A 144,179-nucleotide genomic window follows, 5' to 3' on the forward strand; every position below is an offset into this window, starting at 1 on the left:
CCTGTTGCAGTGATGAGGTTCTGATTAAAACTTCAACAGATGTTTATGGGGACAGAAAAGCAATTAAGTCGTTGATGCCTAGGTGTAATGTGGACCAAGAGGTTATATTTTGATCTAACATTGTAAATTTTTTGGCTATACAATGTGAAAGTGAATTAAAATTTGATCTAACATTGTTTTCATTTGGCTATACAGATAATCAATCTGGTTGTTGCACGAAGCAATTGGCTAATAGATTCGTTAGGAAAACATAAATCTGTTTGGTATTTGCCTACGTATTTTGCGGTAATTACATGACCAACACTGAATTATGTTACATTTACATTTACATTAGTTGAGTAATAACTACTGACTTAAACTACATTACTTTTTAAGCAATATGCTCTGGATAACAAATACAAGGCTGATTATATCAGGAGCAAATTTCAAGACAAGTACATGCCACCAAACTCTATAGTTTCAAAGGTGAGTTTCCTATAAAATCTGGTTAGTGTGTAGCAACACATGTTTGGTTGATTCAGACTTGAAAAATCTGTTCTAATGGGTAATATGATTTCTATAACTACAGATTTTTATTCCTATGAATGATGAGGGAGCACATTGGTTTTTGGTGGTTGTTGATTTTTCTGAAAGAAAAGTTTATTGGTTGGACTCTTTACCTTCAGATGAAAGATATCATCCTAGGCGTCATTCAATTATTAGATTGGTATGCATGTGATCTATACTTTGTTTTACATTCAAATTTATTTTTTGCTTTTTTAATTCAAATTTTATATTTACTATTGTGGCAGATTGTCAAGCTTGAGGAAATCCTGCTTCTTCCTTGTTTTGTTAATGTTGCTAATCTAATTGGTCATGATAACCTAATCACAAACTTCACCAAGATTGAACCTACGTGCCTCCCGCATCAGCGACCTGGATCGTAAGTATTCTTAACCCCTATCTCTATTAATGATTTTACTTAAACTACATATTAGTGTGATACTAATGCAGTTTTATCAATAATCATAGGAATGATTGTGGAGTGTGGGTTGCTAAATGGATGATTGAATGTCCATTCAATAGTAACTACGGAGGCATAACTGTAAGTTGAATTAATGTCATAATTATTTGTAAAACATATCCCATCTAAGTAAATTTATAATTCCTTGTTCAAAAAAAAGTAAATTTTTAATTCATCCACTGTTTGTTTCATTATATGTAGGTTGCCACTGCCACAAGGATGAAGCTTGCTCTATATCTTTGTCATTCCTCTAATAATGTGTTGTTACAATCACTGTTGTCAAAGTCTGCTCAATATTGGGATGATATGCACAAGAAAAGGAAGGCTTTGGTTGATGTCTGAAGTTTGAAGTTTGGTTCTTACACTATGGGATGGAAGCTTTGGTTGATGTCTGAAGTTTGAAATTTTATTTTGGATATTTTGGTTTATTTTCTGTTTTTATTTTTGGTACTGTTACCTTAACCAGTGGGTTTGTATTTTGCACAATATGGTGGTCTTATATTTTGGATATTCTGCTTTATTCGGTTTGAAGTTTTATTTTGGATATTCTGGTGAATTTAGTTGACAGTGTTCTATTCTGGTGGATATTGTGGTTTATTCGGTTTTAGGATTTATTATATGTTTGTCTTAAGCTGTAGGTATCTCATGCTATTATCCAATTTCATGCTATATGTTTTACTTAAATACATGACATAACTATTTTGATTTATTTGTTTGTTTCATACAATTTTCAAAACATTATATATATATATATATATATATATATATATATATATATATATATATATATATATATATATATATATGTTGGGAACATACCTCTTAGTTCTATGTCTATGTAAAATTGATATGAATCACATTCTCCTTCTTAACATTTTTGACTTCAAGTCTAATCACCATGTTGAATGCATATTCATGTAACCTGTTTCAAATTGCAATAAAACTTAAGTTTCTGTAATTATCACCTAACAAACATACATTTAGCATTGTAACAAAATTTGGTATTGGAAATAGACATTTTCATGTATTTAATCAAAACTATTTAAAAATTGGATAATCAATATCAAAAATGTTATTGTCCAAAATTACACAACATTGTTCAATAAAAGTTGGATAATCTTCGTTAAAGTTACCAAAACTTATTAAAGTTACGCCTTTCTCATATGATAACTTACAAAACTTATACATCTTTCACATCATGTACATTCAACAACCTTTAATTGGACTTGTGTGATCAGTTAATGTACATTGAGCAGATTACAAAAGTTGCATGTTTCTCATTACATGACATGAATAATACATTATGAATAGTTAACTTAAGCTTGGAGCAACCTTTAAAAGTTAATTGGAATTGTTTAAAAAATTTCATCTTTCACATTACATTGCATAAATCATAGCTTATCAAAAATTAAGGTACATTGAACAGCCTCCAAAAGTTAATGTACCATGTTTTACTCAAGTAAAAAAGATTACAATATTCAATTTGAAAATTGTTACTGTACTACAGCTTAATGTAACACTGAGCATTAGCTAAAATATAGCACTGACTTCATATCATTAACTAGTGCTTATTCAACTCAAATACATATCACTAACTATAAACTTAACATTATAAAGCTTGATTTGTTTACCCTTCAAGCTCTTCTACATTGCCTGTTTTCCAGTTCAAACCTCTTAAACACAGGATTCCTTAACTGGGATCAGAGTGGATATATTACCATCCATTATTTAACTGCAGGAGATATGAACACTAATATCAGAATAGCACACTAATATCACATTCAAATTAACATAAGCACACTAATTAAGTGTGAATAACATCCCAGTCTAATTTTAACCCTAATCCCCAACTCAAATGACATCAAATTCATAATTATAAGATTTTGATAACACAGTATTCCTCAATTGGGATCAGAGTGAATATATTGTCATCCATTACTTAACTGCAGTATATATGAACAATAATTGATGCAATAATTCAGGAATATCACACTAATATCACAGTCAAATTCACAATAGCATACTTATTATTCCTATGAATCATACCAGTCTAATTTCACAATTAAAATGACTTACAAATCGTAATTCCCAATTCAAATGAAACCATAATTCCCAACCCATAAGTAACAGTATCAACATATACATTCAAAAATCAAATGAATTCAAATAAAATTGACAAGCAGAATTTAACAATTTGATAAATACAAAACCAAATCCCCAATTCCAAATGGATGGTTTATGCAGTAAGAATTCAAAGCAACTTCAATTAAAAATGCAACCCTAATCCCCAATTCGATCGTTTCAGGGTAACAATTTGAATCAACTTCAATTAACGTTGTAAACCCTAAATCGATAATTTCATAGGCTAAAATATATATACGAACAATTACCTGTGAAGTACACTACGATGCTTTGAACAATAGAACAATCTTGCACTGAAAATAGTTTTTGGGTGAACACAGATACGAATTATGCTTTAGTTTTTGGCCAGGAACACAGATACGACATTGGGTGAAAAGTCGATAATGCTTTAGTTGGATATCAATGAAATGAAACGAATGAAAACAAAGTCTGAGAGAGGCATAAGACGATGGATGACGAAGATTAAGACGAAGAAGAAGAAGGGATGAACAATCGAAGAAGGAGAAGAAGGGATGAACAATCGAAGAAGGAGAAGAAGGGATGAACAATCGAAGAAGGATAAGGTCGAAGAAGGATGAACAATCGAAGAAGGAGAAGGACGAAGAAGGATGAACAAAATGGAGAACAAGTGGGAATTTGGGATTTAGGGTTTTCACTCTCAATTTTAATTTGTTCAAATAATAATGTTAAAAATAATAATTTGTTCAATTTTATTGTAAATGATTTATGATTTTAAATTGAAATTAAAAATGTTTTTGATTTGTATTTTTAATTTGATGGAGGACTCATATGCAATAAATAAAAGTTTATTAAGAAAAAAGAGACTCACCATGGACCTTAGTTGATGTGGCAATTAAATTGAATTCTATTGGTTAAAAGTTTGGAATGCACCCATACATTCCAAAGCTGGAATGCACCATAGAAGCTCCCAAAATCTAATCCCAATCTTTCCAACTTTTGTATTTTAGTGTTTTCTTTTATTGTTATTGGGTTAGCACCAAGAAATAGGTCTTCTTCATTAGTGTTTGATATGGCCAGATGTCAAACTCCAAAGTTAGTTTAAATTGTCATTAATTACCACTAATCATTCTTTTATAAAGGTGAACAAATGAGTTGTCCCAACATCATTCATCACTCCTTCGACATTTTTTTAGAAGGCTAACTAGTGTTTTAATTAGGCATGTTTTAAAAAATAAGTGTTTGCTGACAATAGAAGTTGTACTCATTTATTAACTATGAATTGATTTTAGTGTTAGAGATTTTGGTTTTCTTAATGATACGGTTATTTCTGACTGTTGTATATGGAGAAATTTCAGTTGAAAAATGATAATTCACTTTATGTGTTCCACATGATCCTCAATGAAGATTAGTCATCGCGGCGGTAGAAACTTCATACTAATATCATGATAATCGAATAAAAAAAGAAGGCTAAATTGCACTTTTAGCCCCCTAAGTTTCACAAACTTGCAATTTTGGCCTCTAATTTTTTAAATAGAACTTTTGACCCCCTATGTTTACACCCTTTTGCAAAAGGTCAATTTTAACCAAGTCAATGCTGATGTGACAGTCACTTAAGTGACTCGGCTGTCATGTCAGCTTCTTTTTTAATCTAATAATTAAAAAAAAATAAAATAAAAAAGGAATGGAAGGAAAATAATACTAACTAGAGTTTATCTTAAATCTCTTGAGTTAAAATTGTGGATTTCCTGCACCACTATCAGTAAGCACTACCACCGCCTGTTATGAGTGTCGCCCTATACAATACTTCATCTATGCACATTGTATCACTGATAAGTGACAAATATTGATAAAATTACTTGTGAAAAATAAGCACTTATTAACTTATTTTGAAAAGAAATCCATGAAAACTCATCCCCTTGATTTTTAAATATTGGTTTTGCTAGAATATGTCAAGTACAATCAAATCCCAATCATTTTGATAGGTTTTGCTGAACAAAGATAAGAAAATTAAGGTTTTGAAGCCTTCGTTCAGCGAGCAGCAGCGAGCTGCAGCGAACCAAGTCAGTGCACAAAGATTCCATAGCGAGCAGTAGCGAGCAAAATCAAGCAATGGTCGCTCAGCGAGCTTCAGCGAGAGGTAGCGAGCAAAGTCAGTGAGTTCTAGTGTGATGGCGAGCTTCAGCGAGCCTCAGCGAGAAAGTGTTGAGTAAGGCAATTAAAAGGCACGTGTCAGCAAACCCCTCCCGTGAAGTAACTTGGTCGCTCAACGAACATGTGATTGCATAAAGTCTATAAATAGCCATCAGATTGTGTTTTTTTAGAAATCAACCAGTTTTTAAAAAAACTTACACGAGATTTACATTAGTTCTAAGGTTTCATAGAGGTTTTGAAGGTGGATCCATCACAACTTGAGAAATCAAGTGCTATGTTCTTTCCTCTTTCATTTCTTCACTCTTGTAAGTTGATCATGGCTATGTGTAGCTAAATCTTTCTTTGTTGGGATTAGATGTAGTTAATTTATGATCATGTACTTCTTTTAACTTTGCTATATATGTTTTATTTATCAATCAATACGAGTGGTATCCTTGTTTACTTATTTATTTCAAAGATTTGAATGATATAGACATATGTTGTTTGAATCAAAGATCTAGGATAATCACTTATTGAACTTCAAAGTTTAGACATAGATTTTGGGTTTAATATTCACTTAAAATATCAAAGCTGTTGGACATAAATTTGGTATTTATCAATTAAATATAATTGGTGGGTCCAACATTTATTTTTGGAGGTTATATTGTCAAAATAAAACTTTCAAAGGTGGTGTCGAGATATAACCATGTCGAAGCAAAAGAGTGTTTCGAAGGCTGCGAAGGACACATCTAGTTTTGGCTTTGTCAGGAGGCTGTCGAAAGCGCGAAATCGAATCGAAAGATAGTTGGGCTGTAACACCCAAACCCATTATTTATATATTTCTACCTTAGTAAAAATCTTTTTCAAAATACGCAACGGAAATCACATTTAATTTATTGAATATCGGTTCGAGTATTACACTCCTCTACCAAAATAATACTAATGTAATTAATTAGTAAAAATAGTGTTTATACAAATCTTTGAATCAAATAATGTATTTATTGATTATACAAAACAACCTAGACAATAGACTTTATATACAATATAAAACCCTTTCCCGTGTCACAATCAGAGCAGAGCTTCACCGACGACTCGACATCGAATACCACAAAACCTGTAAATCTGGACCCCCAACGATCCAGCACATAACACATAAAAGAGAGTTAGACAACATACTCAAAATATACAAGTGTAAGTAAAGGGTACTTAAACACTTCTTCATAAAACATGCATAATCATGCATTATACATATACATCACTATCATTCATGCATATTCATATATCATGCATATACTTCATTTATCGCATAATCAATCATTCACAAAATACACCAAACATATAGTTTCACGTCGTCTCGGACAATACCAAAACATCAACAAATACATTGTTCAGATTATGGTCATGACGGACCCTGCGTTGTTCATTTTATAGTCATGACGGATTCTGTGTTGTTCATTTTATAGTCATGACGGACTCTGCGTTGTTCATTTTATAGTCATGACGGACTCTGCTCCTCACATACGGATTAACAATCAACATTTACCAAGTATGTGTCAAACATCATTTATTATAAAATGCACACATAATCCCTAATGCAATCTAATGCTTCACATTCATGTTATGTCCTCTAGACACCTCTAATGCATGTGGTACCATCGTCTTTATCAGAGTATTTCACCTCCGATATCCGTCTTTATCAAACAATTATAGTTCGATATCCTTCTTTATTGGACAAGCCAATATCCCTAAATATTCATGATGCATGCACTCAAAACTCATGAATATATTCATCAACAATTATGGCATATAGCCCATCAACAATAACGTGGAACACTATCCAACGTTCGTCTTTATTAAGATAATCAATACCTTAATATCCGTCTTTATCGAATAACATAATTCGATATACTTCTTTATTAGGATAACATACTCTAATATCCTTCTTTATTAAGTTGATTAACACCTTAATATACTTCTTTGATATTTAAACAAACATCATCATAATCATCAACACATACAATGCATTTACTCACATTTTTAACACAATACTAATAATATAAGTAAAGTGTATTAAGCATGCATTTTATCATAAAACAAACTCCGGAATCGGAATCTACGCGAAAAACTGGGTAAAATACATAATATAACATGTTAGAACCCTCAAAGTCATTCAAATTCCAAAACAGCAAAGTGCTGTGCTGTCACGGTGGCTAAGCGAGCCTTAGCGAGCTGTAGCGAGCTGTTCGCTGAGCGAAGGCTCAGCGAGCTTCAGCGAACCACACCAGTGACTCACCTGCTCGTGGCGAGCTGCAGCGAGCTGTAGCGAACAGCTCCTGCCAGAACTGCTCAAAACATGCGATTTCCACCCAAATTCACCCAAAAATCCCATTTTTCATGTTATAAACCCCAAATGAGTTTGTATTCAAGTGCAACAAACATATCTAAACACAAAAGGACGGTTCATTTCACCGATCTACCATTTTTACTACGAAAAAGTAGAGATTTAACACTTTTACTCAAAACTCTCAAGAACACAAAGTTCTTGAGTTTAATCATCTATAAACTTCGTTTTTAACCATTAAATTCGTTCATACATCATGTTAAAAGCATATTAAGCATGTTATGAACCTTAGAATCGATTTCCATTAAGAAAATCCATCCAAAACTAAAACGAAAATGGGGTGGAGGAAGTTCGGGTGAGGAGAAATCGACATTCTCCCCTTCCTCGAGTCACCCACGAATATGAAATCTACTCTCTTACCTGGATTCGAAGAAAACACGACGAAGATCTCGAATCCCTAGCTCTCCCCTTGCCCTAGCTCCCAAGCTCTCCTCTTCTCTTATCTCAAGAACATAAGAACATGAGAAAAAATGAATTTCTCTTCTCCCTCTCATGGCCATATGGCGCCACACACACACACAAGGCCCATTGGGCCTCAAGCCCAATTGGCTTGGCCCAATAACACGTTAACTCACTCTACTCGCTTAATAACTAAAGTACTCGATAAATAACTCAAGTTATTAACTTAAGTAAAATGCCACGTTAAATAAAATATTTTAACACATAAAAATAATAATATGAAAATTGGGTCGTTACAACTCTCCCCCACTTAGAAGATTTTCGCCCTCGAAAATTACGCGACTAAAACAACTCCGGATAACTCCTGTATCCGACCCTCCAACGAAACGCTCAAAACGCTACACATTACCAAGTATGACAAAATTAGTTTATCTCATCCAACACAATTTTTGTCCATTTATCAACAAGAGATCAAGGACGGCCAGTTCCTCAATTTGTCGATAGATAGTCAACAATCATGATATCGGCATAAACCATTCTTATCAAACCGCTAAAACGTCAACTTCGCACGAAACATCCACAGACTCACATTCTACGGTACTCACAACTCTACCCCAAAACAGGTACAAACAATCGAACTCTCCGAAAGATACTTCCGTGGAATACTTCCACAACTCCATAATTCTCATAAATCTTTGATTCCCTCATGAATCACTTAACCGTATTACATCACTTATTCATATTCGAATCTCATTCCAACTTATCACTCGATAGTGCCATCTCAACATTCACTAGATGACCACCATTCCAAATCTTCCTCGACACATTCTAGAAATTATCGTTCTAATCGTCCAATTCCCTATCTCACGTATCTCCAATCATTGAGTCGAATCCAAATATGACTATTATGTTCCCAAGTAATCTTTTAACCAACATTTGCATTCCTTAACGCAAACATTTTCCAATACCACTTCTCCTTAATCCCTTAGCAATTCGCTACTTCCAAATTAGACCACTGCCTAAAATTGGTTCTCCAAACAATCATAACTTCTATCTCGTTGATTCCAAAACGACATCTTCAATTTGCTCACACTCCACCTATCCATGTTCCCCATCATCTAGCATTGCAACAAGCATACTCTTCTCCGTTTATTCACTCATCGAATTCTTATTCACCTCCGACTTCTACCAATCATCATCTCTCTATGGATAGCTATCTTTAAACTCCTCCTTAGTACATTCGATCCCAAAATCAAACTCTTGAATTAAATCCGCAAAGATCCAAATACTCGTCATACGATCTAATCCCATCCATTAAATTCTAATCAACCTTTGTCTTAGGATTCTTACTCATGACCCCTTGTCTAATCCCAATATGACATCTCTAGAAAATTTCTAAAATCCTCGTCCAAAATACATCGAAAGTTTATTCACCAAATCACTACCGTCCCATCATCCATGATGAAACAATTTAAAATCCTTTACTTCATTGTCACCGATTGTGACCATACCACATCAACATCCACGATGCATCTAACAAAACTAGTCTCTACCGACTCTTCCATTCCATGAATCCAAATTCCTTAGCAAATACTTACTCACTCTTATCTTGTGGGCACTACAAAATGCTCTCCGACACTTACCTCAGGCATTACTTTCTTATTTCTAATCATTCTAAAATGTTACTACTCACTTAGCTTCATCTCAACTTCCAAGACTCTACGTTCTCGTTCAACATGTGACACCAATTGTCCGGTCATTATCTAAATCCAATTATTTCTCTTCGACAAGCCTCTCACAAAATCCTTTGAATCGTTATCCTACTTCCATCTTCGAATAAACTCGATTATTCATACAATCCTTTCTTCCAACGATTCAACAAGCATACCAATCCTATTATGATATTTCTCAATTCCATTCTCATCTACTTTAAAACCTACTTCCCTTCATCGATTAATTAACACCAACGGTTCACTAATCTTCACATCTCTTTCTCTAAGCTCCTCAAATCTCTTCTAAAAATCACTTCACACACTAGGCTTAGAACTCCAAATTGTTCAACAAATTCAACCTACTACCATATGCACGACTCACATAAAACTTCTTACTCAAGCATCCGCTACAACATCCGATCCACTTGGATGACAACTTACTTCAAAATCATCACCTCTCAAGAATCATAATCACTTCCTCTTCCTCATATTCGACTCACACTAATCGAATAGGTACTTCAACTTGGTCCACAAAACACGCCTCCATACTTTTAGTGCAACACACGATCTCCAACCGTTCCGAATACCCTTCATCTCACTTAACCAATCTCACTAACTCCCCACGATGAAACACTTGGTCCGACAACTTCTCTTCTAGTAGTTTCTCACAACTTGTTGTTCCCATCCATTCCACTTCGAACAACGTCACCACTTCCTGAATATTCCGCTTCAAGAACATCTCTACTCATCTCATCTTCTCGCATTCAAAACATCTCGGAGGGATATAACCTTCTCCCCCACTTATCTCAAGCTCACTCGTACTCTTCCACTAGAACTTCCGGGGCTCACACCTAACGGTTCTATCGTCTCTAAACATATTCTTCCCAAAAGAAGAAACTAGTATCGACATCGTTTACACGCATGTCGCATACAGGGACAAAACCTAACCCACGATACCTAAACCCTTACACAAAATCATGAAAGCATCCAAGTAACCTATACTTCCCTCACTTTTCAAAGTTAGGAAATCAAAACAACACAAGAAAAGTGAACATTGCCTAGCAATAATTCATAGTCACATTTATCCTAGTCCTAACAAACACAAGAAGACAAGAATCTCACATCCAATCAACTTAGGACAAGACATCGACAAACATAAAATTCTTGTCTGGCTCCCTCACTTAGCAAAAGCTAGCGAGCTCCCGGCGAGACAAGTCAAAAACATTCACAGGATTTAGCAAGACTTAGCGAGACTCGGCGAGATTCATTCTTCGCCTAGCGAGCACATCCAAAATATGGGTGCTCTGCTATGGTTTTGAACTTACGCCCACTAAAATCTCGTTTTCTCGACTCACCGATCCACAAAATTCAAAACTTCAAGCATATAACATCATTATAAACTTGAAGGTACAATTAGAATCATGCATCAACAATCACAACATAGAATCGTGAGACCTTCACGTTTTTACTCATAAAATTTATAGTAATTCAAGTTCCTAGTATTAGTCTAGTACATGTTATAAACAAAACATATATCAACCACTTACAAGAATACACTAACATCCTATTCTTCTCACTATTTTGAAAATTTAATTTTCACTTACTCAAAGAAAATAACTCTATATTTTCACCAAAATCTTCAAGAAATAATACTAGTGTTTTTTTAAAATTATTTCAAATCATTACCACATGCAGTTTTATATCATGTCGGATCGTCACATGAAGTTTTATATCATGTCGGATCATCAACAATTAGCAATAAGCATCAATCCATCAAATTTAAACTACAAAAAGGTTAAACTCTACGCATATACAACTATTATAAACATAGGAGTATAGCACTCACACCATTACTCAACAAAAGAATGGATCGATTAATCCAATTCACACCACTCATAGTTCCTAAATGAACAACATGAATGATTTCACAAAACAAACAACACAAAATTGTTAGACAAACGCGACTGACACACAATACTCACTTGGTCTGACTGCACAGACCTGCTCTGATCGACACATAACCCACACAGTCCGAAGACAACGGGGCTCTGACACCAATTGTAACACCCAAACCCATTATTTATATATTTCTACCTTAGTAAAAATCTTTTTCAAAATACGCAACGGAAATCACATTTAATTTATTGAATATCGGTTCGAGTATTACACTCCTCTACCAAAATAATACTAATGTAATTAATTAGTAAAAATAGTGTTTATACAAATCTTTGAATCAAATAATGTATTTATTGATTATACAAAACAACCTAGACAATAGACTTTATATACAATATAAAACCCTTTCCCGTGTCACAATCAGAGCAGAGCTTCACCGACGACTCGACATCGAATACCACAAAACCTGTAAATCTGGACCCCCAACGATCCAGCACATAACACATAAAAGAGAGTTAGACAACATACTCAAAATATACAAGTGTAAGTAAAGGGTACTTAAACACTTCTTCATAAAACATGCATAATCATGCATTATACATATACATCACTATCATTCATGCATATTCATATATCATGCATATACTTCATTTATCGCATAATCAATCATTCACAAAATACACCAAACATATAGTTTCACGTCGTCTCGGACAATACCAAAACATCAACAAATACATTGTTCAGATTATGGTCATGACGGACCCTGCGTTGTTCATTTTATAGTCATGACGGACTCTGCGTTGTTCATTTTATAGTCATGACGGACTCTGCGTTGTTCATTTTATAGTCATGACGGACTCTGCTCCTCACATACGGATTAACAATCAACATTTACCAAGTATGTGTCAAACATCATTTATTATAAAATGCACACATAATCCCTAATGCAATCTAATGCTTCACATTCATGTTATGTCCTCTAGACACCTCTAATGCATGTGGTACCATCGTCTTTATCAGAGTATTTCACCTCCGATATCCGTCTTTATCAAACAATTATAGTTCGATATCCTTCTTTATTGGACAAGCCAATATCCCTAAATATTCATGATGCATGCACTCAAAACTCATGAATATATTCATCAACAATTATGGCATATAGCCCATCAACAATAACGTGGAACACTATCCAACGTTCGTCTTTATTAAGATAATCAATACCTTAATATCCGTCTTTATCGAATAACATAATTCGATATACTTCTTTATTAGGATAACATACTCTAATATCCTTCTTTATTAAGTTGATTAACACCTTAATATACTTCTTTGATATTTAAACAAACATCATCATAATCATCAACACATACAATGCATTTACTCACATTTTTAACACAATACTAATAATATAAGTAAAGTGTATTAAGCATGCATTTTATCATAAAACAAACTCCGGAATCGGAATCTACGCAAAAAACTGGGTAAAATACATAATATAACATGTTAGAACCCTCAAAGTCATTCAAATTCCAAAACAGCAAAGTGCTGTGCTGTCACGGTGGCTAAGCGAGCCTTAGCGAGCTGTAGCGAGCTGTTCGCTGAGCGAAGGCTCAGCGAGCTTCAGCGAACCACACCAGTGACTCACCTGCTCGTGGCGAGCTGCAGCGAGCTGTAGCGAACAGCTCCTGCCAGAACTGCTCAAAACATGCGATTTCCACCCAAATTCACCCAAAAATCCCATTTTTCATGTTATAAACCCCAAATGAGTTTGTATTCAAGTGCAACAAACATATCTAAACACAAAAGGACGGTTCATTTCACCGATCTACCATTTTTACTACGAAAAAGTAGAGATTTAACACTTTTACTCAAAACTCTCAAGAACACAAAGTTCTTGAGTTTAATCATCTATAAACTTCGTTTTTAACCATTAAAATCGTTCATACATCATGTTAAAAGCATATTAAGCATGTTATGAACCTTAGAATCGATTTCCATTTAGAAAATCCATCCAAAACTAAAACGAAAATGGGGTGGAGGAAGTTCGGGTGAGGAGAAATCGACATTCTCCCCTTCCTCGAGTCACCCACGAATATGAAATCTACTCTCTTACCTGGATTCGAAGAAAACACGACGAAGATCTCGAATCCCTAGCTCTCCCCTTGCCCTAGCTCCCAAGCTCTCCTCTTCTCTTCTCTCAAGAACATAAGAACATGAGAAAAAATGAATTTCTCTTCTCCCTCTCATGGCCATATGGCGCCACACACACACACACAAGGCCCATTGGGCCTCAAGCCCAATTGGCTTGGCCCAATAACACGTTAACTCACTCTACTCGCTTAATAACTAAAGTACTCGATAAATAACTCAAGTTATTAACTTAAGTAAAATGCCATGTTAAATAAAATATTTTAACACATAAAAATAATAATATGAAAATTGGGTCGTTACATGGGCCAGGCCCAAAAAAGAAACAACAAACGGCCCAAGAGGCATTGGCGCGCGCTGAAGGAATGGAAGATGAAAGTGGAGAACGTGGTCGACGTGGCAGATCGAAGAGCGTCCAGATGATCAAGAGACAGTTACCACTTTGTAGTAGTATTTATAGTAGTTTTTCATTCAGAACAAAGGTCACAAAATTTTATACAAACACTCTCTCTAAAAATTCTAAGTACTCAGCGATCGAACGAAAGGAATTCAGAGGAGAAATGTATGTTTTGTGAACCATCTTTATTTATAATTGCTTTTCATTCAATGCAATTTGCTTTCCAGTAATTTTCTTTAGTTTAATTCCAAATACTTGCTCGAGAAACTGCTACTTCGAGGCGATTCGAACTAGTTTCTCTTATATTTTGAAAACATTTTAATTTCTAAGTGTTTGTTTCCTTGTTAAAACGAACATTCGAACAGTTTTCTTAAACGAATAAAACACAAAATTGTCCTGAGATTTACTAGTTGATCTCGCGAGTTTAAATACTTAAACTAGCGGTTGTTTACCAAATTTCAACGTAAACAAAAGCTTAATGTTATTATATCGATTAACGATTCGAGATATCGAGAGTTAATAGATACGATAGATTTCACGGCGTATTCCAGACACGGATATGTTCGACGAGTGATACGTGATAATATTGATTGGTAAATGAAACGTATATATCATTAGTTGGGTGATACATGTGAATGAGTTAATAAAGTCTAATCCTGACAATTTCATTTCTCTAAATTTCTAGCAAATTTTATATCGCACTTTTTATGTTTCAAAACTAAAATCATCTAAAAACCCATACTTAAAATCATGGTTATTGTGGATCGACAGTTAATATCGCACTAGTTCTTGTGGATACGATATATTGAAAATACTTACTTTTGATACTTCATCAATCACAAACTCTATTTTTTCGATTCGACAACTCTCTAGGTAGGAGATATGACACTCCACAGTCCTAACCCCCAACCCAAACTTCCTCCGTGGATGTGACTCTCTTTGATTCAAGCTATTACGAGTATCACTTCCAACAATTTGTTCTCTTCCTTTTAAATTCCAAAACCAACTATGTATCGGCTCGCCTCTTACATTCTTGCCACCACTCGTCGACTGATGGATGATTGTAACCCACTGATGGATGATTCCAAAATATAACACGAGACGAAATCAATTGAGTTCTTTCAATGTAGTACTTGGTCCGTTGGTCGATTTATCTAAGAGAACAAGCTCCTTAATGGATTTGTTAATTTTTTAATTATTAGGTGGCAAAAGAAGCTGACGTGACAGCTGAGTCACTTAAGAGGGACATGCCACATTGGTGTTGACTTTATCAAAATTAACCTTTTGCAAAAGAGTGTAAAGTGTAAACATAGGGGGCCAAAAGTCTTATTTTAAAAATTAAACGGCCAAAATTGCAAGTTTGTGAAACTTAAGGGGCCAAACGTGCAATGTAGCCAAAAAAGAACTTGTACTTGTGTGGTACCAATTTGTTTCAATTTTGACGAGAAACATTAGAATCGACAGTGTTTGGGTTTATTTTTTATTTTATTTCAGAAGACGAGAGTAAGTTAGGTAATGAGAACAATAATACTTATTTCGAACTCGTTCCATTTATATAAAAAATTAATATCACTCCTCTTTAATTATAAACTTTAATTTAAAAAACTCTTAAATTATATGCATAAATTATTTTTAGCCCCAATTTGTTACTATATATATATATATATATATATATATATATATATATATATATATATATATATATATATATATAAAATAATTATATATGAATGAAAGGTAGATGGACAACAAGCTGTGCAAATTTACCTTTTGTTTATGCATAAATTAATCTTTGAGTTGAGCATTAAACAAACCATTTTTTCTATTTTTTCTTTGATTAAATAAAATCAAATTTTTGAGACAAAATATGATTTAAGGCTTTTAATTTTTAATTTTTTTAATAAACAATAATATCAAAATGCAACCAATTTATGTGGATGAGGTGGGATAGGGATACACAAACTCCGTTAGATATAAGTTTGATGTAATTTACATTACTTTTCATATCTGTTGAGAATTGAGATGGATATGTAGATACCCAAACTTTATGGGCTTGTGTTTGAGAGACAAAACAATAACATCACAGGGGTGCAGAAAGTAATCAGGATGGGTGCAGCTAGCAGTGAAAGAATACAGGCCGACCCACATCGCAGGGGTGCAGAAAGTAATTAGCAAGCGGGGTGCAGCTAGCAGGAGGGGCGCAACAACAAACAAAAATTAGGGATGATATGGGCCGTCTGATTGATCAGACAGTCTTGATGGATCAGGATGCTGCAGAATCTTGAGTGTCTGATGGACATCAACGGTCTGTAATAAGAGTTCCGCGGTATGCACGCGCACTGGATCCACGTCTGATTTAATTTTTTTTTTTTTTGGCTTATGCACCATGCATAAGAAAATGCCTTATGCACCGTAACTTTTACCCTTTTTAAGCATATCATTTTTCTATAAAACTTGCAACGTGGTTAAAAATATTAAAGATAAATTAGTAACTTTTGTGATAATTGATTTTAATATATTAGTAATAAATATTTACATAGTCAAAATAAAACTTGTGAATAGAGAACATTGAATATGTCACTCAATTTGAGACCAAAGAGTACAAACTTAAACCTAGATGGCTAAACCACGCCCATCCATCCCCCATTGATTTTCTTCTTATCCGAAACTAAGTTGCAGCAGCAACCAACCGCACTACCACAGTTGCAGCATCTCATTAGAATGTCATTTTTAGTGTTAAGTTACGGTGTCGCCGGTGCTATCCCTCTTTCCACTCCCAACAATTTGTGTCTTCCAATTCCCAATTTCAATCGTAGCCGATTTAACTCTCAAGCTCATTCCAATTCGCAATTACGTCACAATCTTGTCAACCCTACACCATCATCCGTCTTCGAACTCGGTAAGATGTTAACTTCCCATGTTAGAAACAATCAGTTTCACACTGCTATTTCCCTCTCTAATCAAATGGAGCTCAATGGAATTCAACCTAACTTTGTTACTTTGAACATCTTACTCAATTGTTTCTGCCGCATTGGTCAACTCAATTTTGCATTTTCTGTATTAGCAAAAATTCTCAAGCTAGGTTATCAGCTTGATACGATAACAATAAATACACTTATGAAAGGCTTGTGTCTTAGTGGTCAGGTTATTAAAGCTTTGGATTTTCATGACGACGTTATATCCAAGGGGTTTAAGCTTGATCAAGTTAGTTATGGAATCTTGATTGATGGCTTATGTAAAAAAGGAGAAACAACAGCTGCCCTGCAGTTGCTTAGAAGGATTGAAGAGTTAATGGTTAAACCAAACGTGGTAATGTACAGTATAGTCATTAATAGTCTTTGCAAGGATAAACTTGTGAGTGATGCTTTTCATTTATATTCTGAAATGATTGTCAAGAAAATTTATCCTACTGTTGTCACTTACAATACTTTAATATATGGCCTTTGCATTGTGTGTCAATTCAAAGAAGCTGTTGGTTTGTTAAATGAAATGTTGTTGAAAAACATCAGCCCCGATGTTGTTACTTTTAATATATTGATTGATGGTTTATCTAAGGAAGGAGAGTTGAGAAAAGCTAAAAATGTCTTAGCTGTTATGATAAAACAAGGTGTGAAACCAAATGTTGTTACTTATAATTCTTTAATGGAGGGGTATTTTTTGGTTAAAGAAGTGAACAAGGCCACATATGTATTCAATACATTTGCTCAAAGGGGAGTGATTCCTGATGTTGTTAGCTACAATGTCATGATTAGTGGTTTATGCAAGAATAAAATGGTGGATGAAGCCATGGATCTCTTCAAAGAAATGCATTTAAAAAACATAGCTCCTAATACTAGAACATACAATTCACTTATTGATGGGCTTTGCAAATCGGGGAGAATCCCTGATGCTTGGGATCTTGTTGATGAGATGCATGATAGAGGTCATCCTGCTAATGTGATCACTTATAATTCAATATTGGATGCATTGTGCAAAAACCATCAGTTTGACAAGGCAATTGAATTATTGGTGAAGATCAAAGACCAACGAATTCAGCTAAATATGCATACATACACTATACTTGTTGATGGACTATGCAAAAATGGAAGACTTAAGGATGCACTAGTAGTTTATCAGGATCTTTTGATTAAAGGCTACCATTTAGATGTGACGATGTATACTGTTATGATTAACGGGCTTTGTAAAGAGGGCTTGATTGATGAAGCATTGTCCTTAATGTCAAAAATGGAAGATAATGGTTGCACCCCTGACTGCATAACTTACACAACTCTTATTGATGCTTTGTCCAAAAATGGAAAGAATGAGAAGGCGATGAAACTTTATCGTGAAATGATTGCTAGAGGTCTTTTATAAGAGTCGAACTAGGTGAGATGCTTGCAAGCTACAATTTGTTATTTTGAATTAGAAAACAACCATCTAATTTTTATTTCTTTTCATATTTATAAAAGATGGTTGGTGCAATTGACTCACTATTATGTTTGTTTCAATTTTAATTAAAAGTTATACTTTGGTGATTTGTTTATGATATTTGTTACAACAATTGTGTTAGACTTTTTTCATTCTTTAATAACTATCCTTTTCTTCCCAATTTTCTTATGAATCTGCGTCATATTTTTCAAGGATTTTTTTATTCCTTGTCATTTGTTAATGTTCAATTTATATTTTTCAAGGATTTATATTTTTGAATCTGCATCATAAAGGGTATGCCCAAGCTTGCATTGTCATCCCTTCCATCTTTTGAGATTCTTTATGCTAGTGGGGAAACTGTTAATATAAGAACTATTTTCCATCTTTCCTGACGGAAACTGCCGCTAGTATGTATAATCTCAAGATACTTTCCATCAAACATTTTCATGAACTCAAGGTACTACCAAATGAACTCAACACTCTCAGTTCCATACAAGAACTACACATTTCATGTTGTTATAAGCTTGAGTCTGTCGCCGAGTGTGTACTGCAAGGTTTGAGTTCTCTTCGAATTTTGAGCTTTGAATGTTGCAGTAGCTTAAAATCCTTGTTCCAACGTCCAACTAATCCGACCCTTAATTTTATGGTTATTTAATGAATATTTTTTCTTTCTTACTATATCTCTAGTTTTATTATCAAATTTATGGTGTTTTTTAACATATTGAACTTTGTGTGCAGAGAAAACGTAGTCATTATGGAAGAAGTCGAAGCAATTTCGGCGTCACCATCAGGACTATTACCATTCAGAGGAAGAATTTGACAATATAGTTGATGACCTATGAGGATATTTTTCAGAGGAAGAATTTGACAATATAGAAACAAATTGCAGCTCATATGAAACCAGAAGAACCAGAAGCACGAATAGTAACAACGACACGAGGAGAAACGACGACTCAACAGAAGAAACAAACAAAAAACATCAAAACGACAGAGTTTGAAGAAACATCTAGAAAAGAGAAACAATCTGGAAAACGAAACGAGAGATGAAGAAAAGATTTCTACTGCGTACGATTTTTGCTGAGAACGAAATGACAGAGTTTGAAAACGATATTGCTGCCTTCAATTTCCAGGTTTGTGTGTTTGTTTCTTTCAAATTCTTCTTCTATTTCTTCTGAATTCGATTTGTTGCTTTCGATTAGGGGTTAGGGTTCTCTGATTTCGATTTATTGCTTAACCTTCCTGCATCTCCTTGTTTTTCTATTTCTTATGTGTATTCTTCTGTTTTTTGATTAGGAGTTAGGGTTTGGTTTTTCACCACCAGTTTAATCTGGTTCGGGGGTCAGTTCTGCCATCAAGTGGTTCCAGCCCCCTCCCGATCGCAGTTGCGGGGGATCGAACTGCGGTCCCCCCTACCAAGTTCAGCGCCAATCACCACTGAACCAACTGACGATTGATATCAGGAGTTTGGGTTTGTGAATGCATCTCATTAATTATTATTTTTTTTTGAAACATTAATTTATTTAATATTTAATTTAATAATAGTGATAATAGCCCACCAAAAAAAAGCTCACCAAAAAATAATAATAGTGATAATAGAAACCTATATATATAAATTCATCTCCTTGTTTCAAAATAAAACTTCAAAATACAAAAACCCTAGCTGAAGAAACGAATAAACTCGTCAATCCCTCAAACGAATAAATTTCGCACTAGCCAGCCATTTAGATGGAGTGGAACCCTCAAACTCGTCAATCCCTCCGCCAATGCTTCCTCAACACTCTCTCCCCAGCGCTAGAGCCTCGCCGTGTTGCCGAATTTCGCCTATCAGAAGCCGCTGGCCTTACCAACTTTGGCCTTGTCATCCTCCGCCTTGTTGCTGAACCAGACGAGAAGATTGAGCCATCCATCGACGAGCAGATCCGACTAGCTGCCGCCGTTAACTTCAAGAACCACCTCCATGGTCATCGGAAGACAATCCGAATACTGAATCCGAGAAAGAGCAGATCAAAACCCTAATCGTTCCTCTCATGCTCTCTGCAACTTCCAAAATCCAATCCCAATTACATCACAATTACAATCTTGATGATGCTAATGCTATTTCTTCATTCAATCGAATGCTATATATCAATCCTACCCCACCCATCTTCCAATTCAACAAGATATTAATTTCCCTTGCTAAGATCAACAATTACCCTACTGCTATTTCCCTCTCTAATCAAATGGAATTCAAAGGAATTCAACCTAATTTTCATACTCTGAACATCCTACTCAATTGTTTCTGCCAACTAGCTCAACTAGATTTTGCATTTTCTGTATTGGCAAAAATTCTCAAGCTAGGTTATCAGCCAGATATGATAACAATGACTGCACTTATGAAAGGCATGTGTCTTAGTGGTCAGGTTAAAGAAGCATTGGGTTTTCATGACGACGTTATATCCAAGGGGTTTAAGCTTGATCAAGTTAGTTATGGAATCTTGATTGATGGCTTATGTAAAAAAGGAGAAACAACAGCTGCCCTGCAGTTGCTTAGAAGGATTGAAGAGTTAATGGTTAAACCAAACGTGGTAATGTACAGTATAGTCATTAATAGTCTTTGCAAGGATAAACTTGTGAGTGATGCTTTGCATTTATATTCTGAAATGATTGTCAAGAATATTTATCCTGATGTTGTCACTTACACTAATTTAATATATGGCCTTTGCATTGTGTGTCAATTCAAAGAAGCTGTTGGTTTGTTAAATGAAATGTTGTTGAAAAACATCAGCCCGGATGTTGTTACTTTTAATATATTGATTGATGGTTTATCTAAGGAAGGAGAGTTGAGAAAAGCTAAAAATGTCTTGGCTATTATGATAAAACAAGGTGTGAAACCAGATGTTGTTACTTATAATTCTTTAATGGAGGGGTATTTTTTGGTTAAAGAAGTGAACAAGGCCACATATGTATTCAATACATTTGCTCAAAGGGGAGTGATTCCTGATGTTGTTAGCTACAATGTCATGATTAATGGTTTATGCAAGAATAAAATGGTGGATGAAGCCATGGATCTCTTCAAAGAAATGCATTTAAAAAACATAGCTCCTAATACTAGAACATACAATTCACTTATTGATGGGCTTTGCAAATCGGGGAGAATCCCTGATGCTTGGGATCTTGTTGATGAGATGCATGATAGAGGCCATCCTGCTAATGTGATCACCTACACTTCTATATTGGATGCATTGTGCAAAAACCATCAGTTTGACAAGGCAATTGAATTATTGGCGAAGATCAAAGACCAACAAATTCAGCTAAATATGCATACATACACTATACTTGTCGATGGACAATGCAAAAATGGAAGACTTAAGGATGCACTAGTGGTTTATCAGGATCTTTTGATTAAAGGCTACCATTTAGATGTGACGATGTATACTGTTATGATTAACGGGCTTTGTAAAGAGGGCTTGATTGATGAAGCATTGTCCTTAATGTCAAAAATGGAAGATAATGGTTGCACCCCTGACGGCATAACTTACACAACTCCTATTGATGCTTTGTCCAAAAATGGAAAGAATGAGAAGGCGATGAAACTTTATCGTGAAATGATTGCTAGAGGTCTTTTATAAGAGTCGAACTAGGTGAGATGCTTGCAAGCTACAATTTGTTATTTTGAATTAGAAAACGACCATCTAATTTTTATTTCTTTACATACACTCAACCCATTTCAAAACTTGAATTTTTAACTGAGAGGAAAATCGAATCAAGTTTGCATACACTCAACCCATTTCAAAACTTGAATTTGTAACTGAGAGGAAAATTGACGAAAGATGAAGCTAGAAAGCTGGTTTATTAAGACGTATGACCATACATTTCAATGAATTGTTGAAATTCATTGTCTTCTCCTTTGTACCTTGCTAAAAATTTGTTATACATTTGTGCTTAGTAGATTTCAGAGTATGCTAATAGTAGAGATAAAACAAGCTTCATGTATCTGAGGTAGCGATGTAATACTGAGAATTCCAATCTATTCATTTTTCAAACTATATGATTTTTAAGATGAGTCGGGATCCGTTGACACCAGGTGTCAAAACTTTATTTTGACACCAAATGTAATCCGTCTATTCTTATTAATTGAAAGGTTGTGATCACTCTATTTAAAATATCACGTGACCGTCTCGTTTAGCAAACTCAGAACGCTCGTGTAACCAAAAAGGAAAACTCAGCCCTCCTCTGATCTTGTTTCACCTCTGACGGTGAAGGCTTTCTTCTCTCTGTCGGCAAAGGTGCAATAAACAATTACAGAAATTTCCCATCCAAAAGAATTAGAGTTCATTTCTAAAATTTTATATATCTGTGGAGAATGTAAATTCTAGAATGAAACAATATTTTAAAAAGGAATATGAGAAGTAAATTTTGGTTCAGAAAAATATATAGGCTTAATACAACCTTAAATTCATAGTGTTTTCATGTTGAGGGTGGAGATTGGAGGAAAAATTTAGGTTGTCCGTGTTGATGTTCTTCATGTGGCAGAAATTTAATGACAAGAGACAACCAAGAAGAAGGGAGAAATACGATGAAGTTAAGAAAAGGGTATAGAGAGAAAGATGTCAAGTAATTGATTGAAAACCAAACATTGAATTAGGGATTTAGTTGAGAAAGAACAGAGCCAAACAAATTAGGGATTTGGTTGAACGCTCTCGTGATAATTTTTTAGTGTATCATTCTCAACCTTTGGTGTTAAAATAATGTTTGACACCTGGTGTCAACGGATCCTGACTATTTTAAGATATCTGGTAGTGCTATACGACAATGGTTTTTAACTAATTTATTTCCTGTGTTAAATTCTATGGTCGTGTTCCGACCTCACTACTTCAGAACTTTTCTATTATTCTAGTTTGATTTATTTATTATGTTGTAATGACCTAGAAAATGGCATACTGACAGTTGTGGCCACTCTGTAGTTAACTGCGGCTGCTATAGTGGAAATGTCTAGAGACCCCCAGACGCTGTGCAATACTTCGTTATGATTAGCGGATGATACAGTGAAAGAAGCACTTCATAGTTGAACATGTCTCCTTATCTCCATAGTAAGTTTTGATTCAAACACAGTGAACACCTGTATACGTTTTGTAGACTTGCACAATGAACAAAGGTTTCTTTGTCTTGTTCCTTAAAGAGGTTTATTTTATCTATATGTTTTATTACCATAGTGCATTTTAATGAAGATTGTTATTGTCTCTCCAACCTTACTTTGTGATGTCTATATGTTTAATTACCATTATTGCTATAGTGGCAACCATATGAGGTACTGCTGAATACTCACACATTGTAGTAATTAATGATCAAAGTGTGATGTGTACTCACCAGGTAATGCTCCCTTCCTTTAAATTAATCTTGTGATGTGTAAACACTAGCTTGGTGAACAATGCTAAGCTTTAGAAACCACTAGCTTGGTTAATTTGTCAAAAAGAGTTCATCATATGAGTTGTTTTAATGTTGATGGATACGAATACAGCTTGAATCCGTTCAAAAGAGTCAAATACTTGCGGACTGTTCTTAAATTTTATCCACCTGAATCAAATTTAAGTGTGTTTCCATGAACGACTCCTCTCCGAGTATTAAGTACAGACTGTTATCAACTCTCAGCCTTGAAGAATTTTGTCCATTTGAGGTACTTTGAACATTATGAAAGTAACATTGTAACTCTGCCTGAGTCTATTTGTAGCCTAAGAAAATTACAAACCCTAAAACTTGTTCATTGTCGCAAACTTATTAGTCTTCCCAAACAATTGTCACAACTACAAGAACTCAGACATCTCGTGATTACACGGTGTCGGTCGTTAAGATCAATGCCTTCTAATATTGGGGGGGTTAACTCATTTGAGAACATTGAGCACTTTCTTTGTTGGTTCGAAGGCTAGTTTTGGTTTAGCAGAGCTACATAACTTACAACTAGGAGGCAAGCTACACATCAAATGCCTTGAGAATGTGTTGAATGAAAGGGATGCTAGAGAAGCTAATTTAATTGGTAAGAAGGAATTAAGTCACTTATACTTGTCATGGGGCATTGATGCTGATTCACAAGTTAGTGTTACTAGCTCTGAGAAAGTCCTTGAAGCTCTTGAACCTCACAAAGGTCTCAAATATTTTGGAATGGAGGGTTACAATGGAGTAAATATTCCAAATTGGATGAGAAATACTTCTATTGTGAAAGGCCTGGTTGATGTTATACTTTACAACTGCAGAAACTGTGACCGACTTCCTGCACTTGGTAAATTACCATGTTTAACAACTCTTTATGTGTCTGGAATGAGAGATGTGAAGTACATTGATGATGACTTGTATGAAGGTGCGACCAAAAAGGCTTTTCCATCATTAAAGAAAATGACATTATGTGATTTACCAAAGTTAGAGAGGGTGTTGAAAGCTGAAGGAGTAGAGATGTTATCACAACTTACTTGAAAATAAAGGGGATCTCTAAACTTGCATTTCCATGCCTTCCGTATGTTGAGACTTTCTATGCTAGCGGGTTTGATGGAGATTCCAATAATGATGGTGCATCTTTCCTTAGGGGAATTGCAGGTAGTATGCATAATCTCAAAAAACTTGTCATTGACGACTTTGATGAACTCAAGGTACTACCTACCTAATGAACTCAACTCTCTCACTTCCCTACAAGAACTACACATTTCTGATTGTTATAAGCTTGAGTCTCTCCCTGAGTGTGTACTGCAAGGTTTGAGTTCTCTTCGAGTTTTGAAATTTGAATATTGCAGTACATTAAACTCCTTGCCGGAAGGTACGACAAACCTGATATGTCTTGAGAGTCTTGAAATCTTTCATTGTGACAATCTCATTTTACCGACTACTATGAACAAGCTAACTTCCCTTCGTCAATTGAGCATCACCGGCGACGATGACAATTTACCAAATGGCTTAGAAGGTATTCCCTCACTGCAAAACTTGTTTCTGTCGGATTTTATTGATCTTGTAACCTTGCCAGATTGGTTGGGGACCATGACTTCTCTTCAAACATTAGAAATCTGGCGGTGTCGTAAATTAACCTCATTACCAGCTAGCTTTAAAGAACTCAAAAACTTGCATGAATTAAGTATTTATGAATGTCCTAAGCTGGTGAAGCGATGCAAGAAAGAAACAGGGGAAGATTGGCATAAGATAGCTCATGTACCAAAATTGAAATTGGAATTAAAATCTACTGTTGAACCATCATTTTACGGTAATTTAATGAATAATTATCCTTTCTTAGTGTATCTAGTTTTATAATCAAATGTAGGAAGAGTATGCTGTTTTTTAACATATTGAACTGTGTGCAGAGAAGATGATGTCATTATGGAAGAAGTGGACGCAATTTCAGCGTTACCATCGGAACGATTTCCCTTTTGGTGAATTTGAGCTGATGATTGATGACCTATTGTTCTGATCTATTTGAGCTGATGATTGATGACACTCATGTCTTGGGGTTTGGCAAACAATGTGTTTTTGTATTTTCATCTTCTTTATGCAAGCCATAAACTCCACTATTTGTGAAACAAACTAACCTTATACTCAACCATATATGTGGAGTTATCAGTATATAATATGGGCGGATTATCGTGAAGAGTGTTTTTTCACCATTGGATTAGATGACAAAATAATGAAAGGTAGAGATGAATGACTAGAAACTTGTTGCTACAGTGTTTTTTGGGTTATTTTAAATTATATTTTTGCTATATGTTTTTTTAATGAAAGGTAGAGATGAAAGATAGTAATTAGATAAAATACAACAAAACCTGTATCATAGACAGACACCACCTCACAACTAGCCAACAAAAAGAAGCTAAAGAATACAGCAATCAAAGAAAACAATCTGAAGCTTACTCTCCAAAAACTCTCTGGACCTAGAAAAAAAAATTCATGAAAAACTGTGATGTTGTTTTCTTCACATTTTTCCTCTCTATTTGTTCATCTTTCTTCATAAAATTCCTGAAAAACTCCAGATGCTTAACCAGGCTTCAAACAAACCTAGAAAAAAATTTCAAAATTCGACCATTTTTGTGTGCAAAGATTTGCGGTTTTTCTAGATATGGGTAAAAACTTTAGTCATGGTCATTTTCTCTATTTCAATTGATGACGATCTGCCTTTGCCTTTACTATCAGCATCAATATACACTTCTTTTTTTATCAGATTCTTGATCATTTAAAAAACTAGCAGATTTTATATTGCAAAGAAGTTAAGTGAAAGAGGAAGAAGGAAATATTTGAGTGCAGAGATCTGGGTAAAATTTGGGATTTTGTTTGAATTTTATAATTTTGGAATTTTTTCTGGATTTATTTGAAGCTTGGTTGAAGATCCTGAATTTTCATGAAGTTTATGAATAAAGATGAACAAAAGGGATGAAGAAGGTGAAGAAAAATAAATAAACTTTTATCAAAAATAAAATAAACTTATGTATTAAGGGTTCATTATTAGATATAATGACAAATGGTGGGAGTATATGAGTTTTAATATCTAATAATAATTACAATATTATATTCTCAATTAATAATTACCAAAGAGAAAAAACCGGAACAACCTCTAATAGCAGGTAAAAATCACTCCTCACGGGTGTGAGATATGTTTCACTCTCTCACCCTAGAATCTGCCTGTAACATGGCTGTGTAATAGAAAATGTTTGTTGAGCACTATTGTTTGGCCAAATTATTCTGCGTATGTTTGAATGTTGTTATATATTCAGTGTCTATTATTCGTTGGTAACTGAGGAACAGGTGGAAGAATTGTTTGATAAAGGAATTACGGCTACTTATTAATGGTTTGTGTTTTTTGGTTTGATGGTGATATTGAATCCACACATTCGATACCTATACTTTCTTTTTTGACAAGAGATATCTATGCCTAATTGCCTATATAAAAGGAATATACTGTATCTTTTTTGTTGTTAGAGTGGAGAAGAGAGTGAGAGAGAGGGAATTGTTTCATCAACGAGGATTGATTATTATTGATCTTAGAAATACAATTTATAGAGATACAAATTGTAGTGTGATACTTGGTTAACAAGTAACCATGATTAGAGTAACTAACTCAAGTTAGTTACTAACTATCTAACAAACTAAAGTAGTTACAACAATAAAACTAATAACTAACTTGCTAAGCAAGTAACTAACAAGTTGTTGATTGTTTTCACCAAGTCATTAGGTTGTATTTCTCAACACACCTCCTCAATCCAATGTCTTATCTGCAATCCTGGTAATGCCTACCATTTTCCTTAATTCTTTGAATCTATCGGCCTTTAGTGGCGTGGTCATGATGTCTGCAATTTGAATTTCTGTTTTGCAATGCATCACATTCAATTTGCCTTTGCTGACTTGGTCTCTTAGAAAGTGATACTTGGTTTCAATATGCTTTGACCTTCCATGTGCAATGGGGTTCTTTGCAAAGCTGATTGCAGACTTGTTGTCAAAATTCAATCTAATAGGCTTCACATAGTTGATCTTCAATTCTTCTAGTAAGGATTCAAGCCAAACTGCTTGACAAGCTGCTTGTGCTGCTGCTACATACTCAGCCTCACAGCTAGATAATGCCACTATGTTCTGCTTCTTTGAAGACACTACAAGAAATTATAGGATTAGCTAGAACGACGTTTGTAGCTAATTGGTAGCTATTTTCTAGAAAACATCATTGTTGTCCAAGACACTACATTTCGACACATCATGACCGAACCATGAATTTGTTTCCCTAACCACAAGCAGAAACCAAATAAAACCCAAGAATCATCCCATTCCCTATCCAAATGGGTTATCTTCATATTGTAGTTTTTCATTTTTAATCATGAGCGCAATCGCGTTTATGTTCACCAAGCATTTACTAACTATATATACTAACTATATACTTCTTGGAATTGGTTGTTAGCTAAAAAGATTAACTCATCATGCCTTTTTTATGAATGGTGTGTTAATCCTCTTGATTGTATAACTAGGTAGTTTTGGGTGGTTTAGTCGGTTGGTCTAACTAAGTATTAATTGTTGACTTGGTTGGGTTTTTGTTGGGTTTGAGTACTACATGTACTTGTCTTACGATGGTTGGTCGAGTACTTCTTATACTTATTCTTTATATATATATATATATTATTGAGTGCTGTTCAAAAAAAAAAACTTCATTTTAATTTATTAAGTGCAGGCAGATAAATTGACGGCTTAATTACATTATTTGCAGAGACTTGAAAGCTACTCCGACCAGTAAAATAGAGACTTAGTGACTTAGTGACTGAGTGTATCAAGAAATAGGGACTTAGTGACTTTTTTCAACCGAGTGGAATGATTTATTTATGCTATGATTAGCATCAGATTATTTTCCATGCCATTTCATGAACCCTTCTAAACAATCTATACCACTCTCTCTTTCCATTCTCTTTATCTTGGCAATCATGCTTGTTTTCTTGTGCACTCTTTCTCAAAGCCCCGTTTCTTTGTTCTCTCTGTTCAAGCTCTTATTTGTTGTCTGAAATGTAGTGTCTTGGACAATAATGATGTTTTACTAGAAAATAGCTACTAATTAGCTACAAAGGCTGTCGTAACTAATCACAGATTTCTTGTAATGTATATGGGGGCAAAATCCAAAAGAAATATAAAATAGGGGGTAAAATTCCGGATTTAAAATAGGGGGGCAAAATTCTGATTTATTCAAAATAGATGGGGTAAAACTGGATTTAAACCTTAGTTATTTTAGAAAGAAAAGAAAAAGAAAATTATTCTCAAATAAAATTAATTAATTTGGATTCAAAATAAAATATAGAACAATTTACATTTAAAAATATACAACTTGTATTGTCTAAGGTTTTATTTTAAGGTTTATTGTTTTGCAGGTTAAGTTTGCTTGGATAGTGATTGTTGTTGACGACATGAATTTACAATATATAAGATCATCTCCAATGGTAGTACAATACCTATTAGGTGCAAACATCTCCAAACAACTCATTCTCCAATGATGGAAGTAATGAAACATCTCGATTTTTGTTTTTATTTTCATCATGGGTATCCGACTCACTAGACCGTCTAATATGATTTGTGGGTCAGTTCTGTTATCAAGTGATTCCAGCCCTCTTTCAATTGCAGTTGCGGTATCGAACTGTACGTGGCCCTCCATACAAACTAACGATTGATTGCATCTCAAATTTGATGAACACAAGAAATTTATTCCAAACACTCAAGGGTAGGGTAGGGGAGAGAAAATTAGTTTTTGGTGTTGCATTTATTTTACGTGTGTTTGCAATTTTTTCCTCGTTTATGTAATTGAAATAAAAGCATGAACTATTCATGTGCAAAACAAAGTAGGTTAGATAATAGTCGGTGTCATTTGCAAAAGATAAATATTGGATTGGAAAATTCAAAACAGGATAGTACTACATCCGGTCTAAACTTGAGTTTTGCAAAAAAATTGAGTTTTGGTCTAAACTTGATCTAAATAAATTTCAGAGCACTTATATACTCCTTTAACACACTTTAATCATAATTTGCCACCTCATCTGCTTTTCTTATTCATTTACTCCCTCCGTCCCAAATTATAAGGAAAAAAAGTCCATTTTTTTTGTCCCAAATTATAAGGGAGAAAGTAATTTTCAAGAATTTTTTTCCCTTATTCTCATAAAATTAAATGCAAATTGCATTTAATTTTCTCTCTCTACCCTTTTCTCAATAAACAACAACCAATAAAAAATGTTTTTACATCTTCCTATGCAACTTATTCCAAGGAAAACCCACAAAAACATATTTCAAATTCTCATGTTTTACTTTTTCTTAATAAGTGTGATTTTTTTATTTTCTCTTATAATTCGGGACGGAGGGAGTACCTTGTAACCGGTTGTTCCTCTATTTTTTAATTAAATTGCTTTTTTTTAAAAAAAAAAAAAATTAAATGGGTTTTTTAATCAGAGTATTATTTGAAGCATAGCAATAGCATCATCAACTGTGTGTCTGTGTCACTCTCTTTGGTGTTGTAATTAGAAATCTATATACCATTACTTTGGGGGATTGTTTAGATTTCAATTAGAATTAGGAAAAGATATTCCACTCAATTTTGTAAGTGACATTGTTTCTATAAATTATTTTGCGCAGAATTTTGCAAATAATATTCAATAATTTGGATAAAAGTTTGACTTGAACATAGTAGAAGTTCCTAGATCTCGAAGAGATGATGGTTGAGAAGGTTGAAGGAGATGAAAAGTTAAAATAATTATAATGATGAAAAATAGCAGTATAAACTAACCGGTTCTCAGTTAAATGAATAAGAAAAGTGGATGAGGTGACAAGTTTTGTTTGGAGTGTGTTAAAGGAGTGTGTTAGTAGGTGTGACTCTAGCACTACTTATTTAAATTTCAACCGTTACACAAATATAAGAAGAAGAAATTATGACTATTTTTGTGTTCTATAATATCTGGTGGTCAAAAAATTATTTTAATTTCCGACAAAAATTGTAGTTTAGTGAGTAAATTTGTTTCAGTTTTTGTTTAGTCTCTTGCAACTAAATTTATTTTGTCCTCAAAAGAATTTTAAAATCAAATACAATCCAATTAAAATTGTACTAAATGATTTTTTATTGTACGGAAAATCAAACGCACTTTTCTATTTGTGTTGTGGTCAAACACTCAAACCAATAGTTGAGAAACATTACGTTTGAATATTGGCAACAATATGTCAAACGACCCGGAACTTGCGAAGTAAATTTTACAAAGATAATAATGAGTCATCATGGTTAGATTAATTAAAGATAAAGATAATGCAATATAACAAGGACCAAATCAACAATTTGATGTAGAGAACAATTTATTATACAAGTATATTTAGAAGACTTTTCTAACCTCAAAGTTTAAAAGAGAAAGGACGGCATAATCAAAATTCTATCAAACTTAATTTGGTATTCATATACATGTGCTCAAAATCAAACCTGCTAACATATACGGATTTAGATTCTCTCATACTGTTTGTGTTCAGCTTTCTTTTCATTTCATAATCTAAGATAAGATATGAGAGAAAGATCTGGAGATGTTCCAGATCCATCAAAGTATACCTGCGGCGTTGGCAGATTGAATGAAGTCCAAACTTGTTAATTAGTTATTCCTAGAGAATTCATTGCATTGGCAAAATCTTGTTAGTGATCTTCAATCATCTATATTGTCAAATCTTCTCACCAAAAATAAGAATGGCAGGACACTAAATCTCAATCTATTTCAAATCTAATGAATTTTTTTTACCTTTAATAATTTCTCAATAGTATATTTCAACCGCCTCTCAGTTGATATAGAGCAAACTCAAACTTTGCTATACTGGATAAATAGTGTTCTGGCATGGTAGTGCCGCGTTATATAAAATTCAAAATCATTTCCCGCCGCAAATAACCACAATGTGTGTCGGAGCAAGCTAGCACAATAATAACCGCAATCACAATTGCCACAAATCCACGACCGCAAGCAATTTAAAGCTACGAGCACAGGAAAGGGTGAAACCATGCAAACCATATTGTAACTATATGAATAAACATCAAGAGAACAAGTTATTAAGACACCATATTTATTCAGAATATAACATAAAGTGTTGGAAAAAACCGGAATAGAGAAAATAAAAGAATGGAATCACAACACAAGAATATAACGTGGAAACTCCAAAACCGGAGAAAAAATGAAACAAGCAAACATGACGTGACTTTATGTTTTAGTATTACCATGGGCGAACATAAAGCACAAACTGATGATCTAGTAGAAGTAAATTATCTTAACATCTATTTTATCATTCCATTTAATTGGATACCATGAGCACAAACTAACTATTAATATCTTGTATATGGAGTTCCCATAGCATCACTCAAGAGTAAAGAAGCTAGGCAAGCCGGTGGTTCTGGAAAAATTCCAAAACAATCCATGGCGTTTGCTCCCAACTTTGCCATAAAGTCTGCACATTGATTAGCTTCTCTGTAAATGTGCACAAATGAAACAGCCCAATCTCTTGAGATAAGTTCTTTGATACTAACTATAATCCCAACATATTTGTGAGTTGGAAATATTGGGTCTTGAATCAAAGATAGGGCTTTCTTGCAATCTGATCTACAACTTACATCATTGTAACCAATATCCCAAGCTAACATCAATCCATTATGAATGGCTAAGAGTTCAACTTCTATGCTATCAGCAAAACTAACAGGACCACTGAACCCTAATATCCAATAGCCTTCATGATCTCTAATTAGACCTCCATAACCTGCCCAACCAGGATTTCCATATGAACTTCCATCAACATCTAGGGCTACTTGATGCTTGTAAGGACGCGGCCAAATCACCAACTGCAATCATAGAGGAAATAAGACTTTAGAAATACAATTTTTGGGTAAGATGTAAGATCCTAAGATAAAACGTAAAAATTTAATGGAACCACATACCAAATTGCATACACCGGTACATATAGATCTAGGGGATCTCTACATACATAAAAAATGGTTTTTTTGGCACAATATGATCACCTAGCTTGTTGTAGCTGTGTATTGAGCGCACGAATATGCAGGATTTCAATTGGATCGCATCTTTTGCATTGACCGAAGCTTTTAGACCTAGTGAAAAGGACTTAACGAGCCTTCATACAAGCAAGCGCGGGAGAAGCAAGCAAATTAGAAGCTTTGCCAGAAGCAAGACAAGGATGCAAAGTTGTGTATAACCGGTAGCAAAAATACAACATCAAGATCTACTTTGATTCAAAACAAAAGAAAGGCAAAGGGTTTGTTTGGCAACAAGCAAACGACTTTACCAAGAGTTCCCTGCTTAGTTAAGTACCAAAGGCTGATTTAGGTTTGGAAAGAAGGAGGCTGTACAAAACACTACAAGCTAAACTTTGACATTCAATTCACTTCTTGATTGATAAAAATTTTGCATTTTTTCTTTCTCTATTAATAAAAAAATTTATTTTGCAGTTTCAAAAAAAAAAAAATTCTTTCTTCAAAAAAAAAAAATTTTATCTTCTTGATTTTATTTTTGACAAAACCAATATCATTTAAATTGTTAAATAATTTTGCCAAAAAAAAAAGTACGACTAAAAAAAAATCTGATTTCAGTGAAAACCATACGAATTTTTTGCAAATTAAAAATAAACTGGTTTCTAGAAAATCAATTCTATTCTTTGTGAAAACATAAAAAAGAAGTTCATATAAGAGTCAACTATAACATAAAATTGTTTTTAGCTAGCAAACAGAACAGAGTTAGAAAATTAAAGAACTATAAATTTTACAAGGAGTAAATTAGAGATAGAATCAATATTATACAATCATTATTAATTTAACTCTAAGGAGGATGAAAGAAAAACCAAAACATGTATGAGAAAAGCACATACCATGTTTGTCTTTCAAGAGTTTCATAACCATGGAAAGTAAATCTCTAATTTTGTTCAACTAGAACTCTATCATATGATCCATATATTATATAAATATATTTGATTTTGATTTTCTTTTTATGTATTGTATATATCTGTAAAAACAATTGACTTTATATATATTTTTCAAGAATTTAGTAACATTGACAAAACCACTGGCTTCATGATTGACAGGTTCCTAATTAATTAAAAAATGTTAATTCAAGAGTTTCTTAACATTGACAAAACCATTGGCTAGGTTCATAATTAATTAAAAAATATTAGGTTTATCTAACATGAACTCTCAAGAAGATGAACGCTTTTCCATTTTTTTGGGGTAAGAAAATGAATTTTATAATATAAAAAAATTGTAATAGATATAATATTTAACAACAAAAAATAATATGGCAAATTTTCTGTTGGCCGCCGCTCTAAAGGAAAAAAAAAAAACCTAATTTTCTGGTTTCTTCTTGTTCATCGATTAGAGAGGGGTGATTTTGGATCAATTTTGATCGATTTTGGATCAACCCCTCTTGATCCTTTTTCAATTACGTTTTTATTTAAATAAGTTATTTTCACATATTTTTGAGTTCGTTTGAGTTTTTCATCTTTGTGATTTATTTGTCCAGTGTTGTTTGACGTCTCGCGTCTTTGTACGGTGTTTGTTTTGAGTTCCGTCTTTGAACGATGTTTGTTTTGTTCAGATTTGTAGATTTGCTTCGATCCAAATCTAATACAGAGGCATGATTATTTCAGACACTTGTATTTCGTTATATCAATTGTAGGCTTAAAGATAAAGTCGTTTTAATGAATGTGAGCTTGTTCGCAGATTTTTTAGTTTTTAGCGATTTTGAATATGTAATGATTTTGATTGATGTAATATCTACCAATTTGAATGAATGAATATCGTTAAACAAAAAAAACAACAACAAAAAATAATATGGTCTGATACTATAAATTAATTTTGGATGTCGATATAAAATTAATTTATATTGACGATGCAATTCTTTTGTTTTTTTGGGTATATAGATGAAATGACTAAATCATTATAAATAGACACACATATAAGTGTGGGAGCAAGGGTTTGAACTTCGGTCCTAACGCTCGGCCTAACAATTTCGGAAATTTTTGTCAATTGATCTACGAATTGTGGACACTGATGATGCAATACTATTAATGACATATTTGGATTTGACTTTTTTCTTTTTCACCACAAGTATCAGGCATATTGGACCGTTTTGACATTAAGTGGTTTTGGACTCCTTCCGATCGCAGTTGCTGGGGATCGAACCGTGATCTTCTCTACTATGTCCAGCACCAATCACCACTTAACCAACTAACGATGGATGAATTTAACTTATATTTGAGCTTAATTGTGAAAATAATTTATACAAATAACTAAAATTTTATGTTGATTCATAAGTTTTCACTTTATAATAAGTTTTTCTCATAAACTAACTTGAAAAACTTATAATAATACATAAAAGTTTATTTATTTACATAAACTATTTTACATAAGCTCAAAAATAAGTAAACTCAAACTGCCCAAAACTCATATTTTACTAAACATTAATAGCATTAGTAAGAGGTAAACATATTTTTAGTCCCTATAAAATTATTATGCACACAGTTTTAGTCTACGGTTAATACAATTCGTACTTTTGAACATTATAAAAAGTTCATCTGAAAAAAAAACTCAAAAATTTAATTTCCAAATCGAAATTTTCGTTACTTTTTTCTTTATCTTTTGAAATTTAAAAAATTTATATTAATTATTCTCATTATAAAAAAATTCTAAACTCTTGTAAAGAAACTTTTTATAGTGTTCTAAACAAGTTTGAAAAGAGAAAATATTTAAAAAGTTAATTGTTTAAGTATAATTAAACAATTTTAAAAAATTAGCAGGGATTAATTAAAGTTGCATACATCAATTGAGATCAAAAACAAAATTTATTATTTTTAATGAAATTAAAAATATATTTAATCCGTCCGCATGAATTTAGCTCAATTAATATAGAACATCGTATTTTATATGTAAGAGATGTGGTTCAAACACCGAACATCCCACTTTTCACACTAAGGTGAAATTTATAGTTATTAGACTACCTGACAATTTTTTTTAACCCATATATATAGTAATGTCCAGCTTTCCGACCATATCCATATTAGAGGTTATCATATTTTTGAGATAACTGTTAACGACTTGTTCATATTTTACTTTTGAATTTTTTTTTTGTTGGGAAATACATATTTTTGAGATAACTGTTATTGACTTCTTCATATTTTACTTTTGAATAATTGACTTTAGATATTTTTTTTTATATTCGACTTTAGATATTTACATCTGTAAATATTTATGACAGCATATAAAAGCTAATTATTTTTATTTTTACAAGTCAACATATAAAAGTGGTTTGTAAAAAAAAAAAAAAAATATAAAAGTGGTATGCGTATTTTTTAACGGTAATGCTAGTAAATGGCACGAAGACAAAATTTCGTTGGTTTGCCAAAACAACAAAAACAATTTTTTAAATGTCTCACTTTATTTGATAAAAAAAATGTCATACTATATATATATATAAAAAAAATATATATATACTAGACCCTTATCCGTGCGATGCACGGGTGTGATGCAATTATTTTTATTTTACAATTGCATAAAACTGAAACATTACATATTATCAAAATAATAATAATAATAATAAAATAGATCGAGAATCCGAAATTCAAAAGATTTATTTTCTAAGGAGAAGTGGTGTGGCATTGTAAGTGAGTGGTTAAATGAAGAAATATTATTGGTTTAAGGATTATGGTTTACTTTACATGAGTAACAGAATGACTATCTAAAATTTATATATACAGGAGTAATATGATATATCTCCGCACAACATATAAATCTATTTCAAAACACACAAAGGATTGGATGAAAAGATATGTGACAAAATCTAAGTCACACAATTGGCATATAAATAGTGACAGAATTAGAAAAACTCAAATAAAATAAATAAAATTAAAGGGTACATACCTTTTAAAAATATTCCAAAGGGACATATGTGAAGAGCATCAACCTCACAGTTCAGTTCGTTTGAGTAAGAGATGATGACCCAAAGCCTAAAATCAAAAATTATAAAAATAAGTATATCAATAAAAAAATGAATAAATAAAAAAGTAAAGGAAAGTAAAACAACTATTACATAATTCAATTAAAAATAAAGTATATATTATTTAATTCTCTTAATTTTATTTATTATGCAAAAAGTTAATTTTTGCAAAAAATAAAATAACTACAACAAATCATGGTTTTAGAAAATAACATAAGTATTTATACCTGATGCACAAAAGATGAAGAGGCAAGATAATGGAAAGAGAAATTGCACATTATAAGATATGAAAAAATCTATTCTCACATTCAACCGGAAAAATAAATGGTAATCTTATTAAGCAGATGATTGAGCATCAGGGGATGAAAATATTTGTTTCTAACATTCGTAATGGTTAGTTAGGAAAATATGAATAGGATACAAATTAAAACAGTTGTAAGCTATATATTAAAATATTGGTAGAAGAGTCCAAGGGATGAAAATTGAATTGTGACTTAAGAGATGAAAAATATATTACCGAGAGTTACAAAGTTAATTAGTGTGTATTTTTGTATTCTCCTTATTATAATATAGTAAGCAAAAATTATTATATTCACCAAAAAAAGTAAAGGTTAAGTAAAAGCTTGAGTGAGTGTATATTAAAAAGGCATAAATATATAAATGTAGAATATGAAAAGTATAGAGATGACAATAATAATTATAATAATAACTAATAATAATAATAATAATAATAATAATAATAATAATAATAATAATAATATAGATGATGTGGCTAAATGAAATAATTTGATTGGTCTAAGTGGATTAGGGTTAGGAGAACTATTTAGGAATTATATATATAGATATATATATATATATATATATATATATATATATATATATATATCCTAGATAGTTGTCCAATTGATTATCTAAACCCTAATCCACATCACCAACTTAAATCAATGAAAACCTTTCATTTAGTCACATCATCTACTTATATTCATTTAATGTGTGATACTAATTGTTGTTGTTATTATTATTACAAGCGGTCAGGCAAGCGCGTTCCGCGCCTGCCTGTGTCTAACTTATGTCGGAAAAAAAAGATATGTCTTATGTTATTGTGAGTTTGTTAATAAAAGATTTTTGTTGCTACTAAAAAAATCAAGGGTATTGTTGGTATTATTGTTAAGTGTTATTTCAAATGATAGTGAAGGGCAAAATGGACCAAACAAAAAGCCAGCCTAAACTCCCCTATCCACTTTATATATTGTTATAGATTTCAAATTATAGTGAAGGGCAAAATGGACCAAACAAAAAGTCAGCCCAAACTCCCTTATCCCCTTTATATATTGTTATAGATTATTATTATTATTATTATTATTATTTTTGTTCATTTTATTATTTTGTATATTTTATTATTTTTGGTTCGAAATAGTTAATGTTTTTGCTAACAATCTTTTGTCCAATATTTTTGTATATAGAGAGTTGATCAATTGTCCCAATATGTTTCAAATTAATATAAATGATAGATTCGATAATGAAATAGTTTATCCAACTCATAATGCTCTAATGAGATTTATTATAAAAAAAACTTATTTTATTTCAACATCAATTTTTTCTCATGGTCAATTATATGTTGTCATTTCCAGAGTTATATTAAAGAGTTATATTAAAGAATGAATTAAAGATATTGCTAACCAATATTAATGAAGAATATACCAAACCAAGGTAACTTCAAATGTGGTGTATAAATAAGTTTTTTCATATGTATAAACACACATTTGATATCTATATCACATTTAGATATCTGCTATTGTTATTATTATTTTGATAATACCTATTGTATAAAACAACGCATAAGACCCGTGCAAATAATGATTAAATCGCGGTAAATAATGATTGTAAAAAAAAATCGCAATAAATAATATTCCGTGAATATTGTTGGGTTGTTTTTTAAAAAATTATCTAATTAGCTTTTGTAATAATTTTTTTTAATGACAAATATATAATATATAAATATAAAAAAAACAAAAACAGTAATTCAAAAAAAAAAAAAAAGTATCAGAAGTACACTTACTTCCTCCGTTTCAAAATATAAGCAAAAAGTGGTCAACCAAAATGGATGTATTTGGACTAAATTTTTAACCAAATACATCCACTTTGGTTGACCACTTTTTGCTAATATTTGGGACGGAGGGAGTACATCATAACTTAACAATCTCTATGGTAAGATGAGAAAACAAAACGACAAATAAAATTACAAACAAGGAGACACACCACCACCAAAACTAGAACTCCTCGAAGGCACGACGACAACAAGAAAACCCCTCGGGAAGAGAGAGACAAGGATCAAGTACAAAGTAGGTCAAAGCAAAAGACGAGGTGGATACCATCGAGACCCATCGACACCAAAGATGACACTCAAACAAACTATATTGGTTCTAGTATAAGGGTGGATACCCCGGACCATTCATAAAACGAATAGCGGGAGTCAAGGTTTTTACATAGAAACCACTTCCAAGATAAAAGTTTCACCTTATCTACCAGACACTCGACACCCATTCCATAAAGAAGACGTCATTTCGAGATTTCCAGATAGTCCACACAGTAGTATGTCAAATTAACAACCACCCAATGTATCTTTTCTACACACGCCCATGCCCAAGAATGCCTTAAAAAACCCTAAAACGCCATGAGAAGGCACAAACTTCACACCCAACCATCGAAGATTACGTACAAACCTAGTGTTTATCTTTTTGCCAGATAAGCCAATCAATGTCTTGCTTTCTTTTTGGGCCAGCATTACGTTATCTTGTTTCATTGCGCCAGCTTTAGTTTATTATCTATTCACACTAACACATTATACTAAAACACCTATTAATAATATTTGTTCTCAAGCATAAATCTGTTTAGTTGAACAAAGAAAATAAAAACTACAAAAAATATTATTTTAATAGAGAAAAACATCTAATTGACTCAACAAATAGAAAACCACAATTTATTTAAAATGATTCTAAATTAAACTCTAAACTAATAACATCATATTAAAAACTTAGTTAAAAAGACTCTAAAAATAGCGATCGGCGAGGATTCATCAACACACACACACAGAAGCACTGGCATCTCTAAGACGTCCCCGCTAGCAGAGATTTTGACGAGTCGGCAACCTATCCTACAAACGTTGCCTGGAAAAGGACTCCATTTTTTAAGGGGCCCAAGTTTTTCACACTTTTTAAAGCAACCTTTCTTCCTATATAAAGAAGATCACCTCGTCATCTGTGGAATGACTAAGCGCCATAAAAGCTGACTTAACTGAATAGTGACCACTTGGGTCGTGCTTCAAACACCAAAATGATGGAACAAAATTGGTTCTAAAGCCCCAAGTAAAATCTATAAGTTTTGATAATAACAATAAGTATTAAAATGCGCAATTGGTAGTACTAACATTTAATTCAAGTGTGCAGGATCTTATAAGCAAATTTTGATATTCCTAAGTTCTTAAGAAAAGAAACAAGGTCTAAAAGGGATTCAGAAGCAAAGATGAACAAGAGGCTCTTATCCATTCAGAAGACTCTGAAGCAAGCAGCTATCATAGGAAAGAACGCGTCAGAAGCATCTGACCATCAGCGGCAAGAAGTCATCAGAAGCTGATCAACGCATATTGAGTTGATAAGTAACTTTCATGCCAGAAGTTTCAGAGAACGTTGAGATTAAGATAAAATGATCTTTCCCTGTTTTGGCATAAGGAATCAAAAAGGATAATCAAGCTTATTAACCTCATTCTAAGTTTGGAGGAGCGTGAAGTCAAACTGTGAAAGTTTCTCTGTTTGGTACATACAGTTTCTCAAGAAACAAAGTAGTGGAAACTCATTACCACTTTGGTATGACATGTTGCTTTCACTGCGCAGTCAAAATCAGCTGGCTACAACGTCTTTGCACAACGGTCATCTACACATGGAGCGTACTAGTTGACTATATAAACAACACTCCATTGTGAAGTCAACTAACGAATACGTTTTCTATCCTTTGCACACTCACTTCGATATTACAAACACTCAAGTTCTGAACCTTTAAATTTCATTCATGTCAAAAATACTTTGATGTCTATTTCATTTTAGCTCTAAGGTTTCATTTGTGCTTTGTATTATCACAACAATCTTTATTTACATATAAGATTTAGAAGTCTTTTGCTAAGTGCTTGAGCATTTTGTAGAAGTCTCTTGCTGTGTGCTTGAGCATTTGTAATCTTGTGTGATTATAGTGGAAATTCCTTGGAATTACAAGGGGACTGAACTACTATCAGTTTGTGAGAGGAACCAGTATAACTTCCTTATGTTCATCGTCTCTCCCTTGATCTCTTTACCTTTGATACCGCTGCTTTCAAGAACCAAACTTAAACTTGAAAAAGTTTTAGTTTGTATTAAAACACAATTCAACCCTCCTTCTTGTGTTTTCACACCTTTACAAAAATCATCTGTTGTAGAGATTGTTGAGCGGTCCAAAGCCATTGACCTTCGACCCAACTATCATCTCCCTCACTGTACTATAGTACTCTGGGCTAAAGTTTGAAAGAGCCTTTGGAACTGAGTCCTCAGTGGGGTTCCCCCTAGCCAAGGATCGAACCAGAAGAAAGTCGTGCGACAATTACAAACCTTTTTAGTTACCCCATCTAAAAACCAATCTGAGATAGTATCCTCAGGATCACCTAGTAAAGACATGTTCCTCCACCAACAAGAGACCCTCTTGAGACCCTCAAGCCTCCCTCCAAGACGAGGGGAGGGAAATAAATATCCATATCACACCAAAATTATACTCCCTCCTTTCCTTTTTACTTGTCGTTTTAGAAAAAAATATTTGTTTCAAATTACTTGTCGTTTTGATAATTTAAGGTTGTATTTTGTCTATTATACCCTCATGTAAATTCGAAATATTTAGGAGTAGTTGTTGAAACCGTAAAAGATTTAATATATAAACCTAACGTTTTTTTATTTTTTTTTGGTACATAATATATTAAATTTATTAGAAAGAGAAAATGTGTGCAAAAAAAATTACTCGTGAATTAAAATAAGGGTATAATAGGAAGATAAGATGCAAAAATTTACTTTTTTAATTATTTGTTTTTTTTTCTTCTAAAACGACAAGTAAAAAGAAACGGAGGAAGTATCTTTCTAGAAACCCACTCATCCAGAAATTAGTTTCCATCTCCATTTACCAAGCAACACTAGATTCACGGCTCGAAGATCTCTCACCTCAACCCTCCATCACTCTATGACTTACCCACTTTGAGACATCTAAACCAAGCAATCTTTCTAACGCCCTTTATAGCAATCTTTCTAGCACCCTTAGAGAGATATTTTTTTTTTTTGAACAAGCCAAATGAGATATGCATATATAGAAAAAAGTAATCTCATCAGCATAAGGCGTGCCAAGAGACTATAAAGTTAAAAGAGAGTTCAAAATACAAATAACAAAACCATAAAGAAAACTATAATTTCCAAACAAAGTAAATGATTAGACCATCACATATGGCAATTCAAAGTTAAAGTACTACTCGTCGCTTTTAACCACCTATAAGAGAAAGACTTGATATTATCCAAAATCCGATGTACTGAAGTTGTCAAGCTTGTAAACAATCTATGGTTTCGTTCAGACCGCACAATTCACACGCAAGCAAGCCATATGAGCTACATTGAAGAGTGTCGTGCACGAGATTACGAGAACCCCATACTTAACTAGTAAACTGAACAAAATGACCCTTAGAGAAATATTAAAATTGAAAGAGATATGAATTTTATTTTTGGATACAAATATATATATTTTTTTCGACCACCAGTATCCGGTCCACTAAATCGTCTAATCTGGTTCAGATGTTAGTTCTGAGATCACGTGGTTTCAACCTCTCCCGATCATAGTTGCGGGGATCGAAGTGTTCTCCTCCCTACTAAGCCTAACGATAATCGGCACTGTACCAATTAAAGATAGATAACATATGAATTTCTTTGATGACGATTAAATTTGCCAAGAAAGGAAAGGAAACTATTTTATACATAATGATACATTAATTTTCACGAATGAAGACATGCCTATATTACCGCCACTACACAAGACCATACTAAGATTTCCTAACACGGAATTATATACTTTATGTGACCATCACTATTTTTTCACATTCCTAACTCCTAAGTCTTTCCAATCACCACGTTTTTTAAATTCTCCGTTAATCTCTCCTTAGATATAACGCCGTTACTCAATCACATTCATTTTTCCTTAATCAACCATCACTATAAATATGACCCCTTTTTTTGTAGTTTGTCACAAATGAAAACTGAACAAAATCTTGGTCACACTCTAACAATGATGTCATGTCCAAAACTCAAAATCCCCCATGTAATTTTTAATCTCTTGTTTTTTTTTTTGTTTAAATTTGTGTTTGTACTATATAGTATAGTATTGAGATATTTCTTGTTTTTTTTAATGTAATTGAACATTATCTTCCTTGAATTTTGTTTTTAAAAAATTGGTACGTGGTCCAAAGACCAACTGATCTGAAAGACATCAATTCAATCATCCACTAGTAGGTTGTCCGATTGAAGTCGGAGCTTTTGCTTTCTTGATTCGTTATGTTGGTGTTACTATTTTGTTAGTGTAGTCCAAGGAAACTTGGCCTTGATTGTGTTTTTTTAATTAGAAGATTCACATATTTTTTATTTTTAGGTTTTTGGGGTTCTTTTCCTAGTTGTGTTATTAGGATCAACAGGAGTGAAAGTAGCAGAAAGCAGAGTTACTAGGGGAAATGATCAGCATGAGTACCCTGCTATTAATTGCAGAAAGCACATTGCATATTTGACAGATTTTGGTGCTGTTGGTGATGGAAAAACTTCAAATACTAAAGCATTTGAATCTGCAATTAGAAATCTTAGCCAATATGCTAATGATGGTGGAGCTTTACTTGTGGTGCCACCAGGAAAATGGCTAACTGGTAGCTTTAATCTTACAAGTCATTTCACTCTTTTCCTCCAAAATAATGCTGTCATTCTTGGATCTCAGGTACCTATTTACCTCAATTTTTTTGTGCCGTAAAATTATTGTAATATAGGTTTGATCGAAATAGATACGATTAATATACTATGCTTTCATTGGTTGGCCGTTTGATGAAGATCATCAGATGGTCTAGAAATACAGATTTTTAATTATTTAATTTTAATGTTCAAAAATACCGACCATATAATCTTGATCAAACAGCTACCAATATGTTGATCCCATGGATATACATATTCGCAGGGAATCCATATTTATGTTCAATCATGCATTTACAAAGTCATTACATTGTTGTCTATTTCATCAAAGATCTCTTGGTCTAAAAGAGATGCATATATAATTTTTTTGCGAAACACTTGGTTTGAAAACTTGACTATTTGATACTGATTCAACAACCACCTATATGTTGAACCTAGGTGTAGGTGACCAAACATAACAATAACGACATTATCAGACATTATCAGTTGAATTAGATCTTATGACATTAATCCTAGCTATGTATGCCCCCTATTTTGGAAAACATAACTTAAAAGATAAATAGCACAGTAAAAATATTAGAAAATATGCTTTATCACTAAAATCTCACCTAACTAACTTTTTTGTCATGTTAGTTATACACATTTGACATAAATGGATAGTTTGATATTTCTTCTAAAAGGTGTGTTATTCAAACACAAATTTTGAGACACAAAATTAACATAACTCTCTTTCCCCTCACAAGTACGCAAAACGTATATTTGTTGTATTTTTATCAAATAAATGTGTTTACATAACATTTTCCTTCTTCTAAATACACACACTCTCTGATCACCGGTCTTTAGCATAATACAATTATGAATACCTAACTAATATTTTTAGTTTCCAATGTTAGTTCAACAAAATTTGACATCAATATATAGTTTCACTCATCGATCATTGGTCAAAATTGACAGGATGAGTCAGATTGGCCCTCACTTCCTGTCTTACCATCATATGGAAAAGGAAGGGATGCACCTGATGGAAGATTTAGTAGTCTCATTTTCGGAACTAATCTCACAGATGTTGTTATCACTGGTAAAATTACCAGACTTATTATTAAAATTTAGTAACATCATGTGTCTCATTGAAAAATTGAAAATATTTTTAATGTCACATTTTTTAATTTGTTAATTAGGTTTCAATGGGACAATTGATGGTCAAGGATCTTATTGGTGGGACAAATTTCACACAGATAAATTGAATCTCACTAGGCCATATTTGATTGAGATTATGTTCTCTAACCAAATCCAAATTTCAAATCTCACATTGATTAACTCTCCATCTTGGTTTGTCCATCCAATTTATAGCAGGTTTGATAAGAATTTTCATTTTCATGCATTCATGATTAATATTAAAACTTGAGATTTCTGTTATACTAATGATATTCTACCATTACTGCAGTGACATTATCATTCAAGGATTGAACATTGTTGCACCAATTGATTCTCCCAACACAGATGGAATAAATCCAGGTAACAAATATTATACCTATGAGACTATCATAATATTAACACTGACACGTTGACATCGATAATAATCTGAGAGAAATAGAATATTTGCATGCAACTACATGTGTCTGTGCCACATAGATTATACCTCAATGCTAATTAGATTCATGTGGTCAATGAGCTTTAACTAAAGATGAACTACTTGGGAGTTCCCGAGTTCGAATTCTACCTGACGTTCCTGAACCAATTTTTGACCTGATTTTACTTACCTCCCTGGATTATGTTGGGGAACCTACCCCGCAAACCAGCAGGTTAAGACCAATTGTAACTGCTCTGATGATTTTTTCCATTTGTCCAGATTCTTGTACCAATGTAAGGATTGAAGATTGTCAAGTAATATCTGGTGATGATTGTGTAGCAATAAAAAGTGGTTGGGATGATTATGGAATAAAATTTGGAATGCCAAGTCAACAAATAGTAATTAGAAGACTTAAATGTATATCCCCTGATAGTGCTATGATTGCATTAGGAAGTGAAATGTCAGGTGGAATCAAAGATATTAGAGTTGAAGATCTCACAGCCATCAATACACAATCAGCAGTTAGAATCAAAACTGCCGTCGGTCGTGGAGCATATGTGAAAGATATATTTGTTAGAGGTTTGAAATTGCACACAATGAAATATGTGTTTTGGATGACAGGTTCATATGGATCACACCCTGATCCTAACTTTGATCCAAAAGCACTTCCTAATATTACTGGAATAAATTATAGTAATGTTAATGCAGAAAATGTTACATATTCTGCAAGACTTGATGGAATTTCTAATGACCCTTTTACTGATATTTGTATTTCCGATGTGACAATTCATACTGTTGGGAAAAAGTTGCAATGGAATTGCACTGATATTCAAGGAGTTACTAGCAATGTGGTACCTAAGCCTTGTGATTTGCTGCCAGAAAAAGAAGAGAAATTTAGTTGCCCTTTTCCTGATGACAAATTGCCTATTGAGAGTGTTGAGTTGAAGACTTGTTCTTTTAGAAGTGTTTCATATTTCTGATTAAGAATAGTAGTTGAATTTTGAATGTAATATACATAATGGCTTTATTGTCATGTATCAAAACTATTAGAAAATAAGTTATCATAATAATTATACACTAAAGCTGTGCTTTTATTAGAACAAAAATGTTGTTTAAGGTTGCATTAGCATTTGATCTACACCATAATGAATATTATGTGGTATTAAGTCATGTTTATGTTAAGTAGATTAAGAACAGTTGGATGAGACGGTGAGGGTCAGCTCTGATAAGTAATGTCAAATATTTTGAGGTATTAGTATATCCAGATGCACGCCCAATATTGTCCTACCTGGCTCGAAGAATCAGTCTTCGCAATTTTTGCGTGCAAACATACCTGATTAACAGAAAAAATAAAATAGTAGGCAGTATTGATTTAGTTTCTTTAATGTATGGGATGCAATTTAGGAGTAATGAAATTTGAATTTAATTTAAACAATGCTTTAGTTTCTTTAATAAATTTATAGTGCTAGTTCTATAAATTTGAATTTGAGGTGTTGTATACCTAAAAGGCGTCACAGTGTAGGCCTGTTTTAACTGTGATGTAACAAGGGCTTCCTAATATTTCTATAGTCTGGCACAGGCATACCTAACATTTTTCATGTCACAACAACATATAACTCAATAAATTATTCTTATGGATCAAAATCATTAATAACTCATGCTGTTTTTTTTTTACGAACAATAACTTATATTATTTCATTATTCAATAAGGGAGCGATACAAATAGATAATGTCTTAAAATGACAGCGACGAGCCAAGAACTGGCCGTCCTAGCAAGTGTGTGGACAACTATGTTCGCTTGCCACTTGATAAACTTAACCTTGAAGTTTGGATTACACAACAGGATATTATTATTATGGCAAATAAGAAAACTAAATTCTGAACTACCACTGCATAAATGATTAACTGCATCCACCACGCTTTTGGAATCCGTTTCAAAAATAACCTTCCATATGCCTCTGCACGACTTGATGAAATCTCTGATGACCCTTTTACTCTGCAGATGCGCGTCCATTGTCGTCCTACCTGGCTCAAGGAATTAGTCTTTGCATTTTGGATATACAACCCTTTTCCGCTTCATCACTCGTTTAACTTACTAAAAACTTTTTTCCCTTTGTCTCGTGACTGAATCTGTGATGTTCTATTTATGCGATCATAACTAACCGTCTCTCGTGTTCTGATTTAGCATCCAAAACTCACCCTTATGCCCTGTTTTTGCAACCACAACACATCCTTTTTTGTGCTCTGATTTTACCTCCATTTTGTGCTTTGTTTCTTCTGAACAAAAGCCCTTGCTCCTGTAATTTTTTTGTTGTTAAGTACGTTTTTTATTTATTTTTTTTTTTGACAAAAGCAAATTCATACCATTTCATCATATAAGAGATTGCGACTAGAGCAAAAAATGGCCGCCCGTGCGAGTATACGAGCAACCATGTTCGCTTGTCGCATTATATATACTTCCCCTCAAAATTTAGAGCTAAGATACATTTTATATTAGAGATAATAGAGCTAAATTCGGAAACTCCGGTATTCCTACGATGAATTGCATCTGCTATAATTTTTGAATTGGTTTCAAATGTAACATTTGTGAAACCTCTTTGCATCATTTCCTTCATATAGCCTCATGTAGTGCCATGGCTTCTCCCTCACTTAAAGAATATAAACCTCATCTCATTAGAATGTGTCATTCTGGGGCTGTTATTGGTTATTTAAGCAAACCTAGCTTAAGTTGTTTTATTGATGATTTACTAAATTATGAGTTATTGGTTAGAATTTTTGAAACTGATCTTTGAATGATTCATTGCATTATCAAAATGATACCAGCTTAGTTGCTACAAGAGGTGAAAACTACCTTTAACTCTTTCCGTGTCAGCAAGAGTGAAACAAACTCTACCTTCCTTATTCATGTATTTATACTTGGTTGTACATATACTCATGGTTTCAAATTGCCGTTTAAGCAGAGTCTTAGTTTATTCAATAACCACACAAACTATATAAAATGACACGGCCATCGCAGAGTTTAACCAGAGTCTTAGATTATTCAATAAATAATGATTTGAAGGTGCTGTTAGGAAGCTCTTTTGGGCCTAGATTGATTGGGCTTGGCCCAACATTGTAAGCCTATATAAGGCAACCTTTGCTAACGAATAAACAATGGATCATTGATTACCTAACAAGTGGTATCAGCTAAGCCTTGATCCAAGACCTTCTTTTTTTTCCCGCGCGCGCCAACCGTTTTTTCAACGGAAACTGCAGTTTTCCGGCGTCTGTTACGGCGGTTTGTTAGGAAGTTACGGTGGTTGTTAACCGTTTTCTTCATCTTTTTTGCTCGCATTCATCATCATTCAGCTCAATTCTTTCGTCCACTTTGAATCACGATGGCAGAAAACTCCAATTTTGCTCAACCATCCATCCCTAAGTTCGATGGTTATTATGAACATTGGGCTATGCTCATGGAGAATCTTCTCCGATCGAAGGAATACTGGACAATGATTGAACATGGAGTACTTGCAGCTCCGGTGAATGCGACGGTAGAACAACAACGGCTTGCAGATGCAAGCAAGCTTATGGATTTGAAGGTAAAGAACTATCTTTTCCAATCTATTGATCGAACAATTCTGGAAACCATATTGGAACGTGACACTGCAAAGCACATTTGGGATGCAATGAGACGCAAGTATCAAGGTTCAAACAAGGTGAAACGTGCGCAATTGCAATCCCTAAGACGTGAATTTGAGATTCTTGAGATGGAAGAAACTGAATCTGTCACTGAATTCTTTGCAAGAACTCTCAAGATTGCAAATAACATGACTGCACATGGTGAAAGAATGGAGCAAGTGACAGTTGTTGAAAAGATTCTCAGATCAATGACTGAGAAATTCAACTATGTAGTGTGCTCAATCACTGAATCCAATGATGTAACTACTATGTCCATAGATGAGTTACAAAGCAGTCTCCTTGTTCATGAGAAGCTTATGAAAGGCAAGAAGAGTCATGGTGTCTCAGCTGGAGAGGAGCAAGCTCTCAAGGTATCCATTGCTGGTAGAGGGAGAGGAAGTCAGAATAAAGAACATGTAGAATGCTTCAAGTGTCACAAATTGGGACACTACAAGAATGAATGCCCTGATTGGGATACAAATGCAAACTATGCTGAGTTTGGTAGCAAAGAAGAAATGTTACTAATGGCTTTCTCTGGTATGGATACTGACTGCAAGCATGTGGCTTGGTATCTTGATAGTGGCTGCAGCAATCATATGGTTGGCAACAAAGATTGGCTGTTTGAATTTGATGAAAGTTTCAGAGAATCAGTGAAGCTTGGGAATGACTCAAAGATGGCTGTAATGGGCAAAGGTAATGTGAAATTGGATATGGAAGGAAAAATAATAGTGATTACTGATGTGTATTATTTGCCTGGCTTAAGCAATAATCTGCTTAGTATAGGGCAATTACAGCAGAAGAGTATCACTATTATCTTTAAAAACAATATGTGTCAATTGTTTCATGAAGAGAAGGGATTGATCATTAGCACTGCTATGACTGCAAATAGAATGTACATCATCTATGCACCTGTGATAATTCCAAATTGTCTGCAAATAACAAAAGAGGAAGAAACTGATCTATGGCACAAAAGATATGCACATCTCAGCTATAGAGGGTTGAAAGTATTGACTGGAAAGAAGATGGTTAGAGGCTTGCCTGAATTGAAAGATAGTGAAGACAAGTGTGGTGATTGCTTGTCAGGGAAGCAACACAGAGATAGCATTCCAAAGCAGGCAAATTGAAGGGCTTCTGAGAAATTAGAGCTTGTGCATTCAGATATCTGTGGTCCCTTAAACCCTAAGTCCAATGGAGGGAACAGGTATTTTATCACTTTCACTGATGATCTCACTAGAAAAACTTGGACTTACTTTATGCAAGAAAAATCTTCTGCATTAGAACTGTTTAAAAGGTTTAAATCCCTAGTTGAAAAGGAATCTGGATGCTTGATTAAGTGTCTTAGAACTGATAGGGGTGGTGAATTCACATCTGCTATGTTCAATGATTTCTGTAGTTCTCAGGGTATAAAAAGACAATTGACAGCTGCTTACACTCCACAACAAAATGGAGTTTCAGAAAGGAAAAATAGAACACTATTAAATATGGTGAGCAGTATGTTATCTTGCAGAGAAGTGCCTAAAAAATTCTGGCCAGAAGCAGTCAATTGGGCCACTCATGTCATGAACAGGTGTCCTACTTTTGCTGTAAAAAACATCACACCAGAAGAAGCATGGAGTGGACACAAACCATCAGTGAAGTACTTCAGAATATTTGGGTGTGTGGCTCATGTGCACATTCCAGATGCTCAGAGAAAGAAGCTGGACAAGAAGAGCATCAGATGTATTCATCTTGGTGTTAGTGAAGAGTCCAAGGCCTACAAGCTCTATGATCCAAAAGAAAGGAAGATCATTGTCAGCAGGGATGTGGTGTTTGAAGAAAATAAAAGCTGGAACTGGGATAAAAAGGCTGAAAGTTCAAGGAACATTCAGTATGGAAGTGATAATGATGATGATAATGTTGATATTGCAGCAGGCAATGAAGGTGTTAATCATGATGAGGCTAACATTGACAATGAAAATGTCAATGGAAATCTTGACAGTGACATGGACTTAGAAAATACAAGTGATGAATCACTTTCACCCAGGCAAAGAAGACCTCCAGGATATCTCAGTGATTATGTGACTAGAACAGAAGAACTAGACAACATTGACTAGCTACAAAACCTTGCAATAGCTATGTTCAGCACAAGTGAGGATCTAGAAACATATGAAGATGCAGCAAAATTAAAAGTTTGGAGAGAAGCAATGGAATCAGAAATTAGCTCAATTGAATCAAATGATACTTGGGAGTTGACCACCCTTCCTAAGGGAGCAAAAGCAATAGGTGTTAAGTGGATATTCAAAACCAAGTTTAATGAAAATGGCAAAGTAGAGAAGTACAAAGCCAGACTAGTTGCAAAGGGATATTCACAAAAATATGGTGTTGACTATGGTGAAGTCTATGCACCTGTTGCTAGATGGGATACTATAAGAACAATTCTTTGCTTAGCTGCTTATGAAAAATGGCCTGTGCTGCAACTTGATGTCAAGAGTGCTTTCCTTCATGGTGAGCTAATGGAGGATGTGTATGTGATGCAGCCACTGGGATATCAGAAAGGAAGGAGTGATGAAGTGTACAAGCTTAAAAAGGCCCTGTATGGTTTAAAGCAAGCTCCCAGAGCTTGGTATAGCAAGATAGAATCTCACTTCATAACAGAAAAGTTTGAAAAATGCAGTCATGAAGCTACCTTGTTTGTCAAGCAAGGCAGTAATCAGAAGTTTTTGATAGTTAGCATATATGTGGATGATCTTATCTACACTGGTAATGATGCTTTAATGATGAATGAATTCAAAGCATCAATGAAAGAGAAATTTGCAATGACAGACCTTGGGAAAATGAAGTATTTCTTAGGAGTTGAAGTAAGTCAGAGTGAACAAGGAATCTTCATTTATCAGCATAAGTATAGTGCTGAAATTCTGAAAAGGTTTGGAATGATGGACTGCAACAAGGTATGTAGCCCAATTGTCACTGGATGCAAGCTAGTGAAGGATGAAAATGGGAAAGCTACTGATGCTACTACATACAAGCAGATGATTGGATGCTTGATGTATCTACTAGCCACTAGACCAGACATGACCTTTGCTGTGTGTTTGGCTGCTAGATACATGGAAAGACCAACTGAAATGCATGTTGCAGTGGTGAAAAGAATAATGAGGTACTTGAAAGGAACAATGAAGTTTGGTATTTTGTACAAATGTAAGAGCAGCATTGGATTAACTATGCAAGGTTGGAGTGATTCAGATTATGCTGGAGATTATGATGACAGGAAAAGCACCTCAGGTTATGTGTTTACATTAGGGGATAGTGCAGTTTGCTGGTCCTCAAAAAAGCAACCTATTGTTACTCTATCAACAACTGAGGCTGAGTATGTTGCTGCAGCCTCATGTGCTTGTCAATGTTTGTGGTTAAGAAATGTTTTGAATCACCTGCACATTGAGCAAGTTGGCAGCATTAATGTTAACTGTGATAATAGTTCCACTATCAAGTTGTCTAAAAACCCCATTATGCATGGAAGGAGCAAACACATTGATGTGAGATTCCACTTTCTGAGGGATCTAAGCAGAGATGGTGTGATTGAATTGAAGTTTTGCAGGTCACAAGAGCAGCTGGCAGATATCATGACCAAGCCCCTCAAGCTTGATAGCTTTTGCAAATTAAGGGAGGGAATTGGCATGTGTGAATTTTCAAAATTGAGTTAAGGATTGGTGTGGCCTGCATGTGTTAGTTGTGTGAGTTTGCTTGGTTTGCAGCTGGATTATAGCTGCAATTGCTTGTTTTTGGTGGAATTGCTGGTTTGCTTGACTGTGTTGGCTTGCAGCAGGGTTCGTGTGCTTGGCTTATTATTGCACTGCTTGTGCTCATAGGCGCGCCTGCAACCTGTGCCTGCAACTTGTGTCAAGCCTACAAGCTGTTGACTGCATCTTTGTTACTTAGTTCTTTACACTGTATTTTTTGTGTTCAGTTTTAATTGTAATGTTTGAATTTGGTTTTAGAAGGTTTAAGTTGATCAAGTTTGCAATGATCAAGCTTAAGGGAGGGTATGTTAGGAAGCTCTTTTGGGCCTAGATTGATTGGGCTTGGCCCAACATTGTAAGCCTATATAAGGCAACCTTTGCTAATGAATAAACAATGGATCATTGATTACCTAACAGGTGCTTCAAATACGCCAGTTAGGATTTAAGGTTCATAATTGTGAAGAGTACATATGATTTGTTGAATTTTTTTTATAGGAACTAAAACCGAAACTTGAAATATTTATATGACCCAAAAACTTATTTAACTCATATAATAATATTTAACACAATTGTTAGATAAAATACAACCTCAAACAAAAATTGTTTAAATTAATATTTTCATTCAAAAATGTGATTTCATACAAATAAATACAATACTAATGGACTACATATGTTCATTGTTTGTATATAAATATAACGCGAGATACAATATTATGAACATAACTACGAAAACCCAATTAAAATATGTTAAGACTACATGTGAATTGCTTAAAAATAAAAACTAAAAAAACCGACTTCTTCACATATTTTATGCACAGATTGTGTGTAAATTTTGCCACTATATTCATGAACCAAAAAAATAAAATAAAGAATTATAACTTATTTGGTATTTGAAAACAAAGAAAGACACTTATTAATTTTTTTTCTTAATTTTAGAATCAAAATAGATAGAAGGAAATATAATATTTTGAGCCATGCACTTTTGTTATCTATGGTTGGATATTATATTCGATTCTAAATTAACTTTTTTGTAGTTAGTAACCGGAATGTTTGGATTTCGAATCTCATCTTCTGCATATAAAATGCGACGTCGCTATCAACTAAGTATATTTCACAGAGAATTTTTGTTGTTTCGCCACCAGCAATCGACTCACTGGACCGTCTAATCTGTTTCGGAGGTCAGTTCTGACATTAAGTGATTTCAGCTTCCTTCCGAGCGTAGTTGCAGAGGATCGAACCATGGTTCTCCCTGACTATAAGTCTAACACCAATCACCACCGTACAAACTAATTGTTGATAGCTCACGGGCATATTTTAAATTAAATCCTTATCTCATGTTTAAGGAATTGGTTATATGTTAATTATGTCATACCATAATAATATTATTTCTTCTTTTACTTCTTAATTAATAAAACTAAAAATGTTATACCTATACTAATTACTTATTTTACTTCTAAACCATAGTTCTTGCTTTTAGGATAAGGCCTAGTCTTCCCTTATACATGAAGTCTAAATGTTCTTGGCTTATAAAAAAAACTAAAAATGACTATTATTTAATGATAAAAAAAGGATTACTTTTTAGTAAAAAAAAAAGGATTACTTTATTGTGTTTAATTTTTATGCACTTACAGTAGTATAATAATTTATAAAAAAAAGATTGTTTAAAATGATTTTATATAAATGTCTAATCAAATTTCATCTCATTATTTAGATACACATGATATTTTTTCTTAAAATATCTATAGAACTATTTAAGAATTAAATTTCTTTATAATAGTGTAAAAGTTTTTTACACATGCATATCCAATTAAATCACTTCTTAAATACATATTTATATATTATTTCTAAAAATTTCGCTACAAATATCTATTTATATATTCTAATTAAACACATGAGTAAAAAAATTCACACAACCAAATGCATATAAACAAATTTCAATATAATTTTGGGGAAATTATAATTCACTAATGATAATGTAAGTGAATTATAATTTTCTTAAAAATTGTTATTTTTTACCCAACTTTTTTTTCTTAAGGCGAAAAGCATTTATACATCAGGAAATAAAGAAGGCTTCGCCCTCACTCATAATAAAAGGAGTATAAAAAAAAAAAAAAACCTAACTCAGCGAGTCTACACAAATGCGCTTAGGACATTTAAATATACCAACTTCTCATATCTCACTTATATATATATTAGTAGAATGTAATTCGGCCTCTCCATCCATTTCATACAAACTATCTATTCTCTTTAAAACACCTTACGTGCATACAGTACCATACCAATATGTTCAAAATCCTCCTCACCCTTCTTCTCATTTCATCTGCTCTATTTGACTTAGCTGCACCCGAAGAAGAGGCGCCAGCGCCAGCATCCCCGAATCTTAATCCATTTTTTCGATTTTTCAACAACCGGTGGGTGGTTGCAGCTCTATGTGTATTTGATAGTGTGAGTATCACATTTGGGACACTATTAATCATTTGGTGGTTAGTCGGATGCTGGAAGAGAGCTAGGGGAAACACCAGAGTAGCTTCGGAGGAGGTGGAGGAGGCAGAGGTTTGATCCGCAACCACGTACTTTGATAATTTGAGGGTATATATCCAACCACAATGCATGCGAATAAGCCACATAAATAAATTTTCATGGAAAATAAAAGTTAATTAAATGTTAATCGTGGATAGCATTTGTGAATCTATTTATGTGACTTGTTCTTATTGATTGTTGAATAAATACTTTCAAATCATCATGGAGTAGTGTAGACATTACCTCAGTATTCAGTAATATTATTTTTTTTCTACATATGTAGAGTCATCTTTGGATCGATCCTATCATTATATTTCATGGGGAAATTAACTGGGCAAACTTAATTATTATGGTTGTTGCTTCATTTTTATTGATCAATTGTTTATTTAATTTCAGCATTGCAATTGATTATTGTTTCTCTCCTATGTTTCTTTGCTTTTTTTTTTTTTTTGATATTCTTTTCTTTGCTTTTTTATTATTTATTTTACTTATTGAAAATGCATACATATAAATAATAAATATGTCCTTAAAAGTTTTTTCTTTTTATTGGAATATATCTTATCATGTATATTTAGTAAAGGAAAATATTAATAAAATAACATTTTTGGCTTTTTTCCTTTTTTGACAACTCACTAAATTAGGGATAATAGTAGTCTTTTATACTAAATTCTAATAAATAATATTATTATAAGATTTTTCCTAAAAACACCCTAAAAAATTTTAATTGCACCCAAATCAATTTAAAATTTAATTATAATACCAAAAATGTCCTTAATTCTATATTAACTCTACAAAGCTTTCAACTCTGCAACAGCAAAGGTGTATGTAAACTGAATTTACCCAATGACACGCAAATTGTGTTCACGTACCGTATGGAAAATCAATACCTACATACGTAAGTGAATTAAGTAAACTAAATTCATGTATTGAATCGCTGTGGAATTGTTTCCACCGAAAATGAATTGTTTTAAAATGGGTGATCAAGATCAACCCTAAGTTTGGCTTTGCATTCAATTGATTTCATAAAATATCCATACAGAAAACTTGTAACAAGAATAAAAAGTCAAAAATGGACAAAGACAAATTTGAAAAGAGAAACCATGAGAAGAAAAAAATGGGAGGAAGCCCAAAGTTTAATGAAGATGAAGAGGAAAGAAAAATAAAGAGAAACAAGAAAAGGGTGATATAAATTGAAAATTTGAAAAGAGAGTAATGGTATTTTAGTCTAAAAGTGGGTGTAACTAGAAAAATTCTTATTATGATTATTATACTTATACATTACGTTTGTATTTTACTAGCGGTCGTGCCCGTATATGTGATCCACATTTTCTATTATGCTAACTTATATTTATTTTTTTGAATCATTCTGCTAACTTATATTGAATTTCTATTTTGCTAACTTATATTGAAAATTATTATAAATTTTTCATATATTTTTATTTATTTATTTAAAGTGACTGAATATTTCATTCATACAACAAACATAAGTTGTTTGGGAAAAACGACTTTCAAACTTTTAATGATATTGAAATATCCGAGGAGTGTTGTATTTGATCCTCTTTTTTACTTGCACATAAAGTCGGTTGATTTGATCCTCTTTTACTTGCACAATGAAATAGTATGGCACAATGAATTGAGTGTTGTTTGAATTTTACAAATTTTTTTCTCAATGAAGACCTTGTGATTCGTTTCCAAAGAAGCAGAATTTGTACGGTTAGAGGTTAGTGCATGTAATGTAATAGTGCATGTTGTGCTTTCAATTATCTTAATATATTCAGTTAGTTTGTTTAGGTGCAATTTTTTTAAACTTGAATAGCATAACCGGTACAGTTTATGGTATGCAGTTACTATTGGGTTGATCTAGTTTGATAACCGACCAAGTAAGTGAGGGTAAAATATGTATAAGAAAAATCCGACCCAAAGTCATGTATCCTCCTTATATATAGAAATAGATATATAGGTAAAGATAATTATCATACACGAAACAATAATATTGCATTAACCAGTATTTTTTCAGAGTTAGTTTTGCACTATAGAACATATTCAACCAATTTTAATTTACTTTACTAATATTTTGTTTTTTGTTTTATCTCAATAGATAAAATTTGGATTGAAATTAAATTATATAATGTAACATTGGTCATTATTTAATTTACTCTAACAATATCGTCCTACAATAAAAGAAATTGCACCACGGGTATTATATTAGTTTATAAAGAAAATATTAACCAGTTGACAATTAGTCTCTGTAAAAATCAATTTTTATAGTTTATAATATCAACTTTTACCCGACTCTTTTGATAAATGATATAGTTTATAATATCAACTCTTTACTTTTTACTCTAACTCATTCGTAGTCACGGGTATTATATTAGTTTATAAAGAAAATATTAACCAGTTGACAATTGGTCTCTAAAAAATCAATTTTTATAGTTTATAATATCAACTTTTACCGGACTCTTTGATAAATGGTATAGAAAGGAATCAAAGGATGATCAATGTTTTTTGGTGGGGTGGTGGAGATAATAATAAAGGAATTAATCTACTATTGTAATAAGCCATGAAGAGCAGGCCAATCATCACGAATTCCTTTTATTCTACTGCCGACGATATAGTCACTTCTCGGCCCGAATCCGGCAAAATTGATATGTGCAGAATATTCTCTTTGAAAATGTAAGCTTCATACTCCATGTGAGAAGTAAAAGCTGCATCAATTCCACACTCAAAGACCGTACCAAACAAACAACTAAGATGATTAGTAGCAAACTTACTGGTTTCGCAGAAATTCCCCGTGTCATAGTTTAGAAGTGCAGTCTCATTTCCTTTGAATGTGTGAACATGCTTCTTCACGAAATTGATTGCTGCGTCTATTCCATTCAGACACTGTTTCCTTGAGACAAGTTCCATTCAGACACTGTTTCCTTGAGACAAGGAAACATGTCTGAAATTGGAATAGGACCTATAAGTAATTTGAAGTTTGACAAATGTGTAGCGTATTTTATTTTGGCACATTGATTTCCAGAGAAGATGAATGCCTCATTGTCTTCGTCTTCAATGTCAAAGGCGCAATCTATTCGATCTTCAAATATTGTTTTCGAGAGCACCGGAAACCCGTCGGAAATATGAATTGGCCCATTCATAATATAGTTATTCTCCTCTTCTGGAGCATAATTCAAAACTACACATACTTTTCTTTCACAAACATGTATTATTTCTTATGCGTAGATAAACGGAAGGAAGGACCAATGATATAATTTGGCATTTTGTTTATTGAATGATTTTTTATTTAAAGGTAAGGAATTTATATGAAATATTTTTCTTTGATTTGGTGAAGGTGTTTATATAGCTGTTACTGGTGATAATGTGAACACAAAATAAATATTAAATTTATATCAAAACACGTTTTAACAACAACTTCTTCAAAGTGTATAATTAAAAATGGCAACATTATTTTTTTAAGACCTGCATTTGGAAACAGACCTTTTTGAATATTAATTTGTCCCATAGGAGATTTCTCTATAATATATTTGGTCTCCTTAAACTAAACATATTGTAAAATCCAACTTGCTCAATATATAATAAAGAATGACCAAGGAAATTACCCACAAGATAAAAGATCATAACAAGCAGGAGAAGGGGAAGCAAGGCTACAAGGGAGTGATAAATATATAGCAACAAGTTAACCATCAAAAGAGGGGATTGTTTGGGTGTTCGCAAGATTTAACATATTAAACACTTTATAAGAACATATTTATTCTATGTTTTTTTTTAATGGCAAATAGATAAATATATAGCAACAAGTTAACCATCAAAATCACTCGAAGCACTCACCAAAAAGAGGGGATTTGAAAAGCCAAATAAGAGCGAGCACCCCTAGAGATACCACTTAATAGGAGCCAGTAACATCCGAGCACCGCATCCACACCTCGCTTTATTGACCAGCACAAGCGAGATTGAACCTCCCACTCGTAGAAATAGTAGGCGCTATTAGGGTTTTACCAAGAAACCATTTTCAAGATGAGAGTTTCACCCTATCCATAAGATTATCAATCATTAATAACCCACTTACAAAGATAATAATATCATTCCGGGAGGTCCAGATAAACCACACAACAGTATGCCACATTAGAACCATACCTAATCGTACCCGATGCACCACATATCATTTTATGAATGATATTCATTTTATGAATGATATGTTAACACATTGGATTGTATCGTTTGATAATTATTTTAATATGGTATAGTACACCGTTAAGTTTTTTACGGTCTCTTGATGAGCATGTTTGTATTTTTGAGGCACCCAAATAAATTTTGTGGTTAATTAAACATTAAGCTATGGTTAAGCATATTAAAATAAAAGTTTCATCTCGAAATGCTTGTATTCAATATCTCAAAACTATAAAAAGTTGTCTTTTGAATATTAATTTTATTTTTTATTTTCTGTTTTGGTATGCTTAACAAATATCGCGGGACACTGTTTAGCGTGACTCTTTTATATATACAAAAGATAAAAAGTTGGTCATAAATATAAACAAAAGTAATTTTTTTTTTAATGATATAAGCATAAGTTACCGATAACAACTATATTTAATGATATTCTTCCAAAAATACCCATAATTAATTGTTCTACCTTTTAACATTGTTGTATAATTCCAATTCAAAGTTAATGTAATGTATGGGGTAGTTTAGTAAAAATAACAACTTTCTTAATAAGCGAGAAACAAGAGAAATTTAAGTCATTTTTCCGCCTAATGTCACTTAAAATAAGTGAGAAATATTATATCAATAGAAAATCAATTCACATTGCTCAAAGACAAAAAATATGGGGCGTGTTTGTTTCAACTTTAGAAAAATGGATTTTTTCTTTGTATTTTTGAAAATAAATTTTTTAAAATCGTTTTTCAAAATATTACAAGTTTTTTTATATTAGTTTTTTCTAAATTGAAATATTAATTTTAACATCATATAACATAAACACACATTATTGAAGATCAAAACATAGTCAAAATCACAATTTTTTTCAAAAAGTATTTCAAAAATAATTTTTATGAAAATCTATTTGAAATAGCTTCAAAATTAAATGATTTTTCGAAATTTTGATATTCAAAATTTTTTTAAATAAAATGATCAAATACCTAAAATAATATTTTAAGAATAACTATTCAAACTAAATTTTCATTTGAAGTTTTTATAAAAAGTTTTCTTGTAAAATTTTGTTACACAAAATTTTGTAACGCTATATGAATCTATTTTAAAAAAATCTATAACAAACAGACCCATGATGACACCATTGTTTCAAACTTTAGCAAATATCGCACACAAAAAAGGTACATTCTCAACAAGTCATAATTCAAACGGATCACTCAAAGTAGACGGCAAGACATAATTTCATCAACAATATAGTTACGGGTCTAAGACTAAGAGTATCCAAGTAATGTAGAATTTTTACATGACCAGCATTCTATATAAGAAGTTGGTTGAATTGGTTTTTAATAATAAAATTGGTTCATGAGGAAAGTCTGCGAGGATCATCCCATAATAGACTAAGAGTATCCAAGTAATGTAGAATTTTTACTTGTACTTCATATACATCATCTCACTTATTCTTTCTTTCCAACTTAAATTCAATCTTCGCTTGAATTCTTCCACATCTCTATAAAAAGAGAAGAAAAAAAAAACTCGTTAATGCATATAAAAGTGATTAATAAACAGTTCATCTATTAGGCGAAAAGATGTGTAAAAAAAAAAAAAAAAACTATCAGACTCAGCAGAAGAAAGAGCATGGACTATTAGGGTTTTTATCAAGAAACCATTTTCAAAAAGAAAGTTTTGCCCTATCCACAATTTTCTAGACCAAAGACAGCCCACTCAAAAATATTACCACACAAGAGCATGTCACACTAAAGTCAAACTTAACCGCACCTGGCACCCCCCACCACTCCCAAGGAAGCTCTCAAATAACTGTTTAATTAATACCTATTGGGGGCACAGCCTCACTCTCCAGCCACCTAGAGATATTGTACCAAACTTTGGAAATCCGATTAGAGGAAGTAAATGTTGGAATAATTTTTAGAGAGATGAATTTTGGAGTGAAGAAGAGAATAAGGGAAAAGGTAGAATTGCATTCATCCACAAGGGGCAAAGATAGTTATATACAAGTTCCAAACTTAACAGCATTAACTACCTAAAATAAACTAACTACCCTGTAACTACTAACTTTAACTGTCAAAACAGAAAAAAATTAAAAACTGCTAACTTCGCTTAGCAAAACAATTTCGCTTAGCTAAAAGACATATAATCCAGCTTTCACTTAAGCCAGGACTCTATACTACAATCTGTTTAATCCATACTTTTAAGCAAGCTAAAACACTTTTAAAACATGGATTAAATTCATCAGTAAACAGGTGGTCAACTGAGTCCTCCCCCGTCCCACAAAACACACACAAAGACTCATTCGTCCCCACAACGACCCGACGCATAATTAGGTTCTGACGAGTTGGACCCTATACTACAGGAGCGACTACGAAAAAACAATCACTTTGGACGTAGTCCACCACTCCTAGACGCTAGCTAGATTTCTAATACCTTCACTTGGGAGAGTTTGGTCAGACCTAGTAAGCTGATTTTACCATGTAAGACTCACTTGGATCATACCTCCAACTCCATTCATCCTTTCTACTCGATAAATGAACCTCGCGGGAGTCAAGAAGTCTGGTCGAAGATCCTAGTCAAAATCATTGAGATTTCTACTTCACATAAACTACCACTCCCACTCACCCCAGACCCAGCTACTCATATGACCAACTCTATATCCAAACTCTGATCGGAAAATTTCTTAGACCCTTATAATGAATTTGCATGTTAACCCTAGAGTGGGAAATTGATAATAATTCTTTTTCTATAATGGATCTAATATACTAATTCTTTTCCCCTAATATAATCTGTATGCAAAATAAAGACTAAAAAACATAGACTAAAAAACAAATATATTTTGGATATTCATGCATTACCTAAAAATAGAACAATGAATACATACTTATGGGACCAAAGCTAAATATTACTATGACCATACAAATTTTGTTAAGAAATTGACTATAGTATAGAGATAATAAAAAAACCATATATAAATATAAAGAAAAGTAGTATCAGACATGATTAATATGAAAATAAACATATAATTATATTCACATGCGTCTGATCTATTTCGGGATCGCAGAATGGTATGATATTTTGCTAAAATTTTCCTAGTGTGGAGGAGGTAGTGAATTTTTCATGAGTGAAATAATTACCCATATTTGAATATATTCTTCGTTAGGGCTTGAAGTTTTATTACGTGTATTTGTAGTTTTTGAGTGCGATTGCATGTTACAATACCCCTTATACTTTTGTCATAAATTTTGGAATGAAAGCTATTATACTTATTAATTGTTCCACTATTTAATACAAGATATCATTTGTTAAAAAAAATAATAAAAAGAAACATGTAACTAACCTGTCAATGATCTCCATTTTTAAAGGCTCTAAATCATCATTAGATTCATTTTCATTATGGTCTGAAGCATGAAGAGTCATATACTCCTAGACATATCAAAATATATTCAATAGTGAGAATTGAAATATTTAAAAATAAAATCTAACCATATATATATATATATATATATATATATATATATATATATATATATATATATATATAGAATAAGTTGCCAAAATCTAACCTTATTATGATTTTCATCAATTGTATTTTTTGAGCAAAGTTCATTTGTTTTTCCTTTCTTTCTCCTATTCTTCTTTTTCTTCTTAGTTGTTGTAGCTCCTTTTTTATCTGCCAAATTATATGTATCTATTAGGAAAGCCATGCAAAGAAGAAAAAGTTATAAAACTGGTTATATGAAAATAAAACTGGTTTTGTGACATAACCGGTTATTAAACCGGATTTGTGAAAACAAAATCGGTTATAACAATTGGTTTGCTTATCCGCTTATAACAATTGGTTATAAATCTGTTATGGATAGATTTTTTGGGTAATCCAACATTATTCAATCCCAAGTGAAAGACTCAAATATTACCACTATATTCGCCATTAATAAATTCAACTAAATCATCAATAGCGCGATTATCTTCCGGTCTCTCCACATTCTGAAAAACAATAAATGTTTTAGTGTAATTTGTAAAACATTGTAACAAGAAATTTCGATGGAATTGTAAGTTTTGAACATGCCTTCAATCTCTCTTGTTGTTCTTGCTTCTTTCTTGCAAAAAATTTATCCATAAATTCGTAACGAGAACATTCTTTCATCATATATGGATTATAATTGTCCTGTCAAAGAACCAAATGTTAATAAAAGAAACATCATAGAAGTCTTTAAGCTTCAATGATTGAGATTTTAGGGGCAATGATTACACACCATAGGAAAAATTTTAGAAACTTGTTCAGATGATTGACCTTTAGTTTTCCGATCTAGTTCATCAAGTGTTAAGTCAACCAAACGAGTCAATCCCAAGCTAATAGCAGCAGTTCCAAGCTCACGTAATGTGTTTGTATCTTTGTAAATAAATCTGGCATCAAAAACTTGGCACTCCTACAATGGTATAAATCAATTGCCAATAGAAAAACTAAAACTATCAACAAAAATGATATGTTAGCATGGTTTCAAATTGCGCCCCACATCCGCAATTGCGACTACAATACAGATAATGCAGTAGCCTTTGCAACCACATTGCACAAAAATTATGGTGTTATCCTAAATCACATGTACGACTACATTGAAATTACATCAGACGATTTCATCAATGTTTGTTTAAATTATCTCATCAACCCGTTAAAATTTATGAACCACAAATACTAATTAGTATTTGCAAAACAAACTTAATCTCTGCTATAATGGATAATGGTGAAATGGCATAATGATTCCACTTAATATGGTTTATGTGAAATATTTAAAATCGTTTCACACCGCAATAGCCACAATGAAAATTGCAGCAATTGCTATGACTGCAGCGACATGTAAAATTTTGGCATACTCTATAATTTTTCTGGCTCCGCCACTGTATATATATGACTAGCAAATTAAAATGGATCATGTGAAAATTGGGAACGATTTCATACCTCTTGAGAACGTCCAGGTACATGGTAGAACCCACAATAATCTGTTATTAAATTCAATATTGAAGTAGAAAATGGAAGTGACACTGCAGTTTCTTCTGAAAACCCCTTGCCATGATCAATAACTTCCTGGTAAATCACAGGGCAACACATCGCAGCTACTGCTTCTACTTTTTTTGGAATACCATCCGTAGTTTGAAGCCACACATATGAATGTATCATCTAAAAATTATAAGAGCAAACAAAATTCAATAAACTTTAGATCAATAAAAAAAAATCAATAAACTAGTCATTCAAATAATCATTTACAGTTGATTTTATTTAAAGTAGTCAAAGATTATGTTTGAAAAAAGTAAGCTATAAGATAATTGATAGGTGAAAAGTTAACTTTTCGGCTATCAGTAAAATAAAATTAAAGTTTTTGATAAATTGAGTTATTATAAGTATAAAATAACATAAAAGTACATTATTATTTTATGTGATTGAGTAATTTTATTTATTAAAATAATAAGGTTAAAATTGAAATGAAAAGTAAAAAGCTATAAGCTATATGAACTCAAACGATATTAGAAATAGCATTTGAAAAAAGCTATAAGTTAGTGAAAAACGTTTGTTACCATACACACCTTTAATGAATAATGCTAGCAACACACTCCTTAACAATCAGACTCCAACACACTCTCTTTTATTGGTTGAAATTCACATGGGTCCCATAAAAAAATGTGGACCCATATAACTTTTATGGGACCCATATAAATTTTAACCAATAGAAGAGAGTGTGTTAGAGTGTGTTTGTTAAAGAGTGTGTTGCTAGCACTCCTCCACCTTTAATTTTATGAAACAAACTTATAAACCAATATAATATAAGCTATAAACTAAGCATATTGCAGTTACTCAAACAATAAATTTCAATACTATGTTAAAATTTCCAAGTACGAATCGAATTCGGGGAGAGATATTTTTCCGAGCTAACTAGAATACCTACAACTATAAAAACCCTATCGTTAAACTAATCTATTAGAGAAAATTCATAAGCTCAATACTCGGATGCACATCTTATTTGGACATGTACCAATATATTGTTGAGATGTACAATTCTAATATATAGATCAATAAATAATATTTAATATAGAAAAATTAACAAGTACTATTTGTAAATCTATTGCAAATTAATGAGTACACATTTTATTTGAATATGTACCGATTCATTGTTGAGGTGTATAATACTAATAGCTAGATCCACAAATAATATTCAATATAAAAAAATTAATATATATTATTTGTAAACATATTACAAATGTACAATTCTAATAGATCCATCTCAACAAATGTAAAAATTAATAAGTACTATATATAAACCTATTAATTAATTAAATAAAATGTGTATAAAAAAATTTACATTCAACAAACCATTTCTTCCCTCAATTGCAGAGCTCCACATTGTGTGGCATGATAATACTAATGGAAAATCAAGCTCAACTTAAGATTTTATAATACCAAAAGAATTTATCAGGCTCAACTTGTTTTGGTATTATAATACCAAAGGAAAATCTACATAATAATTCAAAGAATTTAACATGACTTTTTTTCCAGTGTATAATACCAAATGAAAATCTATTTAAATTAAATAAGTCTAAATGAATAGATATCATATCCTTCCGCAGCTCATTTTTAAGGGGCATTTTAGAATAATAACACTGAATTAGCAAAGTGTATTTTAGCACATTTTCTTCCTTTTTTTTTTGAAAAAACTAAAATGAGATATATTAACACTAGAGTCTTCCCAGCACAAGACGTACCAAGATAGGCTACAAAAGTTTACAAAGTGTCATAGAAACAAATCATAAACACATCATACAAAGCCCAAACAAATCATAGCACATTTTATTCCTATTATACCTTCATTTTAATACACCAATAAAATCATTTTTAGCTTTATTGAAAATATATGAGTAATTGACAAAGTGTATAATTGACAAATCGTACTCTTAAAATATCAAAACGACAGTTAAATAAGAATGTTAAATTCGCAATCAAATTTCAAATGGTGGTCAGCACCTTTATTCATTCATAGATGTGCCTTATATAAGCAAGAGTACAAGGCTTAAGATACAAGTCATAATGCAAGCCAAGTCAGGCCAAGGCAGACAGGCCTGCGCGCGCGCCCAATGTATCGAGGCAACATACATAGGCCCAATGCATCAAGGCAACATACAAACTAAACACCTAACATACCCTCCCTTAAATTGAACAGACACAAACAATGGTTCAGTTTAAGCTACAAAATTATTAGCATTACACATTCCTAGCCCCTCCCTTAATTTGCAAAAAGATTCCAGCTTCAAAGGTTTGGTAAGCAGATCAGCCAATTGATCTTCACTCTTGCAATGCACCAGTTCAATTATACCATCCTTAGTGAGGTCTCTAAGGAAGTGGAACGTGACATCAATATGTTTACACCTACCATGCATGATAGGATTTTTTGAAAGCTTGATAGAAGAGTTGTTATCACAGTAAATCTTAATGCATTCAGTTTGCTTCATTTTCAAGTAACTCAAGACATTTTTCAGCCAAACTCCTTGACAGGCACAAGCAGCAACTGACACATACTCTGCCTCAGTAGTTGAAAGAGTGACACCAACAAATAGCACCTGAGCCCAATATAAACACATATCCAGTTGTACTTTTCCTATCATCCAAATCCCCAGCATAATCAGAGTCACATCATCCTTTAAGACACATATCAATCCTTGAACTTGACTTATACATGATCCCAAAGCTTAGTGTACCTTTCAAGTATCTCATTATTCTTTTGACTGCAGTAACATGAGCTTCAGTTGGCCTGTCCATAAATCTTGCAACTAGACAAACAGAGTAAGCCAGGACAGGCCTAGTAGCTAGCAGATACATTAAGAAACCTTTCATTTTCTTATAGAGTGTTGCATCTGTTCCTTCTTCATTTTCATTTTTAACTAATTTGCATCCAGGAACTATGGGGCTAGATACTTGATTGCAGCTTTCCATGTCAAACCTGCTCAATATCTCAGTTGCATATTTTTGCTGAGTCACGAATATTCCATTGTGACCTTGATTTACTTCAACTCCTAAAAAGTATCTCATATTTCCAAGGTCAGTCATAGCAAATTTCTTTTTCATTGATGAATTGAATTCATTCATTAACCTTTGATCATTTCTTGTTAGATCAAGTCGTCAACATAGAGACTCAAACTTGACAAATACTTCCCAAATAAAGTGTGTTCATAAGGACATTTCTCAAACTTCTCTGCAGTAAAGTAGGATTCTATCTTACTATACCAAGCTCTTGGAGCCTGCTTCAATCCATACAAAGCTTTCTTCAATTTATAGACCATATTTTTATTTTTTCTGACATACCCTAAAGGCTGGCTCACATAGATATCTTCAGTTAAGTCACCATGTAGAAAAGCACTTTTAACATCAAGTTGGAAAATTTTCCATCCATTATTTGCAGCAAATGCCAGTATAGCCCTGATGGTGTCCCATCTTGCAACAGGTGCAAAGACTTCATTGTAGTCTATACCATGTTTTCGAGTGTAGCCTTTAGCTACCAATCTTGCTTTATATTTGTCAATCTCTCCCTTTTCATTATACTTAGTTTTGTAAATCCATTTAACACCAATTGGATTGCATCCTGCAGGAAATGTAGTTAGCTCCCAAATATCATTTTCTTTGATTGCTTCTAACTCAGCATCCATTGCTTTTCTCCATATTTCAAGTTTTACTGCTTCCTGGTAGGTAAGAGGGTCATCATTGGATTATAGTAATGTTAATGCAGAAAATGTTACATATTCTGCAAGACTTGATGGAATTTCTAATGACCCTTTTACTGATATTTGTATTTCCGATGTGACCATTCATACTGTTGGGAAAAAGTTGCAATGGAATTGCACTGATATTCAAGGAGTTACTAGCAATGTGGTACCTAAGCCTTGTGATTTGCTGCCAGAAAAAGAAGAGAAATTTAGTTGCCCTTTTCCTGATGACAAATTGCCTATTGAGAGTGTTGAGTTGAAGACTTGTTCTTTTAGAAGTGTTTCATATTTCTGATTAAGAATAGTAGTTGAATTTTGAATGTAATATACATAATGGCTTTATTGTCATGTATCAAAACTATTAGAAAATAAGTTATCATAATAATTATACACTAAAGCTGTGCTTTTATTAGAACAAAAATGTTGTTTAAGGTTGCATTAGCATTTGATCTACACCATAATGAATATTATGTGGTATTAAGTCATGTTTATGTTAAGTAGATTAAGAACAGTTGGATGAGATGGTGAGGGTCAGCTCTGATAAGTAATGTCAAATATTTTGAGGTATTAGTATATCCAGATGTGCGCCCAATATTGTCCTACCTGGCTCGAAGAATCAGTCTTCGCAATTTTTGCGTGCAAACATACCTGATTAACAGAAAAAATAAAATAGTAGGCAGTATTGATTTAGTTTCTTTAATGTATGGGATGCAATTTAGGAGTAATGAAATTTGAATTTAATTTAAACAATGCTTTAGTTTCTTTAATAAATTTATAGTGCTAGTTCTATAAATTTGAATTTGAGGTGTTGTATACCTAAAAGGCGTCACAGTGTAGGCCTGTTTTAACTGTGATGTAACAAGGGCTTCCTAATATTTCTATAGTCTGGCACAGGCATACCTAACATTTTTCATGTCACAACAACATATAACTCAATAAATTATTCTTATGGATCAAAAGCATTAATAACTCATGCTGTTTTTTTTTTACGAACAATAACTTATATTAACTTATATTATTTCATTATTCAATAAGGGAGCGATACAAATAGATAATGTCTTAAAATGACAGCGACGAGCCAAGAACTGGCCGTCCTAGCAAGTGTGTGGACAACTATGTTCGCTTGCCACTTGATAAACTTAACCTTGAAGTTTGGATTACACAACAGGATATTATTATTATGGCAAATAAGAAAACTAATTAAATTCTGAACTACCACTGCGTAAATGATTAACCGCATCCACCACGCTTTTGGAATCCGTTTCAAAAATAACCTTCCATATGCCTCTGCACGACTTGATGAAATCTCTGATGACCCTTTTACTCTGCAGATGCGCGTCCATTGTCGTCCTACCTGGCTCAAGGAATTAGTCTTTGCATTTTGGATATACAACCCTTTTCCGCTTCATCACTCGTTTAACTTAGGGGGTGTTTGTTTCAAGGTTAGGAATAATATTCCTGGGAATATATGGGTTGGAATAAATATACCCATGTTTGTTACAAGGTTGACATGAAATTATTCCTGGATATGAAGTTTCCTTGGAATAAAATAACTTCCAATAACTTCTCTTATTCCCAAGGAAATGTGTGGGAAAGAAAAGTTCCCATGAAAATGGGAATATATTTTAAATAACTTCCAATAACTTCTCTTTTACCCACTTTTATCAATAATTCCTAAGAATGTAGTTAATATGAACCAAACATGTTTTTTTTAAAATATCTGGGAATAAAGTTCCCCTTATTATTTCCTGGGAATATGATTCCTGGGAGTAAAATTAACAACCTTGAAACAAACGCCCCGTTACTAAAAACTTTTTTCCCTTTGTCTCGTGACTGAATCTGTGATGTTCTATTTATGCGATCATAACTAACCGTCTCTCGTGTTCTGATTTAGCATCCAAAACTCACCCTTATGCCCTGTTTTTGCAACCACAACACATCCTTTTTTGTGCTCTGATTTTACCTCCATTTTGTGCTTTGTTTCTTCTGAACAAAAGCCCTTGCTCCTGTAATTTTTTTGTTGTTAAGTACGTTCTTTATTTATTATTTTTTTTTTGACAAAAGCAAATTCATACCATTTCATCATATAAGAGATTGCGACTGGAGCAAAAAATGGCCGCCCGTGCGAGCATACCAGCAACCATGTTCGCTTGTCACTTTATATATACTTCACCTCAAAATTTAGAGCTAAGATACATTTTATATTAGAGATATTAGAGCTAAATTCGGAAACTCCGGTATTCCTACTGTGAATTGCATCTGCTATAATTTTTTAATTGGTTTCAAATGTAACATTTGTGAAACCTGTTTGCATCATTTCCTTCATAGCCTCCTGTAGTGCCATGGCTTCTCCCTCATGTAGAGCAGTTATATCCTAACTACCTTTAACTCTTTCCGTGTCAGCAAGAGTGAAACAAACTCTACCTTCCTTATTCATGTATTTATGCTTAGTTGTACATATACTCATGGTTTTAAATTGCAGAGTCTTAATTTATTCAATAACCACACAAACTGTATAAAATGACACAGCCATTGCAGTGTTTAACCAGAGTCTTAGTTTATTCAATAAATACTGATTTGAAGGTGCTTGAAATACACCGGTTGAGATTCATTAAATTAAGATTTTTCGATATATTTGACACCAGTTAGGATTTAAGGTTCATAATTGTGAAGAGTACATATAGATTGTTTAAAAGGAGATACTAAAAGTTGGGCTGTTACATATTTTACTGGATCAAATTTGTTGAATTTTTTTTATAGGAACTAAAACCGAAACTTGAAATATTTATATGACCCAAAAACTTATTTAACTCATATAATAATATTTAACACAATTGTTAGATAAAATACAACCTCAAACAAAAATTGTTTAAATTAATATTTTCATTCAAAAATGTGATTTCATACAAATAAATACAATACTAATGGACTACATATGTTCATTGTTTGTATATAAAAATAACGCGAGATACAATATTATGAACATAACTACGAAAACCCAATTAAAATATGTTAAGACTACATGTGAATTGCTTAAAAATAAAAACTAAAAAAACCGACTTCTTCACATATTTTATGTACAGATTGTGTGTAAATTTTGCCACTATATTCATTGAACCAAAAAAATAAAATAAAGAATTATAACTTATTTGGTATTTGAAAACAAAGAAAGACACTTATTAATTTGTTTTCTTAATTTTAGAATCAAAATAGATAGAAGGAAATATAATATTTTGAGCCATGCACTTTTGTTATCTATGGTTGGATATTATATTCGTTCTAAATTAACTTTTTTTTAGTTAGTAACTGAAATGTTTGGATTTCGAATCTCATCTTCTGCATATAAAATGCGACGTAGCTATCAACTAAGCATATTTCACAGAGATTTCTTGTTGTTTCGCCACCAGTAATCGACTCACTGGACCGTCTAATCTGTTTTGGAGGTCAGTTCTGACATTAAGTGATTTCAGCTTCCTTCCAAGCGTAATTGCAGAGGATCGAACCGTGGTTCTCACTAACTATAAGTCTAACACCAATCACAACCGTACAAACTAATAGTTGATAGCTCACGGGCATATTTTAAATTAAATCCTTATCTCATGTTTAAGGAATTGGTTATACGTTAATTATGTCATACCATAATAATATTATTTCTTCTTTTACTTCTTAATTAATAAAACTAAAAATGCCATACCATAAACTAATTTATTTCTTCTTTTAGTTCTTAATTAATAAAACTAAAAATGTTATACCTATACTAATTACTTATTTTACTTCTAAACCATAGTTCTTGCTTTTAGGATAAGGCCTAGTCTTCCCTTATACATGAAGTCTAAATGTTCTTGGCTTAATGATAAAAAAAGGATTACTTTTTAGTAAAAAAAAAAAGGATTACTTTATTGTGTTTAACTTTTATGCATTTACAGTAGTATAATAATTTATAAAAAAAAGATTGTTTAAAATGATTTTATATAAATGTCTAATCAAATTTCATTTCATTATTTAGATACACATGATATTTTTTCTTAAAATATCTATAGAACTATTTAAGAATTAAATTTCTTTATAATAGTGTAAAAGTTTTTTACACATGCATATCCAATTAAATCACTTCTTAAATACATATTTATATATTATTTCTAAAAATTTCGCTACAAATATCTATTTATATATTCTAATTAAACACATAAGTAAAAAAATTCACACAACGTCCCCGTGAGCTTAACTCAGTTGGTAGGATATCGCACTATATGTGCAGAGCCCGGGTTCGAACTCGAGACACTCCACTAATTCACTTTTAAGGTGAATTTTCTAGCCACTAGGCTATTTGACAAAAAAAAAATTCACACAACCAAATGCATATAAACAAATTTCAATATAATTTTGGGGAAATTATAATTCACTAATGATAATGTAAGTGAATTATAATTTTCTTAAAAATTGTTATTTCTTACCCAACTTTTTTTTCTTAAGACGAAGAGCATCTATACATCAGGAAATAAAGCAGGCTTTGCCCTCGCTCTGTATAATAAAAGGAGTATAAAATAAAATAAGAAAAGGGAGGGACATAAACCTAATTCAACGAGTCTACACAAAAGCGCTTAGGACATTTATATATATATATATATTAGTAGAATGTAATTCGGCCTCTCCATCCATTTCATACAAACTATCTATTCTCTTTAAAACACCTTACGTGCATACAGTACCATACCAATATGTTCAAAATCCTCCTCACCCTTCTTCTCATTTCATCCGCTCTATTTGACTCAGCTGCACCTGAAGGAGAGGCGCCAGCGCCAGCATCCCCGAATCTTAATCCATTTTTTCGATTTTTCAACAACCGGTGGGTGGTTACAGCTCTATGTGTATTTGATAGTGTGAGTCTCACATTTGGGACACTATTAATCATTTGGTGGTTAGTCGGATACTGGAAGAGAGCTAGGGGAAACGCCAGAGTAGCTTCAGAGGAGGTGGAGGAGGCAGAGGTTTGATCCGCAACCACGTACTTTGATAATTTGAGGGTATATATCCAATCACAATGCATGCGAATAAGCCACATAAATAAACTTTCATGGAAAATAAAAGTTAATTAAATGTTAATCGTTGCTAGCATATGTGAATCTATTTATGTGACTTGTTCTAATTAATTGTTGAATAAATACTTTCAAATCATCATGGAGTAGTGTTGACATCACCTCAGTATTCAGTAATATTATTTTTTTCTACCTATGTATTGGATCGATCCTACAATTATATATCATCGGGAAATTAACTGGGCAAACTTAATTATTATGGTTGTTGCTTCATTTTTATTGATCAATTGTTTATTTAATTTCAGCATTATACAATTGATTATTGTTTCTCTCCTATGTTTCTTTGCTTTTTTTTTTGTTATTCTTTTCTTTGCTTTTTTTATTATTAATTATTTTACTTATTCAAAATGCATACATATAAATAATAAATATGTCCTTAAAAGTTTTTTCTTTTTATTGGAATATATCTTATAATGTATATTTAGTAAAGGAAAATATTAATAAAATAACATTTTTGGCTTTTTTCCTTTTTTGACAACTCACTAAATTAGGGATAATAGTAGTCTTTTATACTAAATTCTAATAAAATAATATTATTATAAGATTTTTCCTAAAAACACCCTAAAAAATTTTAATTGCACCCAAATCAATTTAAAATTTAATTATAATACCAAAAATGTCCTTAATTCTATATTAACTCTTCAAAGGTTTCAACTCTGCAACTGCAAAGGTGTATGTAAACTGAATTTACCCAATGACACGCAAATTGTGTTCACATACAGTATGGAAAATCAATACCTACATACGTAAGTGAATGAAGTAAACTAAATTCATGTATTGAATCGTTGTGAAATTGTTTCCACCGCTTGAATTGCGCTTACCGAAAATGAATTGTTTTACAAAATGCTATAAAAACAGAGAATGAGATACCATAGATTCTTTGAATGCATAATTTCACGTGAATACATTAAAATTTTTCTAAATTTTTCATATATTTTTATTTATTTATTTATTTATTTATTTATTTAAAGTGACCGAATATTTCATTCATACAACAAACATAAGTTGTTTGGGAAAAACGACTTTCAAACTTTTAATGATATTGAAACATCCGAGGAGTGTTGTATTTGATCCTCTTTTTTACTTGCACATAAAGTCGGTTGATTTGATCCTCTTTTACTTGCACAATGAAATAGTATGGCACAATGAATTGAGTGTTGTTTGAATTTTACAATTTTTTTCTCAATGAAGACCTTGTGATTCGTTTCCAAAGAAGCAGAATTTGTACGGTTAGAGGTTAGTGCATGTAATAGTGCATGTTGTGCTTTCAATTATCTTAATATATTCAGTTAGTTTGTTTAGGTGCAATTTTTTTAAACTTGAATAGCATAACCGGTACAGTTTATGGAGTTTGGATTGCCTGCAGTTAAAAATTAACTGCAGTGTCCTGCTGTACACTGTTTTTTTATTTATTTTATAAATTATTTAAATTATAACAGGATAGTTTGCTCTACTGTGTGGGTCTGCAGTTGAACTCAACTGCAGGTGATCCTGATCCCAGTTTATGGTATGCAGTTACTATTGGGTTGATCTAGTTTGATAACCGACCAAGTAAGTGAGGGTAAAATATGTATAAAAAAAATCCAACCCAAAGTCATGTATCCTCATTATATATAGATATAGATATATAGGTAAAGATAATTATCATACACGGAACAATAATATTGCATTAACCAGGATTTTTTCACAGAGTTAATTTTGCACTATAGAACATATTCAACCAATTTTAATTTACTTTACTAATATTTTTTTTTTGTTTTATCTCAATAGATAAAATTTAGATTGAAATTAAATTATATAATGTAAAATTAGTCATTATTTAATTTACTCTAACAATATCGTCCTACAATAAAAGAAATTGCAGCACGGGTATTATATTAGTTTATAAAGAAAATACTAACGAATTGACAATTGGTCTCTGTAAAAATCAATTTTTATAGTTTATAATATCAACTTTTACCGGACTTTTTGATAAATGATATAATTTATAATGGACAAAATTTATATGCATTTTTTTAGATGCTGTTTTTCCTGTTCCTCTCACAAAAAGGTAGTTATTTATATATTTTAATTAAAAAAAGAAAAAGAAAAATGTTTTTAAATAAAAATAACTTACCACATGTATCTGGCACAATAAAAACTGTGTATATGGAACTGTACATAAGTTTGGTCCATTTATAATATCAACTCTTTACTCTTTACTCTAACCCATTCGTAGTCACGGGTATTATATTAGTTTATAAAGAAAATATTAATCAGTTGGCAATTGGTCTCTGAAAAAATATATTTTTATAGTTTATAATATCAACTTTTGTTGGGATGGTGGAGATAATAATAAAGGAATTAATCTACTATTGTAATAAGCCACGAAGAGCAGGCCAATCATCACGAATTCCTTTTATTCTACCGCCGACGATATAGTCACTTCTCGGCCCGAATCCGGCAAAATTGATATGTGGAGAACTTACTTGTTTCGCAAAAATTTCCCGTGTCATAGTTTAGAAGTGCAGTTTCATTTCCTTTGAATATGTGAACATGCTTCTTCACGAAATTGATTGCTGCGTCTATTCCATTCAGACACTGTTTCCTTAAGACAAGGAAACATGTCTGAAATTGGAATAGGACCTATAATTAATTTGAAGTTTGACGAATGTGTAGCGTATTTTATTTTGGCACATTGATTTCCAGAGAAGATGAATGCCTCATTGTCTTCGTCTTCAATGTCAAAGGCGCAATCTATTCGATCTTCGAATATTGTTTTCGAGAGCACCGGAAACCCGTTGGAAATATGAATTGGCTCATTCATAATATAGTTATTCTCTTCTTCTGGAGCATAATTCAAAACTACACATACTTGTCTTTCACAAACATGTAACATTTCTTATGCGTAGATAAACGGAAGGAAGGACCAATGATATAATTTGGCATTTTGTTTATTGAATGATTTTTTATTTAAAGGTAAGGGATTTATATGAAATGTTTTTCTTTGATTTGGTGAAGGTGTTTATATAGATGTTACTGGTGATAATGTGAACACAAAATAAATATTAAATTTATATCAAAACACGTTTTAACAACAACTTCTTCAAAGTGTATAATTAAAAATGGCAATATTATTTTTTTAAGACCTGCATTTGGAAACAGACCTTTTTGAATATTAATTTGTCCCATAGGAGATTTCTCTATAATATATTTGGTCTCCTTAAACTAAACATATTGTAAAATCCAACTTGCTCAATATATAATAAAGAATGACCAAGGAAATTACCCACAAGATAAAAGATCAAAACAAGCAGGGAAAGGGGAAGCAAGGCTACAAGGGAGTGATAATTGGTCTGATATGCGGTTGTTTGGGTGTTCGCAAGATTTAACATATTAAACACTTTATAAGAACATATTTATTTTATGAATTATTTTTTTTAATGGCAAATATATACTCCCTCCGTCCCAAAATATAAGCAAAAAGTGGTCAACTAAAGTGAATGTATTTGGTTAAAAATTTAGTCCAAATACATCCACTTTGGTTGACCACTTTTTGCTTATATTTTGGGACGGAGTAGTATATATATATGGGGTTTTCTAACTTAGACCCTAGTTAGGTCTAAGTTAGCAAGGTGCACATTTTCAATTGGACCAAAATACCCATTCTTTTAATTTTTGAAAGAATAGAGCAACAGGGGCATTTCTGTAATTTTCTGCAATTTTGCCAACCATATACACGCGCCCCACCTTCTTAAACCATTAATAGACGCGGATCCAGTGTCGCGCGCGTACCGAAGGACAATGGTTACAGACCGTTGATTTCCATCAGACAGCCAAGATCTGATCTCATCAAGACTGTCTGATCAATCAGACAGCCCAGATCATCCAGATCCATCATATTCAGGCGCCTGCGTCACACTTGATTACAACCTGGAGAGAGAAAAATTTGCTTTTTAAAAGTACGACACGTGTCACACAATGGTTGGCTGGGCATGATTTTTGTTCATTTAATACTTTGAACTCAATTATTTCGTTGTAAATTAATTTTTTATTTTTTTATTTTTATACCAAAATTCATAATTTTTTTTTGTCTACAAATAGAGACTTGGTTTGTTTGATTTGGACACCGAAAAAAAAACGCAATTTTTCACTACCTTAATCTCATTTTTTGTCTACTAAATACGTTACTTGTGTGTTGTAATTTAACACGCACCACTCAACCAACTCAATGAAACTATTTTTAGTTAATTAAATGAGATAAAACGGTAATTAAAAACTAATGCTTGCTTCTGAAACCATTTTACTGGTAGAATGGTTGCACATAGTTGTATTCTGAAACCATTTTACTGGTAGAATGGTTTCAATGAGTAATTTATTAAGGAAAATGCTAAACAGTGCCCCCGGGGCACTAGTTAAGCATGTTAAAATAGAAATTTTGTCTCGAAATGCGTGCATTCAATGCCTCAAAAGTATAAAAAGTTGTCTTTTCAATATAAATTTTATTTTTTATTTCCTTTTTAGGTAAGCTTAACAAGTGCCCCGGGGGCACTGTTTAGCATGACCCATTTATTAATTGTGTTTGCTTCTGAAACCATTTATTCGGTACAATGGTTTCAGAGAGTTGTAATCTGAAACCATTTTGCTGGTAGAATGGTTTCAGTAAGTTGATTATTAGTTATTTGCTTCTGAAACCATTTAGCTTGTAGAATGGTTTCACATAGTTGTATTCTGAAACCATTTTACTGGTAGAATGGTTTCAGTGAGTAATTTATTAATTGTGTTTGCTTCTGAAACCATTTATCTGGTACAATGGTTTCAGAGAGTTGTAATATGAAACCATTTTGCTGGTAGAATGGTTTCAGTAAGTTGATTATTAGTTATTTGCTTCTGAAACCATTTAGCTTGTAGAATGGTTTCAGAGATTTGTACTCTGAAACCATTTTTCTGGTAGAATGGTTTCAGTGAGTTGATGTAAGGTAGTGAAAAATTGGGTTTTTTTTTTCTGTGTCCAAATCAAACGAACCAAGTCTCTATTTGTAGAGAAAAAAAAATTATGAATTTTGGTATAAAAATTAAAAAATAAAAAATTAATTTACGACGAAATAATCGAGTTTAAAGTATTAAATGGAAAAAAATTAACGCAGCCAATAAGCTTCTGACACGTGGCCTGCCTTTTCAAAAGGCTTTCTCTCTCCTCGTAATGCTTCCACCCACGCGCGCCTGTCGGCGCGTGTGATGCACGCGCGTGGATTTTGTCAAATGAGAAGCTGCCACGTGTCCTGGGGGGGAAAAAGAAGTGGGGGGCGCGTGTATTTTTGAGTAAAATTACAGAAATGCCCCTGTTGCTCAATTATTTCAAAAATTAAAAAAATGAGTATTTTTGTCCAACTCAAAAGGTGCACCTTGCTAACTTAGACCCAACTGGGTCTAAGTTAGCAGCCCCCTATATATATATACTCAAAAATAAAATAAAAATATACATAAGAAACATCCAAAAAAGGCTTCGGAGAGCAACAAATTAACCATCAAAACCACTCAAAGCAGTCATCAAAATGAGGGGAAGAGAAAAACCAAATAAGAGCGGGCACCCCTAGAGATACCACTCAATAGGAGCGAGAAACATCCGAGCACTGCATCCACACCTTGTTTTATTGGACCAGCACAAGCGAGATTGAACATCCCAATCGTAGAAAGAGCGGGCGCTATTAGGGTTTTTACCAAGAAACCATTTCCAAGATGAGAGTTTCACCCTATCCACAAGATTATCAATCATTAATGATCCACCGACAAAGATAATATCATTTCGGAAGGTCCAGATAAACCACACAACAGTATGCCACATTAGAACCATACCTAATCGTACCCGACGCCCCACATATCATTTTATGAATGATATGTTAACACATTGGATTGTATAGTTTGATAATTTTTTTACTAAGGTATAGTACACAGTTAATTTTGTACGGTCTCTTGATGAGCATGTTTGTATTTTTGAGGCACCCAGATAAATTTTGTGGTTAATTAAACATTAAGCTATAGTTAAGCATATTAAAATAAAAGTTTCATCTCGAAATGCATACATTCAATATCTCAAAAGTATAAAAAGTTGTCTTTTCAATATTAATTTTATTTTTTATTTTCTGTTTTGGTATGTTTAACAAATATCGCGGGACACTGTTTAGCATAACTCTTTTATCTATATATATATATAAATCGTAGATAGTTGTGGAATTGCTTATCTAAACTCTAATCCACAAACCAATAAAAACTTTTCATTTAGCCACATCATCCACTTACATCCTTTTATATATACAAAAGACAAAAAGTTGGCCATAAATATAAACAAAAGTAAAAAAAATTTAATGATATAAGCAAAAATTACCAATAACAACTATATTTAATGATATTCTTTCAAAAGTACCCCTAATTAATTGTTTTACCTTTTAATATTGTTGTATAATTCCAATTCAAAGTTAACGTAATGTATGAGGTAGTTTACTAAAAATAACAACTTTCTTAATAAGCGAGAAACAAGATAAATTTAAGTCATTTATCCAAATCTTGCAATTAGATAATCTACGCAATATCACAAACAAAAATATTTTTCCGCCTAATGTCAGTTAAAATAAGTGAGAAATATTATATCAATAGAAAATCAATTCACATTGCTCAAAAACATAAAATATGGGGCATGTTTGTTTCAGATTTAGAAAAATGGATTTTTTCTTTGTATTTCTTAAAATAGGTTTTTTAAAACCGTTTTTCAAAATATTACAAGTTTTTTTTATATTCGTTTTTTCTAAATTGAAACACTAATTTTGACATCATATAACATAAACACACGTTATTGAAGATCGAAACATAGTCAAAATTGTTAACAATACAAATATACGAATACGAAAAGAGAAAGAGACGGCTAGGGTTTCAATAAAATATTATTGCATTGTTTAACATAATGGACTCTAAACTAACAGACCCAATAACATAACAGGCTAGAATTACTAGAGAATATATATAAAACCTAATGGACTCTAAACTAACAGGCCCAATAACATAACCTATTATTTTATTATCTAACACATACTCTCAAACTCACCATGCATCAACAAGAAGCATTATGAGTTTGTCAAACAAAATATGAAAATAAAATAAACTACCAAATAAAATAAACTTGTAACATCACCCCTCAAGCTAAAGCTTACTAAGCTTTAAGCTTGTTACAAATTAGCCCTGACAATAAATCAACCCAATTAAGATCATGATCATCAGAGAGCAGCCATTCGCAGTAAATACAGAAATCATCAAAGAAGGGAGAAACAAATCAAATTAATCCAACATCCAATCTAGTCCGGTCCAAAGTCAACCAATGCAAATCGTACCAAATCAAACAAAACCGGACCAAACAGAAGAATCAGTCAATAGAGAGAGATGCAATCAAACAGTGCAATCAAAAGAAGTGCAATGCAATCAGAAGAGAAGTGCAATAGGGAGAGAAGTGCAATACAATCAGAAGAAGTGCAATTGGGGGAAGTGCGATGCAATCAGAAGAAGTGCAATAGGGGAGAAGTGCAATACAATCAGAAGAAGTGCAATAGGGGGAGAAGTGCAATACAATCAGAAGAAGTGCAATAGAGAGAAGTGCAATACGAAGAGAAGTGCAATAAGAGAGACGTGCAATGGGGAGAAGTACAATGCAATCAGAAGAACCAATACTAACAATTAGCCGATGAACCAAAGAAATTACTTCAAAAATATTTGCTTTTCTTTTATTTAAATATGCCAATCGTGTAATCTGGGACACAAACCATATTTATATTAGTAGAACTTCACCAAATCTTAAGTGCTTGGACGCAATGATTTGATACAAAATTCACAAACTTCAAAAACTAAACAACCAATCTAGTCTCATCCATTCATTCAAATGTTCCTCTTTCATCTACTTCACCCCAACAAATCAAATTCACCGAAACGAAATATTAAGAACAAACGTACCTCCATAAATCACCATAATAAAAACAAACAAACATGTTTACCAATCTTTTGGGAATTCGACGGCGGAAGCCAACAATTGTTCAAGGCGGATCAAAACAAACTCTCGATACCATGTTAACAATACAAATATACGAATACGAAAAGAGAAAGAGACGGCTCGGGTTTCAATAAAATATTATTGCATTGCTTAACATTACAAAAGAGTTTCTAGAGAATATGTATAAAACCTAATGGACTCTAAACTAACAAGCCCAATAACATAACCTATTATTTTATTATCTAACAAAATCACAATTTTTTCAAAAAGTATTTCAAAAATAATTTTTATGAAAATCTATTTAAAATAGCTTCAAAATTAAATGATTTTTTCGAAATTTTGATATCCAAAAAAATTTAAATAAAATGATCAAATACCTAAAATAATATTTTAAGAATAACTATTCAAACTAAATTTTCATTTGAAATTTTTATAAAAAGTTTACTTGGAAAATTGTTTTACACAAAATTTTGTAACGCTATAAGAATCTATTTTAAAAAAATCTATAGCAAACATGCCCATAATGACACCATTATTTCATACTTTAGCAAATATCACACACAAAACAGGTACATTCTCAACAAGTTATAATTCAAACGGATCACTCAGCAAGACATAATTCCATCAACAATATAGTTACGGGTCTTACATGACCTGCATTGTTAGGAAGACTAAGAGTATCCAAGTAATGTAGAATTTTTACATGACCTGCATTCTGTATAAGAAGTTGGTTGAATTGGTTTTTAATAATAAAATTGGTTCATGAGGAGAGTCTGCGAGGATCATCCCATAATAGACTAAGAGTATCCAAGTAATGTAGAATTTTTACTTGTACTTCATATACATCATCTCACTTATTCTTTCTTTCCAACTTAAATTCAATCTTCGCTTGAATTCTTCCACATCTCTATAAAAAGAGAAAAACAAAACTCGTTAATGCATATAAAAGAGATTAATAAACAGTTCATCTATTAGGTGAAAAGATGTGTTAAAAAGAAAAAAACTACCAGACTCAGCAGAAGAAAGAGCATGGACTATAAGGGTTTTTATCAAAAAACCAATTTTAAGAAGAAAGTTTCGCCCTATCCACAATTTTCTAGACCAAAGACAGCCCACTGAAAAATATTACCACACAAGAACATGTCACACTAAAGTCAAACTTAACCACGCCTGGCACCCCCCACCACTCCCAAGGAAGCTCTCAAATAACTGTTTAATTAATACCTATTGGGGGCACAGCCTCACTCTCCAGCCACCTAGAGATATTGTACCAAACTTTGGAAATCCGATTAGAGGAAGTAAATGTTGGAATAATTTTTAGAGAGATGAATTTTGGAGTGAAGAAGAGAATAAGGGAAAAGGTAGAATTGCATTCATCCACAAGGGGCAAAGATAGTTATATACAAGTTCCAAACTTAACAGCATTAACTACCTAAAATAAACTAACTACCCTGTAACTACTAACTTTAACTGTCAAAACAGAAAAAAAATTAAAAACTGCTAACTTCGCTTAGCAAAACAATTTCGCTTAGCTAAAAGACATATAATCCAGCTTTCACTTAAGCCAGGACTCTATACTACAATCTGTTTAATCCATACTTTTAAGCAAGCTAAAACACTTTTAAAACATGGATTAAATTCATCAGTAAACAGGTGGTCAACTGAGTCCTCCCCCGTCCCACAAAACACACACAAAGACTCATTCGTCCCCACAACGACCCGACGCATAATTAGGTTCTGACGAGTTGGACCCTATACTACAGGAGTGACTACGAAAAAACAATCACTTTGGACGTAGTCCACCACTCCTAGACGCTAGCTAGATTTCTAATAACTTCACTTGGGAGAGTCTGGTCAGACCTAACTCTATCAACCAGAACCAAGTAAGCTGATTTTACCATGTAAGACTCACTTGGATCATACCTCCAACTCCATTCATCCTTTCTACTCGATAAATGAACCTCGCCGGAGTCAAGAAGTCTGGTAGAAGATCCTAGTCAAAATCATTGAGATTTCTACTTCACATAAACTACCCAGCTACTCATATGACCAACTCTATATCCAAACTCTGATCGGAAAATTTCTTAGACCCTTATAATGAATATGCATGTTAACCCTAGCTAGAGTGGGAAATTGATAATAATTCTTTTTCTATAATAGATCTAATATACTAATTCTTTTTCCCTAATATAATCTGTATGCAAAATAAAGACTAAAAAACATAGACTAAAAAACAAATATATTTTGGATATTCATGCATTACCTAAAAATAGAACAATAAATACATACTTATGGGACCAAAGCTAAATATTACTATGACCATACAAATTTTGTTAAGAAATTGACTATAGTATAGAGATATTAAAAAAACCATATATAAATATAAAGAAAAGTAGTATCAGACATGATTAATATGAAAATAAACATATAATTATATTCACATGCGTCTGATCTATTTCGGGATCGCAGAATGGTATGATATTTTGCTAAAATTTTCCTAGTGTGGAGGAGGTAATGAATTTTTCTTGAGTGAAATAATTACCCATATTTGAATATATTCTTCGTTAGGGCTTGAAATTTTATTACGTGTATTTGTAGTTTTTGAGTGCGATTGCATGTTACAATACCCCTTATACTTTTGTCATAAATTTTGGAATGAGAGCTATTATACTTATTAATTGTTCCACTATTTAATACAAGATATTATTTGTTAAAAAAAATAATAAAAAGAAACATGTAACTAACCTGTCAATGATCTCCATTTTTAAAGGCTCTAAATCATCATGAGATTCATTTTCATTATGGTCTGAAGCATGAAGAGTCATATACTCCTAGACATATCAAAATAATATATTCAATAGTGAGAATTGAAATATTTAAAAATAAAATCTAAACTTATATCAAGACCCACAAAATATATATATATATATATATATATATATATATATATATATATATATATATATATATATATATATATATATATATATATATATATATATATATATATATATATAGTGTTCTAAAATAGAATAAGTTGCCAAAACCTAACCTTATTATGATTTTCATCAATTGTATTTTTTGAGCAAAGTTCATTTGTTTTTCCTTTCTTTTTCCTATTCTTCTTTTTCTTCTTAGTTGTTGTGGCTCCTTTTTTATCTGCCAAATTATATGTATCTATTAGGAAAGCCATGCAAAGAAGAAAAAGTTATAAAACTGGTTATATATATGAAAATAAAACTGGTTTTGTGACATAACCGGTTATTAAACCGGATTTGTGAAAACAAAATCGGTTATAACAATTGGTTTGCTTATCCGCTTATAACAATTGGTTATAAATCTGTTATGGATAGACTTTTTGGATAATCCAACATTATTCAATCGCAAGTGAAAGACTCAAATATTACCACTATATTCGCCATTAATAAATTCAACTAAATCATCAATAGCGCGATTATCTTCCGGTCTCTCCACATTCTGAAAAACAATAAATGTTTTAGTGTAATTTGTAAAACATTGTAACAAGAAATTTCGATGGAATTGTAAGTTTTGAACATGCCTTCAATCTCTCTTGTTGTTCTTGCTTCTTTCTTGCAAAAAATTTATCCATAAATTCGTAACGAGAACATTCTTTCATCATATATGGATTATAATTGTCCTGTCAAAGAACCAAATGTTAATAATAGAAACATCATAGAAGTCTTTAAGCTTCAATGATTGAGATTTTAGGGGCAATGATTACACACCATAGGAAAAATTTTAGAAACTTGCTCAGATGTTTGACCTTTAGTTTTCCGATCTAGTTCATCAAGTGTTAAGTCAACCAAACGAGTCAATCCCAAGCTAATGGCAGCAGTTCCAAGCTCACGTAATGTGTTTGTATCTTTGTAAATAAATCTGGCATCAAAAACTTGGCACTCCTACAATGGTATAAATCAATTGCCAATAGAAAAACTAAAACTATCAACAAAAATGATATGTTAGCATGGTTTCAAATTGCGCCCCACATCCGCAATTGCGACTACAATACAGATAATGCAGTAGCCTTTGCAACCACATTGCACAAAAATTATGGTGTTATCCTAAATCACATGTACGACTACATTGAAATTGCATCAGACGATTTCATCAATATGTTTGTTTAAATTATCTCATCAACCCGTTAAAATTTATGAACCACAAATACTAATTAGTATTTGCAAAACAAACTTAATATCTGCTATAATGGATAATGGTGAAATGGCATAATGATTCCACTTAATATGGTTTATGTGAAATATTTAAAATCGTTTCACACCGCAATAGCCACAATGAAAATTGCAGCAATTGCTATGACTGCAGCGACATGTAAAATTTTGGCATACTCTATAATTTTTCTGGCTCCGCCACTGTATATATATGACTAGCAAATTAAAATGGATCATGTGAAAATTGGGAACGATTTCATACCTCTTGAGAACGTCCAGGTACATGGTAGAACCCACAATAATCTGTTATTAAATTCAATATTGAAGTAGAAAATGGAAGTGACACTGCAGTTTCTTCTGAAAACCCCTTGCCATGATCAATAACTTCCTGGTAAATCACAGGGCAACACATCGCAGCTACTGCTTCTACTTTTTTTGGAATACCATCCGTAGTTTGAAGCCACACATATGAATGTATCATCTAAAAATTATAAGAGCAAACAAAATTCAATAAACTTTAGATCAATAAAAAAAATCAATAAACTAGTCATTCAAATAATCATTTACAGTTGATTTTATTTAAAGTAGTCAAAGATTATGTTTGAAAAATAAAGCTATAAGATAGTAATTGATAGGTGAAAAGTTAACTTTTCGGCTATCGGTAAATAAAATTAAAGTTTTTGATAAATTGAGTTATTATAAGTATAAAATAACATAAAAGTACATGATTATTTTATGTGAGTGAATAATGTTATTTATTAAAATAATAAGGTTAAAATTGTTAATGAAAAGTAAAAAGCTATAAGCTATATGAACTCAAACGATATTGGAAATAGCATTTGAAAAAAGCTATAAGTTAGTGAAAAACGTTTGTTACCATACACACCTTTAATTTTATGAAACAAACTTATAAACCAATATAATATAAACTATAAACTAGCATATTTCAGTTACTCAAACAATAAATTTCAATACTATGTAAAAATTTCCAAGTACGAATCGAATTGGGGGAGAGATATTTTTCCGAGCTAACTAGAATACCTACAACTATAAAAACCCTATCGTTAAACTAATCTATTAGAGAAAATTCATAAGCTGAATACTCGGATACACATCTTATTTGGACATGTACCAATATATTGTTGAGATGTACAATTCTAATATATAGATCAATAAATAATATTTAATATAGAAAAATTAACAAGTAGTATTTGTAAATTTCTATTGCAAATTAATGAGTACACATTTTATTTGAATATATACCGATCCATTATTGAGGTGTATAATACTAATAGATCCACAAATAATATTCAATATAAAAAAAATTAATATATATTATTTGTAAACATATTACAAATGTACAATTCTAATAGATCCATCACAACAAATGTAAAAATTAATAAGTACTATTTATAAACCTATTAATTAATTAAATAAAATGTGTATAAAAAAATTTACATTCAACAAACCATTCCTTCCCTCAATTGCAGAGCTCCACATTGTGTGGCATGATAATACCAATGGAAAATCAAGCTCAACTTAAGATTTTATAATACCAAAAGAATTTATCAAGCTCAACTTGTTTTGGTATTATAATACCAAAGGAAAATCTACATAATAATTCAAAGAATTTAACATGACTTTCTTTCCAGTGTATAATACCAAAGGAAAATCTATTTAAATTAAATAAATCTAAATGAATAGATATCGTATACTTCCGCAGCTCATTTTTAAGGGGCATTTTAGAATAATAACACTGAATTAACAAAGTGTATTTTAGCACATTTTCTTCCTTTTTTTTTGGAAAAAACTAAAATGAGATATATTAACACTATAGTCTTCCCAGCACAAGACGTACTAAGATAGGCTACAAAAGTTTACAAAGTGTCATAGAAACAAATCATAAACACATCATATAAAGCCCAAACAAATCATACCACATTTTCTTCCTATTATACCTTCATTTTAATACACCAATAAAATCATTTTTAGCTTTATTGAAAAGATATGAGTAATTGACAAAGTGTATAATTGACAAATCGTACTCTTAAAATATCAAAACGACAGTTAAATAAGAATGTTAAATTCGGAGTCAAATTTCAAATGGTGGTCAGCACCTTTATTCATTCATAGATGTGCCTTATATAAGCAAGAGTACAAGGTTTACGATACAAGTCATAATGCAAGCCAAGTCAGGCCAAGGCAGACAGGCCTGCGCGCGCACCCAATGTATCGAGGCAACATACATAGGCCCAATGGTTCAATTTAAGCTAGAAAATTACTAGCATTACACATTCCTAGCCCCTCCCTTAATTTGCAAAAAGATTCCAACTTCAAAGGTTTGGTAAGCAGATCAGCCAATTGATCTTCACTCTTGCAATGCACCAGTTCAATTATACCATCCTTAGTGAGGTCTCTAAGGAAGTGGAACGTGATATCAATATGTTTACACCTACCATGCATGATAGGATTTTTTGAAAGCTTGATAGAAGAGTTGTTATCACAGTAAATCTTAATGCATTCAGTTTGCTTCATTTTCAAGTAACTCAAGACATTTTTCAGCCAAACTCCTTGACAGGCACAAGCAGCAACTGACACATACTCTGCCTCAGTAGTTGAAAGAGTGACACCAACAAATAGCACCTGAGCCCAATATAAACACATATCCAGTTGTACTTTTCCTATCATCCAAATCCCCAGCATAATCAGAGTCACACCATCCTTTAAGACACATATCAATCCTTGAACTTGACTTATACATGATCCCAAAGCTTAGTGTACCTTTCAAGTATCTCATTATTCTTTTGACTGCAGTAACATGAGTTTCAGTTGGCCTGTCCATAAATCTTGCAACTAGACAAACAGAGTAAGCCAGGACAGGCCTAGTAGCTAGCAGATACATTAAGAAACCTTTCATTTTCTTATAGATTGTTGCATCTGTTCCTTCTTCATTTTCATTTTTAACTAATTTGCATCCAGGAACTATGGGGCTAGATACTTGATTGCAGCTTTCCATGTCAAACCTGCTCAATATCTCAGTTGCATATTTTTGCTGAGCCACGAATATTCCATTGTGACCTTGATTTACTTCAACTCCTAAAAAGTATCTCATATTTCCAAGGTCAGTCATAGCAAATTTCTTTTTCATTGATGAATTGAATTCATTCATTAACCTTTGATCATTTCTTGTTAGATCAAGTCGTCAACATAGAGACTCAAACTTCACAAATACTTCACAAATAAAGTGTGTTCATAAGGACATTTCTCAAACTTCTCTGCAGTAAAGTAGGATTCTATCTTACTATACCAAGCTCTTGGAGCCTGCTTCAATCCATACAAAGCTTTCTTCAATTTATAGACCATATTTTTATTTTTTCTGACATACCCTAAAGGCTGGCTCACATAGATGTCTTCAGTTAACTCACCATGTAGAAAAGCACTTTTAACATCAAGTTGGAAAATTTTCCATCCATTATTTGCAGCAAATGCCAATATAGCCCTGATGGTGTCCCATCTTGCAACAGGTGCAAAGACATCATTGTAGTCTATACCATGTTTTCGAGTGTAGCCTTTAGCTACCAATCTTGCTTTATATTTGTCAATCTCTCCCTTTTCATTATACTTAGTTTTGTAAATCCATTTAACACCAATTGGATTGCATCCTGCAGGAAATGTAGTTAGCTCCCAAGTATCATTTTCTTTGATTGCTTCTAACTCAGCATCCATTGCTTTTCTCCATATTTCAAGTTTTTACTGCTTCCTGGTAGGTAAGAGGGTCATCATTGGATTGTGTAATTCATCATCTAATTCCTCCTCTGCAGCCCTTCCAATCACATAGTCATTTAACCTCACAGATGGTTTTCTTATTCTTGCTCCAAGAGGTGAGTTTCTTTCATTTTCACTATCACTGGATATATATCATTAATGATTGTGTTCTCTTCCTCATTTGCATTGTCATGAGCATCTACATTTGCTTGCTCTTCAATTTCATTTTCATCTTCATTTAGTGATTCAATTTCCTCTCAATTATCACTAGCTGTAGACTGTTTCTTTGCTTTCTCCTAGTTCCATCCCTTTCATTCTTCAAACAATACATCTCTGCTAATTATAATCCTTTTTTCAATAAGATCATATAGCTTGTATGCCTTAGACTCTTCACTTACTCCAAGTAACACACATTTCTTAATTTTATTGTCTAATTTCTTCCTTTGAATGTCATGAATGTGCACATGAGCTAACCAGCCAAAAGTTTTGTGAAATTTCTAGAACACAGTAGACAGGTGTTGAGCAAAGTGTGTCAACACTTGTCTGCACACTTGTCTTAGCAGTAAGAACAATAAAGCAGGACATTAAAAACATATACTGAAAAGCATAAACAACACACACTACTAGAAAAAAATTCATTGGGGACGAAAAAATCCGTCACACGATAGTTGAAAATTCCGTCCGAAAATAATTTCGGGACGGAATTCGCGACAAAATGATTTCGTCGCAATTCGCTCGTCGCAAATCTTTTGGGACCAAATTTTTTACGCCGTCGCGATTTTGGGACGGAATTTGAGACAGAAAATGAATAATTTTATAACGTAATCCTTTCAATCCATCCCAAAATTTGTGACAGATTTAAAATTTCCGTCCCAATTTATAAGTAGGCTTTTTCTATTAAATTAATTTTCTTATAAGCATCAATAATTATTAATAAAAATTCATATATGTATCAAAGTATGTATAACAAAAATCAGCTGCTTATAAATAATTCCGTCCCAAAATTCCGTCCTAATTTGATTTTTTTTAGTAGTGACACCAGAATTGTTAACCAAGTTTAGCATAACAGCCTACTCTAGGGGCATACCAAGCCAGGGATAAAGTCCACAAAATAGTATCAATTCCAAGACCACACAGCAAACACCCCGGTTTATGATCTTCTCACTTAATCACTATCGATGCTATACTTTCTACCTAAGACTCACCTAGGTATAAGGCCCTCCTCAACTCCCTCTTCAATCACATACAGCGATTGGAACAACAGAACAATTCTGAACAAATAGTATGGTGGAGACACACTCCTTTAAAACCAGATTCTACTCTCGCTTAAAATCTCTTGAGTAAATCACAAATAAAAACATCCTAACTTCGTACTTAACAGCTTATGAGCAGTTCACATTTACAACTCAACTAAAATCCAACTCTAGTATCAAGGTGATTCAAGAGTGGCTCACAAATAACAATGAATAGACTAATCCCTAATTGACACGTTGACAATTGCGGCTTCAGTCAACAAACCATCTCTGTGCTATGATAATCAGGGGCAACACCTAGAGAGGTATACAAAGTAAAGCACAAGGCTTTACATAGACACGAAACCCTAAAAGACTATATCTTTGATGAACAATGGATTCGGTGAGTAAAACAGGGTTTAACAGCACCCTTTATATAGCAAAACCTTCGTGGGCCTTGAACCATTAATCTCCTGTTCCAAGAAAACTTTCAGAGGTTATATTATAAAATTAAATCTTCGATTCTTTAATTTTATATAATACTTGAGGTCCAAGTAACCTAATATAGCCGCCTTCTGAAGACTAATAAACCATGTGCGCCTTGTTGTATAAGTTAGCACGAAATAATTCTTCAAGCAAATCTTCAAAAGATTGCATACAAAAATATAACGCTAGCAGGCGCACAGTCATACTACACAGGTGTAGTTCCATATGTATGTACATCTGTCTCAACACTTGATGTATGCACATATGTCTCAACACTTAGCTAAAAGATGTTTTTGCAAAATTTAGCCAACATACAAAAAAACCCAACATTTTGAAATGATGCACATATGGCTTCTTTCCAATCCATGATTCTTCTCGTGTCATGTTTTTAACATTGAGGGTAGGACTTCTATTCATCACATATGTTGCCCATTTCACAGCTTCAGGCCAAAAACTTTTTGGAACTCTTCTAGCATTGGTCATGCTTCTAACAATGTTGAGTAAAGTTCTATTCTTCCTTTCAGAGACTCCATTTTGTTGTGGAGTGTAGGTTGCAGTCAATTGTCTTTTTATCCCTTCCCTACTACAAAATTCATTGAAAGCATTTGAGGTATACTCTCCACCTCTGTCAGTTCTAAGGCATTGTATGCCACATCCAACTTCTTTTTCAACTAATGCCTTAAAAACTTTGAAGTTTTCAAAAGCATTGGATTTCTCTTTTAACACATATGTCCATGTTTTTCTGCTCATGTCATCTGTAAAAGTCATGAAGTACCTGTTGTCACCATTGGATTGAGGATTTATAGGGCCACATATATCTGAGTGTACAAGTTCCAATTTTGAAGTAGCTCTCCAATTTTCTTGTTTTGGGATCGAGTCTCTGGATTGCTTATCAGCCAAGCAATCAGCACAATTGTCTTCTAGTTCTTCCAAATCAGGCAATCCTCTAACCATTTGCTTTTTAGACAAGGTATTTAAACCTTTGAAGCTGAGGTGTCATATCTTCCATTCCATAGCAGTGTAGATTCTTATTTTGCAGTAATCAAACACATAGGATTGGTGATTGTAGCAGAGATTACATACATTCTATTGTTTGACATAGCAGTGTTGAACAACAAGCCTTTCTTTTCATGATAAATCTTGCACATATGAAGCATTATATGAAACACATAGGATTGATGATTGTAGCAGAGATGACAGTAATTTTCTTTTACTGCAATTGGCCTATACTCAATAAATTGGTTTTTAAACCAGGAACAAAGTACACATTTGTGATGATATGAACAATGTTGTTAATCTTCAAATTTACACTACCCTTTCACATTACAACCATTCTAGAATCATCTCCCAATTTCACAGAGTCCCTATTGGTACTATCAAAGTCAAATAACCAATCTTGTTGTCCTATCTTATGATTACGACAACCAGAGTTAAGGAACCAATGTTCAATTTTATTGGCAGATAATTTTTGACCATTATTAACCATTAAAAGCATTTCTTCATCATCATTATATTCAGCATAGTGAGCATTTCCTTCTTCCTAAGTGCATCCACTTTGGTAATGGCCCAATTTGTGACATTTGAAGCATTCCAGCAATAATTTATTGAATCTTCCTCTGCCACGACCTCTTGAGGCATTATTTCTTCCCCTTCTTCTCCCAGATCCTCTACCAGGATTGGAAACTTTCAATGCTTGTTCCTCTCCTGATTCAACTTGCTTTTTCATTCTACTTTCTTACACAATAAGACTGCTTTGCAAAGCATCAATAGACATAGTAGTTACATCGTTCAATTCCTCAATCGAGCAAACGACATAGTTTAATCTTGCAGGCGTTGAACTTAAGATCTTCTCAACAACTTGCACTTCTTGCAATGTTTCACCCTGTGTTGACATTCGATTTGCTATAGCCAATGTTCTTGCGAAGTATTGATTCATAGTTTCAGTTTCTTTCATCTCAAGAACCTCGAATTCACGCCTCAGTGCCTGCAAGTGAGCACGTTTCACCTTTGTGGATCCTTGGTACTTTCGTTTCATAGCATCCCATATAGATTGGAAGAGATAGTTTTTAACTTTCAGATCTTTGAGCTTACTTTCTTTGAACACTTGTTGTTACTCAGCCGTTGCGTTTGGTGGAGCCACTGTGACACCAGTTTCGATCAAAGATCACAACTCTTTGGAACGAATCAAGTTTTCCATAAGCATTGCCCAATGTTCGTAGTATCCATCAAATTTGGGAACAGGAGTGTGAAGAAATTTGGTTTCTTCCACCATGAATGAACGGAGAAGAAAGAACAGAGAAACAAAATTTGCAGAAACGGTTGTAACTGATTTTGGTTAGGAAATTGCGATTTCACTCCTATGTCCCCGGCGTGTGGAGATCCTGATATCACTTGTTAGTTATCAAATGGTGGTCAGCACCTTTATTCATTCATAGATGTGCCTTATATAGGCAAGGGTACAAGGCTTAAGATACAAGTCATAATGCAAGCTAAGTCAGGCCAAGGCAGACAGGCCTGCGCATGCACCCAATGCATCGAGGCAACATACATAGGCCCAATGCATCGAGGCAACATACAAAATAAACACCTAACACTCATCATTAAATTTCATGTCATGCAAACCAAACAAACATAGTTTAATACAATGCCAACAATATGGTTTCAAAACATCAAATAAGGTCTAAGATTTATACTCCCAATCACGATATTACATATATCAGAGCGACCCTGATTACAAACCATAATTAAATACAAGATAAACGAAAAGGAAGGGTTCCAAAGAATCCATACACAAACAACAAACATGGTGAAATTATATTCACAAGATAAATGTATAAACAATAGCAAGAAATAACATACTAAATAAAGACGACTTTTTTGGCGCTTAGTCGTTCCACACCTGATAAGGTGATCTTCTCAGTAGAGGAAGAAAAGCTGCTTCCAATAGTTTGAAAAACGTGGGCCCTTTCAAAAGTGGCGGTCTTTTCCTGGCAACTTCTACAAGATATAGGTTGCTAACTAAGTTTGTTTTAAAACTAATTCCTATCATGATGCAACTCAAACTCAAGCAAATCAACAACAAATGCATCTCTATATAAGAAGACTCAAGCAAACATATTCAGCACGAGCAAAAATTGAAGAATCTCTAGATCAAAGCTAGAATTTTCGAGTCAATGATTTTGTGCCCACTTTGTAATGTCGTACTAGCTTTCACTACAACTTAGGTGCTAAGAATTAAAGTTAGGAAGTATTCTTATTGAACAGGTCGTTCAACTTATCTTCGTCATAAAGAAGTTACGATAACTTAGACTGGGTGATTGTAGGGAAGTGGGTAGGTCCTCATATTTAGGGGGAGTAAACCTCTAAGTATAAGGTGCACTAGGATTAAGAAAAGACATAAACATCAATAAGCTCTGTTGTTCGTTGTAAGAGTAGGGATTAATTCGACGTAGTGGTGGATTGGTGTAGTTTTACCAAAATAGATTAACAATTACTTTTGTTCTTTACCTGCTTTTTATCATTAATATCGTGCATCACAATTATTATACACGTTGTTCAGACATCATACAAAGGGAACAATTGTCCCAGACAACATATAAGACATATGTCTCCTGGCGAACAGAATTTCAAATTAAATAAAATAATACTAAAATAATTCTAATAAAACAGTAAATGAATTCTTAATTTGATGATTGTACCTTAGCAATGTTTCTTTTTATATAAATTTGATGAGTTTACCAAAACACTAAATGAATTCTTAATTTATATAACTAACTTTGGTAATATTTAAATACAATCAATAAATATCATAATAAAAGTGATATTAATAGAATAAAAAAAAAGTTCTAAGTTGACTATTATTGATATTTATTAATATATTGGTAATACTATTTTATTTATAGACACTGTCTGTGTAGAGATTTTTTTACATTGTAATTAAGCAATTGTAATTGTTAGACAATTACATCTATTTTTATAATAGTGATAGTCATCACAACTTATGAAAAATAATAGTGCTAGCATTAAAACACACACACTCAGACACACAATATGTCATACAAGATCTATGTTGTTCTCAAACTTATTGATGACGTGGCATGGTCAGATAAGGGGTAAGCCAAAACTCGCTAACATTATAGGGGTAACTTAACATTTTTCATGAGGGGTAGACAAGAAAATGGGGTAATCCAAAAAAAAAAAATTGCAGGAAGGTAAACCAAAAGTAACCTACTTTATATGGGGAAAAACATATTTGCCCTAAAAAAATTAACCAAACCACCATGAAAAATGTTGGATTACTTTCTTACATACCAACACCATCATCTTACTAACATTTAAAATTTTGAATTTCTTAGATCTATAACTTCTAATGACCAGGCTTAATAAATTTCTAGTAAATTAAAAACAAAAAAATATGTACCTTTCTGACTTCTTATCTTCAACAAATCACCTATGAATTAAAAAAATTTAGAATTTTTCATTTTCATGAGTTATCGGAGAACGAAAATATGAAGTAAAGAGGAGAGAAGACGACGAAATGAAGGTAGACATCTTACCAGAGAGATTGACAAAACTAGAAGGAAAAGACAATGAGGAAGAATGAGAAAAATGGAGAAGGAGGCAATTAGGGTTTATATGTTTGAAAAAATGTTTTTGTTTAAATAATGGAGACTTAATGGGCCTTGGGCCAAATGATGTCTAACAATGGGTCTACATGGGCCGCATTGAATTGGGTTTGACCAAAACCAAAACCCGAACCTTTTAGGATACTCCGGATAGAGTATAGTAAAATAACCACCCGTTACAACATTGGGTCGGATTGGGTAAATCCACTATTTTCTGGGTTGGAATGGGTTGGGTCGTTGGTTATCTAAATTATTTTTCTATTTTTTTAATATTAAAAATCTAAATGAAGAACCATCATATATATTTTTCATAAAGATAACTCACCCCTTGAATTTTCTTAAAAAATAGTGTAACGTTTTTTCAATATAAAAAATAATCACTTATGATTTGTGTAAATCCACTAATTTACATGTTGTATAATGTGCTTTCCAAATAATTTTTTTGTCTTTTTATATCAAATGACTAAATGATGAATCATCTTACTTATAAAAAAAACCGACTAATCATTATATTTGTTTATAAAAAATATTCAATCAATTTATTTTATTTTTTAAAAAATAGTGCAATGAATTATTATATTTATTTATAAAAATTATTCAATAATTTTTTTAATAAAATAGTGCGATGAATTATCATATTTGTTTATAAAAATTATTCAATCTTTTTATTTTCTTAAAAATATAACGATCAAATGACAAAACCTTTAGTATTTTCATAAAAAATATTTCAGAACCATAGCAATAGTGGGTCAGTGGGTTTTTTGGGTTGGGTCTGGTTTTATTCAGAGCCCTATTTTTTATGGGTTTTTCATTTTTGAAATCCATATCCATCCAATTGCCCGAACCAACCCAAGTTTTTGGGTTGGATTGGGTTGGTTTTACCAGAGGCGATTATGTCGCCTTGGGTTGGTTTTACCAGAGGCGATTATGTCTCCTGGCTTGCCCGGGCTAGCCCATTTTAATTTTAATTTTTTTTATATAATAAAAAAACAGAAAAAAAGTAAAAGAAGAAGGCATCTCGTACGCTTCACTTTCTCAATCTCTCTCTCTCTCAGTCTCACAACTCTCTCTCGACGCTCTTAATCTCTCTCCCACGCCGCTCAATCTCCTATCTGCCGCACTGCACGGCCGCTCACCGCTCTCACTCTTTCTTCTCGCAGACTCGCAAAGGTTTTGAGGTAAGCAAACTGCAAACCTAAAATCCAACATACTGCAATTAATTTTTAAGAACCTAAAACCTTCTCAATGTAGAATCTTTGTTTGAAGACTTGATGTTGTTTTGGTTTAATTTTTATTTTAAATTTCCTAGACAAACTCTATTTTCTGTTTCTATTAAGTTGTTTTGAATTTTAAATTTGTTAAGATGTTTTGATTGTTAAGTGATTATATAAATAAGCTGTCGTCCATTGCTTTAGATGAAATCCAAATTACACCTTTGTCTCTGTTTTTATGTTACTTTTAGGTAAGGTACTCCTTTATCTCTGTTTGTTTTTTCTTAATTTTACATCCTTTAATTTCAGAGATGAGGAAGTTTTTGGCCCTCAGTAATGGGTTGGGTCGTGAGTTATCCAATTTATTTTTCTATTTTTTTAATATTAAATATGTAAATGAAGAATCATCATATTTTTCCATAAATATAAGTTAAATAACCCACCCATTGTATTTTCTTGAAAAATATCGTAACTTTATTTCACTATTAAAAATAGTGCAATGAATTATCATATTTATTTATAAAAATTATTCAAACATTTTATTTTATTTTTTTAAAATAGTGCGATGAATTATCATATTTGTATATAAAAGTTATTCAATCTTTTTATTTTCTTAAGAAGTAGTATAACTTATTTTCACTATAAAATACTTAATGATTAAATGAAAAAACCTTTAGTATTTTTATAAAAAATATTTCAAAAAAAAACATAACACACTAGTGGATTAGTGGCTTTTTTGGGTTGGGTCCGGTTTTTTCCGGAACCCAATTTTTTTTATGGGTTTTTCACTTTTGAAATCCATATCCACCCAATTGTCCGACCCAACCCCCTATTTTGGGTTGGATTGGGTGGGTTTGACCGGATTGACCAAATTTTTCCAATCCATGTACATCCCTACATCTTATTGTTTCCATTGCTTTCTCTTTAAACAACCCGGGAGGGCCGAGCACTTTGGTTATGAAGTCTTCACCAAAGGCGGATATAAAAATTGGAAGCATGCATCCAGTGGCTTGAAAGATCATGTTGGTGGTCATGGTAGTATGCACAACTCATGTATGAAGCACTATGATAATTATAATAATCAAAGACAAAGTATAGCAAGTAAGTTTCTTAGAGCAACTAGAGAATCGGAAGAATTGTATAAGATCCGTTTGACTTGTTCCTTAGATTGTTCAAGATATCTCATAGCACAAGGCATGGCTTTCCGTGGCCATAATGAATCCCTTACTTCTCTAAACAAGAGCAATTTTAGAGAGATGATAGATTGGGTAAAATCTAATAATGAACAAGTGAGAGATGCTTTTGACCGTGGTGCAAAAGATTGCATAATGATTTGCAGTGACATCCAAAAGGACTTTGCAACGTCTTGTGCACATGAAGTTACCAAGGTGATTATGGAAGAGCTTGGTGATAAACAATTCTCCGTGATTATTGATGAGTCACGTGATATATCCGTCAAAGAGAAAATGGCGGTGATGTTTAGGTTAGTAGTTGTATTTTTCAATTTCTATTTCCTATTATTCTCCATGCCTCCATGTAATTATGTAACCTTGTTGAATTTGTTTTTTAGGTTTGTGAACGACAAAGGGGAAGTTGTGGAACGATTCCTTGTTGTACATCATGTCAAAGATACTACATCTGAGGCACTAAAGGAAGCTCTTTATGGTATTCTTGATCGTCACATGTTATCTATTTCAAGGTTAAGAGGGAAAGGATATGATGGGGCTTCAAATATGAGAGGTGAATTTAATGGTTTGCAATATGTCCATTGTTATGCTCACCGTTTGCAATTGGTGGTTGTGTCTGTTGCTAGTAGTTGCATATCTATTCATCATGATTTCTTTGATACACATCCGTGATTGTAACCACAACAAGAATATTGAGGGAGGCACAACACAAGAATATTGTGACTCAACTTGAAACTGGTGAGATATCTAAAGGAAGGGGCTTGCACCAACAATCTAGTCTTGCTAGAGCCAGAGATACTAGATGGGGTACACATTATATTACCTTGATTCGTTTGGATCAAATGTGGTCAGCCACATTAGATGTGCTTAGTACGGTTGATGAAGTTGGACGTGTTCAAAGTCAAGCGGTGGGCTTGATAGAAAAAATGGAGTGTTTTAAATTTGCTTTTCATTTTGAAGTTAATGTTAAAGTTGTTTGGTATCATAAATGAGCTTTCAAAAATGTTGCAAAGAAAAGATCTTAATATTGTGCTTGCCATGGAATTAGTTAATGATGTCAAAACTCGGTTGACCACATTGAGAGAGAGTGGTTGGGATGATTTATTTGTCAGTGTCCAAATTTTTGTATTGCCAAAGGTATTCCGGTGTCAAATATGGATGCAGAAATACCGGTTTGGCACTAGTATAGAATGGGGATTCCAAGTCTGGCAGAAACCACTTTCCACGTCGGTTTCTGACCCGACGTAAGACCATCGTCGTTGTAAGTCTGGGGATTCCATGTCGGTTCGGTTTATAACCGAAGTGGTATCTTGGTTTTTCAATTAATTTTTATTAATAATAATGGGGATTCCACGTCGGTTTTATGTATTACCCGAATTGAAAAGTTGGGATTTCACGTCGGGTTTATATTACAACCGACGTGGAATCTATTACTTCTAAAAAAAAATGTTTTTTTGCTGTTGCTTTAAAAAACCATTTTTTTGCTGCTATACAAAAAATCAAAATACTCCAAAATCATACGCAACTCATAATTCAAAACAAATTACTTGAGTCTCTTGGAATGACTAACAGAAATAAGGATAGAACCTCCACTACACTATCATTCATACATTACAATCCATAACTAATAAGAAAATTATGTAATTGCAAGTCATTGAGGCACAATAATGAACATAGGTGAAATGAAAACAGTAAATTCTCTTAGATTCAAGCTTTAACTATGATGGAACCAAGGAGCAAACTGAAAAATGAAAGCAAGATCAATAACTGGAAAACCTTTGTCCCCATCATCCCTAGCTTATATAAATTATGTATGCTACCCTCCAGATTTGGTGTACACCAAATAGCACCAACTCTTCAACATAGAGATCCTTGACACCACACCTGCACACAATCATAGACACAACAAAAGTGTAAGTACAAAATTTTTCAATGCATCATATTCGCATCATTGTCATTATCATCAAATCCTCATAAAAACTCAAAACAAAGTTCAATCCATAAAAACAAAAACAATATATAAGTCTAATATTTCATAAAGGATATGACATCTAATATATAACTAAAGTCTTAATCTTCCATGATAAATGTAATACATATTCATGGCATGAAATCAATGCAGCCTCATATATCAAACAAATTATATAACCAAGAAAATCAAGTTGTATTGCATTACTAACCATGTTTGTATGTGTAATACTAACTGAGAACTTATTTAATATGCAGAATATTCATGCATCCTCCTGTGAATTCAAACATAAATGTGGTTAATGCACAGTTGTAAAGATCTAAAAATGCAGATATTATAAAATCCTATACATTGTGAACACTGCATTTGTGAAATCTTATAAGCTTGTTTAAAAAAAATGAATGTGTTTGGTAAAAGGCTTTTCTCATTAGTTTATAGTTTTTTTTGAGATGTTATTTCAAGTATTGTTTGAGCTTATAGCTTTTTACAGTTTTTTCCATTTTTAATCTTTAATTTAATTTTATTATTTTTTATAAAATAAAAAAAACCAACTAAAGAAAAAAACTACCCAATACATATAATTGTCCTTTTATGTATTTTTATATTTATCAATCATTTTAAAAACTAATTTTACCAAACACTTTAATTTCAATCAGGTAGCTTTTCAGCTAGCTTATCGATCGGCTCTAAGAGAGGCCTTAGTTTTCTTGGTCATTCTTTAATACATATTGAGCAACGTGATTTAACAAATTTTCTTGTTGATCTATATTCTTAATAATAAATAGTTTTTTAATTTGAATACTTACATGTGTTCAACTCTAATATAATATAAGCCTTAATTTTCTTGGTCCTTCTTTAATACATATACATATTGAGCAAGTTGGATTTTTATTTTATTTTTGGTACAAGAGCAAGTTAGACTAAACTAATTTTGTTTTTGGTCATTCTTTAATTTATATTTGCAATAAATAATTTTTTATTTTGATTATTTACAAGCGTCCAACTCTAATATAAGCCTTAATTTTCTTGGTCATTCTTTAATTTAATACGTACATATTGAGCAACTTGATTTAATTAATTTATATTTGGCGTTCCCATTATCATCTACTATATAAACATAGGCTTTGACGAACTGAAAGTATAACATTTGATATATATCCTTTACCTTGATATATAACATTAAATAAATAATCCTCCAATAACAAAAATGCCAAATTATTTTAACATAGATGCTGCATTCGCTTCATCTAAAACAAATGAGTGTTTTGTGTTTGTGAAAGATAAGTATGTGGTTTTGAATTATGCTCCTGGATTTAAAAAGAAAGAAATAATTACTGGTCCGAGAAAAATTGTTGAAGGATTTCCAATGTTGAAGGACACGATATTTCAAAATGGAATAGATTGTGCCTTTGACACCACCAGAAACAATGAGACATTCATTTTCTCTGGAAATCAATGTGTCAAAACAACAGCTCCACAGTCAACAAATGCCAGGTTACTTTCAGGTCCTATGTTAATCACCGCCATGTTTCCTACTCTAATAGGAACTGGGTTTGAAAATGGAATAGAATCTTCAACAAGGTCCATCAATAATGACAGAACTATTAACTTATTCAAAGGAGATGAGTTGGTTGTTTTTGATATGTACTCCAATAGTCTTGTAGATCGAATGAAGATTTCCGCTCATTATCGTGCATTTGTTGGTACTGTTTTTGAATCGGGTATTGATGCAGCTTTTAATACTCACGTTAAAGATGAAGTTATTGTTTTCAAAGGACAATACTATGCACATTATAATATTAGGACTAATCAGTTTTTAAATGGTTACATAAAGCGAATCCATGACTATTGGCCTGCTCTTCATGGAATTTTACAATAATATGCAGAAACTCATGTTTTCGCTGTTTAATTTCGGCACCTTGTATTGTTATGTTTGAATAAGTGTGGTTGTAAGCTAGCTTCTGCTTGTTTGCCCCAAATTTCTGCTTGGTTGTTTCATTCCTTTTTTCTCTATGTAAGAATCTAATAAATATGTAATCATTTTAACTATTTTCTATTCAGCAATTAATATATGTAAGAATCTACAAAATATGATTATTTCGTATGAATTTGACGATGTTTTGCAAGTGTACAAAATAATCGCAAGTAGTAAAATAAAGTCGATCCACAGGGATTGTCTACTTCGATCCAAAACAATTAACTCTAACACTTAGTTGAAATAGTATATGTTGGATATTTGTGTGTTGACCTCATTTTGCTAAAACAAATATACAAGCAAGATGTTGGATCAAATGTTTCAACATGTTGGGTACGACAGTCTGATTGCCCAAATCTCGCGCATTTATTACACGTAGCATCTATATATGGAAATCCACTCTACAACGTGTATGTTTATCATTTGTCAAGATATTTTCTTATCAAGACTTAATGAAATGATTCGGCACATTGTTTATTTCCTAAAGATGATCAACTATTTTAGGAAAGTTTTCATTAAAGTCTGATTTGCTTAGCTAGACGTGACTCAAAGACAAACTGTGTTATGAAGCTTATCTTGAAGATCAGGAGTGTCCTACCTCAGTATAAATGTGGAAGACTAAGACCAAGACTAATTATCTAAAACATTGTGTATCACAAATTGAGTCTTAGAGTTTTAGAGTTTTAATTGTGAGTCATTCTTGTGTCAAATTGATGCAAGCTTAGGACTGTATACGTTATTAAGTTGTAATATTGTGAACTACTCCTAAGCTTTGAAGCACCGAGTTAGTTTGTGTGTGTGCGTTACTCAATAGGAGGGAGCATTCAATAGGATGTTACTTGGTAACAAACAAAAAAAACTAAGTGCTAACTAAGCCTAGGTGGTAAAAACAACAATTGTGCTTTCTTATTCAAAGGAGATGACTAGGCAGATTTAGATTTTTACTCGAATCGTGTGGTATATACGAAGATTTCCGCTGCTATTCCTAAATTTTACGGTACTGTCTTTGAATCGGGTATTGATGCAGCTTTTAATTCTCACGTTAATAAAGAAGTTTACATTTTCAAAGACCAATACTATGCACGTTATGATTTTTCAACTCTGCAGTTTTTTTTTTTTTTTGGTACATCAACTCTGCAGTTTTTAAATGGTACCGTAAAAGGGAATCCATGATGATTGGCCCGCTCTTCATGGCATATTACAATAATATGATAAAACTACAACACTTCTAGAGAAGGAAGAGAATCAAGAGATTTCATATTTTCTTTCTAAATCTTCATCATTAATTTAATTCTTCTCTAGCTGTGTCTACATAGGCTAAATGTTGTTTCAAATATTGTATTGTCATGTGTGGATAAGTGTGGTTATAAGCTATCTTTGCTTATACGCGCCACATTTTGCAGTTGTTTTATTGTGTTTTTAAAGTTAACATTCAGAAAATCAATTTAAAATGTGTGCTCCGTTGTTTTATTTTTTTTATTTTTTTTAATGGCAAAATATATATAAAAATATAAATTAAGAAAACGACAATCGAGTCCAGTACAACAAAAAGAAGAGTATAAGAAATACTCCTCAAATACATCAAAAGAGAGGGAAGGGAGGGAGAAAGCAAACAACAAAGCAAACCAAAAACACCAAGGGCAAGCACATCAGAAGCACCCGCACACCACACTCCACCTGACCTAGAAGGAGGCCTGATGACAGTCAATTATATGATGTTTTTAGTAGTAATTTAGGGTAGTTTTAATAGCATTTGAAGCCCAAAAGCAAGCAAATACCTGGAAAAGTAAAGTTACTTGGCTCAGAAGCAAGAAAAGTGAAAAAAAATAGCAAAAAATGGCAAAAACGTAATAAACAGCGCAAGCCATCGTACCTACAATAAGATTCAGCGTGGCGCGATGAGAAAGCGGTTTAAATTGAAGAAAAATCTGCAACATATCTTTTCCATACCACGATGACTTGTCATCGTGGCACGATGATGACGGGAAAAGAACGCATAAAATCTTGAGGAAATCTTCCATCGTACCATGATATGATCCATCGTGGCCACGATGAGGCGAAAATACACGTCATCGTGGCCACAATAGGTGCGATGGACGCGCAGAAAAAGTCATAACCCAGCTGAAAAATTATAAATAGAGCATTCCTCCTTCACTATTATTCATTCAAAAAAATATTCTAGTTCAGTGAAAAATATTCAGAGACATTGAATATTCATTCTAGAGTTAATAGAACTCTAAGGAGGAGGCCAAGGAACTCCAATGCCAATAAGATTCTTTTCTTTCTATCTTTGTAATTTAATTTTCCTAGGTTAGGTTGAGTCGAGGAACTCCCTTATGAATGCTTGATTTTGTATAATTTGGTATAAATTCAATTGTTTCTGATTGCAAACTCTTTTATTGTCCGGTTGAAGGTGGAAAAACACAAGAAGGGGGGGTTGAATTGTGTTTTAGTATTTTAAAAAACTTTTTCGAGTAGCAACGGATAAAACTAAAACACGAGGTAAGGAGATAGAGAGGAAAGAAGAACACAAAGGATTTTATACTGGTTCCTCTCACAAATCGAGAGTAGTCCAGTCCTCTTGCACTTTCAAGAGAGTTTCACTAAAATAATCACAAAGATTACAACCACTTGCTCAAGTTATCACTAACAAGACACTTCCTACTCAAATGCTCAAGTTACCTAAACAAGAGACTTCTTACAAACACAAAGTTTTCCAAATGAAAGTGTAAAAGACACCTAAGACTTAAACAAACACAAGTATATATGATAAGTTACAAAGTATTTGAGCAATATTCAGAATATGACAGAGTCAGTGCTTCAGAGCTTTTAAGTCTTTGTGCAGAGTTCTTTCAAATCGGGTGTATGTGCGTGTGTCTCTATGCAGAGATGCAATTCGTCTTGTATACATAGGCGAATGAAATATAGACGTTGCATTTGACCGTTGATGAAGATAAGATTGCCATCTTGGTCTTAGCTAAATTGTCTTAACATGGATTTGAATTACCATCCAATTTTGAACAAGAGTTTCCACAACTTTTCCTTGACGCAGAGAAACTTTCCTTTCTTAGCAAAGAAGACCAGACATATCACGTTACTCCCTTAAGACTAGGGATAGTGTAAGAAAGTTATCCTGAACCTTTGGTACAGTCGCTTTCGTCTTTGATAAACGTGTTGACCACCAATTTAACAAACATATTCTTCGAAAAGATCATAGATCTGTGCAGAGGTTCATTATCTTCTGAGCTTTCAACTTATGAAGCTTACATCTTCTGAATGTTGATAACCTCTAAGTCTTCAGAACTTCTGAATGGTCATCTTCTGGCATATCTTCAGAACTTATCTTCAAAATAAATCTGCATACTTGAAATTAGATTTTAGTACCTCCAATTGTATATTTAATACTTTGTTATCATCAAAACTTTTAATAGTGGATTTTACAAAACTCAATCGGGAATTTTAGTACCTCTAATTGGGAATTTTACAAAACTCAATTTTGTTCCAACAATCGTGTATTTAGGTCCGGTAAAATCAAACTCTTTTAATAAAGATCATTTGTTCATTTGTTATTATAGAATTAAAATTAGAGTGATTCGTATTTACATAGGCCATTTTCATAATTAAGTTTAAAATTATTATTGGAGCAAACAAGATACGATAAATCAATATTTTGTCCAAATTAAAAGGATAAATATAGAAAAATAAAGGAATAAAATGGAATATATGCAATGATATAGAGTTATAGACATACGATAGTGGAAGGAATGGGATATATGCAAAGTGATATTATATCACATCTAATGTTGGAGGAATACTAATATGTTGTCATCATTGTGTGTCTATATATATCCTTCTTCGTTTTCTCTTATTTGATAACCTTTCTTGAAAGCAAATATAATTATTTCTTACTATACCTAAGATGACAAAATCCGGTGTCATTGATGCTGCATTTCGTTCATCAAGGTGCAATGAAGCTTACATTTTCATTAATGATAAGTACGTGCTATTAGACTATGCTCCCGGAACCAGCAACGATAAGATTGTGTATGGGCCTCTTCTTCTTCGCGATGGGTTTAAATCACTTGCTCATACCGTATTTGGAACTTATGGAATAGATTGTGCCTTTGACACTGATAACAACGAGGCATTCATCTTTTATGAAAATATTTGTGCTCGCATAAACTATGCTCCACACTCCGACAAAGACGAAATAATCTTAGGTCCTAAGAAAGTCGCTGACATGTTTCCTTTTTTCAAAGGAACAGTGTTTGAAAACGGAATAGACGCTGCATACAGGTCAACTAGAGGTAAAGAAGTTTACTTATTTAAAGGAGATAAGTATGCTCGTATAGACTATGGAACCAACAGTCTCATTCAAAATATCAAACGCATTGCTGATGGGTTTCCTTGTTTCCGCGGCACAATCTTTGAAAATGGAATTGATGCGGCTTTTGCTTCTCACAAGACTAACGAAGTCTACTTTTTCAAAGGAGAGTACTATGCGCGTGTCAGTGTTACGCCCGGTGCAACAAATGACAAAATTATGGGTGGGGTGAAGCGTACTTTTGACTATTGGCCCTCCCTCCGTGGCATAATATCTCAACAGAACTAATCGTGACTGGTATAGTGTGATGTCATCATCATCATCATGCAATTAGTATCATGAATAATAAAGTTCGTGGTTGTTGATATATGTTTGGCGCATGTTAATTTTCTCCTTTATTTTATGTAATATATGTGTGTTGTCGTTTGCTCGATGTAATAAATGTGTGGCTCCTCGATATATTCCACACATCCAGTGAGTAGTGGCTCACTTCTGCTGTTATTGTGAACTACATAATGACCCCGCAGCAGGCAGGGTAAAAACAATAAAATTATTAGTATTGATTTAAATATCTATGATATTTATATAGTTTATAAATTTTATTTGTATAATGGTATGGTAAGCGCATCAAACGACTCCATTTTTCAAAAATAATTGACAATTCTATTTTAAGAAAGACACAAACTGAGTTTTAATTTTTAATTTTTTTTTATAATCAATGTTAATCGTTAGTATTACAATATTATGTTAGTTTTTTTCTCCTTGTCAGGACTTGAACCTTGTACCTCCTGATCTTTAACCCGTAGCTCAACTAGCTTAACCAGCTGAGCTACACATCCTACCCCACAAATGAGTTTGAATTATTTTAAAGAACATTTAATGATTATGTGACCCAAATTAGTTTTATTTAAGAATATGCTATATCTAATTTTTTTTCTCTCAATCTCCAAATTCAGAAATGAAGATGATTCTACCTCCGTTAAATCTTATTTAATACGGACGTAAAAGGGTCATATCAAGGACAATATACTCCCGAACAAAAATAGAACCAAAATTAGTTCCTAACATGTTCATATCGAAGACAAATTAGTCTGTTATTACAAGAATCGGGGACTATTTTGTCGCCCATATGAAAATAGGAACTAATTTAAGTTTTATTTTGTCAGGAGATTAAATTGGGCCGTTGGAAAATTGTGACTGATTAAAAAGGATATTCACTCTAAAACAATATAATCAAATGCAATAAAATAGAGGGTGCAGCAAAAAGTCTGACAGACTACCTAGCTAGGGTTTCTTTGAAGGTAAGGCAAAGAAAAATGAACTAATCTCCATTCAAAATATCAAAATCCCTTGCTTCTTACGCTAGAAAAACTTTTTTTTTTTTAACAGTGAAGAATACATATATTTAAAAAGAAAAGTACAAGGAATACTCGACCAACCACACTAAGATAAGTACATATAGTACTCAACCCAAACCACAAAAACTACCTAGCTATACAATCAAAAGAATTAACACACTTGTTCAAAAAAAATAATAATTAACACACCACTCAAAAAAACTAAAACTTATTCTTCTTCGACATATATAGGGTAGAAGAATAATGCAATTGGAGAATGGAAAAGAGATTAGAAACTCACAAATCTCTTCCAGAATAACGAGCCACACAACACAAGTAATGTTGCCTCGTTGATGAGGGATTCATGAAAGCTAATCTCTTGTTGATTTTGTAGAATGAAAGAGTCGCACGCAAGTTGTTATAACATGAATAAATAAATAACCATATTCAAGCCGGTTTCTTGGGTGGGTGGTTTGATGGTTTGTGGTTTGTTCCTCTATACCTGCAAGATTTACTAGTTTAAAACCTATGCATTCTAACAGGTCATTAACTTTTATTCGATATTTAAGTTTTGTCATTTTATTATGGTAGAAAATTTATTTAGAATAAAATATTTAAAAATTTATTATATAATATTGTTAAAATATAAGTGAAATTATTGTGTTATTTTTTGTAAAACTTATTAAATGAATAAATTTGATTATAATTATTAATGATAAATTATACAATTTTTTATGTATTTGTCACAAATAATAGTCCCGTGTATATCTATTACTAATATATTAAAGTCGATTACCACCAAAGTTCCTAAATTATTCTTATTGTTTTTAACCATGTTGCAAGTTTTATATCCTTGTAATTTCACTAAAAAAATATTAAAAAAATATAAGATAAATAAAAAAAAACAAATATAAGATAAATACAAAAAAATACAAATATAAAGAAAAAATATAAGATAAATACAAAAAAAAAAATGATATGCTTAAAAATATGAACAAAACACATTATAGATTGAAACAAAACAGAACAATCTATAAGTATAAAAATAGGGAAAAAAACAATAAACATATTAAAGAAAGTTTAGTCAATAAAAAAATTATAGAAAGAATATAGAAAAAATAAGAAGAAACCGCATAAAAATAAGAATATAGAAATAATTAATAAAAAAACAATACTTTATAAAAAACATTAAGAAAAAACATAAACAATATTTTTCATCAAAAAAAGAAAAGAAACATAAACAATATTACTATCAAGTTTACTACTAATTAACCACCAATAATAATAAAGTTAAATAGTATCAAACTTACTAAATTGCCTTTTTAAAAAAAAAATATTAAATTACCCTAAATATTCCTAATAAAATTTATTATTGTTTTTATTAAAAATATACACGGGACTATACCATTATTTATCACTGAAACATAAAAAATTGAATAAATAAATTTACAAGAAAAACACAATAATCACTTGTATTTTAACAATATTATATAATAATTTTTTAAATATTTAATTCTAAATAAATTTTCTACCTTAATATAATAGCAAACTTAGATATTAAATAAATATCAATAGACCCGTGCAAATGCACGGGTCTTTAAACTAGTTTTTTAATAAAAAATTAGAAATTTGATTAGGTATATTTAGGATAATTTAGTAGATTTAATAGTAATTAACTTTGTTGTATTATTATTATTTATCGTTAATATTTTATTTTTTATTTTTTTATGAAAAATATTATTTATGTTTCTATTTCTATATTCCTAATTTTATGCATATTGATCTTATTGAGTTGATCATATTAATTTGTTTTATTGCTATTTTTATGAGTATAAATTGTTCTGTTTTGTTCCAATTTATAATATGTTTTGTTTATATTTTTAAGCATATCATTTGTTTTTTGTATTTATCTTATATTTTTTCCATATGTTTTTTTTTATTTTTTTAGTAAAATTACAATGAATGATATAAAACCTGCAACGTGGTTAAAAGTAATAAGGATAAATTAGTAACTTTGATACTGTAAAGATACTTTTTTTCTTTTACCATCAGAAAATTATGCATGCATAAACTCCAAAATATTCCGTCCAAGAATATAAGATAGTGATATTTGTTATTTGCTTTTTAGTTGGTTTGGTTACGTTGTAAGGGTACAGTTTTCTTTGTTTCAATTCTTCTACGTGTTGGTTCAATAATATATATATATATATATATATATATATATATATATATATATATATATATATATATATATGATTGATCAAATTATATCGGTGTAATATTTGAGTAATGTTACATCGCTCAATAATGCTTTAACGAATACAAAATTTACCATTTGATTGAAATTTTATATCGTATACATCATTCATGTTAAATTTTATAAAAATCTAAAATTGTTTGATATATTATTGTGATAGATCAAGATTAATGATTTGTGCGACCGTTAATCTTGATCGGTCTGAATAACATATCAACCGATTTTAGATTTTTGTAAAATTTAACATGCATGAATGATCTATACGGTATTAACTTTCAATCCAACCGTGGATTTTATAAAATTTATATTCGTTAAAGCGTTATTGAGCGGTAACCATTACTCAAATGTTACATTCGTGTAATTTGATCCCTCCATATATATATATATATATATATATATATATATATGTGTGTGTGTGTGTATGTATGCATCTCCTCTAGGAGCAATTCAGCTAGTAATGTGATTTTGGAAGAAGAAATGCAAAGGTATTATATATATATATATATATATATATATATATATATATATATATATATATATATATATATACTACTCTGTCCCAAAATATAAGGGAAAATTGGTCAAAGAAAGTTGATGTATTTGGTTAAAAATTTGGACTAGATACATCAACTTTGGTTGACCAATTTTCCCTTATATTTTGGGACGGAGGGAGTATATATATATATATATATATGTGTGTGTATGTATGCATCTCCTCTAGGAGCAATTCAGCTAGTAATGTGATTTTGGAAGAAGAAATGCAAAGGTATTGGCATTTATTCAAAGTCATTATAATAGACATGTTCCCACCTTATCCCTTATCATCTCCGTAGATATATATGAATCTCATTCTCTGGTGTGTTCTTTGTCCAATATTATATAGTCCCTGCCAGCTATAACCAGATTCTAGCGAAAATTATTATTCATCTCTTATCATGTTATACGTGATTTTTTTTTTGGCTAAATTGCAGTTTTGGCCCCCCACGTTTCATAATTGTGCGATTTTGGCCCCCCATATTTTAAATGTGCGATTTTGGCCCCCCACGTTTCATAATTGTGCGATTTTGGCCCCCCACGTTTCAAATGTGCGATTTTGGCCCCCACGTTTCATAATTGTGCGATTTTGGCCCCCCACGTTGACTATTTTGACCAAAAAATTGATGACATGGAATATTTTTTACATGTGTCTTAATTGTATTGGCCAACCAAAATTTATTATTTATTTTTTTTTAAAAAAAAAAGATAGGTTTCAAGAATTGATTATGCTATATTGGTTTCACGTGACCTATCCTTTTTTTAAAAAAAAAATAATAATAAATTTTGGTTGACCAATACAATTAAGACACGTGTAATAAATATTCCATGTCATCAATTTTTTGGTCAAAATAGTCAATGGGGACCAAGAAATGCAAAAGGGGGCAAACGTGGGGGACCAAAATCGCACATTTGAAACGTGAGGGCCAAAATCCCACAATTATGAAATGTGGGGGGCCAAAATCGCACAATTATGAAACGTGGGGGGCCAAAACTGCAGTTTAACCTTTTTTTTTTCCAAAAGACACCATCACAATCGTAGTTTCAAATAGTGGTTTGCAATTGCAGTCACAGTATTCTAGAGAAGAACTTATTCTAGCTTGTTATTAAAGAACTAACCAGAGATGCTATATACAGGTTGTATATCATGATATCAAAGAAACAGATTATATTTATACATGGAGAATGTTAACATATATCATAAGGGCACATATTAAGAAGATAAATGTGGAAAAAATTTATTGAATTTGTAGTATATTAAATGATATATTTTCTATTTTTGAGTAGCTTAACATGTGTCTTAGAGCACAAATTAACATGACCCTTTATACATTAAGGAGGGTGTAATTCTTGACCAATAACTAATGCATTATTTATTCGACATCAATATAGAACTAGACTATTTTATCTAGGAACTTCATGGTTAAATGTTTGCCTTACATGAAACATTTTAAAGAGAGGGATCTAATCTGTGACTCGACCTGGTAATTTTTTCAATGGCAAATTTTCAAAGACGATTTTTCAAATTTCAAAAATAACATGTATAGACAATTGTAAAATGATTATCATTGTCACAGTTATATATAAGAAAAATGCTATTGTGCATGATAGTTTGTTTCGTCACACGCGCACGACGTTGAACACTTAACACTGCTGTCTATATTACTAATTATAATTTTATATCTTTTATCTAATTTTTATTTGGTTCCTTTATATATATATATGTAATCTCTTTAGTTTTTTTTTTTCCTTTCATTTTGTTTTTTTTATTTTTATATATTGGTACGAAGTCTCCACTAATATTAGTGATAACTAATCTCCGTCGAAGAATCTGTAGGACATACAAGATGAGTTATTTTCTGTCAATTGAATTTTTTTCATATTTGTGAGTCAATCGAATCTCTGACCGCATGCTTAAGAGAATCTAGACTCTTACTACTTTGATCAATTCATTAATGTTACATTTTGAAAAAAAATTTGTCTAGTAGTTTAATGTTTAGAAATTTCACCTTAAAAATGGTGAATAAATAAAATGTCTAGGATTCGAATTCCGACTCCTGCATTAAACTGTGATATCAATTGAGATAAGCTCAAGCGGATCACATTTTGATCTTTTAAATTATACATCGGATATATATAATACGGTCGTGCATATGGCTTGTCGTGCCATGTAGCACTACTCTATATATAATACGGTGCACATGTTTGCATGTGATGTGCCTAATCTGAATCTTACATTGTTTTAATGACCATGTTTCTAATTAAGCTGGATTGTTTAAACTCTTATTATTTCTTTATGCCAATCGTACATTGAAACACATACTGCCAGCTAAAATTTAAATGTGGAATCGATATAGCATTAGTTTCATTGTCCAATGTGAGTATTTTTTTTTTTTTTTCCATTTATTTTGGTCTCTTGTCCCATGTGAGATTTATCTAGAAGCATGAGAATGCATCTAACAATTACAAATTTGGTCTTTTAAGTGAGGAGAGATATTGGATGAAGTGCAAAATAAGTTATTAATATATTCATCCATTTGATTTGCTAAAAAATAAAAAGAATAGATAAGACATACACAACTCGAGTTGTACTTTGATTTTCAAATTGTTTTTTCCATATACAACTTTTGTCAGGATTTTCTGCTATATACTATTTTCAAAATAGAAGTTTCAACCTATCAACAAGATATTCGACAGATGAAATACTCCCTTCAAAGATTAATTCATTTTGTCATTTCCAAATCGACGAAATAACAGCATGCCAGATTAACACTAACCTCTGAATTTTATTACATGACACATACTCAAAAATTTAATGATAAAAAACATGAATTAAGTCTCAAATTGAATATAAGAGATCAACACATGAGTTGAAAATCATGTGCAATAATTGTTGTTATTTTATCTTATACACAATAAAATATATAGCACTTGTTTCATCCTATCTTAGTTGCATTATCCTATATCTTAACTCACATGTGCCAGCACACTATTGAGAAAGGAGTAATTAATATATGCAAATGCATTTAGCATGTGATATATTTTATATTGTAAGTGATCAATTGTATTATATTGTTCCTTATCTAAAACGCACTTCTAATGCTGGAGGAAGAAATTAAGGATCTATATATATCCTTCCTTTTCCCTATATTTGCTCACAACATAACCTTCCTTGAATTGAAAAACTTCTATTATCACTAACCTTACTATACCGAAGATGACAAAATCTGGTTACATAAATGCTGCATTTCGTTCATCTAGGAACAATGAAGCATACTTTTTCATCAATGATAAGCTCTTGCTATTAGATTATGCTCCCGGAACCAGCAACGATAAGATTTTGTACGGGCCTGTTCTTGTTCGTCACGGGTTTCCATCACTTGATAATACAAAGTTTGGAAGCTATGGAATAGATTGTGCCTTCGACACTGATAACGACGAGGCATTCATCTTTTATCAAAGCCTTTGTGCTAAGATAGATTATGCTCCGCACACTGACAAAGACAAAATAATCTCTGGTCCTATGAAAATCGCCGAAATGTTTCCTTTTTTAGAAGGAACTGGGTTTGAACACGGAATAGACGCTGCATTTAGGTCAACTTTGAACAAAGAAGTTTACTTGTTCAGAGGAGACAAATATGCTCGTATAGACTACGGCACCAATAGTCTCATCCAAATTATTAGGGATATTAGCGATGGGTTTACTTGTTTCAAAGATACAATCTTTGAAAAGGGAATCGATGCAGCTTTTGCTTCTCACATCTCGAATGAAGCTTACCTTTTCAAAGGAGAGAACTTTGTACGTATCAGTTTTACCCCAGGCGAATCACATGACGTCATTATGGGGGGTGTGAGGCAAACTCTTGATGTTTGGAAATCTCTTCAAGACATAATACCTCTCAAGAATTAACAAATATTGCACTTCGTGACAATAACAACACTTGTTTGATCACAATCTCAAATAAAAATGATTTGAATACGCACACATATGTGAAAAGCTAAAAATGATTTTTAAAAAAATTAAATTAAATGTTTTTCATGTGTGTGCCAAAATTATTTTTATTTCGGATTGTGACCAAGTAAGAGTTGTTCTCGAGCTGGTGATGGTCGTCCTCAACAACAACGCATTGAAGTTTTAAACTAGAGATATGAATAATTCTACAGTAGTATGGTAATAATAAAGAATATAGATTGTTGTTGTTCTTGTTTACTTTCTTTGCATCAATAATCAATAATTAATGTAATAGTTTGCTTCCATTGATCCATCCCTTGATGTAATAAAAGTGTGGCTTCCCATTGTTTCCCCAAATTTAATTCTTGTTTACTTCTCTTAAATAAAAATTTATAAACTACTGCATCCTCATATTTTTTTTGCTAAGACTGCATCCTCATATTAACTGTGTTTTAAGATAAGGATAGAGATATATTTTATCCTTGTTTTAATTTGTGGTACAGGCCACACGAAATGTGAACACCTCTTTTCATCTAAATTTAAACATTAATTTATCACGTTGTAAGAAAATAATTCTTCTAATTAGTGGGGAAGCCATTGCATATGAGATAAAGATAAGTTTGTCAACAATTAAAACCAAATTATTCATACAAAAAGAGAAAAAAATAAGATATTCTCTAATTTGCTTAATTAATCCGTTTTCATTCATTGACTAAATTAAATGATAATAAGCATATATATAATATTTTTTACTGAGTCAATTTTATGTCCCCTCAACTTTTTGTTCTTCCTTTTTTTAATTAATATATTTACTTCTTTTTTTTGACAAAATTAATATATTTACTTTTGTTTAATAAATAAAACATAACAGAAATTAAGCATAAAATGCTGAAAAACTTGGGAAAAAAATGTACAAAATTCAATATATCAAATATTAAACGATAAACAAATGAACTCCCTGATGAAGTCTCTGTACAACCCTGAGCTGGTCAAACTGATTGCAACTCAAAATATAAACGGACCGATTGAACCAGCAAAAGGACAAATCATGGTGTTATTATAGTTTAATATAACCCTGCAAGAAATAGGTGAAATATGCAAATTATATGCATTAACTGTTCTTTTTACCCGCAAAATTACCCTTGCAAAACATTATTGACTACCTAAAAAACACATTTGAAGAAAGACTTGTGGACCTAATTACAATTCGATACATTCAGGAACAAATGTGACAATAAGATACACTTACTTACAGGGATTAAAATGGTAGTTCACCCATTTTCGATTAGAGATGATTAACAATGTTAATAGTAAAACTTGTAAGATAAACAATGTTATAAAGAAACATTTAATCATGAAACTTTGATAAGCAATTTTGCAGTTTAAAACACTAAGCGTCTGTTTGGTTTGGAGTTTCACAACCCCAAACGCGAGTCTTCCTTCTCCAGACGTGAGTAATTTGGAAGCCACAATTTGGAGCTTCCACGTCAAAGCAAAATCGAATCCAAGCTTTTAATTTTCGGTCACATGTATACTTAGCTAACTACCCCCAACTTCTTCAATTTCCTCCTCCACTGAACATCTTCAACCTTCAATAGTGAGGAAAATAAGCAGATCTGGTAGAAAATAAAAATTAAAGTGGAAGATGAAGAGAAATAGTGAAGAAATTTCATAGAATCTTCGACAAAAACAAGGGATTTTGGCAACTAAAAACAGAAATAAGAGGAAAGAAAGGATGTTGCCATCTAGAGATTTTGGTGGGTCTAATGTAGCCAACAAGAAAGTTCTTGAAGAAATACACAGGTTAAGAAATTTCAGAGACAAAGTTGAGAATGAGGGAGATGAAAGATGGAATTTCCAAGTTCTATCGTTTCATTGGAATTGGAAAGATTTAATTAAAGAGTCTTTTTATTTTTTATTAATCAAAATTCAGGTTCTAGAAAATTCTTTTACGTTGAAATAAAATCCATGTATATTGAAATAATAAATTATATATTTAGTTTTAAATATAGATACCCATTTTGGTAATTATACATTCAAAATCAATTTTAATTTCAAATATCCAAACAACATGAATCGGTTAGAATCACTTTTGTACTAGTACATCCAAACATAAATCAATTTCATTCAACTCACTTTTAATCAAAATCAATTATGTCAAACTCAATTTTATCAAACTCAATTCTGGTCACCGCTAAACCAAACACATACTAAATATCATAACTGATAATTTTAACAGCAAGTATCTAAGGCCTAAGATTTGCTAAAAAGGCTCAAACAATGGCACCTACCTCCTCAAAATAAACACTAAATATTGTTACTCATTTGGGGTTGTATTTCCATTCTTTTTCAGCACACATTACATCTCAAATTGAGTTTTGTTTTGCATTTTACTGTTACTTAAAACCTCAGCTCTATAAATACAGAAAGATTGGTTAATCTGCTACAGAAAAATGATACTATAAATTATAGCATGAATTGGTTTTGTTTTGAGAAGGATCATGTCGGTACCATTTTTATAAATCATGAAAAATTGAAAGGTTTGCGCAAGCAAAGCTGCTCAACCATCCCTTCTTTAATTTTTGACTTCATAGGTGAAACTTTGATTTCATACAACTTTGGCCACAGTTTTCCAGTCACTGCAAACAACAACAAAAGTCACATAAACTTCATGGGAAAAAAGAAAACCAAGTATCTTTGGTTTGAAAAAACGGTTTCTACTTTTGTTTTCCAATTAAAATATTTGTACAATAAACCGTGGAAAACAAAAAATTGTCTTCTCCTTTCACAAATCTTTGAAAACAGAATGAAAACAGAATCAAATAGGCTTGCTTTGTATTGAGACGATATAATTGAAAACAGCTGGAGCCTACCAAAAATTCGTTCCTGATCAGCATCCCATGCTATCCCATTCAAAACATCAATAGCCTAAAATATAAAAGATCAACACATAAGCAGAAAATCATGTGTTACAGCTACCTCTAATATAAATTTAAACAAAAGTATTATCTGTAGATATATCAAAAGGCTCAGGTTCCTTACATTATACCCAGCTTCGATTAATTCTTTCCTGCATATGATAGATTAAACATCTGTAAGCAACAAAATTAATGTCTGGCAGTAACTGAAAATCATTGAGGACCACTTTGATGTTGCTAATCATTCAGTAAATACTATAATAAGAAAAAGAATAAGAAATTGCACCTTAAATTTGGGAGGAGAATCCATCCAACAACAACACCATCATTAGGATTGATTTTTGCAATACAGTCAGTCTACACAATTAAAAATCGACCTCAAATAAAATCCAGCTTAACAGAGAGCCTTAGGTCGCAAGCATCATGCATACATGGCTAAGATTTGTCATTGTTTTTAACATTTTTTAGGAAAGATATATTAGGTCCAACTAACATCATAGTTGATTATGCAACGACATACCATATAAACATTTGCCCAAACTTCACCATTTATATATTCCAGTTCGTTGAGATTGTGTACTTGATGACCCTTATAGAAGACAACTTGTTTTGATACAGCTAAATTGAAGAAGTGTAAGTTTCATTAAAATGCAAAGAAAGAAAATGTTTGAGATAAGGGGCTTTGCTAATAAAATGGTGGAAAGGAAACGAATAACATTTGATTTGAGAGACTGACCTTTAAATGTTTGAGGATCAATTTGGTATAATGTTGAACTGCCGTCACTTCCAAACAAGACTTTTCCATCAGTTGCAAGACCCCAACCATCTTTCATATCATGAATAAATGTCCCAAGCTACAGAAATTGCAAAAGTAAGCTGTTAAGATCTAGCTTGCGATATTAAAAGGAATTTTGAAGCATTCACCACAGCACTGAAGAAATCTCACGGAAAAAAAAAATCAAACAAAAAAGAAGAATAGTATCACCAAAATCCTTGCATGTAAATGACACCACATGTAACAATTTGTGTATATATTAGACTTATTCAAATTTTTTTAATGAGATCAATACTACAAAATATACATTTTCTACTATGGAGATTTTTTAATCAGATATAGTAGTTAGCCGAAATCACTTATAGAGGCATAATACAGTCATGCAGAATAGTAACAAAAGATTGCCTATCAACAATAATTCGACGTTGCTGTTACTTTTCTTAGTAGAGTCCCACTGAATCAAAACGTTAGGAGTCTCTCAAACCAAAGACAAAATATTACATGAGTAGGAAGGTAAAGCAACAAACTTTGCTTAAATTTTTGAGGTCATATATGAAACCAACTGTCTGCAACCATGTTACTTGGATCAGCCTACAAAAGTGTGCCAGATAATGTATTAGAATAAACAAAAAGATCAACCATAATCATAAAAATAACTTGATTATTAATCACTAAAAGGGAAGTGTTCTGAGTCCCGCATTGAATTTAATATGACCTAAAATAGAAGAGCTTATAAAAATTTACAAATCGGTTTTCTAGAGTTGAGTTAAGCTCAGCCCAAACTCTAGAGTTAATTACTAACTTATTTTATATACCAAACAATCAGAAGGCAGAGCATAGCACATTCAAACAAAAAGAAAAAGTGCAACATTGCCTCTTTCTCCTGTAAAGCTCACTCCTAATTGGCTTGCCATCAGTTTCTGATTTTAGTTGTGAACAAACAAGAAACTAACACTTCGCCCTTAACTTCAACATCAAGTACTACTCTGGCTCCGAAAATTTAAATTTTCAAGTGGTTTAAAGACATTTGACAGTATTGTTATGTGTTACTGATGTACTGGAAGCTATTAGAATACGAAAAAAGGAAATGCTAAACATTGAAGACAGTCCTGTCTTTCGGAAAAACAATATTAAAAATCAAACTCCCTTTCCTTCCAATCAGCCTACAGTAAAAAAACAAAATGAAACATAATTTTCCTTGCACACCTATTATTGAGGAGAGTTAAACCTTCCCCAAATAATGAATCATCCAACTTCTGAAGTTTCTGAACCTGCAAGTAGCACCAAGAATAAATATGACTCTTGCAATGACTTTCGGTGTCCAAATTACTATGCATAATCAAACATAACAAGTACACCACTTATGAGGAACTCCCAAATGAACATTTATACCCTGATACAAATGTAAAGTGTTCATCACAGATAACCAAGTGGCTCTCCAAAGAGTCCAAAATATAGATAGACATATATGATTTATCAGTTTTGTTATGTAGGGTATATACCATAGTGTTAAAGAAACGAATTCTCGGAGATGCAGAGTAGTTAGGATTAGTTAGGCTAGTTTATTATCTAGAGAGGATTTCAATTCCATAAACAAGGGGAAAAATAGGATAGAAAGACTGATATAGAGAAATTAGAAAATTGATGAAATGGAAACATTTTGTTAAAGGTGGATAATTTTCCAGAGAAGTCATTTTTCCAAACACATTCACAAATTTTGTGGTTACAACAACAGCAGATTCTGAATGAATGAACAAGCAAATGTAACTTAGAAATTTGTGTTTCCTTCTAAAACACAATTAAAGTACCTTAGCAATAATAAAACTAAAAACATAAATAAAAAAATAATTAAAAAAAGAAAAAACGTACCTACCATGAAAAATGTTCACTTAATTTAAAGCAAGTTTTGCATTGAAATTAGGAAATACGCATCATTTCAGCAAAATAGACATCAGTGTTCAACAAATTGAGTGAAAGGGATGGCAAACTTAGGTGAAAGGTCCGGTAATTTAATAAAGAAAAAACACTGTTTAAGAATCAGAATACATTGATGAATCATTAACCTTACTATCTTGTTTAAAATTGGTCATACAGTACAGAGTTATATTCATTATATAATTGATTGTTGTCAGTGCAACTATGCCTATATAAGCTTTTAATGACAAATGTCGAGCACTGGCATCAATCAACTACAGAGTTTGATTGCTCTCCATCAGTCGCCGTCCATATAAATCTATAATAATTGAAAAGCATAATCAACAGAGTACTTGAACAATGTACATGAAAGAGTTCGAGAACCAGGAGTCAGTACCTTCCCAGTACGAAGAGCGACTTTACGGACAGAGGACTGAAACAACAAATAATTGAAATGTTAAACATGTTACACGTCAAAAACAACATTAATTGTATGTCTAGGATATCAAAAAAAAAAAGAATGTAATTATTAAATAAATCTAATCTTGATTAACTGTATTTTACAACGGATAAAAGCTTGAAACATTTTGGTCTTCTTCAATAGATAGCGCCAGTGGTGGTCATATTCATTTTCATCTTAACATTTAAACATATTTGTCATAAATGACTATGTTGAATAAATAGTGCAGTGAGAAAACTGAATGCAAAGTATCACAAGAATAGGATAGTTTTGAAGAAACTGGTATCAATGGAAGTCAGGACAACAGGTCGGAGCATAGAAGAAGCTTTGAATTCCCAAAAGGATTTCTCTAGAGCAAATATGTTGTCTCTACTCTCTATTAGGAGAAACTAATATTATGAGATAATCTAAGAAGATGATCTAGGATTACAAATCGATCCTACAAGATAAACTGAGATACTCTAACATATGTTGAGTCACAGTGTATGCTTTATGTCCAGTATATGTGCTGTAGGTGGTGTTCATAGTTCCCAACTAAATATTATGATCGTTACAGAAGGTCAATGCAAAAGGCTCCTACCACTATAGGCTCTGGGGAGGACCAGATTTGCTAAGCCCTATTCCATTAGCAAAGATATTATTTCTTCTATAATTGTAACCCGTGACCACCAGGCCACAAGATAACAATCTTAACAGACAAGGATTAATGCTCAACTAAATCTCATAATTGTTCTTTGAACAAAATGAACCAATTGATGTAACTCATGTCAGCTAAAAAATTTCAAACTCAAGAATACACCAAATTTCCCATTCCACTCCAGCCGTAGAGAGAAAAAAGGAAAAGGCAAACAAAAGAGGCAACAGTGAATAAGAAAATGAATAACATACCTTCCCATAGATACCAGTTGACTCAAATAAGGTGTCATTTCCAGTATAAAGAAGTCCCTGAAATCAAACAAGCAGAGAAGCCATTTTTCTCTTCAATGAGTAACAAACTAAGCAATGCAGACATCAACCAACAATTTAATAAACGCTTTAAAAATATATATCTACTCTCATAAACATGATATTTGCATTAATCAAAAATATTATGCACCACTTATGCGAGTGCATCTAAGCAAATTGCCATGTCCGTCACTGAAATTTAGTCCAGTGTTTAAGTCATTCCTTATTGTCAATTTGTTCTGAAGACAAAATTTTCTTTTAAATTTAACTGAAAACTCATTGGACTTGCACAAGTGATCATTCAATGAACTTTGGCTGAAAAAATAATTATTTTAAGGTTCCTTCAATGGGTTCCTTCAATGGGCTACTTTTTCTAACACCTTTTATAGGAGAAATACATATAAATAAGTTTTATTAATAATAATAATAAATAAAGCGGCACTGTGGCCATTTTACAACTGTTCACGAGAGGATTTGATCTTTGTCTCTTGAGGTTACAAGGCTAGACTCTTACCACTAAGTTGACACCTCATACACAGAGAAATAAATATAAGATACAACATGATATTTAACTTGCAATTCCCTCTTTTCCTTAAACAAGCCCATTGACACCTATCTTATTTATCTTACTACTAACCTTTGTCGTTGAAATAATCATTCCCCAAACAAGTTGAGTTGCACCAAAAATAATTACAGTGAATGTCCAAAATTCATTACTGAAAAATATTAGAGCAAACATATTACTTTCTTAAAGTGCACTGGTGTGTAATATGACAGATCTATTTATCTCGTTTGCAGCTTTAGTTTCAACATTTGTTAGTACTAGTCTAACTAATTTAAACAAGCTTCACTCCTATAAATAGATCAAAGAACTCTGTATTTCATTTCATGAGAAATAGAATAAGCTTCAAAGAACATTCTCTCTCTAAATTACTTGCATTCTTGTATGTTTTCTCATCTGCTCGACTTGTAATCTAGGTCATAAGGTTTCAAATGCCCCACCTTAGTCAAACAACAAATACCATCCATATCAATCTTTCTCACGGACTCACAGACTAATGTGTATGTTTCCTTAGAACTAATGACTTAACATTTGGGATTCACAACTAGAACTAGGTGATGTATTAACATTTGGAAATTGTATATAGTAGCATTACAAGCCTTGAAGTAAACTCATCATCAAAACTAAAGCAAAGGTAGCATTGCATTCAAATCGTTAACCACTCTCATGTTCATCTATTTTTGGGTCTACACATTTGTGTTAATCAAATGTGGTTTGATCATAAATTAGTTATGTTAGGCTTTCAATTCTAAAATTAATTCTAGATCCAAACTCAATTCTACACAAAAGATTAGACTTCTAGTTGTTGGATTGACATGAAATCAATTCTCAAACTTTATCAAAAGTGGCATATACCTATACACTCTAAAATGCAATTTTGATCTAAACTATCTATACATGAAATGATAAAAATCACTTTTTTGTGAATGTGTCCAAACATAAATTACTTTACATTACCTCAATCAAAACCAAAGTCAACTTTACAAAAGCATTTTTTTTTTTGTATTAACCCTCTGGTTCCTAGGGAAAAGGGACTCTGGTAATTCAGAGTTTGACCACCAGGAAACGAACTCGGGTTCTCCAAAACGATTCGTCCAAGGGGGGACTCATTTTCCATCACCTCACAACCAAACCCACAGAATATACAATAAACCAAGCCAATCCCCTTCTAAATCAAACAGTAAGCAAAGAAACTGATCTTCAACTCCATTAACAAAAAATAAAAAATAAACTTTAACCATTAAAAAATGTCAAATACACACTATGCAGGAACAACAACAAAAACAGAAAAAGAAAAAAAAATCAACCTGGGTGAAGGCTTGAGGATCATGAGGGAACTGATTAACAACAGTAATCGTCTCATAAGAAACAACTTCTTGAAACGCACGCCAAGTGTTCGAAGAAACGAGCAAGAGACAGATTATAGAAATGACAAGTAAAACAGCAAGAATAGCGGAAACAGTGGCAAGTGTTTGTGGCTTGCGCCGTCGCGGAGGAGGTGAAAGAGTCGCCATGGAAGGGTTTGGGTTATGGTTTGGTTCACGAGGTTTTTTCTTGAGAGATCTGATTTTTGCCATGATTCTTCATGTGAGAGAAGAATTAGAGGGATCAGAGACGAAAGATTGCACGTTGAAGTTGCTGTTGAAGTTGAAGAATTGAGCTAACGTAAACCGGAAAATTTGTCTCTTTCTGCTTGGTATACGGCACTTTTTCAATCGATTGTTTAGATTTTAGAAATTATATATACAACTAACCAGTCACCATGGTTCATGGCGTAGAAATCGAACGTATTTATTGTCTAATTTATTTTCATCAATTTTTTTGAAGGATTATTTTCACCAATTTATTTAAACATGAAATTACAAACAATTTTATAAATTATCAAAAATGTCTTTATAAACTACATTTGAAGTGGTATTTGTTGTAAGGTTGTCATTATCATCAACAATTAAAATCTTCAAACCATTTCTCAATGTGATTCTGGACACAGCAACATATAACTGACCATGTGAAAATATTGATTGCGGAAGATACACTACAATATTTTTCAGTTAGTGACCTTGACTGTTGTTAATAGCCATGGCAAATGAAAGAGATTCTGACGTCAAATGGTGTTAAGAATAATATGGAAATAAAAACTTTGTCGCATATATTGTTTCATAATATTATATTTCCTTCTAAAATAAATTGTAACATCTTTAACATCATTGCACAACCCATGAGTTGATCCATATTTCTCAATAACATAACTGGAACTCCAACTTTCAATCTTAACTTGTGATTTATAAGGCTCGAACAAACAATTGTATTTAAAAATTCGGGAGTGTAGTCATTTTCATCTTAAAAGTTTTCTCATCAAACTCTTCATACGGTACCATCTAGGAAAATAAAAATATAAAATTGTGTAAGTAAATATATTTATGTAACAGATTGTATCATAAAATACATTGTTATAAAACTTACCAAAAACCCTGTTGTAATGTCATAAGCAGTTAATTTTTCTCGAAAGTGATGTCATCAACACCAATTTCATGAGTATGCGATAGGAGATTTGTATCTTATGGGAGACCAGCTACGAAGTCAGATTTGTATCGCTTAAAATTATACTAAATTATCCTCTTCATGTGTATACCAATGTAACCCAAGCCCCAATAGGTCTGATATTGTAAAAATCTTTTAAAGCATACACGTCATGCGTTAAATAAATATTCTTGTTAAGTTTTTTCGACTAATACTCTAAATTGATTTCCAAATGGATCTGCCAAACTTGTGAAACAATAAATTTCATCTTGAAAATTAACAAAAAACATTTTCGGAAGCATCACTGCACCCTATAAAACAACTGTAACAACCCGGATTTTTAATAAAGAATTTACTCATAAAAAATTTAGTTTCTTTAAAAACGTGTGACTATTTTTTTTTTCTAAAGAATAATAATTACTTACGCTTATAAATAATCTTTGTACAATAAAAAGAATATTTCATTTAAATTACAAATTTATAAAACCCAGATTTGTTTAGCCCCGCGCACATACAAGCAACACATCACTTCATATTTCACATTTGGTACCTACAACCATATTTAATGTAAGGGTCAATTTCCTTATCCAAATTGAATCATGCCGAACGGAAGGTAAATGTTATAAACTAAAAATAAAATACTCGGCCATAAAAAGTAATAAAATAAAATCGATGCAAGAAACTCTTTTTAATAACAATTTATACAAACTAATAATGCATGAAATGCAACTAGACCATGATCCGGATATCGCCCCATTTGGCACTTGGAATTTTACGCCCCAAGTAGCGTATTCGCCCCATTTGGCACATAATAACAAATCGCCCCATTTGGCACTTGGAATTTAACGCCCCAAGTAGCGTATTCGCCCCATTTGGCACATAATATACAAATTTTCTTTTAAAATCATCGCTACTTCCACAAGATCAAATAAAAAATCAATTTTCTCTTTTAAACCACACCAAATATTCATTTTATCAAAAACCAACCAAATACTCAAATCCACAATCAATTACAAACACAACAGTCATAGAATTAAATATACATTCAGTCACACGCACCTACTCAGAATGTAATGAAATAGCATAGAATTGTTATAAAAATAGTTCTTTCATTCCTTCTAATTTCATTCTTTCTTAACGGTTAAATATTCCATTATTAATCTATAACATAAACCCTATGTGCATGAGTGTATGGGGAAAAAGCCCTTACATTGGCCGATTTCCTTCCAAGCACAATACTCCAGGCCTAAATTCGTAGCTACAGTGTACAGGGGATATATCTCACTCCAAAGTTCATTTCGATGATCCGACGGTGGAAAATAGAGTACTGTGTGTCGAGAAGCTACTGTCCAAAAATAAATACGATCCAACGGTGAACGAAGGAGAAATCGATATTTTACGATGACAACTTTTGAAAAAACAAAAATAGGTTGATTGAATTGGAATTTTCATGAATCAAATAAAAATGGAATAGAAAGATGTTGTGAATTCGTCTTAAAATCACACCAATAAAAGAACTTGATGTGTGGAGCAATAGAACGGCAACCAATAATTAAGCGGAATAAGCAATAATAATAACAACCGATAAAAGATAAAGGAGAAGAAAGAACACAATATTTGTTTACCCAGTTCGGTCCAATAATGACCTAGTCTGGGGGAGAGAGCAGCCCCTCCGTTCCACTATATCAAACGAGTAACTTTACAAAGAGTTCCAATTGAGTTACAAGAATTAATCCTAATTCTACCCAAAAACCCGAATCTCTTCCCGTGGCCAAGAGACTCAATTTGATAAGTGTTTCCCAAGGTGTACCACAAAGATAGTTCTCCCACCCTAGAGTTATACCAAGAGAAAACTTTTTTTTTCTCTCTAAAACCCTAGCCCTTGTGTGGTGGCAAACCCTAATCCTTGCCTCTACATCTCTACTCTCTTTCTCTCTCTCTCAATTTTTCTATGAATAAAGCACTCCCTATTTATAGAAAAATAATATGCCAAAAAATTAGTAACAAATCTGTTTTAAAATAAAACAAATCCAAGTCAAAGTATCTTCCAAGAAAATATATTTTTTTTTCCAAAAAATCTTCAAAACATCAAAGATGCAAAAAGATTCAACAAAGATTTTTCTGACTTCTTGTAACTGAGATTTCAAGGCATATCCAACAATTCTCCACCTTGCCTTTAAATCGATGATGATCGCATCAACCACCGTGCTGCTCTCTCCATCTTGAATCTTCTATTCAAGATCACCGGATCGTACCTCCCTCTTCATCCTCGGAATGCCTTCCGCTCTCATGAAGATCTTGCATCCCACTACCATAGGATTTTAGGTAGCCCCACAAGATTCACCGCACCCTCTTCAGACTCCGAACTGGTCAAGTCCGTACCTCCCTGAAGAAACGCTTGCTCCCAACTATCATCGGAATTTTAGATAGCTCAACAAGCTCCACCATCCCTCTTCAGCCCCCGGATTGTGCCTTTTCCGTCCTCCTGAAGAATCGCTTGCCTCCGACTATCCATGGATTTTTGCGATAGCCCTACAAGCCTTCACCACTCTTCGACCCCGGAATGCCTTCCGTACTCTCGAAGTTTTGCTTGGCTCCAAACCAACCTTGGAATTTTAGGCGGTTCCACAAGCTGCAACATCAAACTCTCCTTGTATCCAACTACCTCCAGCAGTCTCACAAGTTACCAAGTCTGATCACCTGTTGCTTTCAATTGCCTCCCTGAAGATCCTCTCAAGGTCTTGCACTTCTTCAGCCACAATTGAAACATAACCCACAAGGTCTCCATGGTGATCCCATTTGGTTCAACAATACCACTCTCCTCCCTATCTCCGATTAGATAGCCAAGAGCTAATGTTGACTGTCTACCACTATTGGAAGACTCCACCTCAAACTGAGTTTCCACCAAAGTATACCCACCATGATCTCCACCTTGTAACACGCAAGACCTCTTCAACTCCTCTGAAACATACTTCAAGCTATTGTTAGTCTCCAACAATTCCAGTTCAGTTCAACACCTAGTAAACCTTGTTCACTAGTCCAACTAAACTCATGTCACTAACAGGTCCACCCGAAGTCCCACAACTCAACTACATTATGAGAATCACCGCTAGTTATAGATGCATGACCAACTATCTTTGCATCTAAGTTTAGGAACATACCTCACATCGTGTAAAGAAACTAATGATTGCCAAACTTCGTAAGACAAACTGAACTCATACATTGAACCTTCAAGCTTTCCGTCTTCAAGATGAACGGCTCCACCTTCAACTAGCTCTAGAGTCTCAAAGTATTCATTCTTTGACCACATGTGATAGGAGCATCAAAAGTCCATGACCCAAATACTCCACCGGTTCTCAACTTCCACTAGCACCTCTACATAATAATAAAGTTGTTGTTTCAGAAGTAACCCGAGTATTATTAGCACCGCCTCTCCAGGCTGATGTTGAGTATTATTACCACCGCCTCTCCAGGCCGACCTTCTTCGCGATCTCCATTAACCTTTTATCTTCGAGGCACCGGATAACAACACTCCATGTTTTATCCATCATCCCGAACATTAAAATTGCTTCAATCTTCACTTTCCACAATTCCAAATTGCTTTTGGAAAGTCCCTCGATATCCGACTTAAAACCCATGGTGCTCACTTCAAATTGTTCCGATTGCCCCACGGTGGGCGCCAATTGTTGTGAATTCGTCTTAAAATCACACCAATAAAAGAACTTGATGTGTGGAGCAATAGAACGGCAACCAATAATTAAGCGGAATAAGCAATAATAATAACAACCGATAAAAGATAAAGGAGAAGAAAGAACACAATATTTGTTTACCCAGTTCGGTCCAATAATGACCTAGTCTGGGGGAGAGAGCAGCCCCTCCGTTCCACTATATCAAACGAGTAACTTTACAAAGAGTTCCAATTGAGTTACAAGAATTAATCCTAATTCTACCCAAAAACCCGAATCTCTTCCCGTGGCCAAGAGACTCAATTTGATAAGTGTTTCCCAAGGTGTACCACAAAGATAGTTCTCCCACCCTAGAGTTATACCAAGAGAAAACTTTTTTTTTCTCTCTAAAACCCTAGCCCTTGTGTGGTGGCAAACCCTAATCCTTGCCTCTACATCTCTACTCTCTTTCTCTCTCTCTCAATTTTTCTATGAATAAAGCACTCCCTATTTATAGAAAAATAATATGCCAAAAAATTAGTAACAAATCTGTTTTAAAATAAAACAAATCCAAGTCAAAGTATCTTCCAAGAAAATATATTTTTTTTTCCAAAAAATCTTCAAAACATCAAAGATGCAAAAAGATTCAACAAAGATTTTTCTGACTTCTTGTAACTGAGATTTCAAGGCATATCCAACAAAAGACTAATGAAAGAGGACTTACACAAATTGAATTGAAGGAAAATGAAGCTTATAACCAAGCTTGATGATCACTCGAGGGATTTAGAAGATAAGAAAATATTGTGAGGGCATGTCACAATTACAGGATGAGGGTCGTGTGACTAGGTTCTAGAGTCAAATATATTTTGCTAATAGACTAGTGTAGAAACTTTTTTAGGTGACTACTTCTCTACCCTCACATAAATTGAGGGCATATGCCCTATGCTGATGTGGCATGATGTGGCACCAATCAAATTCAACCACATGTATCTAAGTTTCACATAAATAATATTTTACCACAAAGTAATTTTAAGTACTTTTATTTTCAATTAATTAAATTTTAAGTATTATATTCTATCAATTTACATTTTGGTCCTCTAATTTGTTTGTTTCTTCTTCCAATCTCTATTTTTTGTTCTCCCTCTTTTTTGTTCTAGAGAATCTCAAAATCCCTCTTTGATGCATTCCTTCTGGTTTTCCCTTGAATCCTCAATTCCCGTAGAATTGATGTAGAATTCTACCTTTTCCAAGTCCTACTATGTGTCATGCACTTGAGGCTTATGGTTTCAAGATTCTATTGAGGCATCGTTGGCAATTTGATTAAGATGATCTTGTTTGCAGTGTTAAAGTCTCATATCATTTGAATTTTATTGCAACATCACTTCAAGAAAAAATTGCAGATGTCATCCCTTTGTTATCTTCATTATTGTTGTTTAGGTTATATAGTATATAGATCGGTGTGGATTTATCAATGGATTTTATTTAATTCTGAAGTATAATTTGGGTTTTCTTTTCTCAGCTTCACATGTTCTTGAATTTTTTTATGTGAAATAATTGTTAAGCTTTTGCAGCATCCTGTATAATCACTAATGTATGATTTTTGAAATGATTTTTAGGAAGATGCTAACAGAACTATGACGATGTGCAAAGGCTACTTCAACAAGCTTTGATACAGATGAGAAAGAGAAACAAGTTTTAAACATTCTGTCCGAAATCCGTTTGAAAGCCATTTGAATTCTGTCTGAAAATCCGTATGTAAACAACATTCATTATAACCATATATTGTACATCATATCTTGAATCAAAAGCAAAACCATGATACCTCTTAAAATTTTGAACATAATATCTGGGACATCATATCCAAATTGAAGATAAAACTAAATAGAAGCACAACCAAATAAAGCGAAAATAATCGATAGTCTAATAGAAAATTATATAACAAGTACAAAAAACTTGAAAGAAAGTCTGAAGAATTTGATTGATGATTGTTGACAAAAAAGGAATATAATTCAATAATTATTACCATATTATTGATGATTCAAATGAATTCAATAATTATTAATAAATAAAAAAGATTTTTTTCCTTTCCAGAAAAGGAAATAGAGATTAGGTACCGTTTGAAACTTTTGAAGACAAAAAAAAATAAAAAATTTTAGCATATTGTTACTTTTTAATATGATTGTTGATTGACAATGTTTTAAAATTTTTTTTAATTTTATTTATTTAGTTTTAATTTTATTGGTTGAAAATTTTAGAGATTAAAAATTTGTTGAACCATCTATAAAAATATATTTATTTAACTTTTGAACTTGTTTAGGGTTTAGGGTTTAGCTGACAACAAGTAAAATGTATAAATAGTTCATTTTAACTAAAAGAAAGTTCGGACCATCGTCGGAAAACAAACACACGGGAGCTCGACCGATCACAAGTGCGGTCTACCTGAAATTTATCGATCAAAATGAAAAGGTTGGACTATTTTAGGAAGACTAACTAACTCTCGAACTTGTTTAAGCTTTAGCTGACCACAAGTAATAATATAAATAGTTCATATGAACTAAAAGAAAGTTCGGACCATCGTCAGAAAACAAACACACGGGATCTCGACCGATCACAAGTGCGGTCTACCTAAAATCTATCGATCAAAATGAAAAAGTTCGACTATTTTAGGAAGACTAACTAACTCTCGAACTTGTTTAAGCTTTAGCTGACCACAAGTAATAATATAAATAGTTCATATGAACTAAAAGAAAGTTCGGACCATCGTCGGAAAACAAACACACGGAAGCTCGACCGATCACAAGTGCGGTCTACATGAATTTTATCCGATAAAAATGAAAAGGTTCGACTATTTTAGGAAGACTAACTAACTCTCGAACTTGTTTAAGCTTTAGCTGACCACAAGTAATAATATAAATAGTTCATTTGAACTAAAAGAAAGTTCGGACCATCGTCGGAAAACAAACACACGGAAGCTCGACCGATCACAAGTGCGGTCTACCTGAAATTTATCCGATAAAAATGAAAAGGTTGGACTATTTTAGGAAGACTAACTAACTCTCGAACTTGTTTACGCTTTAGCTGACCACAAGTAATAATATAAATAGTTCATTTGAACTAAAAGAAAGGTAATTACTTAACCTAATTTTGGTTGATCGTACTAATCTGTTTTGTTGTTATTTTTGTTAGTATAGATTGCTCTGTTTTGTTTTTATTTTTAAGCATATTTTTTTTTTGTATTTATCTTATATCTTATATTGTTTTTTTAGATGATATGCTTAAAAATAGGAACAACTAGATAGAAACAAAATAGAATATTTTATCCATAAAAATAGGAAAAAATTTATAGAAAGTTTAGTCATTAAAAAAAATTATAGAATAAAAAAAATACTCTATAAAAAAAACGTAAGTGATCTATAAAAAAAATTAGTAAATTTAGTGGTAATCGATTTTAATATTAGTCATAAATGTACAAATGAAATTGTATATTTAAATTAGAGATTTTGTTTTTCTTTTGTTGTTTTTGTTCTCTTATTATTTTTATTTAAACTAGCATTGATATACTTTCTCAAAAAAAATAAACTAACATTGATATATATTTATATTTTCGAGCCTATAACATTGATATTTCTTTTTTTTTTACTATTAAAATTGATATTTTTAGGATAAATGATCATTTACCCCCTGCAAAATAAGCAAATTTTCGTTTATCCCCCTGTGTATATTTTTTTTTCTGTTTACCCCCTTGCAAAACATTGATTCCCTCATTTTGCCCCCTCGGTGTACAGCAGGACATGTGACTGTGCACATATGCTGATGTGGCTTGTACACGTGGAAAAAAATCATTTATATTTTTTTAAAAAAATTCCACGTCAGATAATATATTATTTTAAAAAAAAAAATTCCTAAAATAAAAAAATGTATTTTTTTTATTTTGCACCAAAAATAAAGATTTACTCCAAGATTTACTCCCAAATAAAATTTATATTTAAATTAAAAATTTTAAAGATTTATTTTCAAATCTTTTTTAATTAAAAAAAATAGAATCTTTATTTTTTAAAAACAAAACTTTACTTTTTTATGCATAAATTTTAATTTTTTTTTCCTAAAATAAAAAAAAAAAACGATTTTTTTTTTTATTTTGAACCAAAAATTAGGATTTATACCAAGATTTACTCCCAAATAAAATTTATTTTTAAATTAAAAATTTTAAAGATTTATTTTCAAATCTTTTTTAATTAAAAAAAAAAATAGAATCTTTATTTTTTTAAAAAAAAAACTTTACTTTTTTCTGCATAACTTTACTTTACTTCTTCTTCATGGTTCAGGCTTCGCCGAAAATCGTTTGCTTCCACCGTCGTGATCGTATTCATCGTCGTCTTCTTCAATCGCCGGAGTCCTCTTCTACTTCGTTATCTCTAGTTCTAGGGCAAATAATTTTGGTAGAAGACGAAAACTGAAACTTCTTTTTCTATTTTTTTACGGTGCTTTTTTTTTAATTCAAAAAAATTAACATAAAATGATTTTGTTTTTAAAAAATAAAGATTCTATTTTTCTTTAATGAAAAAAGATTTGAAAATAAATCTTTAAAATTTTTATTTTAAAAATAAATTTTATTTGAGAGTAAGTATTGGAGTAAATCTTTATTTTTGGTGTAAAATAAAAAAATTCGTTTTTTTTATTTTAGGAAAAAAATATTCGTTTTTTTTTATTTTGGAATTTTTTTAAAAAAAATAATATATCATCTGACGTGGAATTTTTTTTAAAAATATAAATTATTTTTTTCCATGTGTACAAGCCATGTCAGCATATGTGCATAGTCACATGTACTGCTGTACACCCAGGGGGCAAAATGAGGGAATCTATGTTTTACAGGGGGTAAACAGAAAAAAAATCTACACAGGAGGTAAACGAAAATTCGCTTATTTTCCAGGGGGTAAATGATCATTTACCCATATTTTTATGTACCAAAAAAAAAACATTGATATTTTTTTTTTACTTGATAACAATGATATTTTTTTTGTTTTTGGTATTCAATAACATTGATATTTTAGAATCAATATATAACGTCTAAAAACAAGCATTCAATGATCAAATTAATTCTAACAAGCATTCAATCAGCAAATTAATTGTAATTATTATTTAATAAATTTGGTATTTGAAATTTGGTATTTCAACATCATAGAGTAGTCGAAGTTTCGCTTCACAACCAGTTCGAGTAGTTGGCCTCATATGACCAGTGCCAGTACCCGCTTTATTGCAAAGTAATTGACGCATATAAATCTTCTTTTCACGATCATGTGTAAAACACTCTTACTACACGATATCAAATCGATTTTTATATTCAATGAATCTAAGATAAAGAAGAGAAAGTGCTAATTAATACCAGTATCATACATGGCACAGTTTCATAATATCAAATCCAAAAAATAAGGACGTAGTACACACTGTAAAAATCCAATTTCCGTGCAAACATTATTACGACGCAGAATGAGAAACATCATACGTTGAAGAAAATATCATTGACTAATGACTTTATGCATAGAACATACACTCATACAGTCACCTGTTTTTTAATTCCAAGCAAAGATACATACTTATTACTTTCTAGCATCTTTCTTTCTCTCTCTCTCTCTCTCTCTCTCAAACTCAACAAAATTAATCTCTCCCTTCCTTCTCATGAAATGCTCTTATAGATCAATCAAATAACCAAACCAACCATAACATTAAATCATCACTTATCACTTATATATATATATATATATATATATATATATATATATATATATATATATATATATATACCAACCATAACATAACCCATTAAATATATTACTCATCACTTATCACTTATCCTAATTCAGATTATGGTTACACAACTCAACAAAGTAATAATAGCAAATTGACTGCAATTCCATGAAAGGAGTTGGAAAGGGTGATCAAGAAAGTAATAATAGCAACAACAATGTGACAGCAATTGCATCAGATCCTAAGTTTAGGCTTGTTGTTGCAGCTGCAATTTCATCACCCATGAATAAAGAAAGCAACAACACTACAAAGAAGTTAAATATATCTATAACAGATGTGCTTAATGTCTTATCTACAATTGCTCCTAAGACCTCAATATATCTATAACAGATCACAAATGCTATGAAAAGTATCACAGCACCTAACAATCACAAATTCCCCAATTTATAACATATCAAAAACCCTAACATTGATTTAATAACACAAATCAATTATTTATAGTTTCAATTGCATTATCAATCAATCAATTAAAGATTCAGATGAAAAAACTCCAAATTATTAAGAAACCCTAACTATGGTGCTTCAAAAACAACAAAGGGATATATATATATATATATATATATATATATATATATATAGAGAGAGAGAGAGAGAGAGAGAGATACGTGTTGTTGTTCGGTTGGAGAAGAGAAGAAGCGTCGCGTGAAGAGTTGATCTCACGAGAACAACGACGGCACAATAGGTGGAGCGTGACTGCACAACGTGATGCGGTACTGGGAATTTAGGATTCAAGGGAAAACTAGAAGGAATGCATCAAAGAGGGATTTTGAGATTCTCTACAACAAAAAAGGGGGAGAACAAACAATAGGAATTGGAAGAAGAAGCAATCAAATTAGAGGACCTAAATGTAAATTGATAGAATATAATACTTAAAATTTAATTAATTGAAAATAAAAGTACTTAAAATTACTTTGTGGTAAAATATTATTTATGTGAAACTTAGATACATGTGGTTGAATTTGATTGGTGCCACATCATGCCACATCAGCATAGGGCATATGCCCTCAATTTATGTGAGGGTAGAGAAGAAAAAACCACTTTTTTATCAGCAAATGGCTTTTATACTTTGAACTGGAGATTATCATCTTAAAGGCAATTAAATTGGATAAAGTGGGAATTGATAAGGTTCTTTGTCTTTTTCAACAAAATGGCGTGAAACTGATGATAATGAAAGGGCACTTTTCCTTTGATTTGCACACTTGAATACTGTTAAGATAATAAGTTGTTGGGCTTTATATTATTGGGCTCATTAGGTTTATAGTCCACTAGGTTTTGCTATATAATCTCTTGTAACTCTATTTTATTTAGCTAATGCAATTCTAATATTATTATGTAACCCTAGTAGCCTCCATTGTCCTCTCTATTTGTATTTCTGCCGCTGCGGTTTTGATTATGGGTTTGTTGAAAGCATTATTATTGTGTTTGAAGAGCTTGGTTGGGAATTAATAGAATTGATTTCTATTGAGATTGATGATTCACATCTTTTGCCATATGTTCATTTTCCGTCACCATTTTGCAAGGGTCTCTTGTGTTTGTTCTGTTGCACCAGGTTTCATTTTGTTTGATTTGGCTAAATTTTGGTTCTACTTGGTTTTGGTTTGATTGGTTTGGTTCCATTTGGGTTGATGACTTGATTATACTTTTTGGATTTGTTTGTTTAGAGGAATAGACACCGTTTGGTGTTTTTGAGTTGGTAAAATAAATAAATATCAGTTTGGTTTGTTTGTCTTGATTCGGGTTTGTTCGGTTTAGTTTGATCTAGTTTTGTTGGTTTGGTTCCATTAATTTGGAGATTTGTTTGAATGAATCAGTTTGGTGAGGTAATACTCACAATTTGATGGTTTGGTTTTGTTTGGTGAGTCGAGTGCTCACGATTTGGTTTCTTATGGTCTCTCTGGTTTGATTGTCTCTCCCCTTTTGATTTCTTCTTTGTTTGATTGGTATTCTCCCTCATTGGCTTCTTCTGTTTAATTGGTTCTCTCTATTATGTTTTTCTATTTGATTGTCTCTATTGAATTCTTCTGATTGATTGTCTCTCTATTGAATTCTTCTGATTGATTGCCTCTTCTCTCAATTGTTTCTTCTGATCGATTTCTGATGGATTGCATTGCATTTCTCCCTTATTTGGTTTCTTCTGTTTGATAGCCTCTGTCTGATTGCTTCTTTATGTTAATTTTCTTATGTCTGATTGCATCTCCCTCCCTATTGATTCTTCTTCTGTTTGAATGCTTCTCTTTCCCTCTATTGGTTCTTTTGATTGGTTCCTCTTTCTCTATTTGGTTTGGTTATTCTCTCTACTTTGGATTGGTTTGATTTGGTTTAATTTGGATTGGAACATTTTGGTTTGGTTTGATGTTCGGTTTGGTTTCGTTGCTGCTCCTTTGTACGATGGTTTGTCTTATTGGTTGTTAGGTTGCTCTCTATTGGATATTAATTGTGATATTAGTTGGATTAGATTGAAAAGTTATTGGGATAATTTTGTAACAAGCTTAAAGCTTAGTAAGCTTTATAGCTTGAGGGGTAGTATTAAGATAAAATATTTTGAATTTATATTATTTAGTATGTTTTTCGTATTTTGTTTTGTTTGACAAACTCACGATGCTTCTTGTTAATGCATCGTGAGTTTGAGGGTAGGTGTTAAGATAATAAGTTGTTGGGCTTTATATTATTGGGCTCATTAGGTTTATAGTCCACTAGGTTTTGCTATATAATCTCTTGTAACTCTATTTTATTTAGCTAATGCAATTCTAATATTATTATGTAACCCTAGTAGCCTCCATTGTCCTCTCTATTTGTATTTCTCTAAATCTAACAAATACAACAATTATGTTAAGTGGAATAATATCTTTGATTGCTTCTTGCTAAACCAAATAGTAATGATTGGCATTTAAGTACTTGTTCATGAAGTGGAAAAATAGAAGAAAGTGCATGAATACGCTAGTAATAATGTGAAGGAATGGTCTTCACATTTGAAAAACATTATTCATCGTCGCAATTTAATCACTTGAATGCAGAAAGGTAACATGTATCCAATGACACTCTTGGCCATTCACGTGGAAGAAAAAGGGATCTAAAATAAAGAATTAAGAAAATAATAATCAATAAAGGTATAAAAATATTGGGATGTTACAACAACACTCAATAGAAATTTTAGCAAAAGAGAATTTTGAGTTTTTTTCATTTAACAGTGTTCCAGAAATGATGAATACATCGATCCATATTATTTATTCATTGACAAAAATTAGATGAGGTTTCACATGAAATTTCTGTTAAATTCACATAAGCAAATCCTAATTTATAGCAATGAACTGGTAAAGTGAAACTGGATACATAACAATACCAATATGTAGCTACAAAAGTTTTTCAAAGTTCGTGTTTCTTGAATATATAAAATTACACATAAAAATAAAAGTCATATATCAAATGAAACACAAAAGGCGAATCACTCACTAAATGCAAAATCATGAGTTGTGTCTATATGTCAAATTATTTGAAATTTTCAGTATCATATTTTTATACGCATCATATCAAAAGAGAAAAACATGTAAACTATTTTGTTAGCATCACTGAACCCTATGAAAATAACATACAATAGAAATTAGAATCTCACAATATTGAGAATTATAGTAAAAAAACAATCCATTCAAAAAATTAGAACTGTACTAACTTCGGTTACTCTAAACTCAATGCAGTAGGTCTAATATCTAATCTGCAATTCATTAACCAACTTCTCTCGATCAGATAAAAGATTGAGATTCAAAGAACTTGTTTATATATGGGTTTTGCTAACGTACACCCACTTGTTTTTTAGAAGGTGTGTATTAGCAAGTCATAACTAAAAAGTGGTAACATACACCTTGAGGTGCATGTTGCTAAAACACTCCTTCTAAAAAATAAGTGGGTGTACGTTAGCAACTCCTATAAGCATTTGCTAGAATACACCCACTAATTTTTTAGAAGGTGTGCTTTAGCAACTAATAACTAAAAAGTGATTAAATACACCCTAAGGTGTACGTTGCTAATGCACACCTTCATAAAAATGGGTGGGTGTGTTATAGCAAATCCCTTTATATATATTAAAAAATAAAATTAGCATAAAATTTTAAAATAATATCGATTTCAAGAATAAAGATGATAAATCACAAAACATAATGAAAATTGATGCACACCTCTAAGTAAATTAAGTGCAAGTGTGGTGAAGTTGTTAACATGAGCCATTGAAATGTGAAAGGTGTTTTTTTTTTTTTAGTTGTGAAAGGTGTTAGTATGAGTGATATTCTTTGAATATATATTATTGAATATTGAATATGTGAAAGGTGTTGTTTATTTTGTAACAAGGTGATAATATTGTCATATTTTTTCTATCGCGATAAACTGCATAAACCAAACCACCAAACCGCATAAATATTTATCTCGTGGTTAGGATGACTTTTATACTCAAAATCAAACCATACCGCACCGCGAACACCACTAATCTAGTCTAGGATGCATGTTTAAATTCAAATTGATCTAGATTAAAATTACAAATAAATTATTAGTTTTATATTGCATTAACCTTATTGTATATTGTTATATTAAAAATATTTAATATTAGTTAATTTAATATTGTTATGATAAAATTTAATTTATTTCTTTTAATACTACATTATCTACATATCGCATTAATCTTGAGACAAAGTTCTGGTACTTCTCAGTTACCTTGGTACAACATAGAGAACTTCAATGAAATTCTTTATGCGGATGAGAGAAAGGGTCAAGTTGATAGACCTAATTGGCTAATAAATGGCTTCAAAGAGGTTGTAACTGATGTGGGATTGATTGATATATTCACATTCACATGGAGGTATACCCTTCAGGTGGTTTAAGAGTCTTGGAATAGAAAGAGCAGTTGCGGAAAAATTTAATCGTGCTTTGGAAAATCAGATTGGTGCAATTTGTACGTGTTCCAACTACTACCACTCACAATAAATTTATGGAAACTGATGGACAAAGATGATAGATGGAATTTGTAAACAGACATGTATTTATAGCAATAGTTTATAAAACAAGTAATTGACACTTTGTTACTATAACTGCCTTACCATTAGTTGGTTTTGGCTACTAACTACTTCTAAGTGAGTTAGTTATGGATTATACACAAACATAACACGCATCCCTAATCCATAACCTCTAATTTCTTCCTTAGGACTTCAAATTTGTCAAGTTTGATGGCTTTAGTGAATCCATATGCAAGTTGAGCTTGAGTAGGACAATATACCACTTTAATTTTCCCACACTCATAACTTATTCCCTTATAAAGTGGAACCTTGTTTCAATGTGCTTTGATCTACCATGTGAAACTAGGTTTGGCTAAGTTGATTGCAGACCTGTTATCAATTTGCAATTGCACAGGCTTTAGCAACTCACACTTCAACTCCATAATCAGTGATTCTAGCCAAACTAACTGACAAGCTGCATAGGTCACTGCTATAAACTCAGCCTCACATGATGACAGGGCAGTACTAGTTGTTTCTTTGATGACCAACAGATGGTTGCACCATTAAGCAAACACATGTACCGTGATGTACTCCTCCTATCAGTTTTGTCTCACACCGGTTAGATTCTGTGTAGTTAACAAGCTCCACTTGACTCTCAGTTCTGCGTATAGGGAATAGTATACCATAATTGATAGTCCCTTTTACATGCCTCAGTATCCTCTTAGCAACTATCAAATGTTATTTCTTGGGTTCATTCATGAACTTACTTATGACACATAATGCATAGCATGTCAGGTCTGCTATTGCATAGGTATCTGGGTGAACCTACCAATTGCTTGTACATAGTTGCATCAACCTTCTCGTCAGTAATGCATTCTTTCAGTTTTGAGTCGGTTTCACAAGGTTTTGAGAATTAATTGCAGTCATTCATCTCAAACCTATCAAGTACCTTTAAGGCATACTTCTATTATGCATGATCATTCCCTTCTTGGTTTTCACAAACTCCATTCCCAAGAAGTAAGACAATTCACCTAAGTCAGTCATCTCAAACTCTTTGTTTATGGTAAGCTTGAATTTTTCTATCTCCCTTGAATCACTGCCAGTTATCAATATATCATCTACATACAAGCAGACAATGAGTGAACCTGAGCCTTTTGAATCCATCACATATACACCATATTCAATTATATACTTCTTGAATCCTAGTGGAATCAAAAATTGGTCAATCCTTTTATTCCATGCTCTAGGTGCTTGCTTCAAGCCATATTGAGCTTTATGTAGCTTGTACACCATGTTTTCCTTCCCAACTATCTCAAACTCTAGTGGTTGAGTCACATACACAATTTCTTCTAATGGACCGTTTAAAAATACTGACTTCACATTTAAATAATACAAAGTCCAATTTCTAATGTTTGCTAGTGCTACTACTAGTCTGATTCTCTCAAGTCTAGCAACAGGTGCAAATACTTCATTGTAGTCAATTCCTTGCTTCTGAAAAAAAAAAAAAAAAAATCCCCTTGCCACTAATCTTGCTTTGTGTTTTGACACACTCCCATCAGGATTCAACTTTGAAGAAAAGTTTGTCCACACAAAACTAAGACAAAATTGTCTAGAATCAAGACCCAATTGTAGTTGAAATTTGAGTAAACCAAACACAATAATACTTTCATTAAGGCTGGATTTAGATCAGAGTTAACGAGAGGAGTTCTTCTTTGGCCAAAGATGACGAAGTTAGGAGAGGAGAAATAAAATGAATGCAAAGAAGAGTGGTTAGATCAAGTGTGGTAAGGACTAATAAGATCACATAAGATCATTTAGTCTAATAGTAAAACTGAGTGGTACACTGGTGAGGGACTGAATTGATCCCTCACCCTAGAAGCCACAAAAACTATTTTTAGAGATAGTTTAGGAACGTGGGGTGGACTTGGTTAACACTTATTTGGGCCCACCCAACACAACCCGAACTATACCAAGGGTTTGGACTTTGGACCAAAAAAGAAGCGAAAAATTAACATGTCTAAACATGGTGTCCGACTATATAGAAAAAACATTTTTTTCACTATACCTCAACCTCAATCACAAAAATTAAATAAATAAAAATATCATTAAGCACATACTTTAACCCAAATAGAGATTATTATCCGTCACCAATACTTTTAACCAGAAAAAGAAAAGCCTTGGGATCAATCATCAGGAAAACCAAGGAATCTGTTTATATGATTGGCCACTGGTGTAGCATCACCTGGGGTGTAAGGAAGAAGAGAATTTAAATCCATATCTGATATAGTTTGATGGAGTGTTTGAGGACTAGCACAATACAAATGTTTTCTGTTGGCAAGTTCATCTGCAAGTTCACTTTGATGATTATCCATCAAATCTTCATTTACAACCACAATTAAAGGTTTGCGTAGCCGCAATGTCTCAAATATGCTACCTGACCCTGCACAATATCAAAGTAGTTTCAGTTACTACCCAAGGACCATCCCCTTCTAGTCATCTCATAAAATCCTATTTTTTAAAGCTCATCACATGCTGTAAAGATAGTAATTAAATTATTGATGATAATGAACAAAACAATAAACTGAAGGTATCGGCTAACAACTCTACATGTAACAAAATATGGGACTAACCGGTGAAATGGCAATGTTTCTAACTCATGATGAGAGGCTATAGAGCATGAACATAATAATTATGCATAACCCTTTTCGATTGTTTCTGACGGGACAGGGTTTTGATAAGGATGGGGTTTGATCAATACCTTTTGGATTGAATTATTTCAATTAAATGGAACCAAACTAAAATTCAGTTCGGCATATCATCCTCATTTGAATGGACAAACTGAGGCTGCTCACAAATGTTTGGAGTCTTGCCTTAGGTGTCTTAGGCAAACTACACCTAATTTTGGGCTAAAATGGCTCAATCAGAAGAGTTTTGGAACAATTCAAAGTCGCTAACCATAACTATGCTGCAAATTAGTCAAAAAAAAAACTATGCTGCAAAGATGGAGCCCTTTAAGACCTTATTTTGGAGAGACCCACCTGTATTAAATAGAGATGCGACTCAATATGGCTGAAAGAAATCACATGCTGGATGAATTGATGGATCATTTTATTTTATTGCAAAATTGGAGTGTAAAGGCATCAACATAGCAGAATTGATGGAGCATTTGATTTGGGCACGAAATAAAAAGCATAACCATGAAAATAAACACAGACAAAAGTTGAATTCCACATAGGAGATATAGTTTTTCGGAAGATACAGCCTTACATATTGAGAGCTTTGGCTAAAAGAGCAAATCAGAAGTTGAGTTATAGATATTATGGACCTTATGATATTGTGGAGGGAGAAAATCAGTTCAATTGCTTATAAGCTTAACTTTGAATAGGCATATTTGAGCTTATCTACTGGCATAAGCAATTGTGATATTTGTTCAGGAGAGTTTATGGAAAACAGCTTATGAAATGTCCATTGCCAGACTACGAAAATTCTTAGGAGAACTTGTCTATATTACAGGATCAGTTTCCTAATTTCCATCTTGAGAAAAAGGTGTGTCTTGAGAGGGGGGCACTGTTGATAATAGGCGGGGATGTTGCTGGAAACATTGAGAGAGACTAGGCATTCTAATGAAGCAGTCTTATACAAATAACTTAATAAAGTGTCTATGCACTATAATTAGTGCAAAGTAACATGTAATAGACAAGTTGTAAGAAGCATACCTGCATGGCTAATGACAAGAGAAGCAGATCTTAGATGGTCTGCAATACTGGAAGAAAAAGTGAAGTAGTCTACAACCAATGAACCTTCTCCTTCAGACTGCAATAAAAAGTTACCAACAAGAATTAACTCGGTAAAAAGAAAAGTATCTTCTATATAAAAGGATACTTTTAGATACTTCATTTACAGAAGTAATAAAATTATGTACTACAGCTTATTTTTCCAAAGCAAATAATACAAGGTAAGTTTATCTACAAATTTATCCACATTTTTATCTTACTTCTCTAAAATCCTTTACATGTATAATCAGTGTTGTTAAATGACTGCCATGGCGGAATGACGTGGCAGAATTTTGGACAACTGCCATAGGCAAAGACGTGTTTATATGATAGATTTTTGGCCTTCTACCATTTGCCAAAGACAGCATTGCGAATAATTAGAAGTATTAGTTTGTTGCAAAGCCACATACTAATCGTGCAAGCTTCCAAGACTGCCACTTCCACTGAAGCTGCATCACCCAATTATCCTCAAAGTTCAAATAGTTCATTTCCATCCCTCACCAGCCCAAACTACCACCAGCCATGGTACTAAAGTAGTACAATAAAGTTCATCAGCAATTGTTTAAAGTGACAATGTCACACAAATGGACTATCGTAGCCCATATCAGCACAAAAATAAAAATACACTACCAAATTAGAAATGAGGATGAATTCTCTAATGGTAACCTATCACATGAACAGAACCCACTATGAGAAAAATTTATGTCTATCTATCTCATCATTAAATAGGTGAGACTAAGAAAAATAGATACAAAATTGAATGCATACTAAGAAAAAATACAAAATTTGAATGCATATTGCATATTAAGAAAAATGGATACAAAATTGGCATGCCACTGTAATTATTTCTGAAGTATAAAAGATGGGACTTAAAAGAGAGGGGGGGGGGGGGGGGGGGGAATAATGTTTGAGACTACCTTGGTAGGAACATAAGATCCACGACCCATTTGGATAAGAAGATGGGTATACCCTTTCACAAGCAACTCTTTCTTAACATTTTCAGAATCTACAGCTTTCACAAGAGCATCAAAAGAAGTTGTCCCTACAGTAACAAAAACAACTCTCCTCGATTTGTCAAGCCCCTCTTTGTCGCCCATTTAATTAAGCACACCACTTGATTTCAATTTGATTCTTCCCGCAAACTATGGCTAAGTTGAAAGTGTGTTGACATCAAAAACAGCAATCAGCATTCGGGAGAATTGATTTCATCACTGAACAAAGCATCACAGACAGAAAGAACCAGTCAACAAAATGCTTTGGTTACCTAAAGCCAGTGAAGGAAAATGGATTGCCCTTTTTATGG

The 144,179-nt window shown here is 32.5% G+C and overlaps 8 protein-coding genes, 1 long non-coding RNA gene and 3 pseudogenes across 10 annotated transcripts in view; 9 read left to right on the forward strand and 3 right to left on the reverse strand.

Annotated features, from left to right (window-relative positions):
• The first annotated feature begins 16,743 nt into the window (after positions 1-16,743).
• On the forward strand, positions 16,744-23,822 carry LOC123906155 (putative pentatricopeptide repeat-containing protein At1g12700, mitochondrial). Of its 2 annotated transcripts, none has more exons than XM_045956010.1 (3): positions 16,744-18,554; positions 19,335-19,726; positions 23,523-23,822. In XM_045956010.1, the coding sequence occupies exon 1, from the start codon at positions 16,911-16,913 to the stop codon at positions 18,540-18,542; it is 1,632 nt and encodes a 543-aa protein (XP_045811966.1). In that variant the 5' UTR covers positions 16,744-16,910; the 3' UTR covers positions 18,543-18,554; positions 19,335-19,726; positions 23,523-23,822. The 2 variants fall into 2 exon arrangements, with proteins under 2 accessions (XP_045811966.1, XP_045811965.1); XM_045956009.1 differs by having other exon boundaries at positions 16,764-18,554; positions 23,540-23,822.
• On the forward strand, positions 20,137-22,216 carry LOC123906156 (pentatricopeptide repeat-containing protein At3g22470, mitochondrial-like). The gene has a single exon (XM_045956011.1). The coding sequence runs from the start codon at positions 20,624-20,626 to the stop codon at positions 22,202-22,204; it is 1,581 nt and encodes a 526-aa protein (XP_045811967.1). The 5' UTR covers positions 20,137-20,623; the 3' UTR covers positions 22,205-22,216.
• On the forward strand, positions 23,647-26,180 carry LOC123904768 (annotated as a pseudogene).
• A 17,117-nt stretch (positions 26,181-43,297) lies between these two features.
• LOC123906157 (probable polygalacturonase) lies at positions 43,298-47,060 on the forward strand. Its single transcript, XM_045956012.1, has 6 exons — positions 43,298-43,429; positions 43,757-44,089; positions 45,013-45,133; positions 45,234-45,408; positions 45,500-45,570; positions 45,905-47,060. The coding sequence occupies exons 1-6, from the start codon at positions 43,361-43,363 to the stop codon at positions 46,603-46,605; spliced, it is 1,470 nt and encodes a 489-aa protein (XP_045811968.1). The 5' UTR covers positions 43,298-43,360; the 3' UTR covers positions 46,606-47,060.
• An 11,000-nt stretch (positions 47,061-58,060) lies between these two features.
• LOC123904770 lies at positions 58,061-58,777 on the reverse strand (annotated as a pseudogene).
• An 11,447-nt stretch (positions 58,778-70,224) lies between these two features.
• Positions 70,225-85,842, forward strand: LOC123906158. The gene is made up of 3 exons (XR_006808784.1): positions 70,225-70,423; positions 78,193-78,195; positions 85,828-85,842. It is a non-coding gene; the product is annotated as an uncharacterized LOC123906158 (long non-coding RNA).
• Positions 85,843-97,912: 12,070 nt separating this feature from the next.
• On the forward strand, positions 97,913-99,399 carry LOC123904771 (annotated as a pseudogene).
• Positions 99,400-101,391: 1,992 nt separating this feature from the next.
• On the forward strand, positions 101,392-102,063 carry LOC123904772 (albumin-2-like). Its single transcript, XM_045954391.1, has one exon. It carries the CDS (start codon positions 101,392-101,394, stop codon positions 102,061-102,063), a length of 672 nt encoding a protein of 223 aa, XP_045810347.1.
• A 3,946-nt stretch (positions 102,064-106,009) lies between these two features.
• On the forward strand, positions 106,010-107,052 carry LOC123906159 (albumin-2-like). The gene has a single exon (XM_045956013.1). It carries the CDS (start codon positions 106,079-106,081, stop codon positions 106,769-106,771), a length of 693 nt encoding a protein of 230 aa, XP_045811969.1. The 5' UTR covers positions 106,010-106,078; the 3' UTR covers positions 106,772-107,052.
• A 6,707-nt stretch (positions 107,053-113,759) lies between these two features.
• LOC123906161 (albumin-2-like) lies at positions 113,760-114,882 on the forward strand. Its single transcript, XM_045956014.1, has one exon. The coding sequence runs from the start codon at positions 113,829-113,831 to the stop codon at positions 114,519-114,521; it is 693 nt and encodes a 230-aa protein (XP_045811970.1). The 5' UTR covers positions 113,760-113,828; the 3' UTR covers positions 114,522-114,882.
• A 1,984-nt stretch (positions 114,883-116,866) lies between these two features.
• On the reverse strand, positions 116,867-123,982 carry LOC123906162 (glutaminyl-peptide cyclotransferase-like). Its single transcript, XM_045956015.1, has 11 exons — positions 123,445-123,982; positions 121,519-121,575; positions 120,568-120,603; positions 119,463-119,527; positions 118,784-118,847; positions 118,218-118,335; positions 118,002-118,099; positions 117,768-117,838; positions 117,606-117,633; positions 117,437-117,491; positions 116,867-117,202 (listed from the first exon to the last, which is right to left on the reverse strand). The coding sequence occupies exons 1-11, from the start codon at positions 123,712-123,714 to the stop codon at positions 117,087-117,089; spliced, it is 978 nt and encodes a 325-aa protein (XP_045811971.1). The 5' UTR covers positions 123,715-123,982; the 3' UTR covers positions 116,867-117,086.
• A 17,206-nt stretch (positions 123,983-141,188) lies between these two features.
• LOC123906163 (UDP-N-acetylglucosamine transferase subunit ALG13 homolog) overlaps positions 141,189-144,179 on the reverse strand; it is a 5,321-nt gene continuing 2,330 nt past the window's right edge. Inside the window, exons 2-4 of the mRNA XM_045956016.1 lie at positions 143,794-144,087; positions 142,820-142,916; positions 141,189-141,543 (exon numbers count right to left, since the gene is read on the reverse strand). Coding sequence (XP_045811972.1) covers positions 141,287-141,543; positions 142,820-142,916; positions 143,794-143,973 — 534 coding nt within the window. The 5' untranslated portion in view covers positions 143,974-144,087 and the 3' untranslated portion in view covers positions 141,189-141,286. The remainder of the gene's footprint in view (positions 141,544-142,819; positions 142,917-143,793; positions 144,088-144,179) is intronic.

This window comes from Trifolium pratense, linkage group LG2 (assembly GCF_020283565.1).
Source record: "Trifolium pratense cultivar HEN17-A07 linkage group LG2, ARS_RC_1.1, whole genome shotgun sequence".
NCBI classification, from domain to species: Eukaryota; Viridiplantae; Streptophyta; class Magnoliopsida; order Fabales; family Fabaceae; genus Trifolium; species Trifolium pratense.

Excerpts from the sequence above, each read along its gene's own strand:
- LOC123906155 (XM_045956010.1), top strand. The coding sequence starts at position 16,911 with ATGTCATTTTTAGTGTTAAGTTACGGTGTCGCCGGTGCTATCCCTCTT.
- LOC123906156 (XM_045956011.1), top strand. The coding sequence starts at position 20,624 with ATGCTCTCTGCAACTTCCAAAATCCAATCCCAATTACATCACAATTAC.
- LOC123906157 (XM_045956012.1), top strand. The coding sequence starts at position 43,361 with ATGAAAACTGAACAAAATCTTGGTCACACTCTAACAATGATGTCATGT. Across the intron at positions 44,090-45,012 it reads CTGTCATTCTTGGATCTCAG|GATGAGTCAGATTGGCCCTC; the intron begins GTACCTATTTAC and ends CAAAATTGACAG. Across the intron at positions 45,571-45,904 it reads CACAGATGGAATAAATCCAG|ATTCTTGTACCAATGTAAGG; the intron begins GTAACAAATATT and ends CCATTTGTCCAG.
- LOC123904772 (XM_045954391.1), top strand. The coding sequence starts at position 101,392 with ATGCCAAATTATTTTAACATAGATGCTGCATTCGCTTCATCTAAAACA.
- LOC123906159 (XM_045956013.1), top strand. The coding sequence starts at position 106,079 with ATGACAAAATCCGGTGTCATTGATGCTGCATTTCGTTCATCAAGGTGC.
- LOC123906161 (XM_045956014.1), top strand. The coding sequence starts at position 113,829 with ATGACAAAATCTGGTTACATAAATGCTGCATTTCGTTCATCTAGGAAC.
- LOC123906162 (XM_045956015.1), bottom strand. The coding sequence starts at position 123,714 with ATGGCAAAAATCAGATCTCTCAAGAAAAAACCTCGTGAACCAAACCAT. Across the intron at positions 121,576-123,444 it reads ATCCTCAAGCCTTCACCCAG|GGACTTCTTTATACTGGAAA; the intron begins GTTGATTTTTTT and ends GTTTGATTTCAG. Across the intron at positions 117,492-117,605 it reads TAATCGAAGCTGGGTATAAT|GCTATTGATGTTTTGAATGG; the intron begins GTAAGGAACCTG and ends TTTATATTTTAG.